A 144,179-nucleotide genomic window follows, 5' to 3' on the forward strand; every position below is an offset into this window, starting at 1 on the left:
TATGCATGCTGCCCCCTCCTCACAGTGTCCCATGCATGCTGCCCCCTCCTCACAGTGTCCCATGCATGCTTCCCCCTCCTCACAGTGTCTCATGCATGCTGCCCCCTCCTCACAATGTCCCATGCATGCTGCCCCCTCCTCACAATGTCCCATGCATGCTGCCCCCTCCTCACAGTGTCCCATGCATGCTGCCCCCTCCTCACAGTGTCCCATGCATGCTGCCCCCTCCTCACAGTGTCCCATGCATGCTGCCCCCTCCTCACAGTGTCCCATGCATGCTGCCCCCTCCTCACAGTGTCCCATGCATGATGCCCCCTCCTCACAGTGTCCCATGCATGCTGCCCCCTCCTCACAGTGTCCCATGCATGCTGCCCCCTCCTCACAGTGTCCCATGCATGCTGCCCCCTCCTCACAGTGTCCCATGCATGCTGCCCCCTTCTCACAGTGTCTCATGCATGCTGCCCCCTTCTCACAATGTCCCATGCATGCTGCCCCCTCCTCACAATGTCCCATGCATGCTGCCCCCTCCTCACAATGTCCCATGCATGCTGCCCCCTCCTCAGTGTCCTATGCATGCTTCCCCCTCCTCACAGTGTCCCATGCATGCTGCCCCCTCCTCACAGTGTCCCATGCATGCTGCCCCCTCCTCACAGTGTCTCATGCATGCTGCCCCCTCCTCACAGTGTCCCATGCATGCTGCCCCCTCCTCACAATGTCCCATGCATGCTGCCCCCCTAATCACAATGTCCCATGCATGCTGCCCCCTCCTCACAGTGTCCCATGCATGCTGCCCCCTCCTCACAGTGTCCCATGCATGCTGCCCCCTCCTCACAGTGTCCCATGCATGCTGCCCCCTCCTCACAGTGTCCCATGCATGCTGCCCCCTCCTCACAGTGTCCCATGCATGCTGCCCCCTCCTCACAGTGTCCCATGCCCCTCCTCACAGTGTCCCATGCATGCTGCCCCCTCCTCACAGTGTCCCATGCATGCTGCCCCCTCCTCAGTGTCCCGTGCATGCTGCCCCCTCCTCACAGTGTCCCGTGCATGCTGCCCCCTCCTCACAGTGTCCCGTGCATGCTGCCCCCTCCTCACAGTGTCCCGTGCATGCTAGCCCCCTCCTCACAGTGTCCCGTGCATGCTGCCCCCTCCTCACAGTGTCCCGTGCATGCTGCCCCCTCCTCACAGTGTCCCGTGCATGCTGCCCCTCCTCACAGTGTCCCGTGCATGCTGCCCCCTCCTCACAGTGTCCCGTGCATGCTGCCCCCTCCTTACAGTGTCCCGTGCGTGCTGCCCCCTCCTCACAGTGTCCCATGCGTGCTGCCCCCTCCTCACAATGTCCCATGCGTGCTGCCCCCTCCTCACAATGTCCCATGCGTGCTGCCCCCTCCTCACAATGTCCCATGCATGCTGCCCCCTCCTCACAATGTCCCATGCATGCTGCCCCCTCCTCACAATGTCCCATGCATGCTGCCCCCTCCTCACAATGTCCCATGCATGCTGTCCCCCTAATCACAATGTCCCATGCATGCTTCCCCCTCCTCACAGTGTCCCATGCATGCTGCCCCCTCCTCACAATGTCCCATGCATGCTACCCCCTCCTCACAGTGTCCCATGCATGCTGCCCCCTCCTCACAGTGTCCCATGCATGCTGCCCCCTCCTCACAGTGTCCCATGCATGCTGCCCCCTCCTCACAGTGTCCCATGCATGCTGCCCCCTCCTCACAGTGTCCCATGCATGCTGCCCCATCCTCACAGTGTCCCATGCATGCTGCCCCCTCCTCAGTGTCCCATGCATGCTGCCCCCTCCTCACAATGTCCCATGCGTGCTGCCCCCTCCTCACAATGTCCCATGCGTGCTGCCCCCTCCTCACAATGTCCCATGCATGCTGCCCCCTCCTCACAATGTCCCATGCATGCTGCCCCCTCCTCACAATGTCCCATGCATGCTGTCCCCCTAATCACAATGTCCCATGCATGCTTCCCCCTCCTCACAGTGTCCCATGCATGCTGCCCCCTCCTCACAATGTCCCATGCATGCTGCCCCCTCCTCACAGTGTCCCATGCATGCTGCCCCCTCCTCACAATGTCCCATGCATGCTGCCCCCTCCTCACAGTGTCCCATGCATGCTGCCCCCTCCTCACAGTGTCCCATGCATGCTGCCCCCTCCTCACAGTGTCCCATGCATGCTGCCCCCTCCTCACAATGTCCCATGCATGCTGCCCCCTCCTCACAGTGTCCCATGCATGCTGCCCCCTCCTCACAGTGTCCCATGCATGCTGCCCCCTCCTCAGTGTCCCATGCATGCTGCCCCCTCCTCACAGTGTCCCATGCATGCTGCCCCCTCCTCACAGTGTCCCATGCATGCTGCCCCCTCCTCACAGTGTCCCATGTATGCTGCCCCCTCCTCACAGTGTCCCATGCATGCTGCCCCCTCCATGCTGCCCCCTCCTCACAGTGTCCCATGCATGCTGCCCCCTCCTCACAGTGTCCCATGCATGCTGCCCCCTCCTCACAGTGTCCCATGCATGCTGCCCCCTCCTCACAGTGTCCCGTGCATGCTGCCCCCTCCTCACAGTGTCCCGTGCATGCTGCCCCCTCCTCACAGTGTCCCGTGCATGCTGCCCCCTCCTCACAGTGTCCCGTGCATGCTGCCCCCTCCTCACAGTGTCCCGTGCATGCTGCCCCCTCCTCACAGTGTCCCGTGCATGCTGCCCCTTCCTCACAGTGTCCCGTGCATGCTGCCCCTCTCCATGAGCTCCTAATGCTGCCTTCCTCTTTTCCATAATGACACCTCCATGCTGCCCCACTCATCATACTAAGACCACCACACTAACACTTATGCTGAGACACACACACACACACACACACACACACACACACACTACCCCACTCTTGATATTGACTCCCCTACATTGTTCCACTCCATACTGAGCCCACACATGCTGCCCCTTCTCCATAATGAGCTCCCAATGCTGCCCCCCTCTTATTCTGAGTCCTTACACTGCCCCCCCCATCGATATTGTCATTGCTCTATCCCTCAACCCTTGTCCTCTGTCTCTAGCATTGGCCCCTCTCTCCCATTCCCCCAGGAGCAGCCTCTCCCCCAGCATCAGCCTCTCTCCCCCCAGCCTCCCCCAGCATCAGCCTCTCTCCCCCCAGCCTCCCTCAGCATCAGCCTCCCTGCTCCCAGCTTACCCCAGCATCAGCCTCTCTCCTCCCAGCCTCCCCCAGCATGAGCCTCCTCCAGCATCAGCCTCTCTCCTCCCAGCCTCCCCCAGCATGAGCCTCCTCCAGCATCAGCCTCTCTCCTCCCAGCCTCCCCCAGCATGAGCCTCCTCCAGCATCAGCCTCTCTCCTCCCAGCCTCCCCCAGCATCAGCCTCCCTGCTCCCAGCTTCCCCCAGCATCAGCCTCCCTCCTCCCAGCCTCCCCCAGCATGAGCCTCCTCCAGCATCAGCCTCTCTCCTCCCAGCCTCCCCCAGCATGAGCCTCTCTCCTCCCAGCATCAGCCTCCCTGCTCCCAGCTTCCCCCAGCATCAGCCTCCCTCCTCCCAGCCTCCCCCAGCATCAGCCTCCCTCCTCCCAGCCCCCCTCCTCCAAGCCTCCCCCCTCCCAGCCTCCCCCCTTCCAGCCTCCCCCCTTCCAGCCCCCCTCCTCCAAGCCTCCCCCAGCATCAGCCTCCCAGCCTCCGAGCATCAGCCTCCCTCCTCCAAGCCTCCCCCTCCCAGCCTCCCTCAGCATCAGCCTCCCTCAGCATCAGCCTCCCTCAGCATCAGCCTCGCCCTCCCAGCCTCCCCCAGCATCAGCCTCCCTCCTCCCAGCCTCCCTCAGCATCAGCCTCCCTCCTCCAAGCCTCACCTTCCCCCTCCCAGCATCAGCCTCCCCCAGCCTCAGCCTCCCTCCTCAGCCTCCCTCCTCCCAGCCTCAGCCTCCCTCCTCCCAGCCTCCCCCAGCCTCAGCCTCCCTCCTCCCAGCCTCCCCCAGCCTCAGCCTCCCTCCTCCCCCAGCCTCAGCCTCCCTCCTCCCCCAGCCTCCCCCAGCCTCAGCCTCCCTCCTCCCCCAGCCTCAGCCTCCCTCCTTCCCCAGCCTCCCCCAGCCTCAGCCTCCCTCCTCCCCCAGCCTCCCCCAGCCTCAGCCTCCCTCCTCCCCCAGCCTCCCCCAGCCTCAGCCTCCCTCCTCCCCCAGCCTCAGCCTCCCTCCTCCCAGCCTCCCCCAGCCTCAGCCTCCCTCCTCCCAGCCTCCCCCAGCCTCAGCCTCCCTCCTCCCAGCCTCCCCCAGCCTCAGCCTCCCTCCTCCCAGCCTCCCCCAGCCTCAGCCTCCCTCCTCCCAGCCTCCCTCCTCCCAGTCTCCCCCAGCCCAACCTCCCCAAGCATCAGCCTCCCTCCTCCCAACCTCCCCCAGCATCAGCCTCCCTCCTTCCAACCTCCCCCAGCATCAGCCTCCCTCCTCCCAGCCTCCCCCAGCATCAGCCTTCCTCCTCCCAGCCTCCCCAAGCATCAGCCTCCCTCCTCCCTCAGCATCAGCCTCCCTCCTCCAAGCCTCCCTCAGCATCAGCTTCCCTCCTCCAAGCCTCACCCTCCCAGCTTCCCCCAGCATCAGCCTCCCTCCTCCCAGCCTCCCTCAGCATCAGCCTCCCTCCTCCAAGCCTCACCTTCCCCCTCCCAGCCTCCCCCAGCATCAGCCTCTCTCCTCCCAGCCTCCCCCAGCCTCAGCCTCCCCCAGCCTCCCTCCTCCCTCAGCCTCCCTCAGCATCAGCTTCCCTCCTCCAAGCCTCCCCCTCCCAGCCTCCCTCAGCATCAGCCTCCCTCAGCATCAGCCTCCCCCTCCCAGCCTCCCCCAGAATCAGCCTCTCTTCTCCCAGCCTCCCCCCCAGCCTCAGCCTCTCTCTCCCCCCAGCCTCCCCCCCAGCCTCAGCCTCTCTTCCCAGCCTCAGCCTCTCTCTCTTCCCAGCCTCCCCCCAGCCTAAGCCTCTCTCTCTTCCCAGCCTCAGCCTCTCTCTCTCTTCCCAGCTTTCCCCCAGCCTCAGCCTCTCTCTTCCCAGCCTCCCCCCAGCCTCTCTCTCTTCCCAGCCTCCCCCCAGCCTCTCTCTCTTCCCAGCCTCTCTCTCTTCCCAGCCTCCCCCCAGCCTCTCTCTCTTCCCAGCCTCCCCCCAGCCTCTCTCTCTTCCCAGCCTCCCCCCAGCCTCTCTCTCTTCCCAGCCTCCCCCCAGCCTCTCTCTCTTCCCAGCCTCTCTCTCTTCCCAGCCTCCCTCTCCTCCCAGCCTCCCCCAGCCTCAGCCTCTCTCCCCCCAGCCTCCCCTTGCATGATTACAGTGGACAAAAAGAGGCATCGCAATTTGCAACGATCATCAACTAACCTGTAAGGTGCCCATACATTCTAGGCTCTGCCTTACCTGCTCCGGTGCCCACCGCCCTGCTCTGCTGATTATCCTCTTCTGGCTTGCTCCAGCTGCAGACGCGTCCTCCTCCACGGCGTGTGTCATCTGCAGCATTGGACGCTGCAGCACGGGGCAGTGAGCTGATTGTCGCGCCCGCGCGCCTCTGACCCCGGAAGTGCAGGCCATGGAACTTCCGGGGTTAGTCAGCTCACTATGCCTGGCGCCCGCCATGTATTTAAATAGACAGCAGAAGTGCGCCTCTCCTCCCTATAATTTTTTTTTTTTTTTTTTTTTTTTGCTGCCAGAAAGTGCCGCCCCCCCGCAACGTGCCGCCCTAGGCACGGGACCACGGGTGCCTAGTGGCAAATACGGCCCTGCCCGCCACACACAACATGGCGCTCCCCAGCAATACCAGAAGCGCCATGGAGCCTGCAGCCGCGAGGACGCCGCCGACCATGTAAGTGGCGCTTACCTGCTCCCTTGTGGAATGCACACTACCTCCGTGCTCCTGTACAAGAGCTGTGTCCTCCGATATCAGCCCCCGTGGTGTCCAAGAGGAGTGTGTCGTTGCACATAGCCAGAACCCCTGTTGGTCTGCTGCGACATGTCTACAGCACCTCGGCCGGCCGCAGCAGGATCCGTGCCTCTGCCAGAACTGGCCAGCTGGGGCTGGAACTTCAATCTTTGGCCCTAATAGGACCATCTTGAATTCCCAGAAAATTCCTGGAGGCTCCCTGTTCAAGGACAGGAAACCAACTGATGTGGGGAGAAGTACCACCCCTATTTATCCTGGAGGTGTCCTGTCCTTGAAGGGTGGATCCACTATCTCGTGGTGCCATCATGGGTGCTGAAAAAAATAGAGAAACCTAAAGTTGCTGTGACTAATTAGTATGGAAACACATTGTGACTAGTCTGTGGTAACTCACAAATGAGAATCACTTGTGATAAATTATCGGTGCCCATATGACATAAATTAGCCAACGAATGATGACTTCAGTGTTTTTAAAAGCCACATAGTAGGCCCTGTTCCTTTGTCAAAACGGTGAAGACAAAAGGAGTTATCTGAGGACATCAGAACTGCAACTATTAGCAAATACAAGACTTCCAAAGGGTATAAAGGCCAGTCACACTAAACAACTTACCAGCGATCCCAACAACGATCCAACCTGATAGGGATCGCTGGTAAGTTGCTAGGAGGTCGCTGGTGAGATGTCACACTAAGCGATGCTCCAGCGATCCCACCAGCAACCTGACCTGGCAGGGATCGCTGGAGCATCGCTACACGAGTTGCTGGTGAGCTCACCAGCAACCAGTGACCAGCCCCCAGCCAGCAGCACCGCGTGGAAGCGATGCTGTGCTTGGTAACTAAGGTAAATATCGGGTAACCAACCCGATATTTACCTTGGTTACCAGCGCACACCGCTTAGCACTGGCTCCCTGCACACCTAGCCACAGTACACATCGGGTTAATTACCCGATGTGTACTCTGCTACGTGTGCAGGCAGCAGGAGCCGGCTTCTGCGGACGCTGGTAACCACAGTAAACATCGGGAAACCAAGAAGCGCTTACCTTGGTTAACCGATATTTACCTTCGTTACCAGTGGCCCCGCTCTCACGCTGCCAGTGCCGGCTCCCTGCGCTCCTAGCCACAGTACACATCGGGTTAATTACCCGATGTGTACTGCAGCTACATGTGCAGAGAGCAAGGAGCCAGCACTGACAGCGTGAGAGCGGGGACGCTGGTAACGAAGGTAAATATCGGGTAACCAAGGTAAGCGCTTCTTTGTTACCCGATGTTTACCGTGGTTACCAGCGTCCGCAGAAGCCGGCTCCTGCTGCCTGCACATTTAGTTGTTGCTCTGTCGCTGTCACACACAGCGATGTGTGCTTCACAGCGGGAGAGCAACAACTAAATAATGGCCCAGGACATTCAGCAACAACCAACGACCTCACAGCAGGGGCCGGGTTGTTGCTGGATGTCACACACAGCAACATCACTAGCAACATCACTGTTCCGTCACAAAAGTTGTTAGTTAGCAGCGATGTTGCTAGCGATGTTGCTTAGTGTGACGTGGCCTTAAGACTGTGTCCAAAGACTTTGTTATCCCAGTTTCAACATTGCACTATGTTATAAAGAAGTTTGCCATGCATGGAGCCATCAAGAACCTCCGTGGCCGTGAGGGAAAGAGGAAAATTGACAAGATATATCTTCAAAAGTTGGGGCGAATGATGGAACAAACACCACGTCAAACATCCAAAGACCTGAACGCCAACCTGGAACAGTCCATGGTCATGATTTCAGCAAATACAATTTGTTGCACATTCATCCAAGCAGACCTTTATATGCAAAGGCCAAGGAAGAATCCATTGCTGAAGAAAACACATAAAAAGGAATGACTGATCTTTGCCAAAAAGAGTACCTTGACAAACCACAATCCTTCTGGGAAAATGTTCTGTGGATAGATGAAACAAAAATAGACCTTTTTGGCAAAATAAAGAACAGTTTATTTACAGACAGCACAATGAAGCTTAGAAGGAATAGAACACCCTACACCCTACCAACAGTAAAGCATGGTGCAGGATCCATAATGGTGTGGGGTTGCTTTGCTGCGTTTGGTACTGGAGGCCTTGACCGTACTACAGGATCTTGAAATCAGATAATTATCAAGAGATTTTAAAGTGAAATGTACTACCCAGTGTAAGAAAACTTTGTTTGAGTCAAAGATCATGGGTCCTCCAGCAAGACAATCACTCAAAGCACACATCCAAAAGTACACAGGAATGGTTGAAAAAGAAAAACTGTACTGTTTTAAAATGGCCAGCAATGAGTCCTGACATCAATCCCATTAAAAATCTTTGGGGTGAGCTGAAACCTGCCATTGGGAAAAAGAACCCGGCAAACATTCAAGAGCTTCAACAAACTGCAAAGGAAGAGTGGGAGAAAATACCAGTGGAGAAGTGCAAGAAGCTTATATATCGCTACAAAAAACGTCTGGAGGCTAGATGAAGGATGAAATAGCAGACAGACATTGTGGGATTTTGGTTAGTAAGGAGGTAATGTCAGGTCTTGAGAGTTAGATCTGTGTATCATCAGTGTAGAGATGATACTGAAAGCCATGGGACTCTATGAGCTGTCCCAGGCCGAAGATGGAGAACAGTAGGGGTCCAAGAACTGAACCTTGGGGGACACCAACGAATAGAGGGTGAGATGAGGAGGTGGTGTAAGGATGGGAAATGCTGAAAGTTCGGTTGGTTAGGTATGAGGAGATCCAAGATAAGGACAAGTCTGTGATGCCCAGAGATGAGAGAATCTGTAGTAGGAGGGAGTAGTCTACTGTGTCGAAGGCAGAGGACAGGTCCAGGAAGAGGAGGACAGAGTAGTGTCGCTTGGCAGGTCAAGTGCACAGGTAGTCAGATGTGATCCTGAAAGTTGAGTGGAAAGATTATCTTCTGTCATGGTGGAGAAGCTGGATTTGGAGGAAGAGGCCTGAGTAGCTATGATGAGGGGCTGTCGGGAGTGTGGGCCAAGGCTTGCTCTGATGTTATCAATCTTCTGCTTGAAGAAAGAGGCAAAGTCTTCAGCTGAGATGAGAGGAGACGGAGGTGGTGCTGGGGGATGGAGGAGAAAGTTGAAAGTGTTGAATAGCTGTTTAGGGTTGTAAGATAGGGAAGCTATGAGGGATGAGAAGTAGGTTAGTTTTGAGCAGTGAGTGCAGACTTGAAAGTACTGAGGGACTTTTTATATGCAATGAAGTGCTCAGTGGAATGAGACCTCTTCCATCTGCGCTTAGCAATTCTGGAAGCCTGTCTCAGTTCTTTAGTCTGGCTTGTGTGCCAAGGTTGCCTGTTGATTGTGTGAGTTTTGGTATGTCTGGGGGGACAGACAATTCAAGAGCTGCAGCGCTATTGTCGCGGGTAGGAGGATGGTGACGCTGCGCTCACCCCTACTGCTCGGGTCCGGCCGCTGCTGCTGCTGCTCGGTGGTGGCTCGAGCGGTGGGCTGGATCCCGGGGTCTCGAGTGGCGCTCCTCACCCGTGAGTGAAAAGGGGGGAATGTTTGTTGGGGATTTGGATTGTCCGTGACGCCACCCACGGTTGTGGTGAGGTTGTGACACCACCGCTGCTCTGGACGGGGATCCCGGGAGTGATGGTATGGAGCAGCTTAGATGTTAGTTCTCCCCTCCGTGGGTAGGGGGTTGGTTGTCCCGGGGCCCGGTGAGGTAGGTAGATGGATAGCAGGCGGGCTACGGGGCCTGGTGAGGTGCAGGGTCGCGGGGGCAGCGCTGTGCCGCACGGCACGGTGGTACTCACTCAGCCAGTAACGATGACACAGTTCTCGGTAAAACACATGGCTGGATGGACGGGTCCCACAGACGGCTGCGGTTGTTGTTTCCTCGGTCGGGTGGTGGTGACTGCCTTTCCCTGCACTGCTGTAGTGTAATGGTCCCAATGGGTTCCCACCGGTAACCCGCTCCCTCAGCTTGATGAGTGCTGAAGGAGCCCCTTTTGCCCGCAGGCGCTGGCCCTGGGAACGGTTGCCTTGGCGGTGGCTGTGCTCTCCTTCACGGTTGGACTGTTGCCTTTTTCGGGACTTGGCTGCTGGGGAACCCAGGAGGTTCCCTTCGCTAACGAATTTGACAAATTCACGGCGACTCCTAGCCTTGCCGGGGTCCGTAAGCCCCTGCCAGATGGTGCTGACTTCTCTTTGTGTACCGGTCCGGTACCGCCGGACCACCGCCCGTCCACGGTCCTTACAGTAAACTCCGATAGGTCACTCCTGCAGACGGTCACCACCATCTGCCAACCTTGCTCCTCAGTCCGGGCCACACACCCGGACTAACTTCAGTCTGCTCAGCTACCACTTTTCTTCTCTCGCTTTCACTGTCCAAACTGCACTCTCCACTTCCCTGACTGATCTGAACTTCCTTTTCCTGCCTCCAGGACTGTGAACTCCTCGGTGGGCGGAGACCAACCGCCTGGCTCCACCCCCTGGTGTGGACATCAGCCCCTGGAGGAAGGCAACAAGGATTTGTGTCTGGCTTAGGTGTACCTGACCGGGGTGTAGGGTGTGGTGGTGTTGTTACCTGTGGCCCCTGGCTTGTCCAGGGCGCCACACTATTAGTGTTATATAAAGTGGCTGAAGCATCTGCATCATATAAGGAAGCAATGTCTGCGAGAGGGAGAAGGGACTGAGAAAGGGAGTGTAAATCAAGGGAATTGAGATTTCTGCGATGGTGCGAAAGTTTGTGGAGGGGGGTTGTGTATTTGGAAAAGAGAGGGAAGAGAATGTGAGTAGGTTGTGGTCAGACAGGGGAAGAGGTGAGTTAGAGAGGTTAGATAGGAAACAGAGACTAGTGAAAATGAGGTCCAGCGTGTGGCCATCTTTGTGAGAAGCTGCAGAAGACCATTGAGTGAGACCCAAGAAGGAAGTGAGAGTTAAATGTTTAGAGACAGATGTGTGAACAGTGTCAATAGGGATGTTGAAATCATCCATGATGATAGTGGGGCTGTCAGTGGAAAGGAATTGTAGTAGCCAGGTGGTGAAATGGTCAAAAAATGCGGTGGTTGGCCCTGGAGGGCGATGAATGACAGCCAGTTGGAGTTTGGAGGGGGAGTAGATGTGGACGGAGTGCACCTCAAAAGACGGGAGAGTAACAGAGCGTGGCAGTGGAATTGGTGTAGAGGAGCATTGGTCGAACAGGAGCAAACCAACTCCTCCACCATGCTTGTTACTGGGACAGGGGGGTGTGAGAGAGTTGGAGACCGCCATAAGAAAGTGCAGCAGGAGAGGCTATGTCAGAAGGGGTGGGCCAGATGTCTGTGATGCCGAGGAAGGAGAGTTTATTAGTGATGAAAAGATCATGGATGTAGGAACGTTTTTTGCAGACAGGGCTCCTGTTAGAGGGACTGGGGTAGCGGGGGTGGGTGCACGCCCAGACTGACCATAGGGCACTTCAGGCAAATGCCAGATGGGCCGGTCCCTGTAGTTGGCCGCTGTATCTGCAGTCACCACCACGCTCCTCAGCAGTGTGTGCATGCCGGGCACACTAGCTGCATCAGGACCAGGAGGGAGCGCGCTGCGCTTTGCCGGCCCTGCTGTGTGATAGTGTGCCCGGCATGCACACACTGCTGAGGAGCGCGGCGGTGCCGGTGCAGGTGACCGCAGCTTCCTCTTCCTATTCAAATGTATTTGCATCTTTCAGACATAAATACATTTGAACAGCGTAACGCCGGGACTGGGCCCCGCCCCCGACGTGCAGCAATGTGATGAGATTAGCACCTTGCTGACATCATTACAGTGCTACGGGCACCACATTGGATGCATCAGGCAGTGGTAAGCGTTTCATGGAGGAGCCGAAGAGACAGGTTTAATTAATGGGGATGAGTGGGAAAGGGCTGAGGACACATAATGTGGAACATTTGTGAAGGAACACAGCTTTGTGACAGGCAGAGGGGGAGTACTGTATTCCGAGGGATTGTGGGGGGAGGCAGGAGTGTGTAGTGATGGGATAATTTGTATGTGTAGGGGGTGATGTGGGTGCATTGTATTATGTCTGGGGGGGTAATGGAGGGTGCATTGTATTGTGAGGGGGGGAGGGGTAATGGGGGTGCAATATATTGTGTATGTGTGTGTGGGGAGGGGTAATGGAGGGTGCATTGTATTGTGTGCATGGGGGAGAGGTAATGGAGGGTGCATTGTATTGTGTGTGCGTGTGTAGGGGTAATGGGGGTGAATTGTATTGTGTGGGGGGGAGGGTAATGGAGGGTGCATTGTATTGTGTATGCGTGTGGGGCGGGATTACAAAAGAGCAGTTTGGGGAGGAATATATAATAATAAAAAAAGCGGCAATATGGGGATATTATGGAAAGAGGCAGTGTGGGGGTATAATATAAAGAGAGCAGTGTGGAGAAGCTGTGTATGGGGACATTATGGAAAGAGGCAGCGTGGGGGTATATTAAGGAGAGAGGCAGTGTGGGAGGTATTTTGGATAAGGACAGTGTGGGGGATATTTTGTGAAGGAAGCACAGCAATTATTTATTTAGGGGCACAGCAAGGGAGATATTTATGGGGCAGTATAATGATACTTTTATTTGTAAAGGATCCTTGTGGGGAAGTGCTGCTGGAGAATAAAGAGGGAGGTCTTCAGAGGCGAGCAGTGGGCACGAGACCTCATCATGGCATCTGTACTGCATGGAAACAAAAGGGATGGGATCGACTCAGAAGATGTCACTTATAAAGGTACTTGGATGTAAATTATTATTTGTGATATTGCCTGCGTCTTATCAGTATTGTGGTTCCTGTATGGTCCGGAGTTTGATAACTCCCAGCATCTCCTCACCATCGTTAAGGACAAGCTGGAAGTTGTAGATTCCAGAATCTTTCGAGTCTTCCCATTGATCTGCATTGTAAAATGCAGAACGTTACCCATGAATAAGCGACCATAATCCTTTGTGAAACGTACGTTGGGTCCTCCACACGGAGCTCATCTTCCACCGGCAAGCTGTGTGTACTGGCGCCTTAGGTAATAATTCTGCTGCCTCCAACCCCCTCCCGGTAGTCAATGCCAGTGCGCTTTTAAACCCGGGGACCTTTCTGATACGGGTTGTGCCAGGATAGGGTGTATACCTAGCTACTACCCCCTTGCCTACCCACTGTACTTCTATACTTTTGCACATTTAATCTGTATATCAACAAATTGTCGTGTCATGTTCAAATTGCACTCTATTATGTAATCCTTTTTAAAAAATGTGCCATAATAAAATTGTATTTTAACTTTCGCACCTTTAAAACTCCATTGTTCCTCTTTTTCCTTATATTTATTGGAGTAGGTATGGGTCCAACACCTTCATACATCAATGTGGTTGGGCCTACACTTTAGTGTAAAAATGTGCTGCAGGTTTCTTTGTTTAGTATTGAAGAATAAAGAGGGAGGTCTTCAGAGACGAGCGGTGGGCACAAAACCGCATCATGGCATCTGTACTGCGTGTGTAGACAAAAGGGATGGGAACGTCTCAGAAGATGTCACCTATAAAGGTACCTGGATGTAAATGATTATTTGTGATATTGCCTGCGTCTTATCAGTATTGTGGTTCCTGTATGGCCGGAGTCTGATAACTCCCAGCATCTCCTCACCATTGTTAAGGACAAGCTGGGAGTTGTAGATTCCGGCATCTTCCGAGCCTTCCCATTGATCTGCATTGTAAAATACAGACCGTTTTCTGAGTGGAAAACACCAGAAGAATGGAGCGGTCACTTCTTTTAATCACTTGGTGGTTTTAGGAACCTGAAGTGGGTAAAAGATTCTCAAAAGCCTGATCCTGTGCACAGCGTGTAAAGGTATATGGTCATTCCAGGATTTTTCATAGTAGTTTCCATGGTGGGATCTGCCCCCAAAAAATGTCATTGCACATTCCCGAAGTGGTATGTGTCCAAAATTATCACCAGTGACAACAACAGCTTCCCTGATCACCTATCTGTAGAATAGATCATCAATATAGGCCTGAGCTGTAATACTGGACGCAGCCGTGACTGCATGTTATATGGTCGTGTTACACAATCTACAAGTGCACAAAGATATTGCACATTCACCACGCAAAAAGTGGGGATGTGCACCCCCAAATGCCAGGGCTGAATTTTAGTTCCAGTCCAGCCTTGTCTGGGTGAATGGGTATAAGGTTAGAAGGGTTGTGAACATTTGTCATAGATCGTGGATGAGGGTTCAAAGTGACAATGGGGATGTGGTGAGGAGGGCCAGGATTAGGATAGATATCTCCAGCAGTGAGAAGCAGAGAGAGTTAGTAGGTGGGAGCAAGAGAGGCCATGAGGTGGTCGTGTGTGTCTGGAGACACAGGGTGTTATGTAGAAGAAAATATCTGAGGAGGAGGTGAGATAGGTGGGGAGGATGGAGGGAGAGATGACCAGGTCATTACTTGGTTTAGGGATTAGGGGGGTAAGTAAAAAGTGAAGTATTTTAAAGGTGAAAGTGAAGAGAAACACAAACATTGTTAACAGAGTCTATGTATCCAGTTACCTTGCGGTCTCTTCCGGCCCAATTCGGGCCTAATTCAATGCATCACACTTATATGGTGCATAGTCTTATTGGTGCAGACTTTAGAGGCCCCAATATATCCACATAGAAGTGCAATCATCTGTGAAGGGGTGGGGTGCAACAAGAACCTTTTGGTCACTCCATCAAATAAACCAGATGCGGCATAACATAGGCAGAGTAAAGTAAGGTCATAAAAGAAAAATGGGGAACGGGAGGGGGGTAAGGTCACAGTGAGAAGTTGGAGCACACCACAGAGATATTGAAGCAAAGAAAGAACAGGTCAGATTAATGGGGAAATCAGGGTGCCTGATTAAACATACCAGATATTAGCACAAGCACCAGAGAAAGGAGATCAGTTCATGGGAAAGTAGGGTGCCTGATTAAACATACCTATGGGAAGATAGACATGATTAAATGATGGCAGAGAAGTGATGATAAATGACCAAGTTCATCATAATAATTTGGGCCTAATTCAATGCCTCATACTTATATGGTGCATAGTTTTATTGGTGCAGACAAAGTCTTGTGCAGACTTTATGGACCGCAATATATCCACATACAAGTAAATAAAAAATCTTGAATATATAACTTTGGCACATTTCCATTTATTTCTGCAATTATGGTACAGTCTATGAAAAAAATTAAGGGGTGCCAATAATGGTGAACAGCACTATATATACAGCAGTCTGAGTGTATCCTATGTGATCTATGATGCTGGGTTACTACTCAGGGATAAACCGTGAGGCAGGGGAATCCAAAGATCCGGGGTCAGATACCAAGAGAGCTTGTAAACACAGAGGGATAAGGGAATGGAGTAATCAGGTCACAGTCAGAGGTCAAAATTCCAGGAAGGTAGTGGATCAAGAAAAAGGGGTTAGGCAAAATGGATTGTGGAAAACCAAGGTCCAAAGTCGGGCAGCAAAAGATCAGAAAACCAGAGCACTATAAACAAGGCACACAGAGCTAAGGCTACGACTTACAAAAGTTATCCCACAGAAATTGAAATTCTATTCAAATTCAAAGAAGCTTTATTAGCAGGACTAAATACACATTAGTTTTTCCAAAGCAAGTGTACAATACCTGGAGAAGGTGCTTACAGAACTCCAGGTGGAATATTTATATTGGTCTGGAATCCCACACCTTGACCAATCTGGGTAAGTGTGAGGGCCTTGGACTTCTCTGATGTACAGAAGAACTGGGATAATGAAATGAAGGATTTTTAGCCAGACCCTCCCTGGTAGCTTCAGATTATAGTTTCTTTTGGATGGCATAGAAGGTTTTGCAAGCCTTGTCTTTCAGAGTCTCTATTGCTTGTTTGAAGCTCCCTAACTGGTGAATTTCCGAGCCCAGATAAGTATATTTGTCCATTAATGTAAGAGTGCAGTTCTTTAGGACAAATAAAAGGTGCTGGTCCATTCTTCTCTTTCTCCTCTGGAACACCTTGATGTTGGTTTTCTTTAGGTTAACTGGTAGTGCCCATGTGGAGCTGAATTTCTCCTAGATTTGTAGGTTGTCTTGGAGGTCTTTCTGTGTTGGTGACAGCAGCAGGAGGTCATCTGAATAGAGCAAGAATTTAACCTGGGCGTCATGGAGTGCGAGACCTGGAGCTGTTGAAGATTCCAGAGCAGTGGCCGCTCATTGATGTAAATATTGAACAGCATTGGATTTAGGCCGTAGCCCGTTTGACTGCAGCTCTGTTGGAAATATGCAATTCTTCTACCGTTCACATGCACCCTGCAGAGGTTCTCGGTGTAGAGGTGTCTTGTGATGTTCGGCTCTCCACCTGCTGGCATGGCGTCGCCTGTGTTCACACCACAGAGTCTGACAATCAACCTGAGGCTTTTGGATTGTTCAGCCAGAGGCGGGCAGCTTCTGAGTTAATTCCTGCAGACTGGTGAGCAGGACCTAAAAGCTCAGGTTGCTAGCTGCCACATGCAGCTGTCTCCTCTCTATTTAGAGCATGGCTTCCCTCCAGTTTGTGCCAATGATAGCTTCAGCATAAACTCCAGTGATCCCAGCCTTGGTGGTTATCCTGTTTAATGGTAATCCGTGTTGCTTTCATGAGTGGTGTGCGCGTTCCCCTGTAGTGCGTTACTTCCTTCCCTTATTCATTATTCCCCTGTACACATATTGTCTCTCCTGTGTGTTTTGAGCGCAGGGTTTACGAATTTTCATTCTCCCTCTTCTGTGTTCTTTTGTGGGACTTTGTCATTGTGTTTTCCGGCCTGCCCCTTGGGTGTGGGAGAGTAAAATCAGGTCTCAGACAGGAGTTAGGGTCATGCTGGGGCCTCGGACCTGGCTACCATCAAGCCTACCTCCGAGATAAGGGACAGTGCAGGGTCTCAAGTCGGAGGACTAGCCTAGGGGCCCGTCCTGTCATTACAAACCCAGTAACAAGGAGCGTTTGATGTCATTGTAGGCATTTCCTTTATTCCGCTCAAAAGCAATTTCAAGAATAAGCATGGGTGCCACACTGAGCGAAAGGCCTTTGTAAAGTCCACAAAACAGACATACAGTGCTGGCCAAAAGTATTGGCACCCCTGCAATTCTGTCAGAAAATACTCAGTTTGTTCTTGAAAATGATTGCAATCACAAATTCTTTGGTATTATTATCTTCATTTAATTTCTATTCAATGGGAAAAAAAAAGTCAAAAAGCCAAATTGGATATAATTCCACACCAAACATATAAAAGGGGGTGGACAAAAGTATTGGCACTGTTTGAAATATCATGTGATGCTTCTCTAATTTGTGTAATTAACAGCACCTGTAACTTACCTGTGGCACCTAACAGGTGTTGGCAATAACTAAATCACACTTGCAGCCAGTTGACATGGATTAAAGTTAACTCAATCTCTGTCCTGTGTCCTTGTGTGTACCACATTGAGCATGGCGAAAAGAAAGAAGACCAAAGAACTGTCTGAGGACTTGAGAATCCAAATTGTGAGGAAGCATGAGCAATCTCAAGGCTACAAGTCCATCTCCAAAGACCTGAAAATTCCTGTGTCTACGGTGCGCAGTGCCATCAAGAAGTTTAAAGCCCATGGCCCTGTGGCTAACCTCCCTAGATGTGGAAGGAAAAGAAAAATTGACGAGATTTCAACGCAAGATTGTGCGGATGGTGGATAAAGAACCTCAACTAACATCCAAACAAGTTTAAGCTGCCCTGCAGTCCAAGGGTACAACAGTGTCAACCCGTACTATCCGTCGGCGTCTGAATGTAAAGGGACTGTATGGTAGGATACCCAGGAAGACCCCACTTCTTACCCCGAGACATAAAAAAGCCAGGCTGGAGTTTGCCAAAACTTACCTGAGAAAGCCTAAAACGATTTGGAAGAATGTTCTCTGGTCAGATGAGACAAAAAGGTAGAGCTTTTTAGGAAAAGCCATCAACGTAGAGTTTACAGGAAAAAAAAAAGAGGCATTCAAAGAAAAGAACACGGTCCCTACAGTCAAACATGGCGGAGGTTCCCTGATGTTTTGGGGTTGCTTTGCTGCCTCTGGCACTGGACTGCTTAACCGTGTGCATGGCATTATGAAGTCTGAAGACTACCAACAAATTTTGCAGCATAATGTAGGGCCCAGTGTGAGAAAGCTGGGTCTTCCTCAGAGGTCATGGGTCTTCCAGCAGGACAATGACCCAAAACACACTTCAAAAAGCACTAAAAAATGGTTTGAGAGAAAGCACTGGAGACTACTAAAGTGGCCAGCAATGAGTCCAGACCTGAATCCCATAGAACACCTGTGGAGAGATCTCACAATGGCAGTTTGGAGAAGGCCCCTTCAAATCTCAGGAACCTGGAGTTGTTTGCCAAAGACGAATGGTGTAAGAAACTCATTGATGGTTACCGGAAGCGGTTGTTCGCAGTTATTTTGACTAAAGGTTGTGCAACCAAGTATTAGGCTAAGGGTGACAATAGTTTTGTCTGGCCCATTTTTGGAGTTTTTTGTGAAATGATCAATGATTTGATTTTTGTTTCATTCTCTTTTGTTTTTTCATTGCAAGCAAAATAAATTAAGATAATACCAAATAATTTGTGATTGCAATCATTCTCAAGTAGAAACTGAGTATTCTCTGACAGAATTGCAGGGGTGCCAATACTTTTGGACAGCACTGTATAACTTTCCGAGCTTTGTATTGTGGACGTGGCTCTGAATTAGACTTCAGGGTGTAGATGTGGTCCGTGTTGCGGTGGTTTTGCACAAATCCTGCTTGGCTTTTGCTGAGGACATTGTGCTTGGTGAGGAAACTGAGAGTCCTCTTGTTCAGGATGCTGTTGAACAGTTTTACCAGGTTGCTGCTGTATAGAGATGAGCGGATGCGTCAAGGTTCGATTCGACGGCAGCAAACGACCTGAACCCTAGAGCAAGTCACTGATTATCAGTTTGAATCTCCACCCACATACGGCTAGCCATAAGCAGAATACTTCCGGGAGTCGGAGGGTGAGGTTTTTCCATTTTTTGGGGGGGGGGGGTTTGCACACTACATTTGATCACTCTGTTGTTACCCTCACTGCGAGCTGTTCAAATACTGCAGGCGTCTCGCACAGGGCTAAGCAGCAAGCTTACCTGAGCAGAGTGGTCAGCTCACGTAAAGCATCCGAACTGAAACTTTGTTTTTTTCGGTGGAAAACCGAGCATCGGGTTCGCTCATCTCTACTGCGGACACATATTCCTCTGTAGTTGGCAGGGTCATACCTGTCCACCCTCTTGTGGATGGGTGTGATGGGGCCTTGCTTCCAGGTACGAGTGAAGTAGCCGGCACTCAGCACAATATTGAACAGTTTAACCATTGCAGCTTGTATTTCTGGTGGGCTGTACTTCAGCATCTCTGGGGGGATTCCATTTGGACCACTGGCTTTTTTTTACACCTTATGGAAGAGATTCTCTGCAACTCCCTCTAATGTAATTGGTGTATCCAGAGAGTTTTTGGAATTGTTTTACTTCTTCCTCCAGCGCCTTTAGTTTTGATGTTATGGTTTTCCTGTTCTTGGCTTAGTCCTTCTTTTGGGATGTCTTTGTAGAAGTCTCTAAAGTACTAGAGCCAGATGTTGCCATTTTGGATTTGGATGTTGTTTTTCTTGCAGCCAACCAGCTAAATAGCCAGATAATCAATCAGAACAGGAGACACCAGGACTAAACTCAGCACACCCCTGCCCTGATTGGGCTACTGAACTGTCTTTCTCATTACTGACAGATCAGCATGCAACAGATAGGACAGCCGAGCTGTCACTAACAAAACAGAGCTCGGCACAACTCTGAATCTGAATGTCGAATGAGCTGTCACTCACTGAGTGGTAAAATCGTGACATGAGGAGGTACAATAGGGAAAATAAGTATTTGCTACAATGCCGATATGAAAAGTTTTCCCACCTACAAAAAAATGGAGAAGTGTAATTTTTATTGTAAGTAACGTCAACTGTGACAGAATAAAACAAAAATACAGAAAATCACATTGTATGATTTTTAAATTAAGAATTTACATTTTATTGCATGAAATAAGTATTTAATCACCTACCAACCAGCAAGAATTCAGGCTTACACAGACCTGCTATTTTTTCTTTAAGAACACCTTGTACTCTGCACTCATTACCTGTTTTAATTGCACCTGTTTGAACATCTTACCTGTATAAAAGACACCTGTCCACACACTCTATCACACTCCAACCTCTCCACTATGTCCAAGACCAAAGCGCTATCTAAGCACACCAGAGAAAAAAAAAATTATAGACCTTCACAAGGCTGGGATAAGATACAGGCCAATAGGCAAGCAGCTTGGTGTAAAGGCAACAACTGTTGTCGCAGTTAGTGGAAAATAGAAGAAACAGAAGATGACTGTCAATCTTACTTTGTCTGGGGCTTCATGCAAGGTGGGGGTAAGTATACTTATGAGAAAAGTCAAGAATCAGCCCAGAATTACATGGGAGGACCTGGTCAACAACCTGACCAGAGCTGGGACCACATTCTCAAATATTACAGTAACACTATGCCATCATGAATTAAAATTCGGGCACGCAAGGTCCCCCTGCTTATGCCAGCACATCCCGGCTCATTTGTATCTTGCCAGTGACCATCTGGATGATCCAGAAGAGGCATGTGGGAAGGTCATGTGGTCAGTTGAGACCAAAATAGAACTTTTTGGTATTAGAGCATTGAAGATGGGTCGTGGCTGGGTCTTCCAGCATGATGATGACCCGAAACACACAGACAGGGCAACTAAGGACCTGAGCCTAATAAAAAAATCTTTGGAAGGAACTGAAACTCAATGCAGCCCAGACACCTGAAAGATCTGGAGATCTGTATGGAGGAGTGAACCAAAATCTCTGCTGCAGTGTGTGCAAACAGGGTCAAGAACTGTAGGAAACTCTGTAACTGCAAACAAACGTTTCTGTACCAAATTCTAAGTTCTGTATTTAAATTGTATCAAATACTTATTTCCCGCAATAAAATGTAAATTCATTATTTAAAAATCATGCAATGTAATTTTCTGTATTTATTTTTATATTCTGTCACAGTTGAAGTTACTTACAATAAAAATTACAGCCCTCTCCATTCTTTGCAGATGGGAAAATTTGCAAAATCGGCTGTGTATCAAATTCGAATATTGTAAGAATAAGATTCTTACCTTTTGATACAGCTTGAGTTGCCTTTCTGAGGACGGCAAGGTGGTTGGATCAGCAGTTCTCGGGAATAGTGGGTCGCTGTTCAGGCAGTAGATTTTGTTGTCGCCATTCAGCATGAGATATAAGATTTTGTGTATGTGTGGTCCTAATTAAATTAACCCCTTCAGCCCCTGGGCACTTTCCGTTTTTGCGTTTTTGTTTTTTGCTCCCCTTCTTCCGAGAGGCGTAACTTTTTTATTTTTCCATCAATCTTGCCATATGAGGGCTTGTTTTTTGCGGGACGAGTTGTACTTTTAAATGAAACCATAAGTTTTACCATATAGTGTACTGGAAAACGGCAAAAAAATTCCAAGTGCGGAAAAATTGCAAAAAAGTGGGATTGTACAATAGTTTTTGGGATATTTTATTCACCGTGTTCACTATATGGTAAAACTGATGTGTGGGTATGATGCCTCAGGTCGGTGCGAGTTTGTAGACACCAAACATGTATAGGTTTACTTGTATCTAAGGGATTAAAAAAAATTCACAAGCTTGTCCGAAAAACGTGGCGCACGTTTTGCGCCATTTTCCAAAACCCGTAGCGTTCTCATTTTTCAGGATCTGAGGCTCAGTGATGGCTTATTTTTTGCGTCTCGACCTGACGTTCTTAACGGTACCATTTTTGCGCAGATGCTACGTTTTGATCGCCTGTTATTGCATTTTGCGCAAAATTTGCGGCGACCAAAAAACGTAACTTTGGCGTTTGGAATTTTTTTGCCGCTACGCCGTTTACTGATCAGATTCATTGATTTTATATTTTGATAGATCGGGAATTTCTGAACGTGGCGATACCAAATATGTGTGTATTTTTTATTTTTTTAACCCTTTAATTTTCAATGGGGTGAAAGGGGGGTGATTTGAACTTTTAGGTTTTTTTATTTTTTTTTAATTTTTTAAAACTTTTTTTTTAACTTTTTTTTTTTATTTTACTAGTCCCCTTAGGGGGCTATTGCGATCAGCAATCCGATCGCTATTATCTATCTGCAGATCTCAGCTACAGAGCTGAGAACTGCAGATTTGCTGCTTCACTTTCAATGCCGGCTGTATTCCGGCATTGAGAGGAAGTGACTCATGTTAGCTACAGGCGTCATCACATGACCCTGTGCTACCATGGCAACCGCCGAAAGTCACGTGATCATGTCACGTGACTTCCGGTGGGGGCGGGGTAAGTCACTGTCATGGCGGCGCCCATATACATATCGCTGCCAAGACTTTGGCAGCGAAATGTAAGGGGTTAATGGCCGCGGGTGGAAGCGATTCCACCCGCGGCTAGCAGGCACACATATCAGCTGTTGATAACAGCTGATATGTGCGCCGATCGCCGCCGCCTGCCCGCGGCAGGGGGCGGGGCTTACCGGCACACGATCCATGACGTATCTAGTACGTCATGGGTCGTTAAGGGGTTAAATTATAGAGATCATGTAGAAATAATTAGAAATTATAATAAGAAAAAAAAATGTGTAAAAAGATGAAGTTTGTAAATGATACATCATAAAAAGTACACAACCGTAATGGCCCATGAAATAAAATGAACTCTTTATTAATAGATCGTAAACGTCTTAATATTTACAAAAACAGACATTCTATTCAGGACTATGGCTTCAATCTTGTGTGAATTCTCTCATGTATAATACAATCTGATTTCCGAGCAAAACATTTTCCACATTCTGAACATGAATATGGCTTCTCTCCTGTGTGAATTCTCTCATGTTTAACAAGATTTGATTTCCGAGCAAAACATTTCTCACATGCTGAACATGAATATGGCTTCACTCCTGTGTGAATTCTCTCATGTTGAACAAGATTTGATTTCACAGTAAAACATTTCTCACATTCTAAGCATGAATATGGCTTCACACCTGTGTGAATTCTCTCATGTTGAACAAGATCTGATTTCAGGATAAAACATTTCTCACATTCCAAGCATGAATATGGCTTCACTCCTGTGTGAAATCTCTCATGTTTAACAAGATTTGATTTCAGAGTAAAACATTTCTCACATTCTAAGCATGAATATGGCTTCACACCTGTGTGAATTCTCTCATGTTGAACAAGATTTGATTTCAGAGTAAAACATTTCTCACATTCTGAACATGAATATGGCTTCTCTCCTGTGTGAATTCTCTCATGTGTAATGAGATCTGATTTCTGAGCAAAACATTTCCCACATTCTGAACATGAATACTCTCCTGTGTGAATTCTCTCATGTGTAATAAGATCTGATTTCAGAGTAAAACATTTCTCACATTCTGAGCATGAATATGGCTTCACTCCTGTGTGAATACTCTCATGTTTAACAAGTTTTGATTTCTCAGCAAAACATTGCTCACATTCTGAGCATGAATATGGCTTCTCTCCTGTGTGAATTCTATCATGTTTAACAACATCTGATTTTTGAGCAAAACATTTCCCACATTCTGAACATGAATATGGCTTCTCTCCTGTGTGAATTCTCTCATGTGCAATGAGATTTGATTTCAAAGCAAAACATTTCCCACATTCTGAGCATGAATATGGCTTCTCTCCTGTGTGAATTCTCTCATGTGTAATAAGATCTGATTTCAGAGTAAAACATTTCTCACATTCTGAGCATGAATATGGCTTCACTCCTGTGTGAATTCTCTCATGTTTAACAAGATTTGATTTCCGAGCAAAACATTTCTCACATTCTGAGCATGAATATGGCTTCACTCCTGTGTGAATTCTCTCATGTGTAATGAGACTTGATTTCTGAGCAAAACATTTCTCACATTCTGAACATGTATATGAATTCTCTCCTGTGTGAATTCTCATATGTATAATAAGATATGATTTCCGAGCAAAACATTTCCCACATTCTGAACATGAATATGGCTTCTCTCCTGTGTGAATTCTCTCATGTGTAATAAGATCTGATTTCAGAGTAAAACATTTCTCACATTCTGAGCATGAATATGGCTTCACTCCTGTGTGAATTCTCTCATGTTTAACAAGATTTGATTTCCGAGCAAAACATTTCTCACATTCTGAGCATGAATATGGCTTCACTCCTGTGTGAATTCTCTCATGTGTAATGAGATCTGATTTCCAAGCAAAACATTTCCCACATTCTGAACATGAATATGGCTTTTCGCCTTTGTGACTTTCACTTCCCTTAGCATTCTGTGTTGAACTCCTGGTACTATCATCTGTCATAAAAAAAATTGAAGTTATAAGTTTTTAATAATATAACCTCAAACATACACATATACACACATAAATTCATACAAATTCCAAAGTGTGTAGCAAAGTTCTACTTTAAAAGGCCTATGTGACAGAAAATACACAAAATGACATTTTAAAAACTGCATTCCTCGAAGTGCTCAAAACGGCGGTCAATAAAACATATCTACAAAAGCATATCCAGTGGCACTTAATAATATAAGCATACTTTGGAATTGCATTACTGCTGTAGAAATATTAGAAAAAAAAATTAATACATAATGAGAAAAATTAGTAAAACGACATATGCATTGCATTACTGCTTTAGAGATATTTGCAAAGTGAGATTTTTAGTTTATGTATTGACCAATCCATGTGAGCCAAATAACCTTGACAAGCACCTGACCTAGCACTCCTCCCTATAGCCAGGGTATGTCCACCATCTTATTTAGCTAGGAACCTATTTGTCCAGACATGCAGATTTTTAATCACACATAGAGGCATTTAAGGTTAGGTTCCCAATATAACGAGATCGCCTTGTCAAGGTAATTGGGTCACATGAATTGGCCAATACATAAGCTAAGAATATCTTTGCAAATATTTCTAAAGCAGTAATGCAATGCCTATCTTTTTACTCATTCTTCACATTAGCTATGTATTTTTCCCTTTCCTGTAATATTCCTACAGCAGTAATGCAATGACAAAGTACACTTTAGATGCGTCACAGCAATTAACCCCTTCAGCCCCCAGCCTGTTTTCACCTTAAAGACCCGGCCATTTTTTGCAATTTTGACCAGTGTCACTTTGACAGGTTATAACTCTGGAACACTTCAACGGATCCTGGCGATTCTGACATTGTTTTTTCGTGACATATTGTACTTCATGTCAGTGGTAAATTTAGGCCGATATGTTTTGCGTTTATTTGTGAAAATTTCGGAAATTTAGCGAAAATTTTGAAAATTTTGCAATTTTCAAAATTTGAAATTTTATGCCCATAAATCTGAGAGAAATGTCACACAAAAAAGTTACTAAATAACATTTCCCACATGTCTACTTTACACCAGCGCAATTTTTGGAAAAAAAAAAATTTCCGTTAGGAAGTTAGAAGGGTTCAAAGTTCATCACCAATTTCTCATTTTTCCAACAAAATTTACAAAAAAAAATTGTTTAGGTACCACATCACATTTGGAGTGATTTGAGAAACCTAGGCGACCGAAAATACCCAAAAGTGACCCAATTCTAAAATCTGCACCCCTCACTCTGCTCAAAACCACATCCAAGAAGTTTATTAACCCTTTAGGAGCTTCACAGCAACCAAAGCAATGTAGACGAAAAAATGAAAATTTTACTTTTTTAACACAAAAATGTTACTTTAGCCATAAAAATTAGTATTTTCACAAGGGTATCAGGAAAAATGCATCATAAAATGTATCGTGCATTTTCTCCTGAGTACGCAGATACTCCATATGTGGTGGTAATCAAATGTTTGGGCGCACGGCAGGACTCGGAAGGCAAGGAGCGCAATTTGAATTTTTGAGTGCAAAATTAGCTGCACTCATTAGCGGACGCCATGTCGGGTTTGAAGACCCCCTGAGGTGCCTAAACAATGGAGCTCCCCCACAAATGACCCCATTTTGGAAACTAGAGCCCTCAAATATTTTTTCTAGATGTTTGATGTGCACTTTGAACCCCTGGGGGCTTCACAGAAGTTTATAACGTTGAGCCGTGAAAAGAAAAAAAATTTTTTTTACCACAAAACTGTTGCTTCAACCAGGTAGCTTTTTTTATCACAAGGGTATCAGGAAAAAATGCACCATAAAATTTATGGTGCATTTTCTCCTGAGTACGCAGATACCCCATATGTGGTGGAAATCAAATGTTTGGGCGCACGGCAGGACTCGGAAGGCAAGGAGCGCCATTTCACAGCAAAATTGGTTGGAATTATTAGCGGACGCCATGTTTCATTTGGAGACCCCCCTGAAGTGCCTAAACAATGGAGCTCCCCCACAATTGACCCCATTTTGGAAACTAGACCCCTCATGGAATTTATCTAGCTGTTTAGTGAGCACTTTGAACCCCTGGAGGCTTCACAAACGTTTGTAATGTTCAGCCGTGAAAATATTTTATTCTTTTTTTTACCACAAAATTGTTTTTTCAAACAGGTAGCTTTTTTTTCCACAAGGGTATCAGAAAAAAATGCACCATAAAATGTATTGTGCAATTTCTCCTGAGTACGACGATACCTCATATGTGGTGGAAATCAATTGTTTGGGCGTACGGCGGGGCTCAGAAGAGAAGGAGCGCCATTTCACAGTAAAATTGATTGGAATTATTAGCAGACGCCATGTTTCATTTGGAGACCCCCCTGAGGTGCCTAAACAATGGAGCTCCCCCACATGTGATCCCATTTTGGAAACTAGCCCCCCCCCCATACAAAAAAAATTAGTTTGGCGAAATAAAAAATACAGACATCAGTAAAAAAAAAAAAAAAAAAAAGAGCGCCTGCCACTAAGACCAGTGCCAAACGTGAGAGCAATGCACGAGTCTCGTATCGCATCATCCACTGCAGTCTGGAAGCGAGCAACTGCGCTGGATAATGCGATGCGAGAGGGCGGGGCGGCAGATGAGAAAGGGCGCAGCGGATGGAAGATGGGAAAGGGCGCAGCGGGTGGAGGAGCGGCAGAGGATGGGAAAGGGCGCAGCGGATGGATGATGGGAAATGGCGCAGCGGATGGAGGAGCGGCAGAGGATGGGGGGGGTGAGATGGGGATACCTACCTTACAGGATGGATCTAGGCAGCAGAATCACAGCAGACAGAAGAGGCAGCAGATGAAGGAGGGTGAAAAGGATGGGAGAGAGCAGGCAGCAGATCAGGGAGGGGGGCAGAGTCTGATGGGAGGGGGGAGGCAGCACATGGAGTGGAGGCAGCACATGGAGGGAGGGGGGAGGCAGCACATGGGGGGGAGGCAGCACATGGGGGGGAGGCAGCACATGGGGGGGGAGGCAGCACATGGGGGGGGAGGCAGCACATGGGGGGGGAGGCAGCACATGGGGGGGAGGCAGCACATGGGGGGGGAGGCAGCACATGGGGGGGAGGCAGCACATGGGGGGGAGGCAGCACATGGGGGGGAGGCAGCACATGGAGGGAGGGGGCAGGCAGCACATGGGGGGGCAGGCAGCACATGGGGGGGGAGGCAGCACATGGGGGGGGGAGGCAGCACATGGGGGGGAGGCAGCACATGGGGGGGAGGCAGCACATGGGGGGGAGGCAGCACATGGGGGGGAGGCAGCACATGGGGGGGAGGCAGCACATGGGGGGGGGAGGCAGCACATGAGGGGGAGGCAGCACATGGGGGGGAGGCAGCACATGGGGGGGAGGCAGCACATGGGGGGGAGGCAGCACATGGGGGGAAGCAGCACATGGAGGGAGGGGGGAGGCAGCACATGGGGGGGAAGCAGCACATGGAGGGAGGGGGGAGGCAGCACATGGGGGGGGAGGCAGCACATGGGGGGGAGGCAGCACATGGGGGGGGAGGCAGCACATGGGGGGGGAGGCAGCACATGGGGGGGAGGCAGCACATGGGGGGGAGGCAGCACATGGGGGGGAAGGCAGCACATGGAGGGGGAGAGGGGAGGGGGGGAGGCAGCACATGGAGGGGGGGAGGCAGCACATGGAGGGGGGGAGGCAGCACATGGAGGGGGGGAGGCAGCACATGGAGGGGGGGAGCCGATTAGGTGCAGTGGCAGCCGATGGAGGCGGCGGCCGATCGGGTGCAGCGGCGGCTGAAAAAGGTGGGTGCGACTGAAAGGGGACGGTGGCGGCAGGGACAGCGGCGTGTAAAGCGGCGTGGCGACCAGGGACAGCGGCGTGGCGGGCAGCAGAGGTGGATCGGCGGGCAGGGACAGCGGCGGGAACAGCGGCGTGGCGGGCAGGGACAGCGGCGTGTAAAGCGGCGTGGCGGGCAGAGACAGCAGCGGTGGATCGGCGGGGAGCAGCGGTGGATCTCGGCGGGGAGCGGCGGTGGATCTCGGCGGGGAGCGGCGGTGGATCTCGGCGGGGAGCGGCGGTGGATCTCGGCGGGGAGCGGCGGTGGATCTCGGCGGGGAGCGGCGGTGGATCTCGGCGGGGAGCGGCGGTGGATCTCGGCGGGGAGCGGCGGGGGATCTCGGCGGGGAGCGGCGGGGGATCTCGGCGGGGAGCGGCGGGGGATCTCGGCGGGGAGCGGCGGGGGATCTCGGCGGGGAGCGGCGGGGGATCTCGGCGGGGAGCGGCGGGGGATCTCGGCGGGGAGCGGCGGGGGATCTCGGCGGGGAGCGGCGGGGGATCTCGGCGGGGAGCGGTGGGGGGGGGGTGCTATAACTTACCGATGGGCACCTGCAGCGACCGCTCTCATCAGCTTTCACGGACGGAGTGAAGCTGAGGGTAGCGGTGACGGCACAAGATCCACAGTGATTGGGAGAGATCGGTCACAAGGCCGGTCTCTCCAATCAGAGCTGGGGGCGGGTGAAACAAAGTTCACCCAGCTCCAGCCAGTCATCAGTGCTACAGCAGCACTGATTATGGCTGGATTGCAATGTGTTAGCCATTTTCAATGGCTGACACATTACAGTGACTGTAATTGGCTGAGCGGCGTTCGTCAGCCAATCACAGCCTCTGTAGGTTCGGGGAGGAGGCACCACCCCTCCTGAGGTCAGGCAGAGGTCCCCTCCTTCCCGAATCCACCGTTTAGGTAAACAAATTTCACTCCCCGGGGCTCCGGGACCGCGATTTCGCCAGGACGTACTGAGTACGTCATGGGTCGTTTAGCACCATGTGACCATGACGTACTCAGTACGTCCAAGGTCGTTAAGGGGTTAAAGCAATGTGGCAGGAAAAAAATGAAGATTTTAACTTTTCCCACAAAAGTGTTGCTTTAACCACAAATTTTCATTTTCCCAAGGGTAAGATGAGAAAATGGACCATATAATTCTGTTGTGCAATTTCTCGTGTGTACGCCGATACCCAATATGTGGTGGAAAACTACTGCTTGGGTCCATTGCAGGGCTCAGAAGGGAAGGAACACCATTTGACTTTTGGAGAACAGAAATTGGCATTTTAGCTGTCATCCTCTATGTCACGTTTGTAAAGCCCTTGATGTGCCTAAACAGTGGAAACCCCCCATAAATGATCCCATTTTGGAAACTACACCACTGAAGGAATGTATCTAGAAGTGTAGAGTTCATAGGAATACCCTTATATAGGGCAAAGGGTCTTTAGCAGACCCCCAGCCATTATGGCGACCCATAGACACCCAATGATAACATTGCTGGGGGCGTTGGATATGTGGAACGTTGTACCCCATAGGCTGCGAGCTGCCAATGCTGGTATCAACCGAAGGTATTCAGTGGAGGTTAAGTCAGACATCATTTGCTGGCAATAATGGAGACTCAGCTTCTGAGCCCGCAAAAAGTAATAGGATGTAATAATACGTTACATATCGAGAAGGGGTTAAATAAAACCTGGCAGCTACAAAAACACTATTTACCTGCAGATATAGTGGTAATCTGAGTACCTAGCATTTAAGGATCTATTTGGTTTATTCGAACAGTGTGTGACGCTAGTCACTGCATGGACAAGCCGTGAGGCAGGGTTATCAAACATTCTAGGGTCAGATACAAAGAGAACATGCCATGAACTAAAGCGGGCTTTACACGCTGTGACAATGCTAGCAATTGCTAGTGATGTCGAGCGCGATAGCACCCGCCCCCGTCGTACATGCGATATCTGGTGATCGCTGCCGTAGCGAACATTATCACTACGGCAGCTTCACACGCACATACCTGGTCGGCGACGTCGCTGTGACCGCCGAACAATCCCTCCTTCAAGGGGGAGGTGCGTTCGGCGTCACTAAGCGACCGGACAATAGAAGCGGAGATGAGCGGGACATAACATCCCGCCCACCTCCTTCCTTCCGCATTGCCGGTGGACGCAGGTAAGGAGATGTTTGTCGTTCCTGTGGTTTCACACATAGCGATGTGTGCTGCTGCAGGAACGACAACATCGTACCTGCAGCAGTAACGATATTATGGAAAGGAGCGACGTGTCACTGATCAACGATTTTAGATGTTTTTGCGATTGGTGATCGTCGCTCCTGGGGTTTACACGCTGTGATGTCGGTAACGGCGCCGGATGTGCGTCACTAACGACGTGACCACGACGATATATTGTTACCGATGTCGCAACGTGTAAAGCCCACTTAAGGGAAAAGACAAAGGCGTAGTCAGGTCTGGGGTCAGAGTATAAAGAGGATAGCGGATCGTGATTGTCAAAGGAGGTCCCGGGTCTGGCAGATATAGATCAGAGCACAGATAACCATGTTTAGGCCCACATACGAGGGGTGCCGCGGTGTCAGACTCTGTTCACTGGCAACCTGATCTTAGTTGCTCAGCCTAAGCTGAGTATTTTCCATTGCTTTCCAGTCCTGCAGGAGTTAATTCCTGTGGAATGGTGTGTGGGTCCTTGAAACTCAGGGGGCTAATTTCTATTCATCTGTCTTCTCCTTATTCAAGGTTTGAGAGTCTGCTTGTTGCTGCAGATCATACCTTCAGCTTATGCTCCTGTGATTCCGATCTTTGTGGCAATCCTATTCTTGGTGACCAGTATATTGCTGTTGGAGTGGTGTGGAAGTTTCCCCGTTGTACATTTATTTCCTTCCTTATACTTTATTCCCTCCCCTACACGTATTGTGTCTCTCCTTTGTGTGCAGTGTGTATGAGTTTTGATTTTTTTCCTGTGTCTGTGGTATTTGTGGGGTTTGCATCTCCACCCCAGGTTGGTGGGGAAGGGGGAATCAGGGTTTGGACAGGAGTTAGTATTATGTAGCAACCAAGGGGCAGGGGTTAAATACTTGTCGCCGAGCCGCTGCGGGTCAGGGATACCACGGGTGGCACTGCCCGACTTCGTGGCCCCGAGGTGTCCACAAAAAAGGGGAATGAGAGGATGATGAGATGGGTGATGATGAAGGGGAGGTTGGAGGATGTTGGGAGTAGGAATTGTCTCGTGACGCTACCTGTGGTGTGCGGCTAGGGATTAGCCGCCGCTGCGGGTGTTTTCCTCTGGGGCAAATGGTAACGCAGCCTGGATGGTTCGGCTCCCCACAGGTAGAGCTAGGCCCCAGGGAGGATGATGGTGGTGGTAGTGGCCGATGGCGCCGTAATGGTGCCGACAATGACAGGGACGACACAGGGGCTGCGGTCAAAGTTCTTTTTACGCACAATTCTGTCGTTACCCTCTGAGTGTCGGTTTCCACCATGATGGGCCCCAGCTGATCCCGGACAATTCAGAGGCCACCACCGGTGTTGTGGAGTGTGAGACCTTCCTTCCTTCCTTCCTTGCGCTCTGTAGTGCGATCCCTGTGACGTGAAGCTACATGGGAACCCCTGTATTTGGTAGTTAAGTTCCCATCCGTAGGCAGCGCAAATCAAACGTGGGCCCGACTGTGGTCTTGACTCCTGAGTCTATGTGCTGCTGTGCCCCGGGATTTTTGTCGTGGGCAATGGGACATGAAGTCCCCCTTCCTGACAGATTCTGATGGCGCAACGTGTAGTGTACACCACCCTAGCGCTCTGCACCCTGTCTGCGCTGATGCTGAGGGCGCTATTGAGCTCTACCTCCAACTACTGAGTTGCTCCTGTGTCTCAACAGCTCCACTGGTCGTCTCCTGCTTCTTCCAGTCTGCCCGGTCCTAACTGAGAGAGCTCTTAAGCTCTTCTTAGTCTCATACTATTCTGAGGTAAATGTTTGTGTGTTCTCTAACTTCCCTCATGCTGCCCCCACCTTCCTCATTACTCACTAGTTACATTCTTCCCAGCAGCTGCTCACTTCCAGTGACCAGCACAGTGGGAGAGGCTGTAACAGTCACCACTCACTAGATAGGCTGCTTTCACACATCCGGTTTGAGCCGTGCGGCTCAATCCGGCTGTGAAACCTATGCAACGGATGCGGTGAAGACACCGCATCCTTTGCATACGTTTTTTACATACGGCCCGTCCGGTTTTTGCCGCTTGCGGCATGCTACTGAGCATGCGCAGTGGCAAAAACCGCATGCGGCGGCCGGATGCGGTTTTTGCCGCATCGCGCCGCATCCGGCATCCATAGGGATGCATTGAGAAAAGCGCCGCATCGGCCGGATGCAGCGCGATGCGGTTTTTTTTTGCCGCACGAAAAGCGTGCCAGGCAACGTTCCATCCGGCCGCTGCATCGGCTAAATATGCCGCATGCAGCAAAAACCGGACCGAACGCAAGGCCATGCGGCACTAATTAAAGTCTATGCAAGAAAAACGCAACCGGCAGCAAAAAAAAAAACGGTTGCATTTTTCCTGCAAAGTGCCAGATTGTGCCGCATAGCAGGTGTGAAAGCAGCCATAGTGGGCGCACAGTAATCAACCCTCTTGTTCCTTGGCTGACAGCCTGTGAGCGGTATGTGTTACTGTTTCGCGCACTGCATCGGTGACTGTTTACGAGCGGCAGCAGGGAAAATGTAACTTCATTTTCTCCTTGCAGCTGGGAATTTGACTGTTCTCCTTGTTTTTTAATGGTGACGCATCACTGAGGAGGGTTACCTGTGGAAAGGTCTCTACTCCGTTCATCACCCCGCACATCCATTTCTCCTTTTTCCATTGTGTCTGCAGCGTTCTGCATATCTTTTCCGTGAATTTCAAAGCTGTAAAATAATGTAAAAGTCATGGACAGAAGGAAAAGTCATGTGGAAGGTTCTAGATGGACGCTTCTGCTACCAGAGCCGTGTGGCACCTGCGACCAATCGATGCATGGCCTCTACGCCTCCTATATCCCCCGTGCTGCCCCAGAGTCAGTTCAGCAGGGATAGAAGCAGACGTGGCAGGGTCCACTTAGTGTGGTACATTATGACATTGGGATTTCCTTCATTTTTTTTGTCTTCACAATTTGGACGCCCTAATGCTTATTTTTCTGTCATTTGAGAGTTGTTTTAGTCACCAATGTTGTAATTTTTTTTTATTTCAATAAGTTTTTATTAAGATTTTACATAATACAGGTTATACACCGCAACAAACATGCGGATAGTTGAAAAATTTCTACTATAACATAAGGACAATATAATTCAAAGTAAAAACAGATAACAGCTGAACATTCTGCATAGTAGGGTTAGGGCATACAGTTTGCAACATAGGAAGCAAGGGTAGGGATGATAGGTAATAAGATAACAGGTCCATCAATCAGGACTGGAAGGACGAGAATTTGGACACCACCCAGGGGGACCAACGATTCCTTATTTTATTTTTGGTAAACAGATCTGAGGTTACAAGGAGCTCGTATTGGTAATGTTTATTGATTTTTTGGATAATTTCCAATTTAGAGGGGATATTTATTTCTCTCCAGTGGTCTGCCAGACACATACGTGCTGCTATTAGAATGTGTGATACAATTGGTTTCAAATCGCCAGGGAATATATGTAAACCGATCCCCAAAACCGCTAGCGGACCGCTCAAACTTCCAGCCAGGCCTCTAACTGAGGTAATAACGTTAGACACTTCTTCCCAAAAAGGCCGGATGAGCGGGCAATCCCAACACGTGCCCTAGGGAACCAACACCCGAGCAGCCCTTCCAGCAGGATTGGGGATAGGAACCACCGAATTTGGAAATCTTCAGTGGGGTGTAGTACCAAAGTAAACTTTCTTAAGCTGCTAAAGATGATTGATACAGGAGGAATATTTCTGCAGGTCGCCAGAAGCGGACCACCATTGGTCTGGGGTTGTGGAGAAAGCAAGAGCCCCTTCCCAGCGTCTCATATACGCTTGTTTAGGACCATTATCGGGGGAATTAAACACTTTATATACTACTGAGAGGCCGTGTTTTTGAGAGGAGGAGGAACTAAAAAACCGCTGTATTGGCGAGCAAACAGCATTATGGCAGGATAAGGGAAATACACATGAATTTAAAAAATGCCGAATTTGCAGATACTGGTAGAAGTTATTTCTGTGAAGGCCAAATTCATCCATTAGGACAGAGAAAGGTTTCAACTCCTGAATTAAGAGGATATCTTTCATGACCAAAATACGATTCCTCACCCAACTGCCTAACATGAGGCCATGCACATGAAGCTCCAAGGCTCTACTAGAGATAGACTCAAATTTAATCACCTGTCGAGTAGAGACCAGATCAGACCAGTAAGAAAATGCCACTTTCATTGTCTGCAGCGGAAGAGAGGGGGCAAAGGAACTAAGTACTCGCGCCTCTAGTAGAAATCTCAAAGTCCCACGCAGGGTCAAGTATTTTTCCACAATCACCCATTTGTAAGTACTACACTGTGTTCCAAATTATTATGCAAAAAGAGTTGAGGAGTGATAAGGTTAGAAATTTTTTGTCATTTAAACTCATTGCTGGTGATGTGTGTCAGGGCTCTTTATATCACTGAAAGCAATTGCAGATACCTGTGCACATTAGTTTGGCGTTAGGTGTGTCCAAATAAAGGCAAGACTACTTAAGAAGGCTGTTCCACATTATTAAGCAGCCTACATTTTTTGCCAAAATGTGAAAGAAAAAGGATGTTTCGGCTGCTGAGAAGCAACAAATTGTGGAGTATTTAGGTCAAGGCATGACTACAATCAACATTGCCAAGACACTTCATCGTGATCATCGCACAATCAAGAATTATGTAGCTGATTCACAGCACACACGTGTGCGTGCTGATAAGGAAAAATTGAGGACTCTTTCCAACAGGCAATTGCATCAGGTTAAAACAGCAGCTGCTAAAATGCCTTGTCATAGCAGCAGACAAGTTTTTGAAGCTGCTGGTGCCTCCAACGTCCCCCGAACAACAAGATGCTGGGTCCTTCAGAGGTTTGCAACTTTGCGTAAGCCATCCTGTCGCCACCTCTGTCCACTGCACACAAGCAGAAACGGCTCCAGTGGGCCAAACAATACATGAAGACTGACTTCCAAACTGTTTTGTTCACCGATGAGTGCTGTGCAACGCTCGATGGTCCAGATGGATGGAGTGGAGGATGGCTGGTTGATGGACACCCCATGAAAACACGGCTAAGGCGCCAACAAGGAGGTGGTGGAGTAATGTTTTGGGCTGGAATCATGGGGAGAGAGATTGTCAGCCCCTTTAGGATCCCTGTAGGGGTAAAGATGAACTCCTTAATCTATGTGAAGTTTCTTAAACAGCACTTTCTGCCGTGGTTCAGGAGGAAGAACCATGCATTTCGCAGCAAGATCATTTTCATGCATGATAATGCACCGTCTCATGCTGCAAATAACACATCTGCATCTCTGGCTGCTTTGGGCATAAAAGAGGACAAACTTATGGTGTGGCCACCATCTTTCCCTGACCTCAACTCCATTGAGAACCTCTGGAGCATTATCAAAAAGAGCGTTTATGATGGCGGGAGGCAGTTCACATCTAAGCAACAGCTCTGGGAGGGTATTCTGTCCACATGCAAAACAATTGAAGCACAAACCATCCAAAAACTGACATTCAATGGACGAGAGAGTTCAGAAGCTTCTTTTGAACAAGGGGTCCTATGTGCAAATGTAACATCACCTAGAATTAAGATTTGACTTGAAAACTGTTTGATTTCATTTTATAATAAGCTGATAATGCTTATAATTTCACAATTGACCATTTTGCTTTTCAAAATAAAAAGGTTGAAAACTCTGCTGTGCATAATAATTTGGAACATGCATTTTGAGTGTTTATTTTTAAAAATATACTGTTTTCATAGGCAGTTTGATCAAAAACATTTCATTTATACTCGATTAGTAGATGACTGGAAAATAACAATGACTGCAATTCATATAGTTAATTTAGGAAAATATGAGAAAATATTTTTTGCATAATAATTTGGAACACAGTGTAGAATCATCATACCACTCCCTTAACGACTCTAGAACCGCTACTTTATGGTACAAAAATAATTCGGGACCACCATGTGAATAACTATAAAATAAGGTAGACATACCAACCCTAGGTTTCTTTCCTGCCCAAAACAATGTTGTATTTTTGAAAGTCTTCTTGAGGTACATTAGTTTTATTCAATTGTTTTTATTTAAGGGAACGAACCAAGGTGTTCATTGAAATCATGGGACCCCATAGCGAAAGTTCTAATTGGAACCTCTCCCCCCAAAAATAAAAATGTAATATTCAACTGGATCATATAAGAACCTATCTCCCAACTTTACAGCCCTTACAAAGTAATTTTCCTTTTAAAAGCCAAAGATTACCCTTTCATTGCCCCATAATATGTAATACCAACAAAAGTGTCCCACAAGCACTGTATGATACCTCCAGTGACTTCCTCCACACCAGGGCTGAGGAGTAGGTAAGCCAAACCTCCAACTCCGACTCCCTCATACAGTTGAAATGAAAAGTTTCCTTCCACTCTCTATAAAGACACATCTGCAGGGTTTTCTCACGGACATCAAATCAGAATAAAGTGAAGAAAAAATCCGGCAATCAAAATATCCAAAATATTTAATAAAAAAAAAAAAAGTTTTATTTTTTCAATCCAGTGAATAAAGACCAAAATGTGTGTCAATCAGTGACATTTTGGTCCTTCCTTGGACATTTATCAAACACACTATAAAGATACATAAGAAAAATACTAAGTGAATATTCTCTCAAAGGTGCATGAATATTAGAGGAAACATCATACATATTACTTGTGGAAAGATCCATAGAAAATATTTATCTGTATAACAGAAAATGGACACAATTAGAACATGGCCACGTCCCCAGTGGCTGCAAACTCCCATAATATTCACTTTGGCTGGACATTCCCATCTTCTTCGTACTTGCGTATAATTGTACAGATGAACAAGGCACCTTCAGGTGTCTGGAAATTGCATTCAAGGATGAACCAGACTTGTGCAGGTTCACAATTCTTTTCCTGAGATCTTGGCTGATTTCGTTTGACTTTCCCATGATGCTACACAAAGTAGTGTTTCAGGTGTGTATTAAAATACATCCACAGGTGTGTCTCCAATTAACTCAGATGTTGCCAATAAACCTATCAGAAGCTTCCAAAGACATGACATCATCATATGGGCTGTCCCATAATGTTTAAAGGCATAGTACTCTTAGTGTATGGAAACTTTTGATTTTACAGAAATAAAAATGCCTGAAAACATTCTCTCTCGAGTTATTCTGGCATTTGGCAAATAGAAATAATTTTGGTTTCTAATTGACCTAAAATGGGAAAGGTTTATTCTGATTTCATGTCATATAGTGAGAAAAACATGCACTGTCACACCACTTCCTCATCTCGCCCCCTATCTGTCGGGGTCCCCCAAGGTTCAGTTCTTGGACCCCTGCTGTTCTCAATTTACACCTTCGGCCTGGGACAGCTCATAGAGTCCCATGGCTTTCAGTATCATCTCTACGCTGATGACACACAGATCTACCTCTCTGGACCTGACATCACCTCCCTAACCAGAATCCCACAATGTCTGTCTGCTATTTCATCCTTTTTCTCTGCTCGATTCTTAAAATTGAACATGGACAAAACAAAATTCATTGTCTTTCCTTCTCATCACTCAACTCCTCCACCTGACATATCCATCAATGTCAATGGCTGCTCACTTTCCCTAGTGCCACGTGCTCTCTGCCTGGGAGTAATCCTAGACTCTGATCTCTCTTTCAAGCCACACATCCAAGCTCTTTGACCTCCTGCCGCCTCCAATTCAAAAATATTTCCCGGATCCGTACATTCCTTTCCCAAGAAGCTGCAAAAACCCTAGTACATGCCCTTATTGTCTCCCGCCTGGATTATTGCAACCTCCTGCTCTGTGGCCTCCCTTCTAACAGTCTCGCACCCCTACAATCTATTCTAAACTATGCTGCCCGGCTAATCCACCTGTCCCCCCGCTACTCCCCGATCTCTCCTCTCAGCCAATCCCTTCACTGGCTTCCAATTGCCAAACGACTTCAGTTCAAAACACTAACCATGACCTACAAAGCCATCCACAACCTGTCTCCTCCCTACATCTCTGACCTAGTCTCCCGGTACTTAGCTGCACGTAACCTTCGATCCTCACAAGATCTCCTTCTCTACTCCCCTCTCATCTCCTCTTCCCACCATCGCATCCAAGATTTCTCCTGTGCCTCCCGCATACTCTGGAATGATCTACCTTAACACATCAGACTCTCGCCTACCTTGACAGGCTTCAAAAGGAACCTGAAGACCCAACTCTTCTGACGAGCCTACAACCTGCCGTAAACCTCAGTCTGATACAGCGCCGCACAACCAGCTCTACCCTAACCTACTGTATCCTCACCCATCCCTTGTAGACTGTGAGCCTTCGCGGGCAGGGACCTTTATCCTCCTGTACCTGTCTGTGTCTTGTATTGTATTGTTTAGGATTATTGTACTTGTCCCTATTATGTATACCCCTTTCACATGTAAAGCGCCATGGAATTGATGGCGCCATAATAATAAATAATAATAATAACGTGTCTTTATAGAGTGGATGGAAACTTCTGATTTTAACTGTATGACTCATTTTTGTGATAAATTTACTGTAGTGAAATGGTAACATCACTACTTATATCATGTAGTTGAAGTTGAGCTCAGATTCATCTCAACTAAAGCCGAGATCCTCAGATCAAAAATAAAACGGACGCGGATAATGGTGGTTCCCGCTAGATGTTGGGATATGAAACACTGTCTAATGGTATATTGAGATATAATAATGCAATGCAGCTGTTCTTTCTTTTTCTCTTCCTCTTTCTATCTTGTTTTCAAAATATGGTCATGCTGATAGAGCTGTTCTTATGCTCAATATAAAATTAGATATACTGTATATGCAAATGATAAGTATCGATAATAACACTGTTCTATCTTAAGTGCTAAAGATATTATGGACTTTATATGACTGTTCATTGTTATATTCAAATATTACTATCTATATACTGAGCTATCTTTATATGGCAAATGTCAGTTGTACCATGTTTGAAATTGTTAATAAAACGAAGTTAAAAAAAATAAATAAAACGGACATTTATAGGACATTTCCCAAATTCTTCTGAAAAAATATTAATCACATACTTTAATTACTGTATCCAATTTATTATATATTTTAGGAGCCGGTCCATTTTATACCGAATCCACCAAAATGCACACCGACTACAACTCCACAACCCTGCTCCACACACAGAGTATTATGACCCTACTGTACCCCCTAAACTAACCCAGCAAAGAATAGTGCCCCCAGCACAATATAATCCCCAACTATGTTCCCCACACAGCCCTCCATGCAGTACAATTGGCCAACATACAGTATAATGGCCTCAACACCACTTCACACTCTATAATGGCCTCCACTAGCCCTCCAAACAGTATAATTGCCACCACACAGCCCTCTGCATAGTATTATGGACCGCACACAAACATTCACTGTATAATTGCTTGGGTATGGTATAATGGCCCTCATATAGACTTCCATAAAGTATAAAGGCTTCTCCGTAGCCCTCTAAATGTCATAATGGCCCTCACATAGCCCTTCAAATAGTATAATTGGCCCCACATATTCCTCCATATATAATGCACCCTCATAGCTCTCCATTTAGAATATTGGGCCTCACATTGCCTTCCACATAGTATTATGCATGTCCATAGTCCTCCATATATTATAATGCATCCCCCATAGTCTTCCATATAGTATAATGGGCCCCACAGTCTTCCCTATAGTAGAATGCACCCCATAGCCCTTCATATAGTATGCACCACCCATAGTCTTACAAATAGTATAATACATCACCAAAGTCCTCCATATAGTATAATGCATCCTATAGTCCTTCATATAGTATAATGCATTCAAGGCCGGCCTTAGCCAGAATGGTGCCCTGTGCAAAACTGCCCTTTGGTGCCCCCACACTACTGATTTTTTACCCAGTTTCCCAGGAAACAAACGAGGACCAGAGGCCTTTTTATATTAAAAATATATATATATATATATATATATACATATATATATAGATAGATAGATAGATATATAGATAGATAGATATATATATAATATTATATATAGTGTAGTGGTGAAGTGCACTGCCTCCCACATGGGAGACTGGGGTTCAAATCCCGGCCCTGCCATATAGCTTGGAAGAAAAAAAAAAAGGCCTCTAAACACTATAATACCTACTTTCTGGTGACTGTTATAGCGTAGTGGTTAAAGTGCACATCCACCAGTATACCAGTAGGGGCCCTTAGGCAAGACCCCTAACACTATAATGCCTACCTCAATAAACATGAGAGTGTCACGAACAAAGAGTCATGCTGGCTCGGACGTCGCCCGGATTAAGGTCCGCGTCAGATGTTGAGGAACCAGGACAACCTGATGATAAATGGGCTACTGGAACAAACCATAAATGGACAAGGCAAGAGAACCTGGATCTGATAAAATGCTACTACAACAGCAGACCAAATGAGAGGGGATACATAAAGCGTATGAGGAAACTATGGATGGATAAAAGACCTGAATGTCCATTGACTGAGAAACAACTAGTCACCCAACGCTTCAATATCATAAAGAGAAAGCTATTATCACAACTTGAGATAGATCAACTGCACTGTATATCCACACCACAGGAAGACCTTGAAGAACAAGATGTGCAGCCCTCTGAAAATCCTGATCCAATTCTGCAAGTAGAGGGTACAACAGCTGATCTGAAACAGAAAATCATAGAGAAACTGAATACCATGAACCCCAGAGACCGATTGCCAAGGCTCAGCAGAGAAATACCACCAGAAAGTATGCTAGAAGACGCCAATAGAGCACTCGCATCAATACCTACCACCACCATAACACAAACTAATAAACTGATTTATGCCACTGCCTCAGTAATTCTGGAAATGCTTGGCTATACTAACAAGAAAAAAAAACACCAAAAAGGAGCCAAGACAAATAATATGTGCACACACAGAATGTGGTGAGCCTTCCTCATAAAGATGGCTGCAGCCGAGGTGCAAGATGCTGATGTCACAGCCACTCAACCTCCACACTAGGGGGGAGGGGCGGCTGCTTAGCATAAGACATGCACACTAATAAGGCTTGCACTGGGAGCCCATCATATAATGAGTGAAAAGCACAGTGTTTTTTTATCCATTTTTGCAGGATGTGTGTGGACCTTTTGAATTCAGGTGGTTAAATGGTGAGCCTGTCATGTGTTATGTACTGATAGTGCTAACTGACCCGCCTGGACCTGGTGTTGTGCGTCATTTATAGGCCATTATTCAGACACTGTGCGTCTCGTGTATCCGTGCGAGATGCACCTATATAGTGCTGTTTTGCCCGCCTGACCTGGGTTTCTGGCGTCATTTATAGGTTACAGTTCAGACACTGTGCATTTCACTCATTATATGATAGGCTCCCAGTGCAAGCCTTATTAGTGTGCATGTCTTATGCTAAGCAGCCGCCCCTCCCCCCTAGTGTGGAGGTTGAGTGGCTGTGACATCAGCATCTTGCACCTCGGCTGCAGCCATCTTTATGAGGAAGGCTCACCACATTCTGTGTGTGCACATATGATTTGTCTTGGCTCCTTTTTGGTGGTTTTTTTTTTTATATAGTTCTTTGTGGTTTTTCTATGCTAACAAGAACAATAGAAGCACGTGCCCACCATGGAAAAGAAGACTGGAGGCAAAAATCAAGGTGACACGAGAAGTCAGCCAACTAACAGAAGCACAGAAGGGTGTAAAGATCAAGAATAAGACCAAGCTGAACAAGTACAAAGGCCTGACTCCATCTGAAGCCCTAGAGACTGCAAAACAAAGGCTTACAGCACTGGCTGCAAGACTAGGGAGATACACTAGAGAAGCTGAGGCCAAGAGGATAAATGCCTTGTTCTCCAAAGAACCATCCAAGGTGTATTCCCAGCTGCAGAATAACAGCACAATAGCAGCAATTCCACCAATAGCAGAGACTGAACAATACTGGAGGGACATATGGGAGAAGGAAAAAACACACAACACCGCTGCAAAGTGGCTGCAAGATCTGAGAATGAAACACAATAACCACCCAGAACAAGAACCAGTTACCATCACAGAAGTAGACATCCAAGAGCGCATCAAGAACATGAAGAACTGGACAGCACCTGGCCCAGACATGATCCACACCTACTGGCTAAAGAAATTGACAGCAGTACATGAACGGCTGGCAAAACAGATGAACCAACTGCTAGAAGCAGGCCACCACCCAGCTTGGCTAACACAAGGAAGAACAGTGCTGATCATGAAGGACCCTTGTAAAGGAACAATTCCATCCAACTATCATCCAATAACCTGCCTTACAACGACATGGAAACTCCTGTCAGGCATCATAGCCACCAAGCTACAGAACCATATGAATCAGTACATGAATCCAGCTCAGAAAAGCATTGGGAACAACACCAGAGGCTCTAAGCACCAGCTGCTAGTGGATAGAGCAGTCGCTCAAGACTAGAGATGAGCGAACCGGTCCCGGTTCTGCTCGAGTTCGGTTCGCCGAACGGAGGTCTCGTTCGAGTTCGGTTCGTCGAACGTTCGACGAACCGAACTCGAACCGCATAGGAAACAATGGCAGGCAATCACAAACACATAAAAACACCTAGAAAACACCCTCAAAGGTGTCCAAAAGGTGACAAACAACTCACAACACAAACACATGGGAAAGTGACAAGGACATATACTCATGCGAAAACAAAAGAGCTGGACAAGGAAAAAGAGGAGGACACACAGATATATGAGTATATGCAAGGAAACATCGATGCCATTATTGTGCAACTTGAGCCCTGCTCATTTTAGGCTTCCAATCTGGATAAATTGCCTGAGCTTGCCACGTACGCCTTGGGGATCTTGTCGTGTCCTGCAGCTAGCGTTCTCTCGGAACCTGTCTTCAGTGCTGCTGGGGGTCTGCTGGCAGATAAGCACACGTGTCTGTCCACTGACAATGTGGACATGGCTCTCAGAGGACTTTTCTTCCCCTGGGTCAGCCAGGGGAGGCGAAAGGCACGCGTATTTTTGAGAGTGCTTCATGCAAAGTATCTTTTTCATCTTGAAAATGGGGGTCAACTGATGCCAGTCAAGTGGGGTGTGTGTGGCCCAATTAGTGGAAACGAGGGAGACTGTGGTTGGAGTCCCCTCGCTTTTGAAAAAAGAACCAAGATGAACAAGTCATGGCTCTCAGAGGACTTTTCTTCCCCTGGGTCAGCCAGGGGAGGTGAAAGGCACGCGTATTTTTGAGAGTGCTTCATGCAAAGCATCTGTTTCTTTTTCCAAAGGGTTGTCAACTGATGCCAGTCAAGTGGGGTGTGTGTGGCCCAATTAGAGGAAACGAGGGAGACTGTGGTTGGAGTCCCCTCGCTGTGTTTTACATGATTTTCGAAGGGCATGACATGCCTAAGAGGTTGAGTTTCATCATCTGCAACTTGTTGGCAACAGAAAGGCTGCCTTTACACCCTTTTGAGACCGAGGATTTTCGAGACCTTATGCCCATTGCAGTGCCCTAAGAGCCGATGGCCAGTCGTCACTCCTTCTCCAAGAAAGGCGTGCCCGCGCTACCACAGCAGGTCGCACACAACCTCACCGATTCCTTGAGAAACTCTGTGTGTGACAGGGTGCATTTCACCACAGATACTTGGACCAGTAAGCATAGACAGGGGAGTTACATGTCGTTGACTGGGCAATGGGTTACTATGGGGAGAGATGGAGAAGGGTCTGCTGTACAAGTCTTGCCGTCCCCACGAGTTGTTTCAATCCTTCCTCTGTATGTACAAGTTCCTCTACTGCTTCTGCCTCCTCCACCTCGTGTGGGTCCTCCACCTCGGCCCAAACTCTGTGTGGTCAGGCCAACCTTCCTTGTAACTGCGCCCAAGGAATCCCACACACCTCCTTACTATGCTGGCAGCAGAGCTCAAGGCCATCAGGCGGTCAAATGTTTACTTTGAAATGTAGGGGAAATGTGAGACACCGCTGAGGAATTGTGGACGGTTAGCTCTGGAGAGTGAGACCGAGTTTCATCAATGGTTGTCTCCACTCAACCAGCAGCCAGGGAAAGTCGGGTTCGACAATGATGCAAACCAGTCTGCCACCCTTCTTCAGAGCAATGTGACACACGTGCCTTGTATGGCTCACGTGTTGAACCTGGTTGTCCAGCAATTTTTAAAACACTATCCCGGCCTACATGGCCTTCTGCAGAGGGCACGGTGTAACGCCTGCCTGGATCAACACACTCAGATGGGCTGTAAAGGATAGGCTAGAGGCAAGCCACTCACCAAGCTGGACACCCAGAACCCTGAAACCCTTTAAACCCCTATACAGTGATTTGGAATTACACAGGGCCCAAGTTGATCAACACCTGTGGAAGGCTGCAGTTCCAGAGAATAGTAGTCATGCAGGGTCAAAAACATTAATTGAGGAAGAGGAACAGAATGGGATGGCCAGGACTTAATCAGAAAACAAGCAGAGGTGAAATGCGGATCGGCCAACGAGGTACATAAACAGCAAGCAGGAAAAGTAGTCAGGTAACAAGCACACAAACTCATAAAACTGAACTGGGGGTAACAGTAACAAGAGGTTCATAGCTTTGTCTGGCAGTGGTCTGCAGACAGGAGGGGCCTAAAAAAGGGTGTGGTGTCTTCCCATTGGTTGTAGCTGAATGATGGTACTTAATCTGTGAGATACCCACCACCTACATTCAGCCTGTGGTTCTGTATCTGTCAAGGTAACGCAACCCAGTGGGTGACCATAACCTGCGTCCACCTGCGCTGCCGGCATCGACTCCTTTCCCATCATCAGCACTATGCACGAAAGGAACACGTAGTCACCTGGCGACCGGAGTACAAATTGATTGAGTGGACTACGTTGGTGCCTTAACAGCCGTGTGCGGCAATGATGCAAACCTGTCTGCGGCCCTTCGTCAGGGCAATGTGACACACGTGCCTTGTATGGCTCACGTGTTGAATCTGATTCTCCAGCAATTTTTAAAATACCATCCCGGCCTACATGGCCTTGTGCAGCGGGCACGCTGCTATGTGCTCACTTTCATCCTTCGCAACCAGCAGCTCAACAACTTTCATCGCTCCTGAAGTCTTATAGTCTGGCGGTTAAACGCCGGAAATGCGATGTTCCGACACGCAGGAATTGGAATCTGCACATGTTGCAGCGTGTGTGGCAGCACCACAGAGCCCTGCTGAAATACGGTATGACGTATACCCTGGGCTAACTTGATCCAGAGGTGGTGCAGATCCCGCTGCTGGAGTGGTGTCAGATCAAGGACCTATGCACCCTTCTACACAGTTTACAAATGTCGACGAAGATGTTTAGCACTGGCGATGCCATTCTCAGCGTGACAATTCTGGTCATCTACATGATGGAGCACACTGTAAGCATTATTCGGAGTCAGGTATTGGTCCAAGAGGAAGGTGAGGAAGTACAGGAGGAGTCATATGCAGAAGGGATAATAAGATCTACAAGGTCCATACGGTGAGCGGCACCTAGGCGCCAGTCATGGTGGGGGAGAGGGATTAACAAGGGCGCATAGTATCAGCAAAAATTGTTGAGGAAGGTGCAGGAGCCCATGAAGAAATGGAGGACGAACTGGCGATGGGCATGGAAGACTCAGCAGATGAGTGAGAGCTTGCTCACAATTCGGTTGTGCGAGGTTGGGGGGAGAGAGCAGAGGAAGGAGGCACGATTCTCACCTCTCTGCCACCAACACCCCAAGGACTTGGTCCTCCTGGATGCACAAGACACATGAGCGCCTTCTTGCTGCACTACCTACAACATGACCCTCGGATTGTACGAATTCGAAGTAATGCTAACTACTGGGTTGCCACACTGTTAGATCCCCGGTACAAGACAAAATTTGGCGAAATAATTCCTGCCATAGAAAGGGACGCACGTATACAGGAGTATCTGCAGAAGGTGGTACGGATTCTTAGATCTGCTTTATCAGTAAACACCAGTGCTGCACAGAGTGAATCTCAACGCTTTGTCATGGATAGGAGGAAATGGTCTTTTACTTGTCCACATCTGAGGGACCGAGGGCTGGCTGCTGTGCTGAGATGGCATGGAGTACGGTGTCCCTGCAGAGTTGCACTTTTGGTCATATACAAAATGAGTTGAAAAAGGACAGATGCTGGTGGGAAGGGGAACAGGTGTGTTGGAAAGGGGAAAAAAGTTTTTGTCCGTGGGTTTGGTGGTTAAGCAAAAGTAACATTTGATGAAGAAACACCATCTGTTACGGTGGGACTGGCAGATTTGGATAAGGTGGTATATACTATGTTACCGCTATATAACGAAAATTAATAAGAAAAGAAAGAGAAAGGTATATTTCCCCATCAGCAGTCAGTGTCCACCGTGCTCCCAGATGGAAAAGGAGAGGTTGACAATTGGAAGGTTAGGTGGAGGATACAGATCTGTGTGGCTATGAAACTAATAGTTGCCTGAACCGAGTTAGACGCCACTCGGATCTTGAGACTGGGAGCTCTGTTAGCGTCACAGGGTCCACACGCCCACCCAGCCCAGGAACTCCCTGTTAACATCACAGGGGCCATTCAGTACGCTGACCGTGTGCGTAGGGGCACACCTGTGGACAGCAGGCGCATCAGCAGCAGCAGGCCTGTTAATGCCACTGGGCTGCACAAGCAGGACTTGTAGGACAGGAGCTGGTCTTAACCGTTCTGCGTTACCAACTGTGGTGGCGGCCTGCATACACCACCCTATCCCTGCCTACCTCTGGCCTAAAGCCGCAATGGGTTCAACACATGGAGGTGTGCTCTTTCGGAGCATAATAGAAGAATGCGCACCTCCTTGTTGGCTCCAGCCCGTTTTATAACCTGGGTCCGCCCCAAACCAGGGTGGACCACAATGCACCTCCTGGAGACAAAAGCAGAGTGACATGTCATGAGTGGCATAACTACCGTCCTATTTGGAACCGCAACTTCAATGATGACCTCATGGCTGCCACGACACAAACACCTCACCAGTCATCGTCTGACCATCAATAATGAGGTGACAAGTCATAGGGGCGGGCCTCTGCAAGCCATTTGGGAGTGGCCTGGCCACATCGTCAGGACACCTGATGCCCTGTGGTCTATATGGGCCCCCCACATCAGGGGCAGGGCCAAAGAGTTCATTACCGGACCTAGTCTCTGATGCAGTAAGTGCCTGAGCATGCTCAGTTGCATGAAATAGAGTCTCTGAAAAAAGACTATCAGCTTTAGCATGGTGTCTAGGCACAAAACAGGACTTAGACCCGGCACGGAATGCAAGTACCTGTGCAAAGAGGCTTTTCGCACTAAGTGTGGGAGCATGCGCTGTATCCCGAAATGAAGACTGAGGCCCCACTCACACTTGCGCTATTTTCACGCAAACGGAATCCGTCACTACTGTATTACAGTTCATTTATTTACAGTGTAAGCGCGACACCATGTGGACACATGCGGGTAGTACATGAGTCATGCTGTCGTTCTTCCACTGTAAATAAATGAACTGTAAACATTAGTGACGGAGTCCGTTTGCGTTGAAACAACGCATATGTGAAACCAGCCTTAGCCTCAGGAATGGCACAGTCAGGCTGAGCATACTCACTAGGCGAAACACTGTAGTTAGGCTGCAGCTGGGGTAAATCGGCACACGCATGCGCACTAGCTGCCTCTCCACACTTACACGTGGAGGAGAAATTGCTCTTCGGGTGTGGACTTGGAGATGCTGTCTATGAACAGAAGGAAAAGCTAAAGGAAGCCTCACTTTCTATCCCTCCGAATTATCAAATGCAGCAATGAATTCCCTGAGTTTGCTATAACATTAGCGTAGCAAAATGTGCAGGAGGGTGTCATGCAGAGGTGCTAGAAATAGCTTGGCACCAGTGGGACAATAATGAAATACAACAGCCAGTTCTATGATGCCACTAAATGGCAGCATTTTTTGCTATCATTATAGCTTATTAAAAACAGAGCAGGAGGGTGTCCTGCACAGGTGCTAGAAATATCTTTGCACTAGTGGGACAATACAGAAGTCCAACAGCCACGTTTAAGATGCCACTAAGTTCACTCAGTGTTTGCTAGTATAATGGCTTAGTAACAATGAGTTTGAGTGTGCAAAGGGCAGGAGGGTACAGTGGTAGGGTTGTGGGTCTCTGGGTAGAGGAAAGGAAGCCTGCCTTTCTATCCCTCCTAATGGGGAAATGCAGCGAGGAAATCCCTGACCTTAGCTACACAGACGCTGTCATCTTGTGTAGCTGTTAAACTCTGTTTTCAGGACCTGTCACCTATGGCTCTGACCCTGCCGGTATGAGCCCTTACAAGGACTGATAGAAACTTCTATCCCTATTCTGTACAGCGCTGTGTATGGAGCGTACACAGCAGTATCGGAGATAGGAGCTGCGCCAGCGGTGTCTGACACCAAGGACGCAGAAGGCAGATAATGGCGTGCTGGAGGAAAATGTCCGTTTTTATAATGCAGGGACATGTGACATGGACATCCTATCACACATGCCGTTGCTTCTCTGGCTAAAAGTCCACTTAGCTGTGTGTGTGTCTGAGATTGGCTGACATGCTGGCCCGCCCCACTAGACGCGCACGCTTAGGGAATGAAGACAAGGAAAAAAAAAAAAATGGCGAGTGACAGAGTGACTTACACTATTACAGCAGAAAGCCAGCTAGGAATTAGCTTGTCTTTTTGCTGCTAGAACCGTTCTCGAACGTATCTAGAACGATCGAGCTTTAGCAAAAAGCTCGAGTTCTAGTTCGATCTAGACCAGCCCCCAAAATCACTCGAGCCGCGAACTGGAGAACCTCGAACCGCGCTCAACTCTACTCAAGACTCAAGATCCAGACAGACCAATCTCAGCACAGCCTGGATTGACTATAGGAAAGCTATGACTCAATGCCACACACATGGATCTGTGAATGCTTGGCTCTCTACAACGTCAATAGGAAATTAAGAACCTTCCTCAGCAACTCAATGGGGCTATGGAGGACAACACTGGAAGTCAACTCAAGGCAACCAGCACAAGTGTCCATCAAATGTGGCATATACCAAGGTGATGCACTATCCCCATTGCTGTTCTGCATAGGCTTAAATCCCCTCAGTCAGATAATAACAGAGTCTGGCTATGGATACAAGTTCAAGAGTGGAAGCGTCATCAGCCACCTACTCTATATGGATGACATCAAGCTGTATACGAAAAACGAACGAGACATCAGTTCACTGATCCACCTGAACAGGATATACAGCGAAGACATTGGGATGTCCTTCGGATTGGTGAAGTGTGGCCGGCTGGTCATAAAGAGAGGCAAGGTAGTAAAGACTGATGGAGTAGAACTACCGGCAGGGCACATAGCAGATGTACAAACCTGCTACAAGTACCTTGGCATCCCACAGGGATACGGTAATCACGATGAGGAGGCAAGGACAGCAGCAACATCCAAATACCATCAAAGGGTAAGACAGGTCCTAAAGAGCCAGCTCAATGGGAAGAATAAGATCCGCACCATCAATACATACGCTCTGCCAGTTATCAGATACCCTGCTGGCAAAATGTGTGCTGGCCAAAAGAAGAAATGGAAGCTGCAGATGTGAAGACCCGGAAGCTCCTCACAATGCATGGTGGTCTCCATCCCAAGTCAAACACCCAAAGATTGTATACCAACAGAAAGGAGGGTGGTCGAGGCTTGATAGGTGTCCAACCACCATCATGGATGAAACAAGAAGTATCCAGGAATACATCAGAAAAATGGCACCAAAAGATGAAATGCTGAAGGAGAGCCTAAGACAGCAACAACAACAGTCCGAGAAGGAAGAACAAGAACATGAAGTGCCATGGCAAGACAGGCCGCTGCATGGGTTGTACCATAGACAGATAATGGAGGTGGCTGACATGAAGAAATACTACCAATGGCTGGAGAAAGCTGGACTCCAGGACAGCACAGAGGCACTAATCATAGCAGCACAAGAGCAGGCGCTAAGTACCAGGAATATACCACACAAGACAAGACCCAAGGTGTAGACTATGTAAAGAAACCACGGAAACAATCCAACATATAGTGGCAGGATGCAAAATGCAAGCAGGAACAGCGTACACCGAACGCCACAACCAAGTAGCGGGAATTGTATACAGGAATTTCTGTACAGTGTATGGGCTAAGTCCCCCTACGTCCAGGTGGGAGACCCCAGAAAAAGTGGTGGAGAATGAAAGGGCTAAAATCCTGTGGGACTTCAAGATCCAGACAGATAAGCAAGTGGTAGCTAACCAACCAGATATCGTGATAGTAGACAAGGGTCAGAAGACAGCAATGATAATAGATGTGGCAGTGCCTAATGACCGTAACATCAGAAAGAAGGAATATGAGAAGCTGGAGAAATACCAGGGCCTTAAAGAACAACTGGAGAAGATGTGGAAGGTGAAGGTAACAGTGATTGCAGTGGTGATAGTGTCGCGGGCGGAGGAGGGGACGCCGCGCTCTCCCTCTGCTCGGGTCCGGCTGCCGCGGCCGCTGCTCGGTGGCTCGAGTGATGGGCCAGATCCCGGGGACTCGAGCGGCGCTCCTCGCCCGTGAGTGAAAAGGGGATTGGGTGTTTTGGGATAATTTATTGTCCGTGACGCCACCCACGGTTGTGGTGATTAAGTGGACACCACCGCTGCTCTGTGTGGGGATCCCGGGAGTGATGGTATGGAGCAGCCAGTTGTTGATTTGCCCCTCCGTGGGTAGGGGTTTTGGTGCTCCCGGGGCCCAGTGATGGGGTTGGTATGGTGGACAGGCGGGTATGGGGCCTGTGGAGGTGCAGGGGCAGCGCTGTGCCGCACGGCACGGAGGTACTCACTCAGCCAGTAAACACGACACAGTTCTCGGTAAACAAACGGCTGGTTGGACGGGTCCCTCGGACGGTTACGGTGCTGCGGTTCCCTGCAGTTAGCGGTGACGGTCTCTTCCCTGCTCCTATGTAGTCTCTTTGGTAGCGATGGGTCCCCACCGGTTACCCGCTCCCCGGCTTGGATATGTGCCGGAGGAGCTTCTCTCTTGCCCGCAGGTGCTGGCCCTGGGAAACTGGTGCCTTGGCGGTGGTGGTGTCTCCCCTCAATGGTCGGACTGTTGCCTTCAATCGGGACTTGGTTGTTAGGAGACAGAGGTCCCCTTCACTGATGGATTTGGCAAATTATGGGGACTCCTAGCCTTGCCGGGATCCGAAAGGCCCCTGCCCTGGTGCTGACTGTTCTTCGTATACTGCTCCGGTACCGCCGGGTCACCACCCGTCCGCGGTCCTTCCAGCAACCTCCAAACAGTCCCCCTGCAGACTATCACCGCCGTCTGCTGACCTTGCTGTCACAGTCCGGGGCACACACCCGGACCAACTTCAGGCTTTACTACTCTCACTTTTCTGTCACTTCAGCTTTTCTCCTTAGCTCCACTACCACTTCACTTCCTTCTACTTTCACTTCCCTTGCTTAACTGCCTGATTCTTCCCGCCTCCAGGGCTGTGAACTCCTCGGTGGGCGGAGCCAACCGCCTGGCCCACCCCCTGGTGTGGACATCAGCCCCTGGAGGAAGGCAACAAGGATTTTGGGTTAGCTAGGTGTACCTGCAGGGAATGTGGGGTACATGTGATGTTGTGACCTGTGACCCCTGGCTTGCCCAGGGCGTCACAATAGGAGCACTTGGAGCAGTGACCCCTAAGTTGGAAAAATGGCTGCAACAGATTCCAGGAGCAACATCTGAGCTCTCTGTCCAGAAAAGCGCAGTGCTGGGAACAACTAAGATCCTGCGCAGAACCCTCAAACTCCCAGGCCTCTGGTAGATGACCCGAGAATGAGGAAGGACAAATAACCACCCACAGGGGGTGAGAAGGTACCGTATTTTTCGCTTTATAAGACGCACCCCAAATTTAGACATAAAAAAAAGTTAAAAAAAAATAAAAATGGGGTCAGTCTTATACTCCGGTGTTCTCTTACCTGAGGGGGGCAGCAGTGGTGGTGAAGCGGAGGCACAGGTTGTGTTGGCAGGCGCGGCAGGTCAGTGGCTCCGTGGTTGCAGGTGCCATGGCGTCCAAGGTTGCAGGCGTGGTGGCGGCAGCAGCGGTGGCGGGTGCAGTGAGTGTCTGCGGTCCCGGTTCCGTGGTGGCAGCGGCGGCTGCTCAGTGGTGGCAGCGGCGGCGGCTGCTCAGTGGTGGCAGCGGCTGCTCAGTGGTGGCAGCGGTGACGGCTGCTCAGTGGTGGCAGCGGCGGCGGCTGCTCAGTGGTGGCGGCGGCTGCTCAGTGGTGGCGGCGGCTGCTCAGTGGTGGCGGCGGCTGCTCAGTGGTGGCAGCGGCGGCGGCTGCTCAGTGGTGGCAGCGGCGGCGACTGCTCAGTGGCGGCAGCGGCGGCGACTGCTCAGTGGTGGCAGCGGCGGCGACTGCTCAGTGGTGGAGCAGACGGATGCGGTGTTTTCCCAGTGTGTCCGCGGTCCCGTAATAGCGCCCGGAGCGACCCATGCGCAGATGGAGCTCTCATCCAAGAGCTCCACCGGCGCCATCATTTGAAAGTGGGACCGCGGACAACTGGTAACTTGCTGCACAGCCGCCCGTCCCGCACGCACAGAGTGGCAGCAAGCAGGCTGCCTGCCCACCCTGCGTGCAAGCCGCCGGGTACCTGTGCTTGCGTGCGGTGGCAGCCGGGTACCCGTGGCTGTGTGCGGGCGGCAGCCGGGTGCCTGTGTGAGGGCGGCAGCCGGCTGCCGCCCGCACAGGCACCCGACTGCCGCCCGAACACAGCTCCCAGCTGCCGCCCGCACACAGGCTCCCAGCTGCCACCCGCACACAGCCATGGGTACCCGGCTGCCACTGCACGCAAGCACAGGCACCCGGCTGCCGACCCCACACAGCACCCGGCTGCCGCCGCACTCAAGCACAGGTACCCGGCCGCTTGCATGCAGCCACAGGCACCCGGCCACCCGATCGCCTCAGACAGGACCCCCCCCAGGTACCGCTATATAAGACGCCCCCCCCCATTTTCTTCCCAAATTTTTGGGAGGAAAAGTGCGTCTTATAAAGCGAAAAATACGGTAATTTTTTTTTTATATATATATATATATATATATATATATATATATATATATATATATATATATATATATATATATAACAGAATTGATCTCTTCAAATCTTCAAATATACAATAAACTCCTCCAAATTTGTGCTGGAGAATCTGCCCCTCAGATCCACTATAATTTCAGCACATCTGAGCTCATCCCTATTGGGGTCGTCTCGTATATTCATGCTGTATCCATAATATAATAATAATCTTTATTTCTATAGCGCCAACATATTCCGCAGCGCTTTACAATTCAGGAGGCTCATACATATACATATCATGGATATTACATGATGGATGGTACATGAGGATCTCACCAATGGGCGCACATGTATCTGGAGAATGAGGCGCTGATGCTCTTCATAGTGAGATTATATAAATTCCTGTACACACGGGGCGCAGTGTATGTGTCACTGCCTCTGAGCTCCACTAACCTGAACACACTGAGGTGCAGCATCATATACACACCAACAGGACACGGGGCGCAGTGTATGTGTCACTGCCTCTGAGCTCCAATAACCTGAACACACTGAGGTGCAGCACCACATACACACTAAGAGGATAAGGGATGCTGTGTATGGAAAACAATAACCATATACAAATCCACATCGAATCACGTTATTTTCTGCGGAACGTCATAATACACACCTCTGCTGCTGCAGAACGTCATCATACACAACCCAGCTGCTGCAGAACCTCGTAATTACACACTTCAGCTTCTGAAGAAACTCATAATACACCCCTTAGCTGCTGCAGAGCCTCATCATATACACCTCAGCTGATGCAGAACCTCATAATACACATCTCAGCTGCTGCAGAAACTCATAATGCACCTCAGCTGCTGACAATGCATTACACTGATAGAATGGCTTTCATACCTGCACTAAACCAGTACATGTGATGTGCAGACAGCAGTGACGCCATGTAACGTATGAGGCCCCAATGTTATTTTGGTAGAAGATAAGGAACCTGACAGCTGATTCCTCCTGTGTGACCCCCGGGTGGAAGGAATCAGATATCGACTCCATTATTGCAGACGTGTAGGTGTTACTCTGATGCTGCCGCGTTTCAGATGAAACATACAGTTAATATCTGGCCAGGAATGATGCAGCCGAGATGATGAGGCCAGGAGGCCGGTCCCCGGGGGCTGCTCTGCTGCTGTCCTAGACTCACCCATCTCTCCTCTGTGTCTGACATTCTGCACATTGGATATGGCAGGTCAATATTCAGAATTACCAACATGTAAATTACACCAATATATAACACACACACGACACACTATACATGACCGATGCAGGGCATATGCAGGGGGTAAAACATTTTTTATATCTAGCCCCTACACATGCTCTGCACCCACTCTGACTACAGCTGCAGGGCACAATGGCATCATGTCACAGCCCCTCCGATGTCATTACGCCCATCAGGGGACTATATCAAGAACCTGTCGCTGCACACTCCTTGTTTCGCTTATCAACAAGTAATTTTTATTTTTCATACAATGCAGCTGCACATGTGGATCCGTAGAGATGGTGCGGATAATATATACAGAAGGAAAATGCCACAGAAATTAACATTTCAGCCTTAAAGGGAACCTGTCAGCAGATTTGGCTACTATAAGCCGCCGGCCACCACCAGTGGGCTCTTATATACAGCATTCTAACATGCTGTATATAAGAGCCCAGGCCGCTGTGTAGAACATAAAAATCAGCTTCTAATATTCACCTAATGGTCGCGCTGCGGTGGAGTTGAATCATATGGGTCTCTCCATTGTCCGGTGCCGGCGCCTCATCTTTCGGCCATCTTTGTCCTCCTTCTGTAGCCGCGATGTATGACACGTCCTGCGTCATCCACACTCGCCGGCTTTGAGGTCCTGTGCTTGCGCAATTTGATCTGCCCTGAGCAGGGCATATCAAAGTATTGTAGTGCGCCTGCGCAGGATCGGAGAGTGTGGATGAGGTAGGATGCATCATGCACACAGGCTTCAGAAGGAGGACGAAGATGGCCGAAAGTTGAGGCGCCGGCATCGGACAATGGAGACGCCCATCTGACCAGAATCCAATGCAGCGCAACTGTTAGGGGAGGATTATAAAGTGTTTTTTTATGTTTTACACAGCGGCCTGGGTTCTTATATAAAGCCTGTTAGAATGCTGTATATAAAAGCCCAGTGGTGGTGGCCGAGGCTTATAGGCCAAAAACTGGTGAAGGGTTCCCTTTAACCCAAGGTCTCATTCACAGTGTCGCTGTGTTTGCTGAATCAAAAGGTGACACATGGCTCACCAAGGGTTAAATGCTGTTCAGAGGAAATGAAGCCCTCCCGCGCCTTCTCATGTGCCTGCTGTGGCCTATAGCTGCAAAGCAAGTGCAGAACAGGGAACCAGTGGCCATCTGCTCCTCACTGGTGTCCAACCATGAATCCAAGGAAATGGCGAAGGCCGTCATCACTAACAGTCATTATGCGCCTGCATAAATTACACCATATACAAGACACACACAGATACTATATAAAAGAAAAAATAGATTGACAGATTACCGTATTTTTCGCTTTATAAGACGCACCTGATTATAAGACGCACCCCCAAATTTGGTGAAGGAAAAGAGAATTTTTTTTTTTTAATGTTAAATGGGGTCCATCTTATAATGCCAGGGTCCGTGTAACAAATCATATAGGGTATTTGTCCCTCATAGCCCCCCATCCTAAAATTAGCCCCCTTAATCTGGATATGGCCCCCTTATATTGAATACAGCCCCCTTGTGCTGGCACACGTTCCCCTGTGCTGCCTATGGCCCCCTATGGATTGCACACGTTCCCTGTGCTGCCTATGGCCCCCTATGGATTGCACACATTTCCTTGTGCTGCCTATGGCCCATGGATTGCACACGTTCCCCTGTGCTGCCTATGGCCCCCGATGGATTGCACACAATCCCCTGTGCTGCCTATGGCCTCCTATGGATTGCACACGTTCCCCTGTGTTAGATATTGCCCCCATGCTGCTGCCCACAGTAAAATAAAACACTCTTTCCTTAACTCCTCCAGCGCTGCTCTCCCTCCTGTCTCCCTCCGTGCTTCTGTTCCTCCACTTCCTGGTTCTCAGTGCCAGTCATGTGATCGGCACAGCAGAGTGATATCATCTCTGCGTGCCTGATCACAGTGGAAGCAGGGACACCGAGGAGAAACGCTGGAGGAGGTAAGTAAAGCTTTTTTATTTAAGGATGAGCAGCAGTGGGGCGCAGGCTCATATAATATGCACCGCTCCCCCAGCCCGTCACTGCGGTGCGGTTTCAGCACCACGGTGATGGACAGTGGCTGTGCATATTATATGAGCGGGAGCAGGAGATCTAACGCTGCCGCCCGCAGCGTTCACCTGCCCCCAGCAGCGCTCCAGAGCAGACCCTGCAGTATTTATACATATATATACACACACACACACATATACACACACAGACACATACACCCCCCCCCCGTATAATCGGCTTATAAGACGCACCCCCTACTTTCCACCAAAATGTGGGGGAACAAAAGTGCGTCTTATAAAGCGAAAATACGGTAGATAGATGGATGCAGGTTTGGACTGGGGTGATCCTACAAGAAGCCACCTATCAGGTTATGGGTAAAGTTATCATCTTTGGAGACCTCAATACAAGAATAGGGAGAGAAAATCACTTTCTGACCACAGATGGAGACATCTACATATTTGGGGCAGATAATGAAAATTGCAATTCTGAACACAGAAACAGCTATAACACTATAACAGTACAGTCAACAAAAGTGGCAAAAAGCTCCTGAACGTATGGGGATGTTTAGGTCTTCATATTCTTAATGGACCCACTTAAGGCCACGTCACACTAAACAACATCGCTAGCAACATCGCTGCTAAGGAACAACTTTTATGACGTAGCAGTGATGTTGCTAGTGATGTTGCTGTGTGTGACATCCAGCAACAACCCGGCCCCTGCTGTGAGGTCGCTGGTTGTTGCTGAATGACCTGGACCATTTTTTAGTTGTTGCTCTCCCGCTGTGAAGCGCACATCGCTGTGTGAGACAGCGACAGAGCAACAACTAAATGTGCAGGCAGCAGGAGCCGGCTTCTGCGGACGCTGGTAACCACGGTAAACATCGGGTAACCAAGAAGCCCTTACCTTGGTTACCCGATATTTACCTTCGTTACCAGCATCCGCCGCTCTCACACTGCCAGTGTCGTCTCCCTGCTCTCTGCACACGTAGCCACAGTACACATCGGGTAATTAACCCGATGTGTACTGTGGCTAGGAGTGCAGGGAACAGGTAGCCGGCACTGGCAGTGTGAGAGCAGCGGACGCTGGTAATGAAGGTAAATATTGGGTAACCAAGGTAAGGGCTTCTTGGTTACTCAATGTTTACCGTGGTTACCAGCGTCTGCAGAAGCCGGCTCCCTGCTGCCTGCACACGTAGCGGAGTACACATCGGGTAATTAACCCGATGTGTACTGTGGCTAGGTGTGCAGGGAAGCCAGCGCTAAGCGGTGTGCGCTGGTAACCAAGGTAAATATCGGGTTGGTAACCTGATATTTACCTTAGTTACCAAGCGCAGCATCGCTTCCACGCGTCGCTGCTGGCTGGGGGCTGGTCACTGGTTGCTGGTGAGCTCACCAGCAACTCGTGTAGCGACGCTCCAGCAATCCCTGCCAGGTCAGGTTGCTGGTGGGATCGCTGGAGCGTCGCTTAGTGTGACATCTCACCAGCGACCTCCTAGCAACTTACCAGTGATCCCTATCAGGTTGTATCGTTGTTGAGATCGCTGGTAAGTTGTTTAGTGTGACTGGGCCTTAAGGGAGGTTCTCTGGGATGATATACACTAAGCTCCCATGTAAGAAGGAGAGTAGTAGACTATGCTTTTACAGATATGGACCTGGCAAATATCAGTCCCTTCATAGTCACCCCACAAACTCACTTATCAGACCACAGCCAACTCCTTCTCTACATGAAATCTACAGAGAAACCATCCACACAAAAGCCACAGAAGAGCATCCTCTTCAGCCGACTTCCAGCCAATCAATGGTCCAAGATGTCACCAATAAAATAAAAACGACTTCCGGATCCGGTCCTGGCTGAGGAGGCAGCATAGAGGGGAAGCTCCTGACACCCCTCTGAGAAACCGACGATAAAGAACATACCCGGGCAAGTGAGAGAGCCGAGAGCAGCGAGTCTGGGAATAGAAAGCAAGCAGCTATGGAGCGGTACTTACTGAGGAGTGCTGGTGGCGGTGAGGGGCCCTGGAGGAGTGGAGATCCTGACTGGCAGCGTGGGGAAGAGGAAACTGTCATGGCGCCGATGAGCCTGATGGAGGAGGAGCCAGAGTCCCCAGTGCGGAGAAGTGAAGGAGATGAGAGCGGGGGGGGGGGGAGGGTCGGGGGAGGATGGAGAAAGAGAGAAATCGCTGCAGGGGAGTGAAGAGGGAGAAACAAAATGGATAGAGGAAGGTGACATGGAGGAACAAGAGAGAGAGGAGGAGGAGTTCGGCAGGGAAAGGGTGCACAGAGACGCAGGAGACCGGATTGATCACTCAGACACACAGTATAAGGCTATGTGCGCACGTTGCGTACAGTCACTGCAGAAATTTCTGCAGCGATCTGAAGAGCACATGTGCGCTTTAAATCGCTGCAGAAATGTCCGTAGTAAAAGCCGATTCCATGCGCTCTGCCTGCAGCTCCTGCCATAGACAGAGCAGGAGCTGCCGGCAAAGCGCACGAAAGAAGTGACATGTCACTTCTTAGAACGCAGCGCTTCGGCAGCAGCCGAAGCGCTGCGCTCTAAAACGCCACGTGCGCATGGCCCCTGCACAATCTCCATAGACTGTGCAGGGGACGCAGGACGCATGCAGTTACGCTGCGCTACAAAGCGCAGCATAACTGCATGTATTTACGCAACGTGCGCACATAGCCTAAGGTGTCTAATCATGATCAACGCCAACAGAAGCTGCATGTCAGAAAAAGTAACACTCATTCTAAAGTAAACAAGAAACAGCCGGCCACACCATTATCTAAATCCTGTAAACAAATGGGGGAGGGTGGAAAACACTCAGCACAAAATAAGAGAACTAAGAAAACAGAACCACCTGCAGGCCAAGACAAACATGCACAAGAGCTCAATGTTGATTATAAAAAACTGTCTGAAGAAGTGACATCACATCTGTCAAAAGAGATTAAAGTGGCCATTAAAACAGCCATACAAACATCCCTAGCAGCTATGCAAAAGCAGATTAGTGGCCACGCATCTAGACTGGCAGAAACAGAGCAGAGAATATCTGACTCAGAGGAGAAAATACTGGCTATGCAAGAGCAAATAAATAAAGAGTGAAATCTAACGAATATTTGAGAGATAAAGCGGAAGATTTGGAGAACCGATCAAGGCACAATAATTTGCGCATTGTAGGGCTGCCAGAATCGGTATCTTTGGGACAGCTGTATAACAAATGTGAGCAGGAGTTACCTCAGGCCCTGGGCATTAAGGCTAAATTCAGAGTGGAAAGAGCGCACAGAGTGGGACCACTGAGCCAACAAGAAGCGAATAGGGGAGAGGATCCAAATCCAAACAAGAAAGCCGCGCTGAGAGCTAGGCAAGTGATAGTCAAATATCTTGATTATAAACATAAAGAGGAAATACTGAGGGCCTTTAGAGACAGACAGCGACCATTGCATTACCAAGGCAACAGACTGCTAATTTTTGGAGATTACTCAGCTGAAGTTTCCAGAAAGAGAAAAGAATTCAGCAAAGTATGTTCATTCCTGTATAACAAAAAAGTCAAGTGCCAACTGCTATACCCTGCCACACTGAAAGTCAGAAATCTCAATGGTTCGTTTGCATATTACAAAGACTATAAAGAAGCAGAGCGTAGTCTCATGGCAGAACAGGATAAGAATCGGGCTGACGGACAAAAAAGAGGAAATAATGGAGAAGGGACCAGAAGAGGAGGATCCCCAAGAGGCCCAGGGAAAGACCCGAGAAGCTTTGAGGAGCAATCGCGGGTGGAGAGTAGAGAGGAAAGGAGATTGAGCCCAGTACAACAAAACAATCCTCGCTCGGAACACAGAGACTAACTGTTGGGAATGGTTCATGATAACTGAACTGAACTGGATATTGCTGGCCCTGTTCTCGCTCTCTCGCACTCTCTCGCTCTCTTACTTTCACTCTCTCGCTCATTTTCAGTTTCGCGTTCACGCTTACTTTCAGTTTCACTTTCAGTCTCACGCCCATATTCAGTTTCACTTTCAGTCCCACACTCACTTTCAGTCCCACACTCACTTTCAGTCCCACACTCACTTTCAGTCCCACACTCACTTTCAGTCCCACACTCACTTTCAGTCCCACACTCACTTTCAGTCCCACACTCCTTTTTTCTCACATACTCAGTCTCATTTTCAGTTTCACACTTACTTTCAGTCCCACACTCACTTTGTCTCACACATATTCAGTCTCATTTTCAGTCTCACACTTACTTTCAGTTCCACACTCGCTCTGTCTCACACTCTTTTTCTCTCGCATATTCAGTCTCACGCTTACTTTCAGTTTCACTTCCAGATCCACTTTCACTTTCACTCGCCTTTGTCCAGGAACGACTTCCAGGCGCAATTGAAGTGGATCTGTCTGCTCCGAGTGTTGGGACGGCCACCAGAAAGTAGAGCTAAGTTGGACTTGAAGTTCTTAATGAGGTCTTGTCGTACTGTACTATTTTCGACATATTATTTAAGGCTCGTTCATGTGACTCATGTGAATCCGGGGCTAGAACGTATACGCTAAGGGGGGTGACTAGGGAGCTCAACAGTTTGGCTAGGAAAAGGGGAAGTCATCAGCATGGCGAAAAGAGCCAAACATTTCCCAGAAGGGAAAACTTGTTCTACAGTTACTTGTTTATTGTTATATTTGTTATACCTACAAGGTGGGGAAAAGATGTGTCAAGCCTGGGGGGCAAATTCTATACCTGGCGATAAATGTCTCGTCTCTTGTGAGTTCAGGGCCCACAGGGGAGGAAGTAGTAAGAGCAAAATACAAAGGCAAATATGGTACAAATAACTACATGGAATGTTAAAGGCTTGAGATCTCCTAACAAACGAGCAATGATACTAAGACAGCTGAAAAGACTAAAAACAGATATTGCATTATTACAGGAAACGCATTTGGGGAAGGAGGACTTTTTCCGCATGAAGAAATACTGGGTGGGTACTGTATATGGGGCAGAAGCACAAGGTAGGAAAGCGGGGACAATGATTCTAATACATAAACAGCTCAGCCATGAAGTAGTGACACACGAGGCAGACGATCAGGGACGGTGGCAACATTTAACAATCATTAGTCCAGCGGGTAAATTAAGTATCTATAATGTCTACGGTCCAAACTCCCAACAGAGCATATTTCATGATGGCATAAAGGCCAACATACTAGCAGATGGGGAGATCAACATCATAGTGGGAGGTGATTTTAACACAGTTCCAGACTCAGCTGAAGACAGGAGGAGGGGGAAGGAGAGGACAGGGGATGCGGACAGAAGGCCGGACCATAGGGATGTAACATTAGAAGACGTGGGTTTGAAGGACATCTGGAGATTAGCTCACCCGCATGATAGAGAATATACACACTTCTCGCATCCTCATGATAGCTGGTCGCATATTGATCAATTTTGGATTTCTCAAGGCCTAGTTTATGGGGCACAAGAATGTGTGATAGAAAACATGGTGATATCTGATCATAGTCCGGTGAGATTGGGTATCAGAGAGAAGTTCAAGAGAGGTACAGATATCATATGGAGATTTCCATTGTTTCTTCTCAGACAAGATAATTTCCACAGGGTATTACAAGAGTGGTGGGGAGAATTCACAGAGGAAAACAAGGAACACAAAGGGAACCCAGTGCTATACTGGGAAACGGCAAAAGCGGTCTTGAGGGGTCACTTGATTGGTTTTCCTTTTGATCATGGCCGCATATCCAATGAGAATTATAACGCCCAGAGTGAAGCAGTGCGGGTAGCATATACAAAGTATTTGGCAAATAGATCTCCCACGGCAAAAGACAGATGGTTGGAGGCGAAAAGGGGGTTCGATGAATGGGCCAAAAAAAAGGAGCAACTATTTTGGTCGCACAGGGAAGCAGAGTTACATAGATTTGGCAACAAGGCGGGGAGGATGTTGGCAAATTTGGCAAGGGGTAGCAGGAAAATGACAGTGATTTCCAAACTAAAAAGAAAGGGGGGGGGGGGAGGTGACCACAGATCCTAAGGAAATTAATAAATTGCTGGGAGATTTTTATAGAAAACTATATGGGCCAGGAAACAATGACATGACTGACGAGGCAGAGTGGTTAAGACAAGCGCACTTGCCTAGCTTAACAGAGGAAGATCTGAGTGATCTAAACGCAAATATCACAGTTGAGGAGGTGACTAGAACAATCGGGGAGCTTAACACCAACAAGGCACCAGGCCCCGACGGTTTTTTTTTTTTCTTCAACTTTTTATTTTAAGAAGATTTTTTAACATCTTTTACAACCAAAAATTAAGACAAATACACAGGTATCAGAAATAATTCTCAGGCATGCAGTCAAATACAATGCAATAGGGGCATATCAGAAGAAAATGGAAATTAAACAGTTTGTTATCCCATATAAAAGTAAGAGAAGATAGAGGTCAGAGCCCAACCTGGAGGTCTCAGTAGCAAATTCTCAGATCCCGTTAATATGTAGTGCTAAACATCTAATACTATAGAGACCTTCATTACCCTATATCTGGTATGAATTCGCAAAAGTGTCCCACAAAGACCAAGTTGTTATAAACCCATCCATTGTGTTATGAAGCTGGGCCGTTAATCTCTCCATGTTTCTGACATCTGTTATTCGAGCATACAGATCTGAGACAGACGGAGGCGCTACTCTTTTCCAGAACAATGACACCAAGCACTTGGCAGCTGTGAGGATATGAAGCAGCACTTTTATCTCTGGCTTACTTAAAAACGTTGGGAGGGCATTCAACAGGTAGACCACCGGATCCCTGCTTATGTTTTTACCGACCAATCTGCCTATCAGGGCTTCCACCTCCCCCCAGAAACCCTCTATGGCTGGGCATGTCCAAAATATATGGTATAAGGATGCCCCGCTGAGCCCACATCTCCAACAGACATCTGGGCAAGCACGGTTAAACTTATGTAGTAGCTCCGGGGTATGGTACCATGTCATAAGGACTTTAACTTGGTTTTCCTTATAGAGAGTACTAATTGAGGACCTGAATGTCCTCGCCCATATGACCGCCCAGAGTGTCTCCGACAGCGTTCTCCCCACCCATCCCTCCCATCTCCTCATATATGTGTGCTTCACTGTGTTCGAGGGATTCCCCGCCACCAGTATTGCATAAATGGCTGAGATTAATCCCTTGGTCGAGGACCGGCTTGAGCAGAGTCTCAAATGCCGAGGGGCGGCCTACCTCCCTCTGTCCCATAACATCCGCATAGAAGTGTGATATCTGCTGGTACGAGAAATATAGGTGGAAAGGTAGCTTATATTGGTGTCGCAAGTCCGAAAATGGCTTGAGTTTTAATGTGGTTGGATTAACTATATCCCGAAAGCAATAGAGACCTGCCTCTGCCCACCGCCCGATCACTTCTGGGTTCATACCTGAAGTTAGATGTGGGGTGAACAGGAAGGGGGTCAGCAGGGAAGACTGTGATGCCAACTGGAACTTCATCCTCAGTGTCGCCATAAGTCTCTTGTGAATGCCATTGGGCCCAGGAGATCTCTAGAGGGGGTTTTGACAGGTCGGCCCCAGATTAGAGAGCTTGGATGAAAAGGAGCCATCCAGAGCTTCTCTATTTCTGTCCATTTATTGAAGGCTGGTAAAGTCGTCCAGGAGGCCAGGCAACGTAGGTGTGAAGCATAGTAATAGAGTATAATATTCGGGCAGGACAAGCCTCCCTTAGTGCGTGGTGCACATAGGACCGAATCTGGGATTCGATGTCGTCCCGAGTGCCAAATAAAACGCAAAAGCGATGATTGAACCTTCTTTAGCACTCCTAAGGGTACTCGTACTGGGAGAGTCTCAAACAAGTACAGGAATTTAGGGATGATTGACATTTTAATTGTGGCAATTTTACCTAGAAAAGAGATCTGCAAGGAAGACCATTTCTTTAGACTATTTTCAACTTCTCGTATCAAGGGTGGGAAATTTGCTTGATATATTGTCTTGTAATTAGAAGTTATCTTGACTCCAAGATATCGCAGAGAGTCTGTGCGCCAAGAGTATTTAAAATTTTGTTTAAGGGATTGTAATTTAGCCTCCGGAATGTTGAGAGGTAAGGCCTCAGTTTTGTCCGAATTAAGTTTATATCCCGAAAGCCTAGCGTATTGGGCTATTACCTTGTGGAGATTTGGTAGGGAGATCATAGGGTTGGTCAGAGACAGCAAAACATCATCCGCAAATAAGGCTATTTTGAAGGATTTCTCTCGTACTTTGATCCCCATAATATCAGGGTTATGTCTGATATGCGCCGCCAGTGGCTCAATGCTAAGAACGTAAAGCAGGGGGGACAACGGGCATCCCTGCCTAGTTCCGTTTCTTTTTTTATAACTGAATGTTTTATTAAGATTTTCAAAACAGATACAAAAAAAGAAGGGAATTTTGTTACTTACCGTAAATTCCTTTTCTTCTAGCTCCTATTGGGAGACCCAGACGATTGGGTGTATAGCTACTGCCTCCGGAGGCCACACAAAGCATTACACTAAAAAGTGTAAGGCCCCTCCCCTTCTGGCTATACACCCCCAGTGGGATCACTGGCTCACCAGTTTTAGTGCAAAAGCAAGAAGGAGGAAAGCCAATAACTGGTTTAAACAAATTCACTCCGAGTAACATCGGAGAACTGAAAACCGTTCAACATGAACAACATGTGTACCCGCAAACAAACGAAAAATCCCGAAGGACAACAGGGCGGGTGCTGGGTCTCCCAATAGGAGCTAGAAGAAAAGGAATTTACGGTAAGTAACAAAATTCCCTTCTTCTTCGGCGCTCCATTGGGAGACCCAGACGATTGGGACGTCCAAAAGCTGTCCCTGGGTGGGTAAAGAATACCTCATGTTAGAGCTGCAAGACAGCCCTCCCCTATAGGGAGGCAACTGCCGCCTGCAGGACTCTTCTACCTAGGCTGGCGTCCGCCGAAGCATAGGTATGCACCTGATAATGTTTGGTGAAAGTGTGCAGACTCGACCAGGTAGCTGCCTGGCACACCTGTTGAGCCGTAGCCTGGTGTCGCAATGCCCAGGACGCACCCACGGCTCTGGTAGAATGGGCCTTCAGCCCTGATGGAACCGGAAGCCCAGCAGAACGGTAGGCTTCAAGAATTGGTTCTTTGATCCATCGAGCCAGGGTGGCCTTAGAAGCCTGCGACCCTTTGCGCTTACCAGCGACAAGGACAAAGAGTGCATCCGAGCGGCGCAGGGGCGCCGTGCGGGAAATGTAGATCCTGAGTGCTCTCACCAGATCTAACAAATGTAAATCCTTCTCATACCGATGAACTGCATGAGGACAAAACGAAGGCAAAGAGATATCCTGATTAAGATGAAAGGAGGATACCACCTTCGGGAGAAACTCCTGAATGGGGCGCAGCACTACCTTGTCCTGGTGGAAGACCAGGAAGGGAGCCTTGGAAGACAGCGCTGCTAGCTCAGACACTCTCCGAAGAGATGTGATCGCTACCAGAAAAGCCACTTTCTGTGAAAGTCTAGAAAGAGAAACCTCTCTCAGAGGCTCGAAGGGCGGCTTCTGGAGGGCAACTAGTACCCTGTTCAGATCCCATGGATCTAACGGCCGCTTGTACGGGGGAACGATATGGCAAACCCCCTGTAGGAACGTGCGCACCTTAGAAAGTCGTGCTAGACGCTTCTGAAAAAAGACGGACAGCGCTGAGACTTGTCCTTTAAGGGAGCCGAGCGACAAACCTTTTTCTAACCCAGATTGCAGGAAAGAAAGAAGGGTAGGTAATGCAAATGGCCAGGGAGACACTCCCTGAGCAGAGCACCAGGATAAGAATATCCTCCACGTTCTGTGGTAGATCTTAGCAGACGTGGGCTTCCTAGCCTGTCTCATGGTGGCAACGACCCCTTGGGATAATCCTGAAGACGCTAGGATCCAGGACTCAATGGCCACACAGTCAGGTTCAGGGCCGCAGAATTCCGATGGAAAAACGGCCCTTGGGACAGTAAGTCTGGTCGGTCTGGTAGTGCCCACGGTTGGCCGACCGTGAGATGCCACAGATCTGGATACCACGCCCTCCTCGGCCAGTCTGGAGCGACGAGTATGACGCGGCTGCAGTCGGATCTGATCTTGCGTAGCACTCTGGGCAAGAGTGCCAGAGGTGGAAACACATAAGGGAGTCGGAACTGCGACCAATCTTGCACTAGGGCGTCTGCTGCTAGAGCTCTTTGATCGCGAGACCGTGCCATGAAGGTTGGGACCTTGTTGTTGTGCCGGGACGCCATTAGGTCGACGTCCGGCCTTCCCCATCGGCGACAGATTTCCTGAAACACGTCCGGGTGAAGGGACCATTCCCCTGCGTCCATGCCCTGGCGACTGAGGAAGTCTGCTTCCCAGTTTTCTACGCCGGGGATGTGAACTGCGGATATGGTGGAGGCCGTGGCTTCCACCCACATCAAAATCCGCCGGACTTCCTGGAAGGCTTGCCGACTGCGTGTCCCCCCTTGGTGATTGATGTATGCCACCGCTGTGGAGTTGTCCGATTGAATTCGGATCTGCTTCCCTTCCAGCCACTGCTGGAAGGCTAGTAGGGCAAGATACACTGCTCTGATTTCCAGAACATTGATCTGAAGGGTGGACTCTTGCTGAGTCCACGTACCCTGAGCCCTGTGGTGGAGAAACACTGCTCCCCACCCTGACAGACTCGCGTCTGTCGTGACCACCGCCCAGGACGGTGGTAGGAAGGATCTTCCCTGTGATAATGAGGTGGAAAGGAGCCACCACTGCAGAGAGTCCTTGGCCGTCTGGGAAAGGGAGACTTTCCTGTCCAGGGATGTTGACTTCCCGTCCCATTGGCGGAGAATGTCCCATTGAAGTGGACGCAGATGAAACTGCGCAAACGGAACCGCCTCTATTGCCGCCACCATCTTCCCGAGGAAGTGCATGAGGCGTCTTAAGGAGTGCGACTGACTGTGAAGGAGAGCCTGCACCCCAGTCTGTAGAGACCGCTGCTTGTCCAGCGGAAGCTTCACTATCGCTGAAAGAGTATGAAACTCCATGCCAAGATACGTTAGTGATTGGGTCGGTGACAGACTTGACTTTGGGAAGTTGATGATCCACCCGAACGCCTGAAGAGTCTCCAGTGCAACATTCAGGCTGAGTTGGCATGCCTCCTGAGAGGGTGCCTTGACCAGTAGATCGTCCAAGTAAGGGATCACAGAGTGTCCGTGAGAGTGTAAGACTGCTACCACTGCCGCCATGATCTTGGTGAACACCCGAGGGGCTGTCGCCAGACCAAATGGCAGAGCCACGAACTGAAGATGGTCGTCTCCTATCACGAAGCGTAGAAAGCGTTGGTGCTCTGTAGCAATCGGCACGTGGAGATAAGCATCTTTGATGTCTATTGATGCTAGGAAATCTCCTTGGGACATTGAGGCAATGACTGAGCGGAGGGATTCCATCCGGAACCGCCTGGCGTTCACATGCTTGTTGAGCAGTTTTAGGTCCAGAACAGGACGGAAGGAGCCGTCCTTTTTTGGAACCACAAAGAGATTGGAGTAAAATCCTCGTCCCCGTTCCTGAGGGGGGACAGGGATCACGACTCCTTCTGCTCTTAGAGAGTCCACCGCCTGCAGCAGGGCATCTTCTCGGTTGGGGTGGGGGGAGGTTCTGAAGAACCGAAGTGGAGGCCGAGAACTGAACTCGATTCTGTACCCGCGAGACTAACCATGGCGTCACCATCAGGGGCATCCAGATTGAGAGGGGCCTCAGGATTAGAATCCTGATCACCGTCCTCAGTCTCATCACAGAGAGACTCTTCTCGCTGAGACCCTGAGCAGTGTGATGACGTCGAGGGTCTTTCCCAGCGAGCTCGCTTAGGCTGCCTGGGACTGTCATCTGAGTCAGAGGCTTCAGCCTGTGATGCTTGAGACCCCCTTGCAGCACGGATTAGTTCCAACTGAGGGGGACCAGGGAGCATAGACACAGCAGTGTCCATGGTCTGAGTAACTGGCCTGGCCTGCAAGGTCTCCAGGATTTTTGTCATAGTCACAGACATTTTATCAGCAAAAACTGCAAAGTCTGTCCCCGTCACCGGGGCAGGGTTCACAGGCGGCTCTGCCTGGGCTACCACCACAATAGGCTCTGGCTGACGAAGTGCCAGTGGGACTGAACATTGCACACAATGTGAGTCATTGGAGCCTGCCGGTAGATCAGCCCCACATGCAGTACAAACAGTGTACACAGCCTGTGCCTTGGCACCCTTGCGTTTTGCGGATGACATGTTGCTGCCTCCTCAGAGCAGTACAGGGTGTCTAGCCAAGAAGCGACCTTACAGTGCACTATATAAATATATATATATATATATGGTACCAAGAAAAAAGTACACTAATATATCACTGAGGCACTAGTGGGGCCAGCACTACTGTGCTGCTTACCGCCCGCTTAGGAGCGGGTGTGTGGTCGCCGAAATCCCTCTAGTCTGGGTCTCCCAGAGCCTGCTGCCTTTCCCCAGCCAGACCGCATGTGTAATGGCTGCCGGCGTCCTTGTGGAGAGGGGGGGCGGGCCCTGGGCGTATACAGACGAAGAGCGGGAAGCCTGCTTCCCCCTGTGCCTAGTGAGAGGGCTGGAGCATGTAAATAAAGCTCCAGCCCTCGGCGCTGCCAATTGAGCAGCGTCTCTCCCCTACCCTGAGTGACAGGGTGGGGGCGGGAACGAAGCGGCGCTAGGCCGCAGAAGCCGGGAGCTAAAGTTAGAAGCGCCGCCGCCGTAAAAGCGCGGTCGGCGCAAAGTCCCCGGCGCACCACAAGTCGCAGCTGCGCCGCCGCTCCAGGAGCGGTCGGCGCAGTAGTTCCCAACATGTAACGTCACTCAGCAAAGCTGCAGTGACCTAACCCCAGCGCACAGCGCTACTGTCCCCGGCGCACTACAACGCTCAGCAAGCCTTGAGAGTGTCCGTGCCTGCCGGGGACACCGAGTACCTGAATGATGCAGGGCCTTGTCCCTGACTGTACTCATGCTCCGAATCCAGCAGGTTCTCTGGGTCTGTGGATGGAGCCCGGCCTCAGGGCTTGGAGGCCGGCAAGATCCCACTTCCACAGAGCCCCCAGGGGATGTGGAAGGAAAACAGCATGTGGGCTCCCGCCTCCGTACCAGCAATAGGTACCTCAACCTTACAAACACCACCGCGGGTGAGAAGGGAGCATGCTGGGGACCCTATATGGGCCCTCTTTTCTTCCATCCGATATAGTCAGCAGCTACTGCTGACTAAACAGTGGAGCTATTGCATGGATGTGTGCCTCCTTCGCACAAAGCAGAAAAACTGGTGAGCCAGTGATCCCACTGGGGGTGTATAGCCAGAAGGGGAGGGGCCTTACACTTTTTAGTGTAATGCTTTGTGTGGCCTCCGGAGGCAGTAGCTATACACCCAATCGTCTGGGTCTCCCAATGGAGCGCCGAAGAAAATACATGGATGCATGGATATGTCTCACAAACTTGTTAATGACTGTAAACCAGAAATCAGTATCCATATTATCCACTAATACACTGAAAACAGGGAATATGACAAGACGAACAATACAATACTAGACAGGGAAACATAAGGGAGGGGGGATGGATTGGGGAGGGTCAGCATATCAGGCTTCCATCAAGGCCGTACTTCACTGTTATTCTTTGTTGGCCCAATAAGTATCCCAAAGTGACCAAACACTCTCAAAAAGATCTACTGTGTTATTTGACAGGGCAGATAAATACTCCATCCTTCTCACATCTTGGATCCGAGATTGGAGATCTGTAAGTGAGGGTGGATGGGCCAACCTCCAGTTGCGGGCAATCAGACTGCCTAGTTCCGTTTCTAATAGGGAGGGGCCCCGAATGCGCATTAGGGAGGCGGATTGTCGCCGCAGGCGAAGAATACAATCCTCTGAGTGCCGAGACAAATGGCCCCGACAGGCCGAAATGGCCCAAAACAGAGAACATGAAGGACCAGTCCAGTCTGTCGAAAGCCTTCTCCGCATCTAGCCCCACAAGCAGAGCTTCAATTCCTCCCTTATTCACCACGTCCACCAAATTCAAAATCCTTCGAGTGTTGTCTCCTGCCTGTCGATAACGGACAAAACCAACCTGATCCTTATGGATCAGATGTGGGAGCCAATTGTTTAGACGGTCAGCTAGTAGTTTAGTGAATATCTTAAGATCCGAGTTTAGAAGGCTAATAGGACGGTAACTTGCACACTCCGAAGGATCTTTTCCTGTTTTAGGAATAACAGTTATATATGAGTGTAGGAATGTGTTTGGGATGGCGTCACCCTCCATGAAGAGGTTAAAAAGGTGTGTTAGATGGGTAGACAGCTCTCCCTCAAAGGTCTTATAATATAGGTAAACCCGTCAGGACCCGGGGCTTTGTGGCCTGGTAAGTCCTTAATGATTTGATGAATTTCCTCTGGCTCCACCTTCCGATTGAGGTCCTCCAATGCCTCCTGAGAAAGTTTTGGGAGGTGACAGTCAGTCAAATAGTCATTTAGTATTTTTGTTCTATTCGGATGCGTCATTGGTAACCGCGGGGGGATAGAATACAGCGACGTATTGTAAGTGTGGAAAAGTTGAGCTATTTTCGTGGGGTCATAATGAGGGGTGCCTGCAGTATCTTTTATTGCGCATGGGGCACTAGTTATCGCTTGGTCTCTAAGCTTTCTAGCTAGCATCGTATGGGGCTTATTACCGTATTCATAGTATTTCTGGCGGGAATAACGCAGGAGTCTTTCTATGTTTCCATGTGAGATCTCTTTTAGTTTAGTTCTCAAGTCTACCACTTTTTTCAGGCAAGTTTTAGTGGGGTGGGTTTGAAGCTGAATCTCTGCTGTGCGGAGGTCCCTTTCACACTGACGGTACTGCTGTTGTGAGTCTTTTTTGAGTTTAGAAGACAGGGCTATGCATTCCCCTCTAACCACCGCTTTGCGGGCCTCCCATATTAATGGGAAAGATGGGAGGGACTGAGAATTCTCCGTAAAGTAGTTCTGTATGACTCTACGAAGAGATTCTCGAGATGTAATGTTAGTGAGTAAGGATTCGTTCAGTCTCCAGTGGGTGCGTTTCAGGAGAGGGGTTGTCAGATTAAGAGATATCAACACAGGAGCATGATCCGACCAAGTGATACTACCAATTTGTGCATGTTGGAGTGCTCTAAGTGTAAGGATATTGCCCAAAAAGTAATCTATTCGGCTATGTGATTTATGGGGATGTGAGAAGAAGGTATATTGTCTCGCCGTCGGGTTATCGATTCTCCAAAGATCAAATAATTGATGTTTGCGGATCAATTTGCGGAACCCCGTGGATAGATGTGGTGACCTATGTGAGCCTGCCGAATGTGAAGGTGCAAGCATTCTATCTGCCTTGTCTGAGAATACCGTATTAAAGTCTCCTCCTATGATGCGGATGATCCCACGGTCCCTCGGGAGGCGTGACAACGTTGAGGAAATAAATCTAAGCTGGTTAGAGTTTGGTGCATACAGGTTACACAAAATTAGTGGTATTCCATTTAGAGTACCTTGGATGATCAAAAAACGACCTGAGGGACCTGCTTCCCACTTACTCACTTGGAGTGGGCAGGTGCGAGAGATCAGTATTGCCACCCCTGCTTTCTTCTTTGTGGTTGTGGCCGAGAAGGATTGGGGAAACCAGTGGCGGGCAAAGTTAAAGGAACTTTTCTCTGTGAAGTGCGTCTCCTGCAGAAACACCACCTCCGCCTTTGATTTTCGCATCTCTTGGAGGACCAGCCTCCTCTTTACATCAGAATTCAGCCCCTTAACATTAAGGCTCATTAACCTAGCCATCCCAAAATCTCAGCATACTCTAATATAAAGGCTAGTGCCCGGTACCTCGACTTGGTGTGTGTAAAAACTGCACTCCATGAACCCCTCTGCATTTGGTGAGACGCATACCTGTAATTAGAAGATAGACATAGAAAAACAGGAAAAAACATAACTATATTCGACAGAAAAAATAGAAACCTTTCAGTTATGAGATAGGTATATGGTAAACGACACCACTCGTCCACTATCCCAGTATCAGAGCCGACTTGCATTTACTCTAACTAGAAACTGATACACCAAGTACTACCTGCACTGTAAACCAACGTGCGACTATACTAGTCAGACTCTGCTAGTGGGTGAGTGGTGAAACTCCACAGAACAGTCCTCCGGGTCTCCGTCCTCCCCCAGGATTCCGGAATGGGTAGACAGTCCTCCCCCCAAAAGTAAGGCAAAAAAATCACCGAAAAACTATAAAAATGAGCTCATCAACCCCAATTGAAGACTACAAGTAGCCCTAAATGTGAAGGAGGGCACTGTCAAGTAGGGCCCTTTTCTCTTGAACTCCCAGGCCGCCGTTTGCGGGGTGAGGTTGTTGGTTGCCATGTCGGAGGAAGCAGCGGCATCTGTTGAGGCAGAGTCCAGTCTGGTAAATCTGGAACAGGAAGATCAAAAACCCGACAAAAAGGCTCCAGGTCTACAGGGGCCCGGAGGGTGGCCGACGCTTCTCCACGTCGTGCAGTGAGGCTAAACGGGAACCTCCATCTATAAAGAACTTTATGAGCCTGCAGGGATGACAGTAAAGGGCGGAGAGCCCTCCGTTGTTGTAATGTTATCCACGATAGGTCTTGAAAAAGCTGGATCTTGGTGCCCTGGTACATCACTTGTTTTGGCGGTCAGGCTTTGAGCATTATTTCTTCTTTAAGTTGAAAGTCAATGATGTGACATATAATGTCTCTTGGGTTCCCCTTTAGATTTTTGGGGCGGAGAGCTCTATGCGCTCTGTCCATGGGTATTGGGTTGTCTGGGGGCCGTTGGAGGAGCGAATTAAATATGGTTTGCAAGATTGTGGTGACATCTTCCTTTGATTGGACCTCAGGCACGCCCCTGACTCGTATGTTATGTCGCCTACCTCTGTTGTCTAGATCTTCAACATGGCGCTGTAATTCTCTTATGACGTCAGCCTGAGAGGAGGTTTGGGATTGGAGGTGGCGGATGGTTGTTCTAGCCTCACCATGTTCATTCTCCAGTTGGTTTATTCGTTTGGAGATGGAAAGAACGTCTTTTCGGACTGCTGCTATTTCAGATTTGCAGGCGTCCTTGACTTCTGAGATGAGTGTTTGGAAATCTGCTTTGGTGGGAACTTGTTTGATAAATTCCCACCATTCTGGTGGGGGGCATCCCGGCTGTGTGGTCATTGAACTGGCCTTCATACTGCCTGGGGGCCTTTTTTTGTTGCTTTCCAGATTAGGTGGGCTAGGGGGTGGCTCAGGGTCTCCCCTCCATCTAGCCGCGGGGCCCGGGTTCCGGAGCCCTATGTCCCTGGGTGGTTTATGGGCTCTTTGAGGTCTGGGTGTAAGGGCCTCACTTAGTAGTGTTGGAGGTCCCGATGGGGAGAGCATGTCACTTGTTATTATATTAACTGTATCCCCTGGGAGCCGGGGGGTTCCAGCAGGCTGCAGGCCCGACCTATCATGCTCCAAGTTTTCCCCCAGAGTTTCCCCGTCGCTCCTTTCCTCATATCTAGTTTCCTCAGGGCCATCACTCCTCAGCTCCATGTCCTCATATGCCCATTCTGCCTGCTCCAACCCCCTCTGCACGCTATCTGTGTGGGCAGCCGGGCTCCAGCCACCGCCACGCTCCAACAGTTCTATGGGGGGGAGGGGCGGCATGATCACCTCCATCTCCTCTGAGTCACCGGTGCTCGCGTCAGGGGGGGGGAACACATTCTTCTCACCTGGGCTGGCATTCCGGAGACCCGCAGCGTCACTTGCCTGGCGATGCTCCGGCTCGTGCAGCTGTGCTGGTGAGTTGCTGTACGCCGCCTCCGCCACCTCCGCCGCCATCTTGCCCACGAGGGAAGGCCCACTCCCACCGGAATCCACCGGCTCCCGATCTCTTCCCTCTCCTCCGTCCGCGGCGCGGGTGGGTAATCCCCGCTCCGTCTCTCCTGCACAATCCTCCATCGCGGCTGTCCTGGGGTGAGTGCTTTGTGGCGCTCCTGCTGCCTGTGGCGTCTCCTGTTCCCGCTCCCCTGGCGTCTCCTTTGTAAGGTAGGAGTCCAGGGTGAGCAGTGCTGGAATCATCGGGTCCTTTGTAGCTTTTGGGGGCCTTTTCTTCCCCATTCCTGCTTGTGTGAAGCTTATGTTAAGGGCTTTTTGGTATCCCGGGCGGAGGAGCTCAGCCCTTACACGTCTTGCTCCATGGAGTCCCAGACACGCCCTCGGCCCCGACGGTTTTAACAGCGAATTTTATAAAGCTATGAGAGATCTGATCTCGCCGGGTTTAACTGCTGTATTTAATGCATTTTTGGAAGGAGAGGAAATTCCTAAAAATTCAAACGTAGCATATATCAAATTACTCCCTAAGGAACTAAAGACCTGGATGATCCCACTAGTTATAGACCCATATCACTTATAAACCAGGATTTAAAAATAATGTCTAAGATTATGGCTAATAGATTGGCCATGATTCTTCCAAGGATCATTACAGAGCACCAGGTAGGGTTTATTAAAGGGAGAAACGCTGTCACTAATATCCGGAAGACAATACTAGTGGTGGATGCGGTGAGATTGGAACAAATAGAGAGGGGGGCAAGACCCGCTCTAGTTACACTCGACGCAGAAAAAGTGTTTGACAATGTAAATTGGAGCTGGTTGGACAAGGTACTAGAGGCCACAGGGATTGTAGGCAAAATGAGGCTTTACATTAGGAATCTTTACGCTAACTCGGGAGCTAGGATACATACTCCAGGTTTTCTATCAGATGTGTTCCCTTTGATGAAGGGAACAAGACAAGGCTGCCCGTTATCTCCCCTTCTATTCAACTTGGCCATTGAACCATTGTCAAGAATACTGCAGGGCCCGAATAGTTTTAAAGGGATTAAGGTAAGGGGAACTGAAATAAAGACAGCGCTTTTTGCCGATGATGTCATACTATATATGGGGGACCCCAACGCGGATTTGCCACAGACTCTAGCCCTAATTGAAAAATTTGGATTAGTCTCAGGATTCAAATTGAATAAAAAAAAGTGTGAGATCCTGTTCCTAAAAGGGGGGAATGCAAGAGATGGTTGCCTATGTGGCATTCCTATAGCACAGACATCACTTAAATACCTGGAAATTCATATAGGAAGAATGGTGGAATCAATTTACGAGATGAATTATGGCCCGCTAATTAGGAAAATTATAGCACAACTAAAGGGATGGAAGGGTCTGCCTCTACCACTACTGGCAAGGTGCCACCTGATAAAAATGATGAGCTTTCCTAGGCTGTTGTACCCATTCCAGACGATCCCGATATTGCTAAAACTGAGGGACGTAAATAGGCTCAACTCAGCGTATGCGGATTTTATATGGAGGGGAAGGAAACCTAGAATAAAGTTACGATCACTGATGAAGTCAACGGAGGAAGGAGGTCTCAAGTTTCCCAGATGTTCGGGGTTATAACCTGGTGTGTATAATGAGACGTGTTTGATTGGATGAGAGGAACGAGCAGGCACTCAGACTATGGCATGGAAGCCAAGTATGCATCACCGTGGGATTTGGCGTCCATTTTACACTCCCCATTGTCCAGGGCGGATGGGCATATAAGGAACTCAATCTTATTCCGAGATACTATGCTAACATGGAAACTGGTAAGAAAGAAATTGGGGCTGTCATGGAAAGTATCTAAGTACTTAAATCCCTGGGCATCTCTGAACTTTCCCATGGGACGGGAAAATAAGCTATTTACAAGATGGAAAGAGAAGGGCGTCGAGAGAATGAAGGATGTCATGAATGTGGAGGAGAGAAGGTGGCTGACATGGCGGGAAGTGCTTGACAAGTATGACCTTAATAGCTCACATATCATCCAATATGAACAATTGAAGCATGGAGTATTTATAGATTTGGGTGAGCTTGGAAAGGAATTGAATAAGAGTTTGATTGATGAGCTTATGGAAAGTGATGTAGCAAGTGTAAATGTTTCCCAAATTTACCGAACATTTCGGGGAGTGCTTATATCTGGGGAGGATAGCCGTACTCTAACAGCGTGGGGGAAACAATTGAAAGGGCAGGAAGTTGTAGGGGATATATTGAAGGGATGGGTACAGATGCGGAAACATGTTACCAATGAGAGATGGAGAGACACCCAATTTAGAATTTTACACAGGGCTATTATGGGCTTCAACATTCCGGGAAGAGATATGCGGTGTCCTAAATGTCAAAGAGAAAAAACAGATATGCTACATGGACTATGGGAGTGTAAGGAAATTCACAGGTTCTGGAATCAAGTTAGATTATTTGTCCAGGCAACATGGGGAATTTCTGGAAATCTAGAGCTAATGGTGTGGATTTTTCATTCCTTTGAGGGAGGAGTAAGAGGGGGATCGGACATGCCGGGAAAGAAGAAATATACAATAATACATGACATAGCCATGATAGCCAAACGGTCTATCTTAAAGCATTGGATACAAAGGGAGGGACCATCCATAAACGAGGTCATCGGTGAATTACATAATCTATTGAGGCTGGAGAAACTGGAAGCGGAAACGGACAAAGACAGGTTGACACCCAAGTTCTTTGGGAAATGGAGAAACTTCATTGAAAGTCAATTTACTCAGGGAGAAATAGATAATCTGATGACACCTTTTGTACAATCGGAATGGTACCTTCTGAATGATATCCAGGACAACCTGGGTAAATTGAAAATCACGTAGGTGTGGGTTCCGGAGGAAAGGGGAGACGAGACGCTAAGGTAGCAACAAGACGTGCCAGAAAATTTGGAAGCATTCGGGGTTGGCACAGGGGTTTAATGATTCTAATTGACTTTTATCGCGTCTGTTATTTCTTAGTACTTTTGCCTTGGTTTAATAGAGACCATATCAATCAGATAAACAGTTTAAAATATCAAGTTGGGGCATCGCACCCTATTATGTCACATATTGTCAGACAAATGTTTTTCCCTGTGTAACCATGAATATCTTATGTTTATAAAAAAAATTGGAAAATTAATAAAAAGTTTTGGAAAAAATAAATAAATAAATAAATAAATAAATAAAAACAGCCTCCCAACATACAGGAAATACAAGATATGTTCCACCAATTATACAGCTACCTTGTTTCCCCGAAAATAAGTGTCTTATATTAATTTTTGCTCCCAAAGATGCGCTAGGTCTTATTTTCAGGAGATGTCTTCATTTTCCATGAAGAATAATTCACATTAATTGTTGAACAAAAAAAAAAGAACATTTATTATATATACTGTGCAGTAGTGGTCATCACAAACCAGCATAAACAGACAAACTGTGAATACTATCAAGAAGTTACTAGCATTATTTCCATGTACAACATGCCCTGGTGTTCTGTTTCGCAGGCATGCTTCCAAACAAAAAGTTTGCTAGGTCTTACTTTCGGGGGAGGCCTTATATTTAGCAATTCAGCAAAACCTCTACTAGGTCTTCAGGGGTTTTCAGGGGATGTCTTATTTTCGGGGAAACAGGGTACAAGTACAAGTCTAACCCAGGAGTCAAGCTGCAGAAGACCTCAACAGAATATTCTACACTATGGCCAAATTGTCCGACCTTAAACAAGTCAACTACAAGAGACCAAAAGAAGAGCAGATCAATGTTTTTTTTGACAGAAAATGTAAAGCCGTACGAAAGACCCTGAGAACAGCCTCAAACAATAAACACAGAGACCCCAACCACCCGGGCCTGAAGGAAGCCTATGACACCATACAAAGGCAGTACAAAACCATCGTCAGGAGGAAGAAGCAAAGCTACATCTACCAAATTTAGCCAACTCCAAGACGCCCTCCAAGACAACTCCTTCTGGGAACTATGGATTCACATGGACACAAAAAGCAAGAATAACAGCATCCATATCCCATATCCGAAACAGCAATATCTGGCTCCAGTACTTCAGAGACCTCTACAAAGACATCCCAAAAGAAGGACTTAAGGCCACTTTACATGCTGCGATGTCGGTACCGATATCGCTAGCGTGGGTACCTGCCCCCATCGGTTGTGCGACACGGGCAAATCGCTACCCGTGGCAAACGACATCGCCCGGACCCGTCACACTACTTACATGCTCTGCGACGTCGCTGTGACCGGCGAACCGCCTCCTAAGGGGGCGGTCCGTGCGGCGTCACAGCGATGTCACTAAGCGGCAGCCCATTCAAAGCGGAGAGCAGCGGGACGTAACATCCCGCCCACCTCAATCCTTCCGCATTGCGGGGGGTGGCAGGTAAGGGGAGGTTCCTCGTTCCTGCGGCCTCACACGGAGCGGTGTGTGCTGCCGCAGGAGCGACGAACTACATCGTACACGCTGCAGCAGCGATATTTGAGAAGGGACCCCCATGTCACCGATGAGCGATTTTGAACGTTTTTGCGACGATTCAAAATCGCTCATCGGTGTCACACACAACGACATCGCTAATGCAGCCGGATGTGCGTCACAAATTCCGTGACCCCAACGAAAGCGGACTTTAGCCTATAACAGGAAAACATAACACCAAAACTAAAGGCAATGGAGGAGAAAAACAAAAATTTCCAAAACCCTCTGGATACACCAATTACATTAGAGGAAGTTACAGAGAATCTCTTCCATAAGGTGTAAAAAAAAAAAAAAAGCCAGTGGTCCGGGTGGACTCCCCCCAAGATGCTGAAATAAAGCCCACCAGAAATATAAGCTGCAATGGTTAAACTGTTCAATATTGTGCCGAGTGCCGGCTACTTCCCTCGTACCTGGAAGCAAGGGCCCATCACACCCATCCACAAAAGTGGGGACAGGTATGACCCTGCAAACTACAGAGGAAGACGTGTCAGCAGGAACCTGGGAAAACTGTTCACCAGCCTCCTGAACAAGAGGATCCTCAGTTTCCTCACCGAGCACAATGTCCTCAGCAAGAGCCAACCACTGTTCGTGCCAAACCACCGCACCACGGATCACATCTACACCCTGCACAGTCTCATTCGGAGCCACATCCACAAAACAAAGCACGTGAAGATATACGCCTGTTTTGTGGACTTTAAAAAGGCTTTTGACTCCGTGTGGCACCCGGAATAGTAGGAAAAACCTACAATGTCATCAAAAGCTCCTATACCGAGAACCTCTGCAGTGTGTGAATGGTAGACGAATGGCTTATTTCCAGAGGCCAGGAGTCAAATAAGGCTGCAGCCTAAGGCTATGTGCGCACAGTGCGTTTTTCGGGTGCGTTTTTGGCCTCAAAACTGCATGACTTTGCTTCCCCAGCAAAGTCTATGAGTTTTCATTTTTGCTGTTCGCACATAACTTTTTTTTTAAGCTGCGTTTTTGAGCTTGAAAAAAAAAATGGACATGCCAATTCTTTCCTGAGTTTTTCTGCGTTTTCCGCCCATGCAATGCATTGGAAAAACGCAGCAAAACGCAGAGATCAAAAACGCAGCCAAAAACGCACCAAATCGCGGTAAAAACGCATGCGTTTTTTATGCGTTTTTTCGACGCAGGTGCGTTTTTGTGCGTTTTTAGCGGCCAAAAATGCACAAAAACGCAGCGTCAAAAAAACGCAGCGTGCGCACATAGCCTAAGACCTAAGACACACGGCATGAAAATCGAAGCGAGTGGAATGCGATAAAACATAGCATTCCACTCAGACCAATATTAACCTATGTGCCAGCACCCATGAGCGATTATTTTCTCAGCCCTAATCGGACCAAGAAAATAGTTGCAGCATGCTGTGGGTGCAATGCGAGTCTGTTTCTCTCATCACCCATTCAAATCTATAGGGTGAGAGAAACATCGCACTGCACTCACAGTACACCGGTGTACTGTGAGTGCAGAGCGAGAAAGGCAATAGCCATCAATGGAGGAGAGAGGGAGATAAATCCCTCCCTCACCTCCGCAGCGCCGGCCCTTCCCTCCGGAGCGCCGGACCACCCACCGCAGCTGTGGTCCGATCGCAAGATCAGACCTCAGTCGCATTGACACTCGGCTCCCGCTGTGCTGCCAGCCTGAGCAGAGTGTCATGCGAAAATCGCAGTAGTCCCCGTGTGGCCCCGGCCTCAGTCTAACGCTCTTTAATATTTACATCAATGAGTGTACACTGCTCTGGAATGTTCCACAGCTCCAGGTCTTAACCTCCATGACGCCCAGGTGAAATTCTTGCTCTATCCAGATGACCTCCTGCTGCTGACACCAACTGAGAAGGGCCTCCAAGACAACCTACAAATCTTTGTCCTAAACAACTGCTCTCTTAAGGCCACGTCACACTAAGCAACATCGCTAGCAACATCGCTGCTAAGGAACAACTTTTGTGACGCAGCAGTGACGTTGCTAGCGATGTCGCTGTGTGTGACATCCAGCAACAACCTGGCCCCTGCTGTGAGGTCGTTGGTTGTTGCTGAATGTCCTGGGCCATTTTTTAGTTGTTGCTCTCCCGCTGTGAAGCACACATCACTGTGTGTGACAGCGACAGAGCAACAACTAAATGTGCAGGCAGCAGGAGCCGGCTTCTGCGGACGCTGGTAACCACGGTAAACATCGGGTAACCAAGAAGCCCTTACCTTGGTTACCCGATATTTACCTTCGTTACCAGCATCCGCCGCTCTCACACTGCCAGTGCCGGCTCCCTACTCTCTGCACACGTAGCCACAGTACACATCGGGTAATTAACCCGATGTGTACTGTGGCTAGGAGTGCAGGGAACAGGTAGCCGGCACTGGCAGTGTGAGAGCAGCGGACGCTGGTAACGAAGGTAAATATCGGGTAACCAAGGTAAGGGCTTCTTGGTTACCCGATGTTTACCGTGGTTACCAGCGTCCGCAGAAGCCGGCTCCTGCTGCCTGCACACATAGCAGAGTACACATCGGGTAATTAACCCGATGTGTACTGTGGCTAGGAGTGCAGGGAGCCAGAGCTAAGCGGTGTGCGCTGGTAACCAAGGTAAATATCGGGTTGATTACCCGATATTTACCTTAGTTACCAAGCGCAGCATGCTTCCACGCGGCGCTGCTGGCTGGGGGCTGGTAACTGGTTGCTGGTGAGATCACCAGCAACTCGTGTAGCGACGCTCCAGCGATCCCTGCCAGGTCAGGTTGCTGGTGGGATCGCTGGAGTGTCGCATAGTGTGACATCTCACCAGCGACCTCCTAGCAACTTACCAGCGATCCCTATCAGGTTGTATCGTTGTTGGGATCGCTGGTAAGTTGTTTAGTGTGACTGGGCCTTTAGGCTATGTTAACACAGGACTTTTTGGTTAGTTTTTTTTCCTGACCAAAACCTGATCTTGTGGCAGGAAACATACTTTGAGTCATCTGCGTTTTTGGTGTGTTTTTAGTGGCGTTTTTGCTGCAGATGTGGTGTGGATTTGATTACTTTTTTCTACAAAATGGGTTGTATCAATGAAAAAACGCAGCAAAGAATTGACACATTCATTCTTTAAAAACCTGACCAAAAATGCAGATATTTAACAAAACAGTGAGGAAAAAAGTCCTGTGTGAACATAGCCTTACAAGAATGGACAAATGCACTAACCTGGGCCTGAAAATTCACCAGTCAGGGAGCTTCAAATAAGCAATAGAGATTGCTATGCCATCCGAAGGGTACTATCATCTGAAGCCACCAGTGAGGGTCTGGCTAAAATGTCATCATCACCCCAATCCTCCTGTACGACAGTGAAGTCTGGGGCCCTCACACTTACCCAGATTAGTCAAGGTGGGATCCAACAGAAATATTCCACCGAGAATTTTGTTATTGCCTTCTGCAGGTCCTTAAAAGCACCTCCAACAGCGCCTGTCAGGCCGAGCTGGGCAGATTCCCTCTACACCTAGCAGTTCTGAAGAGGGCACTGTCATGTCAGTCTCACCTACAGAATAACAATCCACGCTCCCATCACCATAAAGCCCTGATACATATAGGTGATCCAGATGAACTAGGATCCATGGCACAGCTCTCCCAAACCCAACTGGATAAAATGACCAATCACAGCAGCCTGACAAAAGCCAGACACAGGAAGATAACAGAGAACAATAGAGAAAGGGTTTATGCCCTGCTATTCATCAGGAAGGAGAACAGAGAGATGATCAATGTTCCTTTATTGTGGCTTGCGTCTACGCGTTTCAGGAGCTCTGCTCCCTTCATCAGGACATACAGCACAAAAACAACATATCTCTATGATCTAGATATGATGTTATTGTGTTGTATGTTCTGATGAAGGGAGCAGAGCTCCTGAAACGCGTAGACGCAAGCCACAATAAAGGAACATTGATCATCTCTCTGTTCTCCTTCCTGATGAATAGCGCGGCATAAACCCCTTCTCTATTGTTCTCTGTTATCAACCATGGGGGCTGCAGCAGATTTCATCCCAACAACATAAGCTTTCATAGGAGTTGTGACTGTCACAACTCCTTAAGGTGAGTGCATTCCTTTTATTTTCCCCGGATATATACCGGGTAAGACCCTATTACGCTTTTTCTCTCCACAGTTTTACCTCGTTTTAGACTCAGGAAGATGGTAGACGAGGGCCAGGAGAGGTGTCAGTGACTGGAGGACCAATATCTACACCTCACAGAAACTGACCACGTACCAGAGACTACAGACTGACCCCATATCTGGAGAAACCCCCAGACCCCAGAGACCGCAGGACTATGAGCCAATATAGACTCAGTGCCCACAGTCTAGCCATCAATTCCCACACAAGCAGAGCTACAAGCCCAGGGAGGACAGACTGTGCCAACACTGACCTGGAGGCCAAGGAAGGATGAAACCCACCTCCTGCTACACTGCACCAAACACTCAGCAGTGAGGGACACTCAGCAGAGAGGGACACTCAGCAGAGAGGGACACTCAGCAGAGAGGGACACTCAGCAGAGAGGGACACTCAGCAGAGAGGGACACTCACTTCAGGAGACTATGATACCTTCCCGGGATTTCAGCTCCATAAAGGAGGAAGAGAAAATATATATATATATATATATATATACTAGAAGGTGGCCCGATTCTACGCATCGGGTATTCTAGAATTTACGTATTGTGTAGTTCATGTATGATTTTTGTTATATATATATATATATATATATATATATATAGAGAGATGTTGTTGTCTGTAGTTACCAAGTGTTTGTGTAGGGGCTGTACATGTTCTGGGTGTTGTCTGGGTGTGACGGGGGGTGAGAGCGGTGTTGTATGTGTGTTGCGTTGTTTGTGGAGCGCTGTGTGTCTGTAGCGTTGTGTGTGTGTGTTGCGCGGTTTGTGTGTGTGTGGTGTGTTTTGGAGGGAGGTATGTTTTGTGCAATGTGTGTGTTGTGCGGTATGTGCGTATATTTGTGTGGCCGCGGTGTTTGTGTGTTGGGTGTTGTGTGTGTGCAGCGTTGTCTGTGTGTGTGGGTGTCTGTGTAGGGCAGTTGTTTGTGGTTCCCAGTGTGTGTGTGTGTGTGTGTGGTGTGTTGTGCAGTGCGCGCGCGTGTGTGTGTGTGTGTGTGTGTGTGCATCAGCCTCTCTTCTCTCAGCCTACCTCTCCCAGCCTCCCTCCTCCCAGCCTCCCTCAGCATCAGCCTCCCTCTCCCAGCCTCCCCAGCATCAGCCTCCGCCAGCATCAGCCTCTCTTCTTCCAGCCTCCTCCAGCATCAGCCTCCCTCTCCCAGCCTTCCCTAGGATCAGCCTCTCTCCTCCTAGCCTCCGTCCTCCCAGCCTTCCCTAGCATCAGCTTTCCCCTCCCAGCCTCCCTCAGCATCAGCCTTCCCCAGCATCAGCCTCACTCCTCCCAGCCTCAGCCTCTCTCCTTCCAGCCTCCCCCAGCATCAGCCTCTCTCCTTCCAGCTTCCCTCAGCATCAGCCTCCCCTTCCCAGCCTTCCCCCAGGATCAGCCTCTCTCCTCCCAGCCTCCTTCCTCCCAGCCTCCTTCCCTCCCAGCCTCCCTCAGCATCAGCCTTCTGCTCCCAGTGTCCCCCAGCATCAGCCTCCCCATGCATCAGCCTCCACCAGCATCAGCCTCTCTCCTTCCAGCCTCTCTCGTTCCAGCCTCCCCCAGCATCAGCCTCCCCTTCCCAGCCTTCCCCAGGATCAGCCTCTCTCCTCCCAGCCTCCTTCCTCCCAGCCTCCCTCTCCCAGCCTCCCTCAGCATCAGCCTCCCGCTCCCAGTCTCCCCCAGCATCAGCCTCCCCAAGCATCAGCCTCCACCAGCATCAGCCTCTCTCCTTCCAGCCTCCCCCAGCATCAGCCTCTCTCCTTCCAGCCTCCCTCAGCATCAGCCTCCCGTTCCCAGCCTTCCCCAGGATCAGCCTCTCTCCTCCCAGCCTCCTTCCTCCCAGCCTCCCTCAGCATCAGCCTTCCCCTCCCAGTCTCCCCCAGCACCAGCCTCCCCAAGCATCAGCCTCCACCAGCATTAGCCTCCACCAGCATTAGCCTCTCTCCTTCCAGCCTCCCCCAGCATCAGCCTCCCAAGCATCAGCCTCCCTCGTCCCAGCCTCCCCCTCCCAGCCTCCCTCAGCATCAGCCTCTCTCCTCCCAGCCTTCCCCATGATCAGCCTCTCTGCTCCCAGCCTCCTCCAGCACGCCGTGCTCCTCTGCCGACACTCACACACCCGATCGCATCCACTCACACACACCCGATCGCATCCACTCACACACACCCGATCGCATCCACTCACACACACCCGATCGCATCCACTCACACACACCCGATCGCATCCACTCACACACACCCGATCGCATACACTCACACACACAGACACTGACGATATCGCACATACGTGCTTATACTCACAACATCCGGAGGTATCACATGCTTCTGGCCATGTGATCCTCCCGCAGGTCCTGGAAGCTAACAGCAAAGTACCGCCGCCGAGAAGCAAGCGATATCCCAGGATGTTGTGAGTATGTGGATGCGATGTGATGTGTGTGTGAGAGTGAGTGTGATCTGATTTGTGTGTGTGTATGTGTGTGCTGTTATGTGTGTGTGCTGTTATGTGTCTGTATTTTCCGCCGCTGCAGGACCTTGATGTGTGGATGCGATGTGATGTATGTGTGATGTGTGTGTGAGAGTGAGTGGGAGCCGGTGTACACTGGTAACTATGATACACATCGGGTAACTAAGGGACCTTAGTTACCCGATGTGTATAATGGTTACCAGCTTTCACGGCCTCCGTCAAGATGCCAGCATCGCAAGGTTATGTCTGGCGCTGCCGGGATCCTGACGGAGCCGGTGTAGAAGCAAGCGATATCCCAGCATGTTGTGATGTGTGAGGTGTGTGTGAGAGTGAGTGTGATCTGATGTGTGTGTGTGTGTACTCACCTGGGAATCGCGGCTCCGTGTCAGTTGGGCCAGAGCGAGCGTGCATTGCGTGAGGGGGGCGGGGCCTGCAGAGAGCCGGGGCGAGAGGCCAATCCGTGTGGGGGGGCGGGGGCCATGGCGAGCCCAGCGGCCAATCAGCTTTGTGTCACCGTAAGGACACAATTTCGGAGCATGACAGACAGACAGACAGACAGATAGACAGACAGATAGACAGACAGACAGACAGAATAAGGCAATTATATATATAGATATATATATATATATCCTGCTGAAGGACTTCTATAGCCCCCACCCCAGATGTGCCCCATCCATCCTTCCTACACTCCCCACCCCGGATGAGCCCCCATCCATCCTTCCTACACTCCCCACCCCGGATGTGCCCCCATCCATCCTTCCTACACTCCCCACCCCGGATGTGCCCCCATCCATCCTTCCTACACTCCCCACCCCGGATGTGCCCCCATCCATCCTTCCTACACTCCCCACCTCCCGGATGTGGCCCCCCATCCATCCTTCCTACACTCCCCACCCCGGATGTGCCCCACATCCATCCTTCCTACACTCCCCACCCCGGATGTGCCCCACATCCATCCTTCCTACACTCCCCACCCCGGATGTGCCCCCATCCATCCTTCCTACACTCCCCACCCCGGATGTGCCCCCATCCATCCTTCCTACACTCCCCACCCCGGATGTGCCCCCATCCATCCTTCCTACACTCCCCACCCCGGATGTGCCCCCATCCATCCTTCCTACACTCCCCACCCCGGATGTGGCCCCCATCCATCCTTCCTACACTCCCCACCCCGGATGTGGCCCCCATCCATCCTTCCTACACTCCCCACCCCGGATGTGCCCCCCATCCATCCTTCCTACACTCCCCACCCCCGGATGTGCCCCCATCCATCCTTCCTACACTCCCCACCCCGGATGTGCCCCCATCCATCCTTCCTACACTCCCCACCCCGGATGTGCCCCCACATCCATCCTTCCTACACTCCCCACCCCGGATGTGCCCCCATCCATCCTTCCTACACTCCCCACCCCGGATGTGCCCCCATCCATCCTTCCTACACTCCCCACCCCGGATGTGCCCCCATCCATCCTTCCTACACTCCCCACCCCGGATGTGCCCCCATCCATCCTTCCTACACTCCCCACCCCGGATGTGCCCCCATCCATCCTTCCTACACTCCCCACCCCGGATGTGCCCCCATCCATCCTTCCTACACTCCCCACCCCGGATGTGCCCCCATCCATCCTTCCTACACTCCCCACCCCGGATGTGCCCCCATCCATCCTTCCTACACTCCCCACCCCGGATGTGCCCCCATCCATCCTTCCTACACTCCCCACCCCGGATGTGCCCCCATCCATCCTTCCTACACTCCCCACCCCGGATGTGCCCCCATCCATCCTTCCTACACTCCCCACCCCGGATGTGCCCCCATCCATCCTTCCTACACTCCCCACCCCGGATGTGCCCCCATCCATCCTTCCTACACTCCCCACCCCGGATGTGCCCCCATCCATCCTTCCTACACTCCCCACCCCGGATGTGCCCCCATCCATCCTTCCTACACTCCCCACCCCGGATGTGCCCCCATCCATCCTTCCTACACTCCCCACCCCGGATGTGCCCCCATCCATCCTTCCTACACTCCCCACCCCGGATGTGCCCCCATCCATCCTTCCTACACTCCCCACCCCGGATGTGCCCCCATCCATCCTTCCTACACTCCCCACCCCGGATGTGCCCCCATCCATCCTTCCTACACTCCCCACCCCGGATGTGCCCCCATCCATCCTTCCTACACTCCCCACCCCGGATGTGCCCCCATCCATCCTTCCTACACTCCCCACCCCGGATGTGCCCCCATCCATCCTTCCTACACTCCCCACCCCGGATGTGCCCCCATCCATCCTTCCTACACTCCCCACCCCGGATGTGCCCCCATCCATCCTTCCTACACTCCCCACCCCGGATGTGCCCCCATCCATCCTTCCTACACTCCCCACCCCGGATGTGCCCCCATCCATCCTTCCTACACTCCCCACCCCGGATGTGCCCCCATCCATCCTTCCTACACTCCCCACCCCGGATGTGCCCCCATCCATCCTTCCTACACTCCCCACCCCGGATGTGCCCCCATCCATCCTTCCTACACTCCCCACCCCGGATGTGCCCCCATCCATCCTTCCTACACTCCCCACCCCGGATGTGCCCCCATCCATCCTTCCTACACTCCCCACCCCGGATGTGCCCCCATCCATCCTTCCTACACTCCCCACCCCGGATGTGCCCCCATCCATCCTTCCTACACTCCCCACCCCGGATGTGCCCCCATCCATCCTTCCTACACTCCCCACCCCGGATGTGCCCCCATCCATCCTTCCTACACTCCCCACCCCGGATGTGCCCCCATCCATCCTTCCTACACTCCCCACCCCGGATGTGCCCCCATCCATCCTTCCTACACTCCCCACCCCGGATGTGCCCCCATCCATCCTTCCTACACTCCCCACCCCGGATGTGCCCCCATCCATCCTTCCTACACTCCCCACCCCGGATGTGCCCCCATCCATCCTTCCTACACTCCCCACCCCGGATGTGCCCCCATCCATCCTTCCTACACTCCCCACCCCGGATGTGCCCCCATCCATCCTTCCTACACTCCCCACCCCGGATGTGCCCCCATCCATCCTTCCTACACTCCCCACCCCGGATGTGCCCCCATCCATCCTTCCTACACTCCCCACCCCGGATGTGCCCCCATCCATCCTTCCTACACTCCCCACCCCGGATGTGCCCCCATCCATCCTTCCTACACTCCCCACCCCGGATGTGCCCCCATCCATCCTTCCTACACTCCCCACCCCGGATGTGCCCCCATCCATCCTTCCTACACTCCCCACCCCGGATGTGCCCCCATCCATCCTTCCTACACTCCCCACCCCGGATGTGCCCCCATCCATCCTTCCTACACTCCCCACCCCGGATGTGCCCCCATCCATCCTTCCTACACTCCCCACCCCGGATGTGCCCCCATCCATCCTTCCTACACTCCCCACCCCGGATGTGCCCCCATCCATCCTTCCTACACTCCCCACCCCGGATGTGCCCCCATCCATCCTTCCTACACTCCCCACCCCGGATGTGCCCCCATCCATCCTTCCTACACTCCCCACCCCGGATGTGCCCCCATCCATCCTTCCTACACTCCCCACCCCGGATGTGCCCCCATCCATCCTTCCTACACTCCCCACCCCGGATGTGCCCCCATCCATCCTTCCTACACTCCCCACCCCGGATGTGCCCCCATCCATCCTTCCTACACTCCCCACCCCGGATGTGCCCCCATCCATCCTTCCTACACTCCCCACCCCGGATGTGCCCCCATCCATCCTTCCTACACTCCCCACCCCGGATGTGCCCCCATCCATCCTTCCTACACTCCCCACCCCGGATGTGCCCCCATCCATCCTTCCTACACTCCCCACCCCGGATGTGCCCCCATCCATCCTTCCTACACTCCCCACCCCGGATGTGCCCCCCATCCATCCTTCCTACACTCCCCACCCCGGATGTGCCCCCATCCATCCTTCCTACACTCCCCACCCCGGATGTGCCCCCATCCATCCTTCCTACACTCCCCACCCCGGATGTGCCCCCATCCATCCTTCCTACACTCCCCACCCCCGGATGTTCCCCCATCCATCCTTCCTACACTCCCCACCCCGGATGTGCCCCCATCCATCCTTCCTACACTCCCCACCCCGGATGTGCCCCCATCCATTCTTCATACACTCCCCACCCCGGATGTGCCCCCATCCATCCTTCTAACACTCCCCACCCCGGATGTGCCCCCATCCATCCTTCCTACACTCCCCACCTCGGATGTGCCCCCATCCATCCTTCCTACACTCCCCACCCCGGATGTGCCCCCATCCATCCTTCACTCCCCACCCCAGATGTGCCCCCATCCATCCTTCCTACACTCCCCACCCCGGATGTGGACCCATCTATCCATTCTTCCTACAGTCCCCACCCCAGATGTGCCCCCATCCATCCTTCCTACAGACTCCCCACCCCGGATGTGCCCCCATCCATCCTTCACTCCCCACCCCAGATGTGCCCCCATCCATCCTTCCTACACTCCCCACCTCGGATGTGCCCCCATCCATCCTTCCTACACTCCCCACCCCGGATGTGCCCCCATCCATCCTTCACTCCCCACCCCAGATGTGCCCCCATCCATCCTTCCTACACTCCCCACCCCGGATGTGGACCCATCTATCCATTCTTCCTACAGTCCCCACCCCAGATGTGCCCCCATCCATCCTTCCTACAGACTCCCCACCCCGGATGTGCCCCCATCCATCCTTCCTACACTCCCCACCCCGGATGTGCCCCCATCCATCCTTCACTCTCCACCCCAGATGTGCCCCCATCCATCCTTCCTACACTCCCCACCCCGGATGTGGACCCATCTATCCATTCTTCCTACAGTCCCCACCCCAGATGTGCCCCCATCCATCCTTCCTACAGACTCCCCACCCCAGATGTGCCCCATCCATCCTTCCTTCCTACAGTCCCTACCCCTGATGTGGCCCCATCCATCCATCTTTCCTTCAGTCCCCACCCCGCATGTGGCCCCATCATACCGTTTCGGCCAGTGTAAGCCCCCCCCAACATGGAGTATCACTCACCCCCTGGCTCCAACGCGCAGCATCGCCCAGTGTAAGCCTCCCCAACATGCAGTATCGCCCAGTGTAAGCCTCCCCAACGCGCAGTATCGCCCAGTTTTGCCCAGTGTAAGCCTCCCCAACGCGCAGTATCGCCCAGTGTAAGCCTCCCCAACGCACAGTATCGCCCAGTGTAAGCCCCCCCAACGCACAGTATCGGCCAGTGTAAGCCCCCCAACGCGCAGTATCGCCCAGTGTAAGCCCCCCAACGCGCAGTATCACCTAGTGTAAGCCCCCTAACGCGCAGTATCGCCCAGTGTAAGCCTCCCAATGCGCAGTATCGCCCAGTGTAAGCCCCCCAACGCGCAGTATCGCCCAGTGTAAGCCCCCCAACGCGCAGTATCGCCCAGTGTAAGCCCCCCCAACGCGCAGTATCACCTAGTGTAAGCCCCCTAACGCGCAGTATCGCCCAGTGTAAGCCCCCTCAACCTGCAGTATCGCCCAGTGTAAGCCCCCCAACCTGTGGTATCGCCCAGTGTAAGCCCCCCAACCTGCAGTATCGCCCAGTGTAACCCCCCCAACCTGCAGCATCGCCCAGTGTAAGCCCCCCAATATGCAGCATCGCCCCCTGCCCTGTGTAGCCCCCCATATCCCCCTTCCTTATGGAAGCCTCCACAGCCCTGTGCTGCAGCTTCAGCCCCTTCCCTGTGATATATACACGAGCTGCAGCCCCCAGTAGTGACAGGAGACACTTTTATTTCTTACCCCAAAATCCAGTGTGACCTCAGCTCTATAACTAATGAGGAAAAGCGGAATCTTCCCCACCTCAGGGTCAGGATCCGTCCGCTCTGCACAGGGGAGATGCTAGAATGTACGGGCTCCTGACAGGTATGACGTCACTGGTCATGTGATGGGGCGTGGTCACAATGCAGCCTGATGTTTCCAGCCCGAACTTTCCAGACAGAAAAGCAATGTTTATTCTAAAGCAATGTTTATTCTAGACCACGTGGGCACAGAGGTGATTATAATAGAGGCGGGGTCTGGGGGTAACATCTCCAGATGGGGGGGGTGCAGGGGGCGGAGCCTGCAGGATTATAGAGGACAGAAAATATCATTGCAACGCCCCCAACCCAAACCGTCACGCCCATGACCTGACTGCAGCCCGTACATTCTAGGCTCAACCTAATGCACAGGAGACCAAGCACTGCTGCTTCCTGCTCACGGAACTGCCCCGCCTTTTCCGGTGAAGTCATTCCCTCAACAACTCAACTCCATTCTAGACAGCTCCTCATAGAAACCATTAGAGTGGAGCTGAATCCAGTGTGTGTATATATATATATACTAGCTGTAGTACCCGGGCATTGCCCGGGATAGTGACTGTCTCTTTGTCTGTCTGGCTCTGTGTGTGTGGCGCTGTCTGTCTCTTTCCCTGTCTGTCTGTGCCTGTCACTATCCATGTCTGTTTGTGTCTCTGTCGGTCTCTGTATCATTCTCTCTGTCTCGATTCAGGTCTGTCTCTCCCCCCCCCCCCTCTGTCTCTTCCCCTCCCCCTCTGTCTCTTCCCCCTCCCTCTGTCTCTCCCCCCCCCCTCTGTCTCTTCCCCCCCTCTGTCTCTTCCCCCCCCTCTGTCTCTTCCCCCCCCCTCTGTCTCTTCCCCCCCCCCTCTGTCTCTTCCCCCCCCTCTGTCTCTTCCCCCCCCCCGTCTCTCCCCCCCCCCTCTGTCTCTCCCCCCCTGTCTCTTTCCCCCTCCCCCTCTGTCTCTTTCCCCTTTTAGTCTCTTTCCCCCCTTTCTGTCTCTTTCTCTCTCTGTTTCTTTCCCTGTCAGTCTCTGTCTGTGCTTATGTCTGTCTGTCTGTCTCTCTATCCGTCTCACCACCGACATCTTATTACCTCACACATAAGCTTCTTATACTAATAATTTATTTTGTTCCTATAACAACCAATTACAGCTCCTATTAATGACCTGTAGCTTCTAACTCCATTGACTTTACATTGACAGATGTTTTGGAGAGTAACTGTAAATCGCGGGGTTAAATTTTCCTGTCAAAACAGTCTATGACGTTCCCTGAGTCACGAGGCTTCTGTGCAAAATTTTGTGATTGTAAGTGCAACGGTGCACATTCCTTTAGTGGATACACACACACACACCTTTATATATTATATATTTCACTCCATGATGACGGCCGTACGACTTAAAACGTCAGAAAAACAGGGTACGTATTCTGTTCCGACGCTTTAAGACGTCACACCAAAAAAAGCCTGTATTGCCCCCGAGCGACGGAAAATCTTGGAGGGTTCAGCTACCGGAGGTAGGTGAGACCCCCCAGAATATGAATCAGGGTGTTTCTTTTGGACCCTGATAATGTGATTGCCGGTATACACCGCATACCACCGATCACGTTAAAAAAGAAATGGAAGGTAAAACGGATTTCTTTTTCATCTGACGTGATCAAACATGTCAGATGAGAAAGAAATATAAGCCCCTAGTCCCTCCAAGGCCCCCGATACCGGAGAAATACCCCACACCGGAACATTCAAAATGGCGCCGAAGCGCACCGAAAACTGCCGCCGCCGGCTCTACATTAATTTCCCTCCGATCTGAAATGATCAGACATTTCAGATCGGAGAGAAATGTCCTCCCCCTGAGCCCTCCTCCCGTACACCAGAGCTTTCTGGTCCCCCGGAGCCCCTTCCGGTCCTCCAGAGCCCCCCCTCCGGAGCATGCAACGTGGCGACGCGCACAGTATTTTGCCGGCCGCATTCGTCCTCCTTCCCTCATTTCTGTCGCATGTGACATGTCATGCGACAGAAAAGACGTCCCCAGGTCCTGCCAGGTCACCCACCATCACCCCCCCGGTCTTCCCCGGTACCGAACCGTTCATCCGGTCGCCGCGATCCCTCCTCCTCCTTTTGAAAAGCTGGTGGCGCATGTACAGACCGCGGCTGTTAGCCAGCTCCTTGCAAGCAAGGACGCTGAGCTCACTGCTGCTCATACTGCTGTACTGTGGACCGGGGGGGCGTGAGTGCAGGAATCTGCAGCCACACTCCTCACATGGAGGGCCTGCTGTTCTAGAAAATGGGGGATACGTTCTCTGAGTGTGCCGCTCATATTCTGGAATGAGGTTACTGCAGGTTACTCTGCCCTAGGTTGGACCGGGGCAGTGTGAGTGCCGTATTCCCATATAACTGCACTGTTGTGAATGTTAGTTATGTTTTGGCTGCTGGGAGGCTCCCTCTGGTGGCCAGGAATGGTTTGGACTTGGACCAGGTGTGTTGTGCAATGGGCGTTTCCTTTGCTAACTCTCTGCTTATTTAAATCCTGGTCTGTTAGCAGGCTATGCCGGATGTCAGTTGTTCTTTGTATCACCAGCCTGCTTCATTCTGCTCCACACCACATCTACCCCAGATAAGTGCTTGCTCTTTATTTATTGTTCGGTTCTTTTGCTCTTTTCTGGGTTTGTCACTTGCTGTGGTTGTTTTCAGTTTATTTGCATGCAGGGATTTTCCCCCCTCAGTTGCTTGGCTGGGGAACTCCCTGCAGTTTTGTTTGGAGTATAGCTCCTTTGGGTCCGTGTGTTTGTGGCTTGTTGAATTTGTTGTGATTCTTGTTTTCTGTTCATTGGTATGACAAAAGCACCTGGTATAGGACGGAGTTCAGATCATGCGATCTGAGGGCCTTGTTGTACTATCAGGAATTTGGATTTTTGCAGGGTTTTTCTCTGGCCACCATCAGTCCCTTTCCTGTCCTTTCCTATTTTAGTCAGTGGGGGCCTCACCTTTTGCTAATCCTGTCATCTATCTGTGTATTGTGTTTTTCCTATATCACCGCAGTCTTTGAATGTGGGGGGCTTGCTATTCTTGTCTATTTTCTGAGGCAGAGAGTTATTCATCTTTCCTTCCTTTAGGATAGTTAGTTCTCCGGCTTGGTTCGCGGTGCATAGGATGTTAGTTCACCCCTCGGCTACTTCTAGTTGTGATGGTTAGTAAGGGGATGGCGGCCAGATTAGTTGCCAATGCTCTTGTCACCTTTTACCAATGATTTGTGGTGGTCTTCCATGGTTCCGGATCATAACACTGCACCCACACTGCTCACATGGCGAGCTTGCTCCTCCGGAAAATGGGAGATATATTTCCTGAGCCTGCCCCCATATTCTAGAAGGTCCAGAGTCGTCGTGGGACCTCCAAAATGGATTACAGCAGACCGGAATTTTTTTATTTTCAATAAATTATGTGAAAGAGGGAATGTTTTGAGGAGTGTTTTTTCAAATAAATGTTTTTGTCGTCTTTATTTTTTTCTATTACTGACTGGGTTAGTGATATCAGGTATCTGTTTAGATGCTGTGACATCTGTAAGCTCTAGGCTTGATGACAGGTGACATTACACATCTGGTATCAACTCCGTATATTACCCCATTTGCCACCGCACCAGGGCAGCGGGATGAGCTGGGGAGAAGCGCCAGGATTGGCACATCAAGTGGATGCGCCACTTCTGGGGCGGCTGCGGCCTGCTATTTTTAGGCTGGGAAAGGCCAAATAACCATGGCCGTTCCTACCCTGATAATACCAGACAACAGCTGTCTGCTTTACCTTGGCTAGTAATCCAATTTAAGGGGACCCCACATTTATTTTTTTTAATTATTTATAAATAATTATAAAAAACAGCTTGGGGTGACCTCCAAATTGGATCACCAGCCAAGGTGAAGCTGCCAGCTGTGGTCTACAGGCTGCAACCATCTGCTTTACCCAGCTGGCTATGAAAAATAGGGGGACCCCATGTCTTTTTTTTGTTTTTTTTTTTATTTATTTATTTATTTATATTTGGGCTAAATACAAGTCTAAACACAATGAAAGCAACAAATGGGCGCCAGCTTAGAATATGTACTCACAATCAGGATTTGCAGCGTTTTGGATGCAGAGTGTTTTCGCTGCGTCCATAACGCTGCCTTGTATAGTACAAGCACAGGAAAAGGGTTTTTAGAAAAATCCTGCCCACGTCACTTCTTTTCTCTGCAGCATAAACTGACCTGCGGCACGGCTTCCTGAGCAGCAGGATGTCAATTTATGCTGCAGCGACTAAAGTGTTCTTACGAGGGAGAATAAAGTCCACAGTGGCCCGAACTCGGATTGTATGCACAGGCAGCTGCGTTCTCCCGTGAACAACGCTCACATCTCTGCAGGAGGGCTGGCACTGCGTCCAAGACACAGTGTCGCCAGATTGTGAGAACATAGCCTAAAAGTGAGAAATTTGGCGCTACAGCAACATTTTTGTGAAATGAAATTCTCACTATACCCCTGAATAAAGTGCTTGAAGGGTCTAGTTTCCAAAATGGGGTCACTTGGGGGGGTTCTGCTGTATAGGTGACCTAGGGGCCGTACAAAGGCGACATGGTGCCCACAATTTATTTAAACGTTTACAAAATTCAAATCATGCTCCTTCCGTTCCGAGCCCAACTGTTTGTCCAAACAGAGGGTTTTTTGCCACATATTGGGTATCACTGCGCTCATAAGAAATTGGATAACAAACTTGGTGCTCCATTTTTTGGTATTTCCTCTTGAAAAAGTAAGCAATTTGGTGCTAAAGCAACATTTTTCTGAAAAAAAAAATATTTTCAATATGACTACCTAAGGTTATCAAATTCTATGAAGTATCTGTGGGTTCAAATGCACACTATACCCCTAGATAAAATCCTTGAGGTGTCTAGTTTCCAGAATGGGGTCACTTATGGGGGAGCTTCACTGTGTAGACACCTCAGGGGCTCTCCAAACGCAACATGGTGTCCGCTATTGATTCCAGCCAATTTTGCAGTCAAATGGCACTCCTTCCCTTCCGAGCCCTGCCGTGTGCCCAAACAGTTAATTTCCACCACATATAAGGTATTGCCAAACTCAGGAGAAATTGCACAATAAATTTTATGGTGATTTTTTTACTGTTACCCTTGTGAGAAAAAAAGCTACCTGGTTGAAGTAACAATTTTGTGGTAAAATTTTATTTTTTTATTTTCATGGCTCAACGTTATAAAATTCTGTAATGCACCTGGGGGTTCAGGGTACTCACCAAACATCGATATAAATTCCTTGAGGGGCCTAGTTTCCAAAATCGGGTCACTTGTGGGGGGTTTCTGCTGTTTACATACCTTAGGGGCCCTACAAATGCAACATGGTGCCCGCAATCTATTTCAGCCAAATTTGTGTTCCAAAATTCAAATATTGCTCCTTCTGTTCCAAGCCCTCCCATTTGTCCAAACAGAGGTTTCTTACCACATGTGGGGTATCGGCGCGCTCATAAGAAAGTGGGTAACAAGTTGTGGGGTCCACTTTGTTGTGTTATTTCTTCTAAAAGTGAATACATTTGGGGTAGAGCAATATTTTTCGGTAAAATTTAATTTTTTGCTTTTTTAAATTCCACATTGCTTTAGTTCCTGTGTAGCACCTGAAAGGTTAATAAACTTCTTGGATGTGGTTTTGAGTACTTTGGGGGTTCTTAGATTGGTGTTACTTTCGGGTGTTTTCTGTCACCTAGGCCTCTCAAAGTCACTTCAAATGTGATGTGGTCCCTAAAAAAAAATGGTTTTGTAAATTTTGATGTAAAAATGAGAAATTGCTGATAAACTTTTAACTCTTCTAACTTCCTAACAAAAAAAAAAAAAAAATTGTTTCAAAAACTGTGCTGATGTAAAGAAGACAAGTAGGAAATGTTATTTATTAATTATTTTGTGTCACAGAACTCTCTGGTTTAACGGTATAAAAATGCAAAATTTTAAAATTGCTAAATTTTCAAAATATTTGCCAAAATTAATTTTTTTTCATAAAGAAGCGCAAAAAATATTGTCCAAATTTAGTACTAACATGAAGTCCAATATGTGACGAAAAAACAAACTCAGAATCACCAGGATCTGTTGAAGCGTTCCAGAGCTATTACCTCATGAAGTGACACTGGTCAGAATTGCAAAATTTGGTCTGGTCATTAAGGTGAAAATTAGCTCCGTCACTAAGGGGATATATATACACACTGTAGATACACACAAACACATATATTATGATTATTATTATTTATTTATAGAGCACCATTGATTCCATGGTGCTGTACATGAGAAAGGGGTTACATACAGGATACATATACAAGTTACAATAGACAGATTAGTACAGAGGGAAGAGGGCCCTGCCCTTGCGGGCTTACTTTCTAAAGGATTTTGGGGAGGAGACATTAGGTGGGGTGTAGGTTGGGCGGCAGCTCCGCACGGTGGTGGGGCGGCAGCTCCGCACGGTGGTGGGGCGGCAGCTCCGCACGGTGGTGGGGCGGCAGCTGTGGTGGTGGTGGTGAAGCAGTGAGGTCATTGAAGGTTATAAGCATTTCTGAACAGATGAGTTTTCAAGTTCTGTTTGAAGTTTACAAGTGTAGTAGATAGTCTGACGTGTTGAGGCAGCTAGTTCCAGGAGACTGGGGATGCTCGGGAGAAGTCTTTGAGTCGGTTGCGTGAGGAGCGAATGAGAGAGGAGGAGAGGAGATGTTGGGAGGATCGGAGATTGCGTTTTGGAGAGTAGTGAGAAATTAGTTCAGAGATATATGGAGGAGATAGATTATGGATGGATTTGTAGGTCAGTGTTAGTAATTTGAATTGGATACGGTGGAAGATTGGGAGCCAATGGAGGGATTTGCAGAGAGGAGAAGCGGGGTGGTATTGAGGAGAGAGGTGGATAATTCGGGCAGCAGAATTAAGGATGGACTGGAGAGGGGCGAGCGTGTAAGCAGGGAGACCACAGAGGAGGATGTTGCAGTAGTCGAGGTGGGAGATTATGCGGTCATGCACTAGCATTTTTGTAGATTGCGAATTGAGGAAAGGGCGGATTCTTTGTGTGCTGGGGAGAGCGTGATGTTATTTATTGTAATAGGTAGATCAGGTAGAGAGTGTAGGTGAGATGGAGGAAAGATTAGCAGTTCAGTTTTGGCCACATAGAGCTTTAGGAAGCGAGAGGAAAAGAATGAAGATATAGCCGATAGACACTCTGGGATTCTGGACAGCAGAGAAGTGACATCTGGACCAGAGAGGTAGATCTGAGTGTCATCAGCATATAGGTGGTACTGGAAGCTGTGGGACTTTATGAGTTGTCCCAGGCCGAATGTATAGATGGAAAAGAGTAAGGGTCCCAGGACAGAACCTTGAGGGACGCCAACAGAGTGATGGCGGGATGAAGAGGTTGTGTGGGAGTAGGAGACACTAAAAGTGCGGTTGGAAAGGTATGAAGAGATCCAAGAGAGGGCGAGGTCTCTGACACCAAGGGAAGAGATGATCAGTAATAGCAGGGAGTGGTCGACAGTGTGTATATATACAGAGACATATAAACACATACACATATATATATATTCACACATATATACACACATACTAATGTGTGTGCATATATATATGTACATATACAGTACAGACCAAAAGTTTGGACACACCTCATTCAAAGAGTTATCTTTCTTTTCAGGACTCTGAAAATTGTAGATTCACATTGAAGGCATCAAAACTATGAATTAAAACATGTGGAATGAAATACTTAAAGTGGAAACAACTGTATGTCTTATATTCTAGGTTCTTCAAAGTAGCCACCTGTTGCTTTCATTACTGCATTGCTCACTCTTGGCATTCTCTTTATGAGCTTCAAGAGGTAGTCACCGGAAATGGTTTTCCAACAGTCTTAAAGGAGTTCCCAGAGATGCTTAGCACTTGTTGGCCCTTTTGCCTTCACTCTGTGGTCCAGCTCACCCCAAACCATCTCGATTGGGTTCAGGTCTGGTAACGGTGGAAGCCAGATCATCTGGCATAGCACCCCATCACTCTCCTTCTTAGTCAAATAGCCCTTACACAGCCTGGAGGTGTGTTTGAGGTCATTGTCCTGTTGAAAAATAAATGATGGTCTAACTAAACGCAAACCGGATGGAATAGCACGCCGCTGCAAGATGCTGTGGTAGCCATGTTGGTTCTGTATGCCTTCAATTTTGAATAAATCCCCAACAGTGTCAAAAACAAAGCCCCCCCCCACACCATCACACCTCCTCCATGCTTCATGGTGGGAACCAGGTATGTAGAGTCCATCCATTCATCTTTTCTACAAAGACACAGTGGTTGGATCCAAAGATCTCAAATTTGGACTCATCAGACCAAAGCACAGATTTCCACTGGTCTAATGTCCATTCCTTGTGTTCTTTAGCCCAAACAAGTCTCTTCTGCTTGTTGCGTGTCCTTAGCAGTGGTTTCCTAGCAGCTATTTTACCATGAAGGCCTGCTGCACAAAGTCTCCTCTTAACAGTTGTTCTAGAGATGAGAAGGTGTGTACAAACTTTTGGTCTGTACTATATATATGTATACACACACACACACACATATACATATATACGGTATAAATATACATATATATATATATATATATATATATATACATATATATATACGGTATATATATACATATATAGATATATATATATCTATATATATACACGGTATATATATACACACGGTATATATATATATATATATATATATATATATACGGTATATATATACACGGTATATATATATATATATATATATATATATATATATACCGTATGTGTATATATATATATATATATCGTGTTTATATATATATATATATATACCGTATATATATATATATATATATACACACATGTACCGTATATATTATATATATATATATATATATACCGTATATATATACATACCGTATGTGTATATATATATATATATATATATATATATATATATATATATATATATATATATATATATATATATAGCGTGTATATATATATATATACCGTATATGTACACGATATATATAGATATATATATATATATACTATATATATATATACACATACAGTATATATACACGATATATATACATATATATATATATATATATATACACACACATGATATATATATATCGTGTGTATATATATATATATATATATACAGTTAGGTCCAGAAATATTTGGACAGTGACACAAGTTTTGTTATTTTAGCTGTTTACAAAAACATGCTCAGAAATACAATTATATATATAATATGGGCTGAAAGTGCACACTCCCAGCTGCAATATGAGAGTTTTCACATCCAAATCGGAGAAAGGGTTTAGGAATCATAGCTCTGTAATGCATAGCCTCCTCTTTTTCAAGGGACCAAAAGTAATTGGACAAGGGACTCTAAGGGCTGCAATTAACTCTGAAGGCGTCTCCCTCGTTAACGTGTAAACAATGAAGTAGTTAAAAGGTCTGGGGTTGATTACAGGTGTGTGGTTTTGCATTTGGAAGCTGTTGCTGTGACCAGACAACATGCGGTCTAAGGAACTCTCAATTGAGGTGAAGCAGAACATCCTGAGGCTGAAAAAAAAGAAAAAATCCATCAGAGAGATAGCAGACATACTTGGAGTAGCAAAATCAACAGTCGGGTACATTCTGAGAAAAAAGGAATTGACTGGTGAGCTTGGGAACTCAAAAAGGCCTGAGCGTCCACGGATGGCAACAGTGGTGGATGATCGCCGCATACTTTCTTTGGTGAAGAAGAACCCGTTCACAACATCAACTGAAGTCCAGAACACTCTCAGTGAAGTAGGTGTATCTGTCTCTAAGTCAACAGTAAAGAGAAGACTCCATGAAAGTAAATACAAAGGGTTCACATCTAGATGCAAACCATTCATCAATTCCAAAAATAGACAGGCCAGAGTTAAATTTGCTGAAAAACACCTCATGAAGCCAGCTCAGTTCTGGAAAAGTATTCTATGGACAGATGAGACAAAGATCAACCTGTACCAGAATGATGGGAAGAAAAAAGTTTGGAGAAGAAAGGGAACGGCACATGATCCAAGGCACACAACATCCTCTGTAAAACATGGTGGAGGCAACGTGATGGCATGGGCATGCATGGCTTTCAATGGCACTGGGTCACTTGTGTTTATTGATGACATAACAGCAGACAAGAGTAACCGGATGAATTCTGAAGTGTACCGGGATATACTTTCACCCCAGATTCAGCCAAATGCCGCAAAGTTGATCGGACGGCGCTTCATAGTACAGATGGACAATGACCCCAAGCATACAGCCAAAGCTACCCAGCAGTTCATGAGTGCAAAAAAGTGGAACATTCTGCAATGGCCAAGTCAATCACCAGATCTTAACCCAATTGAGCATGCATTTCACTTGCTCAAATCCAGACTTAAGACGGAAAGACCCACAAACAAGCAAGACCTGAAGGCTGCGGCTGTAAAGGCCTGGCAAAGCATTAAGAAGGAGGAAACCCAGCGTTTGGTGATGTCCATGGGTTCCAGACTTAAGGCAGTGATTGCCTCCAAAGGATTCGCAGCAAAATATTGAAAATAAAAATTTTTTTTTTGGGTTTGGTTTATTTGTCCAATTACTTTTGACCTCCTAAAATGTGGATTGTTTGTATAGAAATGTGTACAATTCCTACAATTTCTATCAGATATTTTTGTTCAAACCTTCAAATTAAACGTTACAATCTGCACTTGAATTCTGTTGTAGAAGTTTCATTTCAAATCCAATGTGGTGGCATGCAGAGCCCAACTCGCGAAAATTGTGTCACTGTCCAAATATTTCTGGACCTAACTGTATATATATACCGTGTATATATATATATACCGTATATATATAATATATATATATATATATATATATATATATACACATACCGTATATATATACATACCGTATGTGTGTATATATATATATATAGTGTGTATATATATATATATATATATATATATATATATATATATATACATACCGTATATGTACACGATATATATATATATATATATATATATATATATACTATATATATATATATATATATATACACATACGATATATCGTGTGTATATATATATATATATATATATACCGTATATATATATATATATATGTATATATATATATATATATATATATGTATATATATATAATATATATATATATATATATATATATATACCGTGTATATACACAATACATATACAATATACATATACACGGTATATATATATATATTTATATATATATATATATATATATATATATATATATATATATATATATATATATATATATATATATATATATATATATATATATATATATATACATATATACACGATATATATATATATATATATACATACACATACGCATATATATATATATATATATATATAAAATATATATACCGTATATATATATATGTATATATATATATATATATATATATATATATATACAGTTAGGTCCAGAAATATTTGGACAGTGACACAATTTTCGCGAGTTGGGCTCTTCATGCCACCACATTGGATTTGAAATGAAACCTCTACAATAGAATTCAAGTGTAGATTGTAACATTTAATTTGAAGGTTTGAAGAAAAATATCTGATAGAAATTGTAGGAATTGTCACATTTCTTTACAAACACTCCACATTTTAGGAGGTCAAAAGTAATTGGACAAATAAACCAAACCCAAACAAAATATTTTTATTTTCAATATTTTGTTGCGAATCCTTTGGAGGCAATCACTGCCTTAAGTCTGGAACCCATGGACATCACCAAACGCTGGGTTCCCTCCTTTTTAATGCTTTGCCAGGCCTTTACAGCCTCAGCCTTCAGGTCTTGCTTGTTTGTGGATCTTTCCGTCTTAAGTCTGGATTTGAGCAAGTGAAATGCATGCTCAATTGGGTTAAGTTCTGGTGATTGACTTTGCCATTGCAGAATGTTCCACTTTTTTGCACTCATGAACTCCTGGGTAGCTTTGGCTGTATTCTTGGGGTCATTGTCCATCTGTACTATGAAGCGCCGTCCGATCAATTTTGCGGCATTTGGCTGAATCTGGGCTGAAAGTATATCCCGGTACACTTCAGAATTCATCCGGCTACTCTTGTCTGCTGTTATGTCATCAATAAACACAAGTGACCCAGTGCCATTGAAAGCCATGCATGCCCATGCCATCACGTTGCCTCCACCATGTTTTACATAGGATGTGGTGTGCCTTGGATCATGTGCCGTTCCCTTTCTTCTCCAAACTTTTTTCTTCCCATCATTCTGGTACAGGTTGATCTTTGTCTCATCTGTCCATAGAATACTTTTCCAGAACTGAGCTGGCTTCATGAGGTGTATTTCAGCAAATTTAACTCTGGCCTGTCTATTTTTGGAATTGATGAATGGTTTGCATCTAGATGTGAACCCTTTGTATTTACTTTCATGGAGTCTTCTCTTTACTGTTGACTTAGAGACAGATACACCTACTTCACTGAGAGTGTTCTGGACTTCAGTTGATGTTGTGAACGGGTTCTTCTTCACCAAAGAAAGTATGCGGCGATCATCCACCACTGTTGTCATCCGTGGATGCCCAGGCCTTTTTGAGTTCCCAAGCTCACCAGTCAATTCCTTTTTTCTCAGAATGTACTGTTGATTTTGCTACTCCAAGCATGTCTGCTATCTCTCTGATGGATTTTTTTTTTTCAGCCTCAGTATGTTCTGCTTCACCTCAATTGAGAGTTCCATAGCCGCATGTTGTCTGGTCACAGCAACAGCTTCCAAATGCAAAACCACACACCTGTAATCAACCCCAGACCTTTTAACTACTTCATTGATTACAGGTTAACGAGGGAGACGCCTTCAGAGTTAATTGCAGCCCTTAGAGTCCCTTGTCCAATTACTTTTGGTCCCTTTAAAAAGAGGAGGCTATGCATTACAGAGCTATGATTCCTAAACCCTTTCTCCGATTTGGATGTGAAAACTCTCATATTGCAGCTGGGAGTGTGCACTTTCAGCCCATATTGTATATATAATTGTATTTCTGAACATGTTTTTGTAAACAGCTAAAATAACAAAATTTGTGTCACTGTCCAAATATTTCTGGACCTAACTGTATATACGGTATATATATATACACGGTATATATATATATACATATATATATATATATACACATCGTGTGTGTATATATATATAATATATATATATATATATACACCGTGTATATATATATATATATATATATATATATACACATACCGTATGTGTATATATATATATATATATATATACATATATATATATCGTGTATATATGTGTATATATATATATATATATATATATATATATATATATACATACACGATATATATACACACACATACGGTATGTATATATATACGGTATATATATATTGTGAGGTAGCGTGGTCGGCTGCGCAGCAGAAGACACGGGATCCAGGCACCAAGGTTCACAGCACACGGTTTAATATCCAAACAAAAGTCCACAACAGTACACATATGCCTTTCCGGCAGAGAACTCAGGGAGTTGTGTTCAGTCCCTCACACCCGGCCCCCCGCCCATCTTCCTGTTTCCTTTTAACCCTGTAGGGAAACAGCATTAACCCCGGAGTGGAGTTACTTTCTATCATGGAGTGAGCACAACCGGGGTGAGACGTACCGGCCGTCATAGATAATCCCGGTCACAGTCTCACATACCCCCCCCCCCTCAGTTCAAGCGAGTGGGGTTGAACTCCTGCCATCAAACACGGGCCGCGGGACAAGGCATCGGCGTTGCCCTGCAACCTACCGGCCCGGTGTTCAACCGTAAACCGGAAGTTCTGCAGAGAAAGGAACCACCGGGTAACCCGGGCATTCTGTTCCTTGGCGGACCTCATCCAGACCAGTGGAGAGTGATCCGTCACCAAGCGAAACTGCCGTCCCAGCAGGTAATAGCGTAGGGACTCCAAGGCCCACTTGATCGCCAGGCACTCCTTCTCCACTACGCTATAATTCCGCTCGGGAGGGGTGAGCTTCCTACTTAGGAAGGTGACGGGGTGTTCCTCCCCCTGAACCACCTGAGACAACACTGCCCCCAGGCCGACCTCTGAGGCGTCAGTCTGTACTATGAACTCCTTCCGGAAATCAGGGTTTACAAGAACGGGCTGTCCACACAGGACCCCTTTCAGGGCCCGGAAGGAGTCCTCGGCCTGCGAAGTCCAGCGCACCATGACGGACTTCTTGCCTTTGAGAAGGTCCGTCAAGGGGGCTGATAGTCCCGCAAAATCTTTTACAAACCTCCTGTAGTACCCCACGATACCCAGGAAGGCCCTAACCTGCTTCGTGGTCAGGGGTCTAGGCCACTTCTGGATCGCCTCAACCTTGTTAATTGGGGGCTTAATCACTCCTTGGCCTATTACGTAGCCCAAGTAGCGGGCTTCCGTGAGTCCCAACGCACATTTCTTGGGATTGGCTGTCAATCCGGCTGTTCGGAGCGCGTTCACCACCGCTTGTACCTGTTCCAAGTGGGTCTGCCACTCAGAACTGTAAATAATGATGTCGTCAAGGTACGCTGAGGCATACGCCTGGTGGGGTTCCAGCACCAAGTCCATCAACCTCTGGAACGTGGCCGGAGCGCCATGTAACCCAAAAGGCAAGACAACATAGTGGAAGAGACCCTCCGGCGTAACAAAAGCGGTTTTCTCCTTGGCGGACTCCGTCAGTGGCACCTGCCAGTACCCCTTGGTCAGGTCGAGCGTGGTGAAATATCGCGCCTGTCCCAGCCTATCAATCAGCTCATCCACCCGGGGCATGGGGTAGAGATCGAACTTGGATATTTCGTTCAATCTCCTAAAGTCATTGCAGAACCTTAAGGAGCCATCGGGTTTTGGTATTAGGACAATGGGACTAGCCCATTCACTCCGGGATTTTTCGATGACCCCCAGGCGTAGCATTGTCTTCACTTCCTCTGATATGGCTTGTCTTCGAGCCTCCGGCACCCGGTATGACTTCAGGCGTACCTTCAGGTGAGGCTCGGTGACAATGTCATGTCGTATCAGACTGGTCCGACCCGGCAACTCGGAGAAGACATCGGGGTTCTGCTGAACCAGCCGTCTGGCCTCTCGCCTCTGTTGCTTGGTGAGGGCTTCTCCAATCCTTACTTCCGGTTCGTCCTCTCCGGAGGTTGCTGGAGCCGGGTTTGAACGACCCGAAGAGGAGGGAGATGGGGAAAAATCAACCATCAGGCTTTCCCGTTCCTGCCAAGGTTTTAACAGGTTGACATGGTATATTTGTTCAGGTTTCCGCCTACCGGGCTGCAATACCTTATAGTTGACCACCCCGACTCTTTCCTTTATCTCATAGGGGCCTTGCCACTGAGCCAGGAATTTACTCTCCGCCGTGGGGATCAATACCAACACCCGATCCCCGGGTTTAAAGGTCCGCACGGTGGCTTGTCTATTGTAGCGGCCGCTTTGCGTGGCCTGAGCCTCCTGTAAATGCTCCTTCACAATTGGCATGATCGCGCTTATGCGGTTCTGCATTCCTAAAATGTGTTCAATCACACTTTTATAGGGGGTGGGCTCTTGCTCCCATGTTTCCTTTGCCAGGTCCAACAATCCCCGGGGGTGTCGCCCGTATAACAACTCAAAAGGCGATAACCCCGTGGATGCCTGTGGCACCTCTCGTATGGCAAACATCAAATAGGGAAGCATCATATCCCAGTCTTTCCCGTCTTTGGAAATCACCCTTTTGAGCATGGTTTTCAGGGTTTTATTGAATCGTTCCACTAAACCATCCGTCTGAGGATGATACACAGACGTACGCAACTGCTTGATCTGGAGTAGCCGGCATAGCTCTTTGGTCACTTTAGACATGAATGGGGTCCCCTGATCCGTAAGGATCTCCTTGGGCAACCCCACCCGGCAGAACACAGCAAACAACTCCCGAGCTATAAGCTTCGCCGCAGTATGTCTGAGAGGTATCGCCTCTGGATACCGGGTGGCATAGTCAACGATCACTAGGATATGTTGGTGCCCTCGAGCAGACTTTACGAGGGGCCCCACCAGATCCATCCCTATCCGTTCAAAAGGGACTTCTATAATGGGTAACGGTACCAACGGACTGCAAAAGTGGGTCAGGGGTGCGGTAAGCTGACACTCCGGGCAGGTTTCACAGAACCGTTTTACCTCCCCAAAGACCCCGGGCCAATAGAACCTTTGCAATATTCGCTCCTTCGTTTTCTTGACCCCTAGGTGGCCACTCATCAGGTGTTTATGAGCCAAGTCGAGGACCCGCCGGCGATACGGCTGGGGCACCACCAACTGCTCTACCCCCACGCCCCGTATTTCATCTACCCGGTAGAGTAAATCCTGCTTAAGAGCGAAATGGGGGTACCTTACCTGGGCACCGGGCAGCTGTGCCACCCCGTCAACTACTGTCACCCGACTCCGGGCATGTATTAATGTAGGGTCCTGGAGTTGGGCTGTCCCAAACGTATCCGGGGACGCCTCCAACTCCGGGATGGGCTCGACCATCTCAGCCTCTCCTGCCAATACCTCTAGGGGCGACCTATCGGGTTCACATTCTGTCCCTATCATGGGGACACCTACGGCAGGCGTCCCGGATTCAGGATTGTAGGGCTCAGGTCCCGGACTGACCAATATCTGAGGGGACTTAGGAGGTCCCTTCCATAAAGTCCAAAAATAGGGCAGATCCCTTCCTAGGATCACGTCATAGGGAAGAGTGTTAATAAGTCCCACCTCATGTTGCACCTGACCGCAAGGTGCTGTGATGGTGACAATCCCCGTGGGAAATTCTCGGCGGTCCCCATGTATGCAAACCACCCCCACGGTACGTCCTGTGGCCTTTACTTTGGCCCTTAGGGTTGATCGCACAAGGGTCACTAAGCTTCCGGAATCCAACAAGCCTGTAACCGGACATCCATTCACCTGTATTTGGCACAAGTGGGGCTCAGTCTCTGGGTAGACCAGGTCAGCGGTACACACCACCTGAGCATACATTGAACCCCGCCGGGTAACCCCACAATCCATGGGCTCCGTGGTGAGTGGACACTGGGCTTCCATATGTCCCACCCGCTGGCACCGCCAACATCTAATAGGGAAGGAAACCCCCTTGACGAGTTGTCGTTTAGGGTACATAGCCTTCCGGACCTCAGGGACGGAGGGTGCGGCCTCAGACGGGACGGTAGCGGACTCCCGCACCGGTGTCAGCGGTGGGTCCTTGGCCCTAGGCTTGGAGGGGCCGGACCGACGGGCGGTACGCAAAGTCTCAGTGTCCCGGATCAAGTCCTGCGTAGCCACATGCCGCTCTACCAGGCCCACTAATTGGTCCAGGGTACTTGGGTCGCCCTGTCCAACCCACCGTTGAATGGTGACGGGTAAAGTGCGTACAAAACGATCAACAACTACCCTTTCCACCATTTGCGCCGGGCTCAGAGTGTCAGGCTGCAACCAATTTTTTACGAGATGCAACAAGTCATAGGCCTGGGAGCGTACGGGTTTGGCTTCCTCATAGAACCACTGATTTACCCGCTGAGCCCGTACATAGGTATTCACCCCCATCCGAGCAAGTATTTCGGCTTTCAGGGTCGCATATTCTAAGGCGTCCTCGGTACAGAGGTCCAGGTACGCTTTTTGGGGCTCCCCCGTCAGATAGGGCGACAATACCTCAGCCCACTGGGGGGTCGGCAGTTTTTCCCGCTCGGCCACCCGCTCAAACACCGCCAGAAATGCTTCCACATCATCACCCGGGGTCATCTTTTGCAACGCTTGTCTCACCGCTTTCCGGACGCTGCCGCCGTCACCCGGTCGCGGGGTTGTTGCTGCCGGTCCGGCACGGATCGACTTGGCCAGGAGGACCATCTGTTCTTGGTGCCTCTGTTCCTGCAATTTCAAGGATTGCTGCTGATGATCCAACGTCCGGAGCAGGTGTGTATTCGTCTGTTGTTGCTGTGCAGTAGCCTGAGCCAGCTGCTTTAGTATGTCCTCCATGGCGTCGCCGGGTTTGGGCTGTAGTATAGCCGCTCGAATCCAGGACATGTGCTACCGGGTCACCAGAAATGGAAGCTACACCTCACCGGGCTGGCATGCCCGCCGATTCTCCACCATATGTGAGGTAGCGTGGTCGGCTGTGCAGCAGAAGACACGGGATCCAGGCACCAAGGTTCACAGCACACGGTTTAATATCCAAACAAAAGTCCACAACAGTACACATGTGCCTTTCCGGCAGAGAACTCAGGGAGTTGTGTTCACTCCCTCACACCCGGCCCATCTTCCTGTTTCCTTTTAACCCTGTAGGGAAACAGCATTAACCCCGGAGTGGAGTTACTTTCTATCATGGAGTGAGCACAACCGGGGTGAGACGTACCGGCCGTCATAGATAATCCCGGTCACAGTCTCACAATATATATATATACACACACACACATATTGATATACTGTGTAAATATATATATACGGTGTGTATATATATATATATATATATATAGATGGTATATATATATATATATATATATATATATATATATACGGTATATATATATATATATATATATATATATATAAATATATATACGGCATATATATATATATATATACATATATAATACATATATATAATATATATATATAATACACACACACATATATTGATATACTGTGTATATATAATATATATATATATATATATATATATATATATATATATATATATATATATATATATATATATATATACGGTGCCTACAAGTAGTATTCAACCCCCTGCAGATTTAGCAGGTTTTTATAAGATGCAAATAAGTTAGAGGCTGCAAACTTCAAACAAGAGCAGGATTTATTAACAGATGCATAAATCTTACAAACCAACAAGTTATGTTGCTCAGTTAAATTTTAATAAATTTTCAACATAAAAGTGTGGGTCAATTATTATTCAACCCCTAGGTTTAATATTTTGTGGAATAACCCTTGTTTGCAATTACAGCTAATAATCGTCTTTTATAAGACCTGATAAGGCTGGCACAGGTCTCTGGAGGTATCTTGGCCCACTCCTCCATGCAGATCTTCTCCAAGTTATCTAGTTTCTTTGGGTGTCTCATGTGGACTTTAATCTTGAGCTCCTTCCACAAGTTTTCAATTGGGTTAAGGTCAGGAGACTGACTAGGCCACTGCAACACCTTGATTTTTTCCCTCTTGAACCAGGCCTTGGTTATCTTGGCTGTGTGCTTTGGGTCGTTGTCTTGTTGGAAGATGAAATGACGACCCATCTTAAGATCCTTGATGGAGGAGCGGTGGTTCTTGGCCAAAATCTCCAGGTAGGCCGTGCTATCCATCTTCCCATGGATGCAGACCAGATGGCCAGGCCCCTTGGCTGAGAAACAGCCCCACAGCATGATGCTGCCACCACCACCATGCTTGACTGTAGGGATGGTATTCTTGGGGTCGTATGCAGTGCCATCCAGTCTCCAAACGTCACGTGTGTGGTTGGCACCAAAGATCTCGATCTTGGTCTCATCAGACCAGAGAACCTTGAACCAGTCTGTCTCACAGTCCTCCAAGTGATCATGAGCAAACTGTAGACAAGCCTTGACATGACGCTTTGAAAGTAAAGGTACCTTACGTGCTCGTCTGGAACGGAGACCATTGCGGTGGAGTACGTTACTTATGGTATTGACTGAAACCAATGTCCCCACTGCCATGAGATCTTCCCGGAGCTCCTTCCTTGTTGTCCTTAGGTTAGCCTTGACTCTTCGGACAAGCCTGGCCTCGGCACGGGTGGAAACTTTCAAAGGCTGTCCAGGCTGTGGAAGGCTAACAGTAGTTCCATAAGCCTTCCACTTCCGGATGAACAGTGGAGACAGGTAGGCCCAACTCCTTGGAAAGGGTTTTGTACCCCTTGCCAGCCTTGTGACCCTCCACGATCTTGTTTCTGATGGCCTTGGAATGCTCCTTTGTCTTTCCCATGTTGACCAAGTATGAGTGCTGTTCACAAGTTTGGGGAGGGTCTTAATTAGTCAGAAAAGGCTGGAAAAAGAGATAATTAATCCAAACATGTGAAGCTCATTGTTCTTTGTGCCTGAAATACTTCTTAATACTTTAGGGGAACCAAACAGAATTCTTGTGGTTTGAGGGGTTGAATAATAAATGGCCCTCTGAATAAACTTTTCACAATTTAAAAAAAATAAAAATAAAAAAAGAAATAACATTTTTATTTGTTGCAGTGCATTTTACAGTTCCAGGCCGATCTACAGTCCAAATGTCACAATGCCAAGTTAATTCCGAATGTTTAAACCTGATAAATCTGCAGGGGGTTGAATACTACTTCTAGGCACTAATATATATATATATATATATATATATATATATATATATATATATATATATATATATATATATATATATATATATATATACACACACACACACACATATGCATACCTCCCAACTTTTAAAGATGGGAAAGAGGAACAAAGTCTGCAGCGCACTAAGCGTGCCGCGGCAATTTTAGGCCACGTCCCCTATCCACACCCATTTCACAAGCTGTCACGCCCACATCCAATCCTATTCAGAACTGCTGATCACACTGTTTAGGGGTGTGTACCCGCGATCAGTCTTTGAAGCATTTTGGATGCAGAGTGTTTTTGCTCTGTCCAAAACGCTGTGTTGTACAGTACAAGCATAATGGATGGATTTCTAGAAATCCCGTGGCCACTGTGCTTGTTTTTTCCGCAGCAAACACTGGCCTGCAGAGCGTCTTTCCAGACCACAGCATGTCAATTGCCTGCTGCAGTCGTATGCATCCTCCGTAGGGAGAACACAAGCAGGAGACTGCAGCGCACTGAACCCTGATCGTGGCACAGGCAGCTATTGTATTCTGCGTTCTCCTGCGGAAGACAGTCGTGGCCCCGCAGGTCAGGACCCGCTGCGTCCAGTACACAGTGAGTCCTGATCGTGGGCACATATCCTTATAAACAATAACTGTAAACAGAAAAAATATCTACAAGTACTAAATGATATACTTAATGCAAACTCGGTAGTATGTCTTGTATTTCTTGTATTTCTTTTAAATTTGAATATTTTAAACTTCAAAATTCTATTTTAAAGCAGATCTGACCCCTAAATCTGCACTGTGTAAAAGCTGCGCATTATCTACCACATATCTACCACATAGCTTTCTCATGAGCCAGATCAGACACCCCCATACTTTGCACTGACGAGGGGCAAGCACCCCGAAACACCGTGTCTGCAAATTGGGATTCTGATCTGGCTTATATATCCTGAGTCATATTGCAAAGGATTGTTGAAAATCCACTTGTGACTTTTAGTATCGCTACTTCCAATAGGTGGCGCTGTGCTAGAGTTTGTCTCCTTTACTGGAGAGACAATTTGCGCATTATCTATGAGGTCTACTCTGTTAGGTCGCTTTCACACTTGCATTGAATGGCATCCGTCACAATGCATTGTGTGACGCATGTGGCGGATGCGTTGTAAATAGTGTGATATAAAGGCAACGGATTCCTGTGAAATAACACGTTGCGTTAAGCCAAAAGAGAGTCCCCATCATCACTGCACACAACGCGGCACTACCGCACTCATCATCATCACTGCACACACCCCGGCACTACCGCATTCATCATCATCACTGCACACACCCTGGCACTACCGCACTTATCATCCCTGCACACACCCTAGAACTACCGCACTCATCATTATCACCACACACACCCCGGCACTACCACACTCATCATTATCACCGCACATGTGACGCCCTGGACTAGTCAGGTAGTCAAAAACACAACATCACACACACCCCCTCCCCTGGACAGTCTACATCAGTCAAACAAAACCCTTGTTGCCTCCCTCCAGGGTCTGATGTCCACACCAGGTGGGGCGGAGCCAGGCGGTTGGCCCAACCCACTGAGGAGTTCACAGGCCTGGAGGTGGGAAAAGTGACAGATTCGAGTTGGAGTTGAAAGTGAGAGGACAGAAACTGTTAGTGTCTGGGTAGGAGCTCAGGCACTGTCAGCAAGGTTGGCAGACGGTGGTGGCCGTCTGCAGGAGGTGGTACAAGACAGCGGAACCGTAGGACCGGGGACGGGCGGTGGCCCGCCGGTACCGAGCCTGGGAGCTGAGTTGTACCAAGCACACAAAGGTAGGGCCATCGGACCCCAACTAGGCTAGGAGCCGCCGACAACAGTCAAATCCTAGAGTGACCGGAACCCCAGGGGTTCCCTAACACCCAAGACCCGACAGAAGGCAACCGTCCACACAGTGAGGATAAAAAGCCACCGCCATAGGCTAGAGATCCAAGGGCCAGCGCCTGCGGGCAAAACGGGCTCCTTCGGTACATATACACCGGGGAGCGGGCTACCGTTGGGAAACCATCGGAGTCAAAACATTCTACAAAGGTGCTGGGAAAGACAGCCACCATCAACCTGTCCGGGGAGAGAAAAGACACTGCAGCCGGCTGCGGGACCCGTCCATCCAGCCGTTTGGTTTACCAGAGACTCTGTGAATCTGTGCCTGAGTGAGTACAACAGTGCCATCCCGCACCGCGCCGCGCTGCCCCTGCAACCCTGTACCCCAGCTATCCCGCCTCCCCGTATCACAACTGGGCCCCGGGATCACCAACCCCTACCCACGGAGGGGGAACTGACATCCTAGCTGCTCCCTGCCATCGCTCCCGGGATCCCCGTCACCAGCAGTGGTGGTGCCCATCATCACCACGACCCGTGGGTGGCATCACGAACTATCTCCCAAAACAAACCAACCCCCCTTTTCACTCGTAGGCGAGGAGCGCTGCTTGAGTCCCCGGGTCCGGCCCACCGCTCGAGTCACCGAGCAGCAGCAGCCCCGACCCGAGCGTAGCGAGCGCGGCCCCTCCGCCCACGACACACACACCCCGGCACTACCGCACTCATCATCATCCCCGCACACACCCCGGCACTACCGCACTCATCATCATCCCTGCACACACCACGGCACTACCGCACTCATCATCATCCCCGCACACACCCCGGCACTACCGCACTCATCATCATCCCTGCACACACCACGGCACTACCGCACTCATCATCATCACCGCACACACCCCGGCACTACCGCACTCATCATTATCACCGCACATGTGATGCCCTGGACTAGCCAAGTAGTCACAAACACAACATCACACACACCCCCTCCCCTGGACAGTCTACATCAGTCAAACAAAACCCTTGTTGCCTCCCTCCAGGGTCTGATGTCCACACCAGGTGGGGCGGAGCTAGGCGGTTGGCCCCACCCACTGAGTTCACAGGCCTGGAGGCGGGAAAAGTGACAGATTCGAGTTGAAGTTGAAAGTGAGAGGACAGAAACTGTTAGTGTCTGGGTAGGAGCCCAGACACTGTCAGCAAGGTCGGCAGATGGTGGTGGCCGTCTGCAGGAGGTGACAGATGGCACTGTTGTACTCACTCAGGCACAGATTCACAGAGTCTCTGGTAAACCAAACGGCTGGATGGACGGGTCCCGCAGCCGGCTGCAGTGTCTTTGCTCTCCCCGGACAGGTTGATGGTGGCTGTCTTTCCATGCACCTTTGTAGAATGTTTGACTCCGATGGTTTCCCAACGGTAGCCCGCTCCCCTGCGTATATGTACCGAAGGAGCCCGTTTTGCCCGCAGGCGCTGGCCCTTGGATCTCTAGCCTATGGCGGTGGCTTTTTATCCTCACTGTGTCAGCATTGTGTCCCGTAGTTTAGCCCCCGTGACCTGGTACTGGCCCGTCCGTAGTTTAGCCCCAGTGACCTGGTGCTGGCCCGTCCCGTACTTTAGCCCCCGTGACCTGGTGCTGGCCCGTCCCGTAGTTTAGCCCCCGTGACCTGGTGCTTGCCCGTCCCGTAGTTTAGCCTTCGTGACCTGGTGCTGGCCCGTCCCGTAGTTTAGCCCCCGTGACCTGGTGCTGGCCCGTCCCGTAGTTTTGTCCCCATGACCTGGTTCTGGCCCGTCCCGTAGTTTAGCCCCCGTGACCTGGTACTGGGCCGTCCCGTAGTTTAGCTCCCGTGACCTGGTGCTGGCCCGTCCCGTACTTTAGGCCCCGTGACCTGGTGCTGGCCCGTCCCGTAGTATAGCCCCCGTGACCTGGTGCTGGCCCGTCCCGTACTTTAGGCCCCGTGACCTGGTGCTGGCCCGTCCCGTAGTTTAGCCCCCATGACCTGGTGCTGGCCCGTCCCGTAGTTTAGCCCCCGTGACCTGGTGCTTGCCCATCCCGTAGTTTAGCCCCCGTGACCTGGTGCTCTCCCGTCCCGTGAGGCGGCCCCGTCACCTGGTGCTGTCCCGTCCTGTGAGACGGCCCCGTCACCTGGTGCTGTCCCATCCCGCAAGACGGCCCCGTCCCGTGAGGCGGCCCCGTCACCTGGTGCTGTCCCGTCCCATGAGGCGGCCCCGTCACCTGGTGCTGTCCCGTCCCGTGAGGCGGCCCCGTCACCTGGTGCTGCCCCGTCCCGTGAGGCGGCCCCGTCACCTGGTGCTGCCCCGTCCCGTGAGGCGGCCCCGTCACCTGGTGCTGCCCCGTCCCGTGAGGCGGCCCCGTCACCTGGTGCTGCCCCGTCCCGTGAGGCGGCCCCGTCACCTGGTGCTGTCCCGTCCCGTGAGGCGGCCCCGTCACCTGGTGCTGTCCCGTCCCGTGAGGCGGCCCCGTCACCTGGTGCTGTCCCGTCCCGTGAGGCGGCCCCGTCACCTGGTGCTGCCCCGTCCCGTGAGGCGGCCCCGTCACCTGGTGCTGTCCCGTTCCGTGATGCGGCCCCGTCACCTGGTGCTGTCCCGTTCCGTGATGCGGCCCCGTCACCTGGTGCTGTCCCGTTCCGTGATGCGGCCCCATCACCTGGTGCTGTCCCATCCGCTCCTGCTCCCCCGTCCACTCCTGCTTCAATGACGCTTTCTTCATGAGCTGGGGTGACGTCACCACAGCCGTGGGAAATGTCCGCAAGTTACCCTATTCTCCCCAGCTGAGGTGACGTCACCACAGCCGTGGGAAATGTCTGCTAGTCACCCAGCGTGAGAACAATGCTCACGCCGGGTGCTTAGTGATAAAATGTAAATAATTAAAACTTTTTTCTTATGGGACCCATCCAGGGTCGGACTGGGGTGCCAGGGGCCTACCAGGGAAATTGCCTCTAGGGGCCCACACTATGGCTACCATAAACGTTTTTATTACTTGTACATTTTCGGCTTCTCTCGGTATAACGTGCGCCTTTTAGCAAACTCTACAGTGTGCAGAAAAGCCCTGTCCTGTGCCTGAAGATAGCGCAGAAGAGCCCTGTCCTGTGCCTGCAGATAGCGCAGAAGAGCCCTGTCCTGTGCCTGCAGATAGCGCAGAAGAGCCCTGTACTGTGCCTGCAGATAGCGCAGAAGAGCCCTGTCCTGTGCCTGCAGATAGCGCAGAAGAGCCCTGTCCTGTGCCTGCAGATAGCGCAGAAGAGCCCTGTACTGTGCCTGCAGATAGCGCAGAAGAGCCCTGTCCTGGGCCTGCAGATAGCGCAGAAGAGCCCTGTCCTGGGCCTGCAGATAGCGCAGAAGAGCCCTGTCCTGGGCCTGCAGATAGCGCAGAAGAGCCCTGTCCTGGGCCTGCAGATAGCGCAGAAGAGCCCTGTCCTGGGCCTGCACATAGCGCAGAAGAGCCCTGTCCTGGGCCTGCAGATAGCACAGGGTTTCTTGTAGCCTCTTATTTAATGTAGTTAATAATTGAATCTATTATTTACAGTCAGTCACAGTTTTTCTTACACACGGACGTTCCTTGTCCTAGGAAAACCACCGAGTCCATCAGCCAAACAATATTCACAGTGAAGCAGAACGTTCTCCAGCATCTTCACATGGAAAAGATTACTAATATTAATCCCCCTCTGCCGCCATCTATCTGGGAAATCCCCTGTAAGGTGCGTGCCCAGCCGTCCACGATCAGTGTTTGCAGCATGTTGGCTGTAGCATGGTTCAGCTGCATCCAAAACGCTGCGTTGTAAGTACAAGCACAGTGGATGGATTTCTAGAAATCCCGTGCCCAATGTGCTTCTTGTTTCCGCAGCAAACACTGACCTGCGGATCTTCTTTCTAGACCGCAGCATGTCAATTGTTTGCTGCGTAATGGCATGCTCCTCCGTAGGGAGAACACAAGCGAGAGACCGCAGCGCACTGAAGCCTGATTGTGGGCACTGACAGCTGCGGTCTCCTGCGGAGGGGACGGGCGGCCCTGCAGGTCAGGACCCGCTGCGGGGAGTCCTGATCGTGGGCACATACCCTATGAGTCAGTATGTGGTGGTGTGAAGCATTACCGCCCAATACACTTTTCCATGTGGAGACTGTGGTGAATATTTGTCTTCACTATAGTTTCCAAACTAGTCTTACATGTTGGATAAACCCTTCACTAGTCCTGTGTATTCTGACAACACTGCTCTATAGACAGATCAGGCTTTTTTTTTTTTTTATTTACATATACAGTATTTATACTGAAGCTCCTCCTGTACTATCATCACATATAGAGGCCCCCTGAAGAGTAATTACATATAGCCTAAGATACTGACACTGACACTGGGGGTACAGGATAATGACACTGGGGGTACAGGATAATGACACTGACACTGGGGGTACAGGATAATGACACTGACACTGGGGGTACAGGATAATGACACTGACACTGGGGGTACAGGATAATGACACTGGGGGTACAGGATAATGACACTGACACTGGGGGTACAGGATAATGACACTGACACTGGGGGTACAGAATAATGACACTGACACTGGGGGTACAGGATAATGACACTGGGGGTACAGGATAATGACACTGACACTGGGGGTACAGGATAATGACACTGACACTGGGGGTACAGAATAATGACACTGGGGGTACAGGATAATGACACTGGGGGGTTACAAGATAATGACACTGGGGCTACAGGATAATGACACTGGGGGTACAGGATAATGACACTGGGGGTACAGGATAGTGACACTGGGGGTACAGGATAATGACACTGGGGGTACAGGATAATGACATTGGGGGTACAGGATAATGACATTGGGGGTACAGGATAATGACACTAACACTGGGGGTACAGGATAATGACACTGGGGGTACAGGATAATGATACTGGGGGTACAGGATAATGACACTGGGGGTACAGGATAGTGATAATGACACTGGAGGTACAGGATAATGACACTGACACTGGGGGTACAGGATAATGACACTGACACTGGGGGAACAGGATAATGACACTGACACTGGAGTACAGGATAACGACACTGACACTGGAGGGGTACAGGATAATGACACTGGGGGTACAGGATAATGACACTGACACTGAGGGGTACAGGATAATGACACTGGGGGTACAGGATGACACTGACACTGGGGGGGGGGGTACAGAATAAGACACTTGATATCAAAGAATGGGAAAGCTGAAAGCTGAGGACAAGATGAATATCAGACCATAGAAAAGATGGATGATTAGGAGGAAAAGAGCTTCTTTCCCTCAGCACAGCACCCAGCTTTCCCAATCCCATCCCATGCTGTGACTGCTGCTATCCCTCTTTCCCTAATCCCTACTGATATATGTCTACTGTGTGGACTTCACTCACATCATGCAGCAGGGACTCACACACGCCCACCACCCCCCAAATTACACACACCCTGGCTGCACCCCCCAAATTACACACACCCAGCACCCCCCAAATCACACGGCACACACCCTTTTCCGTATAATATTATTATTATTATCATTATTATTATTATAATATTATTACCCCTCTCTCAATCACACTGAAATCGCATGTTCCACACACCCTGTAACCCTTAACACCCCTCTGTCACAGTCTGGACCCCCCATATGCCACTCACCCTGCACATCCCCCCCCCATGTCCCACTCACCCTGCACACACCTTCCTCCCCATGTCCCACTCACCCTGCATCCCCCCCCATGTCCCACTCACCCTGCACACACCCCCTTATGTCCCACTCACCCTGCACCCCCCCTTATGTCCCACTCACCCTGCACCCCCCCCTTATGTCCCACTCATCCTGCACACAGCCCCTCCCCATGTCCCATTCATCCTGCACACACCACCTCCCCATGTCCCATTCATCCTGCACACACCCCCTCACCATGTCCCACTCACCCTGCACACACACCCTCCCCATGTCCCACTCACCCTGCACACACACCCTCCCCATGTCCCACTCACCCTGCACACACACCCTCCCCATGTCCCACTCACCCTGCACACACACCCTCCCCATGTCCCACTCACCCTGCACACACACCCTCCCCATGTCCCACTCACCCTGCACACACACCCTCCCCATGTCCCACTCACCCTGCACACACACCCTCCCCATGTCCCACTCACCCTGCACACACACCCTCCCCATGTCCCACTCACCCTGCACACACACCCTCCCCATGTCCCACTCACCCTGCACACACACCCTCCCCATGTCCCACTCACCCTGCACACACACCCTCCCCATGTCCCACTCACCCTGCACACACACCCTCCCCATGTCCCACTCACCCTGCACACACACCCTCCCCATGTCCCACTCACCCTGCACACACACCCTCCCCATGTCCCACTCACCCTGCACACACCCTCCCCATGTCCCACTCACCCTGCACACACACCCTCCCCATGTCCCACTCACCCTGCACACACACCCTCCCCATGTCCCACTCACCCTGCACACACACCCTCCCCATGTCCCACTCACCCTGCACACACACCCTCCCCATGTCCCACTCACCCTGCACACACACCCTCCCCCCATGTCCCACTCACCCTGCACACACACCCTCCCCATGTCCCACTCACCCTGCACACACACCCTCCCCATGTCCCACTCACCCTGCACACACACCCTCCCCATGTCCCACTCACCCTGCACACACACCCTCCCCATGTCCCACTCACCCTGCACACACACCCTCCCCATGTCCCACTCACCCTGCACACACACCCTCCCCATGTCCCACTCACCCTGCACACACACCCTCCCCATGTCCCACTCACCCTGCACACACACCCTCCCCATGTCCCACTCACCCTGCACACACACCCTCCCCATGTCCCACTCACCCTGCACACACACCCTCCCCATGTCCCATTCATCCTGCACACCCCCCCTCCCCATGTCCCATTCATCCTGCACACCCCCCCTTCCCATGTCCCACTCATCCTGCACACACACCCTCCCCATGTCCCACTCATCCTGCACACCCCACCTCCCCATGTCCCACTCATCCTGCACACCCCCCCTCCCCATGTCCCACTCATCCTGCACATACCCCCTCCCCATGTCCCACTCATCCTGCACACACCCCCTCCCCATGTCCCACTCATCCTGCACACACCCCCTCCCCATGTCCCACTCATCCCCTTCCTCACCGGACACTTCTTCCTCGGCACATCATCCCTGAACGGCTCCTGCCCAGCTCCTCCCACACGGTCACATGGGCATGAGTCATCGCAGGTCCTGCTGATGCACCACTAGAATGCATCTTCTTTCTCTCGGATGGATCCTGCTCTGCCCCTGCCGTGCTGCAGCAAACCTCCGGGTGCCTCCAGGTCAGGAGCACGCCTCCTCCCCCCTGTCATCTGACTGCTGCCTGCAGTTTGCATACAATATCACCTGCGGTGGCGTCTGGCGAGCCGCAGCCGCAGGTCATAATACACCCGGCGGGGGGCCCTGCAGGCTGCCGGAGACAGCATAAATTACAGACAAGGGCGGGCCTACCGGGGGTTTACCCGGTACCCCGCCACGCCAGACTGAGCCTGGACCCATCCTCGCCAGACTATAGCCAGAAACAGAAGCAGATAAGCAGCTGGACAACCATCTGCCAGGAACTTTTCCCCCGGTGGCATGAGGTTGATGCTGCTCTGCAGAATAAAATTGGTAATGTTAAATGATGCTTCCTACTGTCTACCAAAATATTTTATACTCTGTCTCCAAGATTTTGTAATTTTTCTTTTTTTTGTTCCAGAGAACGATATACGTAAAACATGGAGGTCAGTTAAGGACCGGTACAATAGGTTCCAAACGGAGGCCAACCGGAGTGGATCTTCGCCATCAAAATTTAATTTTCCATTTCATGATGAGTTGCAGTTTCTTAACACAAGTCAAGTATTACGTCCGTAAGTTTGCAAAGTAATTGGCCAAAAACCAGCCAATGTTAACCATCTTACCAATTTGTTATTATAAATTCTAAAAACGAACTATTTTATGTATTCACAGGACAGAAGGAAATATTGATTGTCCACAGGAGCCTGCACTTGACAGTTCTGTGGACAGTGAAGATATTGTGGTACAACAACCACAACAAGACATCTCCAGCCAGGCCTCTGAGGATTCAAACATGGCGGTAACCGAACAGCGTAACATTTCCAGCACAGGCGGTTCGTCGGTGGCAGCGGCAACTTCTGTGTCTGGGATCCGTCAAAACACTCAGAGGCAAAAAAAAAAAAATAACACCTCAACACAAGGAGAGCCAAGTCCTGACCCACTAACACATCAAACTTTGGCTATGCTAAAAAGTATGGCCCAGGAGGATCATTTTGATAATTTTGGGGCAAGCATTGCGAGTCGATTACGTCTCCTTAACAATCGTTCTAAACAATCCGCATGCATAACGGGCTGTTCGTTATTGGCAGGCTTTGAGGAAGATGTGCCCTTCCCAACAGGAGGTGAGCTTCCCAGTGGCATAGAACAAATATTTAGTAGGAAACAGGCAAGAATAACAATTCCAACAAGTGCCACCGTAACAACTTCTAGTGGCACCATTCAAACACCACCTGTCCCTTATTCCTTTGTTCGTCCCTCCCCCTACCCAGACTTTGCTAGTACATATGGGGTGAGACCTGCCACCCCATATTATCAAGCACAAGTAAGGCAGGAGGTCCACCCCAAAAACACAGAACAAGTTACCCACCCAATGACTGGCCCATCACAAAGCTTTGAAACCATGACCGGCTCGTATTCGCAAGACTTTTTTAATCTTTAAAATAAAAAAAAAAAATGTTTATTACACAGCTATGTTTACACTGTAAAATTAAAAATAATGGGTCCTATTCTCAAGAAATATTTAATGTTTAAAAAATTTTTTTTACAAAAATGTGTTTATTTTTTCACTGTCAAGTTTAGAACACTGTAAAATAAAAAATACTAGTTTTCTAATGAATCTTTTTGGTTAAATAAATTGTGAAAAACAGTTTTGACTTTGTCTGCGTGTGTGTGTGTGCGTGTGCGTGTGCGTGTGTGTGTGTGCGTGTTAACTTCTTATTTTTGTTTCATCCAAATTTTGACACAATAATTACATCATTTACAATGTAACAAAAACATATTTTTTTGCTCCCCTTCTTCCGAGAGCCGTAACTTTTTTATTTTTCCGTCAATCTTTCCATATGAGGGCTTGGTTTTTGCGGTAAAAGTTGTACTTTTAAATGAAACCATAACATTTACCATATGGTGTACTGGAAAACAGCAAAAAATTTCCAAGTGTGGAAAAACTGCAAAAAAAGTGTGATGGCACAATAGTTTTTGGGATGTTTTATTCACAGTGTTCACTATATGGTAAAACTGATGTGTGGGTGTGATGCCTGAGGTCAGTGCGAGTTTGTAGACACCAAACATGTATAGGTTTACTTGTATCTAAGGGGTTAAAAAAAATTTGCAAGCTTTACCAATAAAAGTGGCATACGTTTTGCGCCATATTCCGAAACCTGTAGCGTTCCCATTTTTTGGGATATATGGCTCAGTTACGGCTTATTTTTTGCGTCTCGAGCTGACGTTTCTATTGGTACCATTTTTGCTACGTTTTGATCGCCTGTTATTGCATTTTGCGTAAAACTTGCATCAACCAAAAAACGTATTTTTGGCATTTGGAATTTTTTTGGCACTACGCCGTTTGCCAATCAGATTAATTGATTTTATATTTTGATAGATCGGGCATTTCTAAACGCAGCGACCGTGTGTGTGTGTGTGTGTGTGTGTGTGTGTGTGTGATGTTTTTTTTAACACTAATTTTCAATGGGGGGAGGGAAAGGAGGGTGATTTGAACTTTTAGGGGGTTTTTTTCAATTTTTTTAAATCTTTTTTTTTTATTTTACTAGTCCCCCTAGGGGGCTATAGCGATCAGCAATCCGATCGCTCTGATCTATCTGCTGATCACAGCTATACAGCTGTAAACAGCAGATACGGTCACTTCCTGTTTCATTCGGCTCCCGGCCGAGGGAAAACGAAAGTGACTCGTCATAGCTGCAGGCGTCATCACATGACCCTGTGCTATCATGGGAACCACCGAAAGTCCCGTGATCACTTGCGTGACTTCCTGTGGGGGCGGCGGTAAGTAAAAATTGTGACCGCGCGTATATACGTCTCGCTGACAGACTTTAGCAGCGAGATGTAAGGGGTTAATGTTACGGGTGGAATAAGATTCCACTCGTAACATGCAGGCACACTTGTCAGCTGTTGAAAACAGCTGATATGTGCGCCAATCGCCGCATCCTGCCTGTGGCAGGGGGCGGTGCTTAACGTCACACAATCCATGACGGATAGATCTGTCTAAGGTCGTGAAGAGGTTAATGTTATGTAAATTAACCATTGTCAACTATATGTATTATGAATGCCATGTTTCTGCCTTCTTCTCCGCCATGTTTCTGCCTTCTACATCATGTTTCTGCAAACTCTGCCATGTTTCTGCCAACTATATGTATTATGAATGCCATGTTTCTGCCTTCTTCTCTGCCATGTTCCTGCCTTCTTCTCTGCCATGTTCCTGCCTTCTTCTCTGCCATGTTTCTGCCTTCTTCTCTGCCATGTTTCTGCCTTCTCCGCCATGTTTCTGCCTTCTTCTCTGCCATGTTTCTGCCTTCTTCTCTGCCATGTTTCTGCCTTCTTCTCTGCCATGTTTCTGCCTTCTCCGCCATGTTTCTGCCTTCTTCTCTGCCATGTTTCTGCCTTCTACATCATGTTTCTGCAAACTATATATATTATGAATTAATGTATTTCTAATCATGAGAGGATTCAGTGATCTCTGTAATCTCTGCTTCCGGTTGTTACTGCCCAGGTTTTTTTTATAATTTTTTTTTTTAATGGTATCCAGACAAATTCATATCTTTTTGTCGGCTACCCATCCAAGGTTTTGATCATCTACTATCAATTGTCAAAAGTGATCTAACATACAAGGACACTGTGATGCGACAGTCTCTCAGCTGAGGAAAGGCTGCTCATCACCTTGCGGTAAGTTGTAATGTAATATACAAAACACTGATTTTTGTTGTTTTTGTGTCTGGTACAGGAATCTGCACCCTTGCATGTTGAATCTCGACATTGTGGCCACACTCCTCATGTGACACAGGGAATTATGTAGACTATGTTTTGATGAGAAATGTTAACGTCGCACTTAAATTAATTTCCAAAAAAACCTGGCTCCATTAAAGTCAATATAGCTGTTACACAATGCAGCCTGAACTTGAGGAGAATGCACAGCCAACACCTTTGAATGTATTGTTTTCTTGTCACAATGCAGCCATAAGAAAAGACACAAAGAAATACACACAAAGAGATAGACACAGACAGAGAGAGAGGGAGACATTGAAAGTGTGGGAGTGAAACAAAAAGAAATGTCATGTGCAACGCCGTGTAGTGAACCTACTTTTAGTTAAAAGAAAAAGGTTTTGGTACCGTGTTAGCCGGTTGAAAAATGATTGACTTCTCTCACTGAGAGAAACAAAATTTGAAATTTTGTAGTTGTGATACCTTTTAATGGCTAACTAAAATAAAAATAAAATATGATGCTATAAAGCAAGTTTTCGAGACAAATCAGGTCTCTTCCTACCATGCCTGAGGAAGAGACCTGAGAAGTCTCAAAAGCTTGCGTTATAACATCATATTTTATTTTATTTTAGTTAGCCATTAAATGGTATCACAACTACAACACCTCACGAATTTGCAGATTCTCTTAGCTTATATTTTAACAACAATAGTCTAAATTTAAAATTTACGGTGAACGTTCACATACATCAAGCACCCTTTCTAGATATCCAGTTATTCGGTAACCCCATAACAGGAACCATTGACTCTACTCTTTATAGGAAGCCAATTAGTGGTAATACATCCCTCCACGCAAAAAGTTGCCATATGCCCCACACATTACATAACCTTCCTGTGGGGGAACTCCTGCGTGCAAAAAGATTATGTTCCTCCGAACAGTCATATCTCAAAGAAGCTTCTCATATAAAACATAGATTAAAAACCAGAGGTTACTCTAATCGGATGATTAATAGAGCATCGTCCATTGCAGGTAATAAGACTCGCTCCAGTTTATTACAGGATCTTGACAAACCTACCAAATATATGGAAAAAAAACACCTTTTCCACTCCATACAGTGTGGATTTCTTCCACATAAAAGAGACAGTCCTGCGTTTTCTCCCTCTTCTCCAACAAGATGTGGTATTGAATTCTATTCTCTCACATGGAGTTCACATTGTAGCAAAGAGAGCATGTACAGTTGGTAACATAATTGCACTAACCGCTTACACAGTCCGTAATCCTAAAAAAACATGGCTTAGTGTTTCAGGCTCCTATAAGTGTAATTCTAGCCGTTGCGGTCTGTGCAAGTTTATGCACACTAACAAAATCATCACCAATGCTAATAATACATGCTATAAAATTAACTCGTTCATCAATTGTTCTACTACCCATGTAGTGTATAAAGCCACATGTACTACTTGTAACAAGGATTATATCGGATGTACATCTAGACCCCTAAGAACTAGGATATCAGAGCATATTAGGATAACGCATAATTTAGAATCAACTACTTCTAATAGTCTTCCATCACAGAAACGTTCCTTGTCGGGTCTTACCCGACATTTCATTGAATACCATTCAGCCGACTTCTCTTCCCTTACAGTTACTGGCATTGAATTTGTTCCCAAACCATTTCGAGGAGGAGACTGGTTTCAAGCACTCTTACACACCGAGGCTGAATGGATACTCAAATTGAACACCAGATATCCGCATGGTCTGAACTATCGTTCAGACTTAAGATATATTTTCTGATTACATGTACTTGACACTTCCCTACACCACCCCCCCTCCCCCTCCCCCCTCCCTCTCCCTCCACCCCCCCTCCCCCTCCCTTCCCCCCCTCCCCCCTCCCTTCCCGCCCCCCCTAACCCCACCCTTTTTTTCCCCTACGTCCCTAGGGTGCACAAATAAACTATAATACATTTATATGAAAATGATAATATTGATTAATACACCTGCATATATATACCAGTGACATGTTGATTCTTTAAGATAAGAATTTTTTTATAATTACATTTACAGTTAGGTCCAGAAATATTTGGACAGTGACACAAGTTTTGTTATTTTAGCTGTTTACAAAAACATGTTCAGAAATACAATTCTATATATAATATGGGCTGAAAGTGCACACTCCCAGCTGCAATATGAGAGTTTTCACATCCAAATCGGAGAAAGGGTTTAGGAATCATAGCTCTGTAATGCATAGCCTCCTCTTTTTCAAGGGACCAAAAGTAATTGGACAAGGGACTCTAAGGGCTGCAATTAACTCTGAAGGCGTCTCCTTCATTAACCTGTAATCAATGAAGTAGTTAAAAGGTCTAGGGTTGATTATAGGTGTGTGGTTTTGCATTTGGAAGCTGTTGCTGTGACCGGACAACATGCGGTCTAAGGAACTCTCAATTGAGGTGAAGCAGAACATCCTGAAGCTGATAAAAAAGAAAAAATCCATCAGAGAGATAGCAGACATGCTTGGAGTAGCAAAATCAACAGTCGGGTACATTCTGAGAAAAAAGGAATTGACTGGTGAGCTTGGGAACTCAAAAAGGCCTGGGCGTCCACGGATGACAACAGTGGTGGATGATCGCCGCATACTTTCTTTGGTGAAGAAGAACCCGTTCACAACATCAACTGAAGTCCAGAACACTCTCAGTGAAGTAGGTGTATCTGTCTCTAAGTCAACAGTAAAGAGAAGACTTCATGAAAGTAAATACAAAGGGTTCACATCTAGATGCAAACCATTCATCAATTCCAAAAATAGACAGGCCAGAGTTAAATTTGCTGAAAAACACCTCATGAAGCCAGCTCAGTTCTGGAAAAGTATTCTATGGACAAATGAGACCAAGATCAACCTGTACCAGAATGATGGGAAGAAAAAAGTTTGGAGAAGAAAGGGAACGGCACATGATCCAAGGCACACCACATCCTCTGTAAAACATGGTGGAGGCAACGTGATGGCATGGGCATGCATGGCTTTCAATGGCGCTGGGTCACTTGTGTTTATTGATGACATAACAGCAGACAAGAGTAGTCGGATGAATTCTGAAGTGTACCGGGATATACTTTCAGCCCAGATTCAGCCAAATGCTGCAAAGTTGATCGGACGGCGCTTCATAGTACAGATGGACAATGACCCCAAGCATACAGCCAAAGCTACCCAGGAGTTCATGAGTGCAAAAAAGTGGAACATTCTGCAATGGCCAAGTCAATCACCAGATCTTAACCCAATTGAGCATGCATTTCACTTGCTCAAATCCAGACTTAAGACGGAAAGACCCACAAACAAGCAAGACCTGAAGGCTGCGGCTGTAAAGGCCTGGCAAAGCATTAAGAAGGAGGAAACCCAGCGTTTGGTGATGTCCATGGGTTCCAGACTTAAGGCAGTGATTGCCTCCAAAGGATTCGCAACAAAATATTGAAACTAAAATTTTTTTTTTGGGTTTGGTTTATTTGTCCAATTACTTTTGACCTCCTAAAATGTGGAGTGTTTGTAAAGAAATGTGTACAATTCCTACAATTTCTATCAGATATTTTTGTTCAAACCTTCAAATTAAACGTTACAATCTGCACTTGAATTCTGTTGTAGAGGTTTCATTTCAAATCCAATGTGGTGGCATGCAGAGCCCAACTCGCGAAAATTGTGTCACTGTCCAAATATTTCTGGACCTAACTGTACTTGTTCATTTTTCTGATCATTATTTTTGTCCAATTTTTATTTTCATTTTTCATTCATTATTCAATTTTTATTTTTCATTTTCCATATACATTTATTCTTTTTTACATATATATCTTTTCATCTGGACATGGCATCACTATTCTGAACCATACCATTATTACTGACATCATTTATATCTCACGCATATGTATTTTTCATATATTATTTATATATATATTTGCCGATGCCAGCTCTATAATTATAGTATTCCTTTACTCCCATTTACCTATCATAATTTGTTGTTTTTTCATTTGTTTGCTCACACTTCATATATTTTATATATATATATATATATATATATATATATATATATATATATATATATATATTTATATTTATATATTTTATTCTGTGGTTATATGTTTATATCATGAATGTTGAATACTCTTCTTTAGTCTCCTTAATTAGTGGATACAGGTGATTTGGCCCGTTCCACTTACGATTTTTTGCATTTCCGCCCATTTTCCTGGTGTGTATTTCATTTCCTTTCTTATGAGTTGCTTCCAGCCGAGCATAGGTCACTTATGATTAAGGACTCGTTTGTTTTTATTCCCTAAGTCCGAAACGCGTAAAATACACCTATGCGCTAATTGTAAATACTTTCCTCACCCCCGGTCTCTGAAGATTTTTAACTTATGAAATAAAGGATGAATTTTTACTTTTAACCCATGAGGATTTGTGCTGGATCCTTCCTCTGTTCAATTTCCCTGTTACCTTGGCTGGCTTGGACCTGCCAGCGGATCCGTGCACTCAGGAGTTCGTAGTAGTTGAGTCGGCAGGTGAGCTGAAATTTCCTTATTTTCACATTGATACCTTTTAATGGCTAACTAAAATAAAAATAAAATATGATGTTATAAAGCAAGCTTTCGAGACACATCAGGTCTCTTCCTACCATGCCTGAGGAAGAGACCTGAGAAGTCTCAAAAGCTTGCGTTATAACATCATATTTTATTTTTATTTTAGTTAGCCATTAAATGGTATCACAACTACAAAATTTCAATTTTGTTTCTCTCAGTGAGAGCAGTCAATCGTGAACCTACTTGACATATGTAAACGAAATGGGTGTATTCAATTGCAATGTATGTAAATTTTGAAAAACGTCAAACTGGTTTTCATTTAATTTTCTTTTACAGATTTCTGGCCACTGGAGAGAGTTTTGCATCCCTGCATCTTCAATTTCGGGTTGGTAAATCTACCATTTCCGAAATTGTGAGGTGCACATGCAACGTGATTTGGCAGAAGTTGCAGCCCATAGTGATGCCTTCCCCAACCGAGGAAACTTGGCTGCAGGTTGCGGCAGGCTTTCAGACTGTGGCCAACTTCCCCAACTGCATAGGTGCCGTTGATGGCAAACATGTTAGGGTTCAGAAGCCACTGAGATCAGGATCCAATATTTTTAATTACAAAAAATATTTTTCAGTGGTCCTCATGGCGGTGGCTGATGCCCATTACAACTTTGTGGCCATTGATGTTGGTGCTTATGGCAGTACGGGGGATTCTCGGGTGTTGAGAACATCACAGATTGGTCTGCAAATTCTTCAAGATTGCAGAACGCTCCCAGCCCCACAACCTCTGCCGGGCTCCACAGATCCAGTCCCCTTTGTGATGGTATCGGATGAGGCCTTCCCTTTACGAACAAGCCTGCTGCGCCCATACCCACGGAGGGGACTGGATGACCGTCAGAGGATCTTTAATTATCGGCTGAGTCGTGCACGTAGATATGTGGAGTGCACCTTTGGAATCATGAGTAGTCGGTGGAGGATCTTTCACACAGCCATCCAGTTAAAACCAAACACTGTCGATGCTGTCATAAAAGCGTGCTGTGCTCTACACATTTTTTGCTCGTCAGTACAGCAGTGATGTAGTTAAAGAAGCACAGGCACGAAGCTTTATGCCAGTATTGACCGTTTGTGGTCGGCCAAGTAACTTCGGTGTCTCGGTGAGAGAGACTTTCACTGACTACTTTGAGTCCTGAAGGTGCCGTGCACTGGCAATACTCCAGTGTCGGTGTTGAGCAGCCAGACCAGCAGAGAAGACAGGACCCTGAATGAAAGACAAGAGGTTGAAGATTTTTTTTTTCCCCGCTCAATGGAATAGTACACCTTGTCCCCCCAAATTAATCCCTCAAATGCAACATGTTTATGTTCTGTGAAATAACAAAAACGGAAAGTGCCCGGGGGCTGAAGGGGTTAAGATACAGATTGAATATGTCAACAGATACGTTATTAGCAAAATTAAAAAAATAAAACAAAAAAAAGGAAAATAGCCTATAGAGATGCATATAAAAATATGGTATTACATACACATAAACATATGTAGCAAAATAAAGACACTAGGTTTTGCTCACCGCCTTAAATCTCTGTACAGTAAGGTGAGATGGCCTTTCTCCTCACGTGCCATAACAAGAGGATGCACACATATCTTTTTTGTCATTGCCTACAACATATTGTATTGGTTAAAATAGAGCCCAACACAGAAAACAGAAACATTATAAAATTTTGGTAAAAACTTACCTGGCGTCTACGACGACGAAGTAATAACAGTAGAATAATCAGCAGCCGACTTCGTTGTGCCCTGCGTAGATGAATCTGTCCTGTGGGGTGCGGCATTTTCTATTACAGCCAAGATCACTCTGTTTCCACAATGGAGAATGTAGAGAATGTGGAGAAGAAGGAAATGACATCACAGGCTTTTTTTTCCTAAGTTCTGTGTTCAACAAACTTTATTTAAACACTAAAGTGTTCAAAAACGCACCTAAAAAACACATAAAAAACGCATGAAAAACGCATAAAAAACGCATGCGTTTACGATGCGGGTTTTTTTCAAAACGCATTGTTTTCAATTAGCTCCTCTGCCAGAGGGTGCGTTTTTTTCTGCACTGAAAAAAACGCAACGTGCGCACATAGCCTTAGTGCGTTTTTCCTGCACTTTTAAACCCTTCAACCCATTGATTACATTGAGAAAAACGTATGGCACAAAAACGTACCAAAACGCATGTTTTTTGGTGCATTTTTCTGTCAGAAGATGCAGATGTCATGGAGAACATTTCTGCACCAAATCTGCAAAGTGCGCACATAGCCTAACAGAGCGACACCAACAGAGTCGTCATAATTTACAACATTGGATTGGAGTGGATTTTTTGATGATCTCCTTGTAGCCTCCAGCAGTGGCATACCACCAATAGAGGCAGGCCACATGACCACTATGGGGCTCGTGAGTCAGAGGGGCCCGATGCCAGCGCTGGCACCATCCCCCCTCCCCTTCCACAGGCCCCCCTCCCCTTCCACAGGCCCCCTGCCATGGATTGCACTTACATTTATATCGGCATCCCAGATGCCAATACAATTGAAAGCAATGATGAGAGATGGTGCAGAGCACTCCCTTTCTCATCATTCTCCCGCTCCGTGTCTGTTACACTCTGATGTGTCAGCACAGAAGAGCGCGGTGACGTCACTACTTCGCGCCGCTGTGCTAAAATGTCAGAGCGGCAGAACAGTGGACACACGCTGAGGAGACCGGAGCAGTGGGGGAATGAGGAGAAGTGAGTGTATTTGAGTATTTAATCAGGATGGCCAGAGGACTGAGGGTGCATACTACTATATGGGGGTTGCAAAAAAGTGCATGGGGGCTGCATATAACTATATGTTGCGCACAATACTATATTGGGGTGCACAATATGGTGGTGCAGTATATGAGGGTTGCATACTAGTATATTGCGTAATATAAGGGGTGCATACTATTATATGGAGGAATATAAGGGGTGTATAATACTATATGGAGGATTATAAGGGGTGCATAATACTATATGGAGGAATATAAGGGGTGTATATGTGGGGCCCCTGTGGCTTCGGGCGCCACAGGGTACTACACCTCAGCTGAGGTGCAGTATTCATTCTGGGTAAGGAGGAGGTTATTCACCGGTGTACATTATAATATATACAACACTCAGTACAGGAGTCCTCCCACTGAGACTGGGCTAGAGTAGGTGCTGGGGGGTGGCCATCATGAGGTATGGGACCTCCTGCCATTGAGTTCAGCAACCCGGGAGGTGGGGCACCATCAGGGGAAGTTAGTGGCCATCACACACTCAAGTCAGTCAAGTCGGGACCTCCACTCCAAGCAACAGCAGACAACAGGAGAGAGCACACAGCAAGGAGCCCGTGGTCTGGAGCTGGAGTGCTTGACCCAGGCTCTTAGTAAGAAAGGGGGATCCCAGGGTTCGTGGGGAGTGCAGCGGACACCCGTGACCCATTCCACGGCCCAGGAGCTGGGGTGGAGGGAATACCACAAGAAAGGACACACAGAAGGGAACACCGGCCTTGACCTCCAAACTATCCGGGATCGACTGGAGCCCATAACATCAGAGCTCGGCACTCCAAAGGCGGTGACATCTCAGTGAGTAAAGAATTTTAACTGCAACCTCTGTGTTATCCAATCACTGCCAGCGTTGTTGCCCTCGCGCTCCGGCACCATAGACTACTATGACTCCCAACATCACTGGGAGACAGCTCTGCCTGTGGAGAGCTGCACCAACTCTGCTGCATCACACCATCTGCCCCAGCGAGCACGTCCCACAGCAGCGGCACATAATGGCCACATACCACAGGTGGCGTCACGAATAATCACTAAATCAACTCCATCAATCCCTTTTATTGACACCGCCGGGGTCATGGAACTGGGCCTGGCCGCTGTGACATCCCATTCCTACACCGGCCCAGTGAAGAGTAACCCCCAGGACCCCTTGGGCGCATCATATACTACTGCTGTATATGGAGGGATATAAGGGGTGTATAATACTATATAGAGGAATATAAGGGGTGCATACATAATACTATATGGAGGAATATAATGGGTGCATAATACTATATGGAGGAGTATAAGGGGGACATAATGCTATATGAAAGATACCTTTTACATGGACTATAGGGGTGCATTATAAATGGAGGACTATGGGGCTGCATAATACAATATGAAGGACTATGGGTGCATTATAATACCTATAGGAGTATGGGAGCTGCATTATATGAGGACTAATGGGGTTATCTTATACATGGACTCTGGTACTGCATTATAATACATGGAGGACTATTGGGTGAATATTACAATATGAAGGACTATGGGGACTACATTATAATACATGCAGTACTATGGGGGCTGCATTATAATATATGAAGGACTATTAGGACTATCTTATACATGGATTATGGGAGTTCATTAGAAAACATGGAGGATAATGGGAGTGCATTATAATATATGGAGGACTATGAGAGCTACCTTATACATGGAGGATTATGGGAAATGCATTATAATACATGGAGGACTATGGTGTGCATTCTAATAATATGAAGGGTTACGTGGAAACCTTTATTCCATATGGAAGGCTATGTGGGGGCCATTATAGTATTTGGAGAACTATATACGAGGGGGAGACAAAGAGACAAGCTTGGGATGGGAAAGTTTTGTGCTGAGTGAAAGAGGCTCTTTCCCTCAGCACCCAGCTTTCCCATGGTCTGATATGGGAAACCTATGTGCTGAGGGAAAGATGTATAGCAGAGCATGGGGAATTTGGGAGCTGAGGACAAGATGGATATCAGAACATAGGAAAGCTGGGTGCTGATAGAGGAATTTCAGATTATGGAAAACCTGGGTGCTGACGGAAAGCGCCAAATGTCAACGTCATTTTACCATACCCCGAGTGTCAGCGTCAATATCCCATACTACGAGTGTCGGTGACATCCTGTACCCCGTGTGTCTGTGTGTTGGGGGGGGGGGGCAGGTCCAAACTTTGCACTGGGGCCCATCAAACTCTAGTTACACCACTGCTTGGTATAGAGATGACTAGATCGCTGTTGTTGCACTGAGGTTCCTGATTTCTGGGCACTGTACTGTCTATAAGGCCAGAGTCACTCTGGCGTGTGATTCGAGAAAATCTCGCATTGCACTCAGCCAAATGTTAGACAATGATGCAGCTCAGATCTATGATTTTTTTTTCTTCAGCCCCAATTGAACTGAGGAAAAATGGCAGCATGCTGTGATTGCAGGGAGTATCGACTCACTTGCACCCATACAAGTCTATGGGTGTGTGTGTGAAACATCATACTGCGCTTGGATGACATCTGGATGTATGCAGAGACAAGCAATGGAGAAGATGGAGAGATTAATCCTTCCTGCTCCTTTGCACCTGTGATCCGATCACTGATTGGATCACTGTATAATGACTAGAGTTGAGCGCGGTTCGCGGTTCGAGGTTCTCCAGTTCGGGGCTCGAGTGATTTTGGGGGCTGTTCTAGATCGAACTAGAACTCGAGCTTTTTTCAAAAGCTCGATAGTTCTAGAAACGTTCGAGAACGGTTCTAGCAGCAAAAAAACAGCTAAATCCTAGCTTGGTTTCCGCTGTAATAGTGTAAGTCACTCTGTGAATCACACTATTATGACATTTCAGTGTATAGTGTGCGTGAACAGCGCCTTCAGATCACTGCTGTTTCTATAATGGCGATCGCCATTTTTTTTTTTTTTTTTCTTGTCTTCCTTCCCTAAGCGCGCGCGTCTTGTGGGGCGGGCCTGTGGGGCGGGCTTGTGGGGCGGGCCAGCATGTCAGCCAATCCCAGACACACACACAGCTAAGTGGACTTTTAGCCAGAGAAGCAACGGCATGTGTGATAGGATGTCCATGTCACATGTCCCTGCATTATAAAACCGGACATTTTCCTCCAGGACGCCATTATCTCTTCTGCGTCTTTGGTGTCAGACATCACTGTCGCAGCTCCGTCCTTTGTCCTATCGCTGATACAGCTGTATGCGCTCCATACACAGCGCTGGACTGCATAGGGATAGCACTTTCTATCAGTCCTTTTAAGGGCTCAAACCGGCAGGGTCAGAGTTAAGGTGACAGGTCCTGAAAACAGCGACAGCGTCTGTGTAGCCAAGGTCAGGGATTTCCTCCCTGCATTTCCCTATTAGGAGGGAATAGAAAGGCAGGCTTCCATTCCTCTACCCAGACCCCACAATCCTGGCACTGTACCCTCCTGTCCTCTGCACACTCCAACTCATTATAACTAAGCCATTATACTAGCAAACACTCAGTGTACCTAGTGGCATCCTATACGTGGCTATTGGACTTTGCTATAGTCACACTAGTGCAAAGACATTTGCAGAGCGCGTCTGCCTGCATTGCACACTCCAACTCATTATAACTAAGCCATTATACTAGCAAACACTCAGTGTACCTAGTGGCATCCTATACGTGGCTATTGGACTTTGCTATAGTCCCACTAGTGCAAAGATATTTGCAGCACCTCTACCTGCATTGCACACTCCAACTCATTATGACTAAGCCATTATACTAGCAAACACTCAGTGTACCTAGTGGCATCCTATACGTGGCTATTGGACTTTGCTATAGTCCCACTAGTGCAAAGACATTTGCAGCACCTCTACCTGCATTGCACACTCCAACTCATTATAACTAAGCCATTATACTAGCAAACACTCAGTGTACCTAGTGGCATCCTATACGTGGCTATTGGACTTTGCTATAGTCACACTAGTGCAAAGACATTTGCAGAGCGCGTCTGCCTGCATTGCACACTCCAACTCATTATAACTAAGCCATTATACTAGCAAACACTCAGTGTACCTAGTGGCATCCTATACGTGGCTATTGGACTTTGCTATAGTCCCACTAGTGCAAAGACATTTGCAGCACCTCTGCCTGCATTGCACACTCCAACTCATTATAACTAAGCCATTATACTATCAAACACTCAGTGTACCTAGTGGCATCCCATACGTGGCTATTGGACTTTGCTATAGTCACACTAGTGCAAAGACATTTGCAGAGCGCGTCTGCCTGCATTGCACACTCCAACTCATTATAACTAAGCCATTATACTAGCAAACACTCAGTGTACCTAGTGGCATCCTATACGTGGCTATTGGACTTTGCTATAGTCCCACTAGTGCAAAGACATTTGCAGAGCGCGTCTGCCTGCATTGCACACTCCAACTCATTATAACTAAGCCATTATACTAGCAAACACTCAGTGTACCTAGTGGCATCCTATACGTGGCTATTGGACTTTGCTATAGTCCCACTAGTGCAAAGACATTTGCAGAGCGCGTCTGCCTGCATTGCACACTCCAACTCATTATAACTAAGCCATTATACTAGCAAACACTCAGTGTACCTAGTGGCATCCTATACGTGGCTATTGGACTTTGCTATAGTCCCACTAGTGCAAAGACATTTGCAGAGCGCGTCTGCCTGCATTGCACACTCCAACTCATTATAACTAAGCCATTATACTAGCAAACACTCAGTGTACCTAGTGGCATCCTAAACGTGGCTATTGGACTTTGCTATAGTCCCACTAGTGCAAAGATATTTGCAGCACCTCTACCTGCATTGCACACTCCAACTCATTATAACTAAGCCATTATACAAGCAAACACTCAGTGTACCTAGTGGCATCCTATACGTGGCTATTGGACTTTGCTATAGTCACACTAGTGCAAAGACATTTGCAGAGCGCGTCTGCCTGCATTGCACACTCCAACTCATTATAATTAAGCCATTATACTAGCAAACACTCAGTGTACCTAGTGGCATCCTATACGTGGCTATTGGACTTTGCTATAGTCACACTAGTGCAAAGACATTTGCAGCACCTCTACCTGCATTGCACACTCCAACTCATTATAACTAAGCCATTATACTAGCAAACACTCAGTGTACCTAGTGGCATCCTAAACGTGGCTATTGGACTTTGCTATAGTCACACTAGTGCAAAGACATTTGCAGAGCGCGTCTGCCTGCATTGCACACTCCAACTCATTATAACTAAGCCATTATACTAGCAAACACTCAGTGTACCTAGTGGCATCCTATACGTGGCTATTGGACTTTGCTATAGTCCCACTAGTGCAAAGACATTTGCAGCACCTCTACCTGCATTGCACACTCCAACTCATTATAACTAAGCCATTATACTAGCAAACACTCAGTGTACCTAGTGGCATCCTATACGTGGCTATTGGACTTTGCTATAGTCACACTAGTGCAAAGACATTTGCAGAGCGCGTCTGCCTGCATTGCACACTCCAACTCATTATAACTAAGCCATTATACTAGCAAACACTCAGTGTACCTAGTGGCATCCTATACGTGGCTATTGGACTTTGCTATAGTCACACTAGTGCAAAGACATTTGCAGAGCGCGTCTGCCTGCATTGCACACTCCAACTCATTATAACTAAGCCATTATACTAGCAAACACTCAGTGTACCTAGTGGCATCCTATACGTGGCTATTGGACTTTGCTATAGTCCCACTAGTGCAAAGACATTTGCAGCACCTCTACCTGCATTGCACACTCCAACTCATTATAACTAAGCCATTATACTAGCAATTTTTGCTGCCAGTTTAAGGGCCGTAGTTGCATTGTCAGGGATATTTATTATTTATTATTCTGCTGTTAATAAAGCTAGACCACCACTGCAATCTACACCACCTCTCAATTTTTACTACCACATTTTCAGTCCACAATCTTGTCGCAATCAACATGAGTGGCAAAATGACAGATGCTGGTGGAAAGGGGAAGAGGCGTGGTGGAAAAGGCAAAAAAGGTTTTGTCCGTGGGGAAGGTGGCAAAGCTCCATTATCATCTGCTGAAGATAGACCATCTACCAGCAAAAGTAAGATGTCTACTACTTACCGTGGACAATCCGATGTGCTCCCTTTTTTACGGACACGAACAACAGGAACAAAGGTAGATGATGGGCAAAAAAGGAAAATGCTTGAATGGATCTCAAGTGGTCCAACAAGTGCCCTCTCAGCCACTTCAAGTACCGCATCCAAAAAACACCAGTCCTCTGAGTTGTCATCCCAATCAAACTTGCTTTCTTTCAGCTCTGAAGTCTCCATCAGCCCTGCACAGTATGGTGGAACTGAGATGGCTGAGTCTGCAGAGCTGTTCAGTCACACTATAGCCTGGGAATCAGAGGTCTGCTCCCAAGCTACAGTGAGTACAGAACAGGAAATGGTCTGCAGTGATGCCCAGAACCTTTGTGACTCTGATTCAGGCCGTGAGGACCAAGTTTCTGAGCATAATGTTGACCCTTTGTCACAAACTGTAACACCTGTGGTTATAGACAATGAGGAACATACTGATGAAGATGAGACGCAGATACCCGATTGGGATGACAACTTAAATATTCGGTCAGGGCAAGAAGAGGCTCGGTCTGAGGGGGAGGGGAGTGCAAACACAACAATTGATGATGAAGTTCTAGATCCCACCTACTGTCAACCCCCAGTCAGGCACTCGAGGAGGTCAACAGAGGCGGTGGAGGAGGATGCAACCGACGACGAAGTTACCTTGCGCCTTCCTGGACAGAGTCGGAGCACTGGTAGCACGTCTACAACTGCATCCTCAGCCACCACTCTGCCTATGAGCATTATTCGGGGTGGATCAACAGGTCGCATGGCCTCTAAGCCTTGCCTAGCCTGGTCCTTTTTTGACATAGAAAAAGATCGCCCAAATTATGTGATCTGTAAACTTTGTCATGATTCTCTTAGTAGAGGTCAAAACCTCAGCAGTTTGACAACTTCTTCCATGAATCGTCACATGAATAAATATCATAGGTCCCGGTGGGAAGCTCACCGTGCTGCAATGCGGCCTAGCGGAGCGAACCATCCACCGCCTGCCCCTTCCAGTGCATCCGCGCGCTCTTCATCTTCTAGGACTGTGGGGACAGCTGTCACACCTGTTTTTCAACCCACAACTTCCACCACTGTAACCGCAACAGGCAGTTTGCTTGGTAGGTCGTCAGTTGTTTTGGAAGGGGAAACAAGTGAGTGTGTACAGCTCTCTCAGACATCGATAGCACCAACTTTGGATGAAGGCAACATCATGTCTCCGCCTGCACTTTCCTCACAAACCTGCATTTTTCCAGGGACACCCTACTCAACACCGTCTACACACAGCAGCCAGATCTCTGTCCCTCAGATGTGGACAAATAAAAGGCCATTTCCTGCGACCCATGACAAAGCTAAGAGGTTCATAGAACAAAATAGGGACGGCACCACCATTAAATATATATAGGTAATGGAAGTGTGCTTCAACCCATAAATAGAATCTGGAACACAACACATGGGAAAGAGTGAGCACAACTGCACCAAACATGTACTGGAAAATCCAGAATAATGGAATCAAGCAAGAGGAGTCCCTTGTTGCATGCAAAAAGTGTGAAAAAGTTTATTAGTAACACAGAGAAATATTGTTAAGACCATTTAAAAATGGGAAAGATCAAAAGAATGATCTACCCATGAGCAAATTGGCACATCACCAACCAAAACCTCATGAATTAATATAAAGCATACAAGCTCAAAATAGCAGTACCAAAGGACAGTATACAGCAGTACATAGTCACCAATTGTAGGATTCACATAAATATGGTACAGATCAAAGAGAGCTAATACAATACCAGGTAAGTAAATAGTGAGGGAGGTGGTATGGGTGCGCCTGCCCCACGCGTTACGCCACCATATGTGGCTTCATCAGGGGTAAGTTGAGGAGTGACCAGAGCCTAAATATATATATATATACAAAAGGACCATTAATAATTACTAACCGGTGTGTTGAATAAACCACTCACCAAGCAGGTGAGGAGGGCAGAATCCTCTGTAATCTCCCTGTAAACTGGAACCAGGCTGTCGGCGTGCGTTCCACAGTGGAATGCAGCACCATGTGATCCGGTCATGTGACCGGAGTGACGTCAAGCCCCGCCCCTCAACTCCTATGGAGTACAGAGGCAGTTATCAGCGTCATTCAGAGTCTGGTATCACTAAGGATACCACAGATAAGACCCTGAACAGCAGATGTGCACATCTATTGGTTCCATAGTAATGTAATCCTTTTAGTGTAAAACAGGAAACTGGTCACCCCAGTGTGTGCTGAAACAAAAGAACGACTTAATATTTTCTCTGCAAGGACAATACACATTTAGATACAATATAATGTACAGGTGCAAAGCAACAGGAATAAGCAAACAAACAGGTATACAAATGGAGCAGAGAATGGGTTAATTGCAGACACAGTAAAGCATCCTTGAAAAAGTTTATATGGAATTCTCATGTTTATAGTGGAACAAAGAGGGGGAGGTAAGGGGGGCCCAATCAAAATGCAGGATAAGAGTGTCTATTTTTTATAGTACCCAGTAAATAAAAGATTCTCATTAATGCCATTGGGCATAACTGTATCAAGCTGGAAAATCCACCAGGATTCAGTTCTCAGGAGTGCCGGAGTGGGATTACCACCTCGTATATTGCTCAAAACTTTATCCAAGCCAACCACGGTTGTATTTCCAATTCTGCTCCCATGGTGTCTAAGATAGTGCTGTGCCACTGTAGAGATCGTTCGTCCCTGTTTAAGATGTTTAGAAGCCAACGCAATGTCCGAGAAGTGTTTTTGAATACGATGTCGCAGCTCCTGCGAAGTCTGTCCGACGTAAATAAGTTGGCAAGGGCAGGTGAGAGCGTAAACAACGTTCTGGGACCTACAGTTCACATAATGTCGTAATAGGTACGACCTCTGGGTGCGATGGTTACTAAAATTGGATACAGGAGACATGAATTGGCAAATAGAGCACTGTCCACATGGGAAAGATCCCTTCAAAATGGTTCCTCTCCCAATACGGGTAGTAGGTCGTGTGAAGTGGCTCCTACAAAGGTGGTCCCTCAGATTTGCTGATCTCCTTGCTGTAAGGAGTGGTCTGGAAGAGATAAACTTTTTTAGGTTGGAATCAGACAAGATGTTCCAATTTTTATTCAGGGTCTGATATATATCTGACCACTGACAATTAAAAGTGGTTACCAACCGTGGAGAGTCATTTTTGGGCTTATGGTCCTTAGGTTTCAGCAAAGTATGGCGGTCCGTGTTGATGGCTTTCTGGTATGCTCGATGAATGATCTTCCGTGGATATCCTCTCGTTCTGAATCGTTTGGACAGATCCTGTGCCTGTACAAGAAAATCAGATTGTGCACTGCAATTTCTTCTTAAACGAAAAAATTGGCCCACCGGTATACCAACTTTAAGATGTTTAGGATGTGAGCTCTTATAATGCAAAAGACTATTAGTGGATGTGCACTTACGGTAAAGATTAGTTTCAATCTTTTTCCCTTTTATTGCCAATTTCAGGTCCAAAAAATCCATGTTGTCCGATGTAATTTTCGAAGTGAGCTTGATGTTCAGTTGATTACTATTCAAATTCGAGATGAATTCCAGGCAAAGGTCTCTAGGCCCTGTCCACAAAAACAAAATGTCATCGATATATCGAAACCACCCACAGACATAGTCACGACACCACGACGAGGGATACACGCACGTCTCCTCCCACCAACCCAAAAACAGGTTAGCGAAAGAAGGCGCACAGCGCGCCCCCATCGCGGTCCCAGACGTCTGCCTGTAGGTGGTCCGGTCGAAGACAAAGTAATTGTGTCGGAGGATAAAGGCCAGTAAATCCAAAACAAACATACCGTGAGCTGAGATATTGTCCTGGTCATCCTTGAGAAAGGTGGAAACGGCATGTAACCCTTCTTTATGTCCTATGCTCGTGTAGAGAGCCTCGACGTCTAGGGAAACAAGTAAGGTCTGTGGAGGTAATTCAAGACTATCCAAAATTTCCAGCAAGTGCATAGTATCCCGTACATAGGACTTTAAATTGGCCACAAGAGGTTGTAAGTAAAAGTCTATGTAGACACAGGCATGTTCACTTAGACCACCGATGCCTGCCACAATTGGCCTTCCGGGTGGATTTTGAATACATTTGTGCACCTTCGGAAGTAGATAAAACGTTGGCGTTACAGGATGAGTATTATATACAAAGTCTCGCTCCCTCTTACCTATAACATTCCGCGACAATGCGTCAGCAAGCAAGGCATCCAATTTCTTCTGGAACACCGAGGTGGGGTCGGAAGGTAATACCGTGTAAAGAGATGTGTTAAGAAGCTGTCTTTTGGCTTCCTCCACGTAAAGATCCGTAGGCCAAAGGACTATGTTGCCGCCTTTGTCAGCTTCTTTGATGACAAAAGCTGTGTTGTTCTTAAGGGTGACAATAGCATCTCTCTCATCCTGGGTAAGGTTATCATGGGCAGCACCCCTGATCTTAAGTGTAAGTATATCCTGTACCATGGTGTTAAAAAAGACGTTAATAGTTGGGCAAGTCCCAAAAGCCGGTGTTTTTTGAGATGGTCTGTATATGGTAAACGGCTTCCTACCTGTAACAGATCAATCAGGTCCTCAAAAGCTCTTTGTTCCATTTCAGGTAAAGATTGTAAGGACGAAGGGTAGAGGTGGTAGTATTTGAACATGAGGCTTCTGCAGAAAAGATAAATATCCTTAATCAGGGTAAATTTATCTAATTTCTGTATTGGTGAGAAGGACAACCCACGTTTCAGGACAGTCTCCTCTGCAGGGGATAAAACATGATCAGACAGGTTGATTATTTGGAGTGTATTCTCACCAACTATCTCCGATTCTTGTTCTTGTAGCGAGTCTGCATGTATACATTCTGTGTCCGATTCCGTGGTATTCTTTTGTTGTTGGTTCCTCTTCCGGCCACCTCTTCTCCCCCTCCTTCTGCTTCGCTTGTGTCTGTAGATAAAAAATCAGTAGACGAGCCTTCGCCCGGATTAATTGAGTGGCTCTGTTTAGACACAGCGAACCGAGATCTTCTATTTCCTTGATGGCTCCACCTATAGGCATGGTTATCCTCAAAGTCTTTCTTGTCGCGAGCAAATTTTCTCTTTTTGCCGGCAATAATGTCCTTTTCATACTTATCAATGTTTTCTTTCAATTTGACTAAAAATGGTTGTACCAATGTATTATTATCAAAGATGTTAATTTTGAGCTCAGTTGCCTTAATACTTTCTTTGATCTGTACCAGCAAATTACGATCATGTCCTATCAACAGTTCAAGCAATATGCCAGAGCACTTAATGAGACCCCCTTCCCAAAGACCTCTGAAGTGTTCATCCACCTCCCAGGAGGGAAATATCTGAACCCTCAGTCCACGGGGAATAATCTTCAATTTTAGATACTGTTCCAGGCTCTTGATGTTCCACCATACACGGATATATCTTTTATGTAAATTCAAAAGTTCATCACATATAGCCTTAAAATCACCGTCTGCTGTGTCAGGAACCTGACAATCAAACACCGCTGCCACCTGATTGTTCCAAAACACCTCTCTTGCTTCCAAGTCATAAGCCATAGTAGGGCTCATGTAATCCAAATCAGACAGTTAAATCAGACTATGATAGTGTGCACAAGTCCCTAATGGTGAAAAACCATAAAACAAGGATCATAGAACAAAATAGGGACGGCACCACCATTAAATATATATAGGTAATGGAAGTGTGCTTCAACCCATAAATAGAATCTGGAACACAACACATGGGAAAGAGTGAGCACAACTGCACCAAACATGTACTGGAAAATCCAGAATAATGGAATCAAGCAAGAGGAGTCCCTTGTTGCATGCAAAAAGTGTGAAAAAGTTTATTAGTAACACAGAGAAATATTTTCGTTTAAGAAGAAATTGCAGTGCACAATCTGATTTTCTTGTACAGGCACAGGATCTGTCCAAACGATTCAGAACGAGAGGATATCCACGGAAGATCATTCATCGAGCATACCAGAAAGCCATCAACACGGACCGCCATACTTTGCTGAAACCTAAGGACCATAAGCCCAAAAATGACTCTCCACGGTTGGTAACCACTTTTAATTGTCAGTGGTCAGATATATA

General features: G+C 48.2%; 1 protein-coding gene across 1 annotated transcript; it reads right to left on the bottom strand.

Moving 5' to 3' along the window:
- Positions 1-22,680: 22,680 nt before the first annotated feature.
- LOC142258699 (uncharacterized) lies at positions 22,681-91,354 on the bottom strand. Its single transcript, XM_075331320.1, has 3 exons — positions 91,315-91,354; positions 32,869-32,969; positions 22,681-24,254 (listed from the first exon to the last, which is right to left on the bottom strand). The coding sequence occupies exons 2-3, from the start codon at positions 32,945-32,947 to the stop codon at positions 22,681-22,683; spliced, it is 1,653 nt and encodes a 550-aa protein (XP_075187435.1). The 5' UTR covers positions 32,948-32,969; positions 91,315-91,354.
- Positions 91,355-144,179: the final 52,825 nt, after the last annotated feature.

This window comes from Anomaloglossus baeobatrachus (genome assembly GCF_048569485.1).
Source record: "Anomaloglossus baeobatrachus isolate aAnoBae1 chromosome 3 unlocalized genomic scaffold, aAnoBae1.hap1 SUPER_3_unloc_1, whole genome shotgun sequence".
Classification (NCBI taxonomy): domain Eukaryota; kingdom Metazoa; phylum Chordata; class Amphibia; order Anura; family Aromobatidae; genus Anomaloglossus; species Anomaloglossus baeobatrachus.

Bases quoted from the DNA above. Each gene is read 5' to 3' on its own strand.
- LOC142258699 (XM_075331320.1), bottom strand. From the start codon at position 32,947: ATGCAGAACGCTGCAGACACAATGGAAAAAGGAGAAATGGATGTGCGG. The intron at 24,255-32,868 runs GTAACCCTCCTC...TTTTTATGACAG, and splicing joins GAGTAGAGACCTTTCCACAG to ATGATAGTACCAGGAGTTCA.